General features: G+C 32.5%; 5 protein-coding genes and 1 pseudogene across 8 annotated transcripts; 3 read left to right on the top strand and 3 right to left on the bottom strand.

Annotated features, from left to right (window-relative positions):
• Positions 1-1,702: 1,702 nt before the first annotated feature.
• Positions 1,703-16,317, bottom strand: LOC148621659 (uncharacterized). Of its 3 annotated transcripts, none has more exons than XM_088576271.1 (14): positions 15,985-16,317; positions 14,651-14,857; positions 13,673-13,722; positions 13,094-13,193; positions 12,598-12,686; positions 11,305-11,419; positions 10,663-10,794; positions 10,044-10,265; positions 9,649-9,804; positions 9,250-9,338; positions 7,277-7,335; positions 4,936-5,027; positions 3,183-3,228; positions 1,703-2,665 (listed from the first exon to the last, which is right to left on the bottom strand). In XM_088576271.1, exons 2-14 carry the CDS (start codon positions 14,777-14,779, stop codon positions 1,821-1,823), a joined length of 2,124 nt encoding a protein of 707 aa, XP_088432397.1. In that variant the 5' UTR covers positions 14,780-14,857; positions 15,985-16,317; the 3' UTR covers positions 1,703-1,820. The 3 variants fall into 3 exon arrangements, with proteins under 3 accessions (XP_088432397.1, XP_088432395.1, XP_088432396.1); XM_088576269.1 differs by having other exon boundaries at positions 16,210-16,296; XM_088576270.1 differs by having other exon boundaries at positions 14,651-16,317.
• Positions 16,318-19,510: 3,193 nt separating this feature from the next.
• LOC148621658 (F-box only protein 22-like) lies at positions 19,511-29,665 on the bottom strand. Its single transcript, XM_088576256.1, has 5 exons — positions 29,532-29,665; positions 23,491-23,623; positions 21,477-21,672; positions 20,866-21,196; positions 19,511-19,945 (listed from the first exon to the last, which is right to left on the bottom strand). Exons 1-5 carry the CDS (start codon positions 29,630-29,632, stop codon positions 19,528-19,530), a joined length of 1,179 nt encoding a protein of 392 aa, XP_088432382.1. The 5' UTR covers positions 29,633-29,665; the 3' UTR covers positions 19,511-19,527.
• Positions 29,666-29,713: 48 nt separating this feature from the next.
• LOC148621657 (uncharacterized) lies at positions 29,714-43,922 on the top strand. Its single transcript, XM_088576255.1, has 6 exons — positions 29,714-29,896; positions 33,334-33,376; positions 34,727-34,852; positions 35,188-35,385; positions 38,017-38,149; positions 38,875-43,922. Exons 1-6 carry the CDS (start codon positions 29,823-29,825, stop codon positions 39,738-39,740), a joined length of 1,440 nt encoding a protein of 479 aa, XP_088432381.1. The 5' UTR covers positions 29,714-29,822; the 3' UTR covers positions 39,741-43,922.
• A 3,358-nt stretch (positions 43,923-47,280) lies between these two features.
• LOC148621656 (uncharacterized) lies at positions 47,281-84,957 on the top strand. Of its 2 annotated transcripts, none has more exons than XM_088576254.1 (8): positions 47,281-47,364; positions 53,530-53,691; positions 56,306-56,459; positions 57,006-57,212; positions 72,764-72,930; positions 76,834-76,952; positions 83,397-83,607; positions 84,062-84,957. In XM_088576254.1, the coding sequence occupies exons 2-8, from the start codon at positions 53,543-53,545 to the stop codon at positions 84,318-84,320; spliced, it is 1,266 nt and encodes a 421-aa protein (XP_088432380.1). In that variant the 5' UTR covers positions 47,281-47,364; positions 53,530-53,542; the 3' UTR covers positions 84,321-84,957. The 2 variants fall into 2 exon arrangements, with proteins under 2 accessions (XP_088432380.1, XP_088432379.1); XM_088576253.1 differs by having other exon boundaries at positions 57,003-57,212.
• Positions 84,958-86,394: 1,437 nt separating this feature from the next.
• On the top strand, positions 86,395-90,180 carry LOC148621655 (uncharacterized; annotated as a pseudogene).
• Positions 90,181-93,514: 3,334 nt separating this feature from the next.
• LOC148621654 (neuropeptide receptor 15-like) lies at positions 93,515-100,895 on the bottom strand. The gene is made up of 2 exons (XM_088574006.1): positions 100,492-100,895; positions 93,515-94,819 (listed from the first exon to the last, which is right to left on the bottom strand). Exons 1-2 carry the CDS (start codon positions 100,893-100,895, stop codon positions 94,093-94,095), a joined length of 1,131 nt encoding a protein of 376 aa, XP_088430132.1. The 3' UTR covers positions 93,515-94,092.
• Positions 100,896-119,205: the final 18,310 nt, after the last annotated feature.

Raw genomic sequence — 119,205 nt, 5'->3', positions numbered from 1 at the left:
TGTGGGGATATGTATATTTATTGAATAGTAAATATATATATGTATGTATTAAATTTTTTACTTACTTTTCCATGCTTTACTGAATGTGTTTAAAATGCATTTTGAGGGATTTTATATATGGCACCTGAGGGATTTGATGTTGGATAAGAATGTTTATTTATATTTCAGTAGCAACCATAATCACTATTTTAATTTGAGGATCTGTCTTGTTTAGTAATTGAGAATGTTGATTTTTTTTTCAATGGATCAGTAAAAAAAAATTTTTCTTCATTGCCATTGAAAGGCAAAATTCAATCAGGTGAGCAATTCAGTCTCTTGGGAGCCTCTTGTTAGTTTATGAGATTATAATAGGGGTTTTATGGAACATTCTATTTTTAACTACAGTGCCCATTTAGACAAACTCTGAATGATACAATTATTAAGACGTCTTATTTGATGGTTACAAAAAATGAGCTTCACTTGGTATATGGTTTAAGAGAAGATTTTTTTGAAATGTGACGGATGCCAACTGATGACATAAGCTTACTTGGAATTCTAATACAGATATCAAAGGTGAATTTAATGTGTCAAAAAATAATCAGGTAATTTGGAAAATAATACTTCAGATTAATACTCTCAGGGATGGATCCAGTATTTTAGGTTAGGGGATGTAAACCGAATCAAAGGCTGAGCTTTTTCTTCAGAGTAGAATTTTTGAAAAATTAAGGTTTCATGCACAAATTTTTTTCCCCCCATTTAAGGCGACTGTTCATGAAGGTGAAGTATGAGTGTTAGTTATATTAATTGAGAGAAAGTGATGACAGCATTCATATGGCACCACAAATCTCTGCAAGTTTTTTTTTTATTTTACAATGTCTAAATAATCATGTGTGAATTAACTCATCAGGAAATAGTTCTAGATAGTTGCTTCTATTATCACATGACCTAATTACTCTTTGGAAACAAGAAGAAATGTAGACAGGATGCCCCAACCATCCCTAAAATCAATGAGTCACTATAGAGAAGCTGAATGTACTAATAAGCAGAAACTCACACACATACAATGCAGTCAACCATAAGTTGGCTTTGAACCAAATATTCAAGCTCTCCAAGGAGTTTTTTTTTTTTTTTAATTTTAAAATTATGCCCATGAGTGGTTGCTGATATTTTCATAACAAAAATTTATACCCCCCCCCCCCCACCAAAAAAAAAAGGAACTATAGTAAACTGTTCCAACACGCAGAACATTTGGCATAAATGAGCTGGGAAGCTTATACACTGTACAATTCATCTACGTAAAGTTTGAAACAAATTTCAAATCAATCCTATACAGATGTCGAGAGTTTTGCAAAGAAAATTAATGAAACCCTAATTAGCAACATAACCCTTCCAGCAAGCAGAAAGATATTGTGAAACCAAGCCTAAAAGCTTACATACAGTACAACTCCTCAAGGTGAACCTGCACAACAAATTTCAAACCATTCCTATAAAGGGATGTGGAAGGTTTGAGCTAAAAAAATATGAGACAGACATACCAAAGTACATACAACAATCAGTAAACTTGAAGTACCCCCAACAGACCAAGGCAGGGGCATAAAAGCAGTTTTTGTATTATTTCTTTCTTTTGTTTTGGAATATTACATAATTATTCCTGTACATGTATATATACAAAGTTCATGATGTAATAATCTATATTCTAAGCTGGGAAATTAAATAACACTGGTTGCAGTGTTTTAAACTTTTTAATACTAGTAGTTCAAAAAGAGAAAGGAATAAACATTAAAATTTCAATAAAATATCAATAACAATAAATATATCAACACCAACAAAATATAATAATATTATCGGAATGGAGGTTTCTGAGGTATATGAGGTTTCCTTTCTCCACTTCTAGATCTTGACCTCAAAGTTTTAAAAACCGCTTGATCAGAGTCATCCTGGTTTTCTGATTCCTGTAAAGTTTTATCGATTTTTTCCTGAGCTTCATTAAGTTTAGAAGAACTATTAGAACGTCTTAGTTGTAATGTTCTATTGGCAACAACTAAGTTTGGTGTGTAGTTTCTTTTTGGTTTTGTCTTTTTCATTTGTTTTGCCTGCCACACAGGAGGAAGAACATCTAAAGAGTTCATATCTTCAAGTTGTTCAGTTTCTAATGGAGTACATGTTCTAAGTTCACTGGTGACTGCCTCCATATTGTCATTTTCCTCTTTGATATCTTGACTTCCTTCATCAGTTTTATAAATAAAATCCATATTATCAAATGTAGGTGGACACCATACATCATCATTCCACTTTTTCATTGATTTTGAGTTTTTGACTTTAGATTTCTGTCCTGGACTTGAATCTACCATTGATTCATTGTTCACATCATTTTCAAAGGATGAATGATCAGTTTTAGTTACATTACCCTCCTTCTTGGAAGTGGTCTGTTTGTCCTCATTTCGGGAAGTTTTAACAATAGATACATCTACATTAATTTGAGTCCTACTAGTGTCAACAAAGTGTTCCTTGTATTTCAACTCTTGTTCATCGAGCAAGTTCCGTAACTCTTTTTCAAGTTTTTCTTGTTCTTCTTTCAAGTCTGCCCTTTGTTTGACAGCTCTATCACGATTCCTTTGACATTTCGAGATCTTTTTATCAAGACTATAAAAGAAGTCTTCACCAAACTGACTCAAAGCATCTGAACCTATAGGAACAGAAGGAAATGAGTACAAGTATGTTTCTTATAATGTGAAGAAAAAAAATGATATTAACTGTCTTTTATTGAAGTTCAATGTCAACTGGACGATTTTTCTGAACAATAACATTTCATGATTAAGTGGATCTTATTTTTCCCTATTCTGACAATCCTATTGTTATGTTTTACAAAAATAACAGTTAAACGGGAGCAATTTTACTCAATACAAACTCAGAACCATGTATCACATATCTCCAATATGCTTGAACAAAATAACAATCCATGTCCTTATCCAAAAATATTGCATGGGGCAAGCAATACTGTTAGACAGTATTGCTGAAAACATGGTTCCAATAATTCAAACATATGAAAAATTTAAAACAAATTTTCATTTCAGCTAGGCAAACAAATGCAACTTCATTTCCACACATGAAAAATCACTCTTAACAATTGAAGATTTATTTATTGCAATACACATTTGAGTGAATGGAAAATACATTTTTTTATTTCAACATATTATACTTACCAGATTCATCTTCACTAACAGATAGCTGGTCAACAGCATTTTCTAGCTACAATGGCAATAAAACTTTCATAAATGAATGTAAATGATATATAAAATTCATTTATTACATGCATTATATCATTGTATTTATCAACAGAATATTTTTACAGCATATATTTTCTCTGTATTTCAGTAACTAACCCTATTTTAACATCAAACTTTGAACTTTTCTATAAATATTTCAAAACGATACATATTATTTTATCTATTAGTGTGTTCACTTTACATAACAATGTTGAACTTTAGATAACAATGTTGAACTAATAACCAATCATAAACTGTAAATCACAAAATTTTCTCTGAAGTTTTATTTTCATAGTAAAACCTGTTACACACACACACACACACACACACACAAAAGTAAAACCAAGGCTTTTTCAGGATTTTGAAAGCTTTAGTCACTTTCATGTGAGAAAATGAGGATCATTTAAATGGTAAATTTTTCAAAGTAGTATTTGCATCTGAAATAAGATATTTCAGTATCATCTGCTATTTACAGCACTGTTTAAAGACATTATATAAAACTTAAATTGTACACTGCATATGAATAAAGTACATTATTTTTTTTCTCACTATCATATAACCATGTTTTCCAGACAATCCAAATAGCATACCTGAAATTGAATTAAAACAGAAACTCCACAGTCTTTAAGAATCATCAAAAATAGAAATCCTTTCATACTCTTATACTTAATTAGGAGCCATATAATCTAAACATCCCTGACATAATTTTAAATGTCTTTAATACTGAAAAAATGCTGTTGTAAAAACCCAAAAATACACCTAGCATAGTATAGATATATATTCATCTATCTGCATCAGTACTACATGCATTGAAAAGAAATATTTTCAAATAAATATTCCCCCTGTGGTGCCTCGTGAGATTCTATTTTAGCACAATTTCAAGTGTGCTATTTGGATTAAGTTGAAGTTAATGACAAATTTATGTCATTATTTCAGTTATATTTAGTATTGGTCTCTGAGGAGTTCATTGATAGCATAAATGATATTTTCAAGATCATAAATATTGCCAACATGCAACTACAAACTGTAGTGATACCGGTACTGTCCAAATTTCCCACATTTGGTTTACACTCAAGTTTGATGTATGAAAATAAATGATAAATGACTTTATATGTCATTTTTATACAAAATTAACTAGAAGTAAAAGAATTTTTCCAGCAGAAACTTTTACCAGCATTTGAACTTTATAGACGTTAACAGTGTGCATTAAAGTCAAGCTTAAGTAAATGTCAAATGATCGACATTTACTCCACATGCCTGATTAGTGTAATTGGTGAATTGGGTGATTGTTGAAACCTGTTGAGAGGTGTTGTAATAAGCTTGGGGTAATAAAATTGTCACTTTTGCCACTTGAACCAATGTTCTGTTTACAGCTATTCTTGTTTTTTGTACTTTCAAAGATTTCAGGTGACGAAATGAGACTAGATTATTTTCATCATTCTTAAAGGTCGTTAGTCAAAGAAAATTAAAATGCATTTTGGGGAACAAGAACCAATTGAAAGCTGTGTGAAAGCAGATTGATTAATAACACAGCAAAACTAACAAAAGTTTCCCAGTTTACAGTATTACAATGAATGATTTAGTAAATACATTAACATTTATGCATACTTAATGTTTTCACTGATATGAAAGCGTCTTAAAAATCCAGATTACTATTTCAGTTAATTTGATATTCTTATAATATTTATACCTTCTCAGCATTCAACTTAAAGCATGATAAAAACTCCTTTAAAGCCTTTTCTGAGGCTGAATCTTTTAATTCATCATAAGTCCTCAGGATATCTGTTGAGGAAAGTGTATCATCAAAACAGTATATTAAAAATGTTCAAATCATAATCAATGATTTGATAACTTAAATGAGATGATTAAAGAAAATTTCATGATTCTCAGTAAATTTTTCATTAATACAAATGAGGGAGGAAGGCATTTTTCTCATAGAAAATTTAAACATGTAAAACCCAGTTTGGATTATCTCCCTTTCAAGTCCATCAAAAGTAATAATGTTCCTTAAAGCACAACTGTATATGAAGCCCAACCTTCCTAATATATTTCAACAAAATCCCTTGAGGGGTTGAGGAATAGTTGCGCTTGTGAGGTTTTAACATGTAAACCCCGTAACATGGATTATCTCCCTTGGGAGTCATCCAACAATTATTATATTCCTTGCGATGACTTTTCATTCTGTATTGTCAAATTTCCTTTTATCTGTGGCAACATCCCTTCAGCACCTGTGTATGGAGTTTTCATATCTCAAACATTATGTCAGAACCTGACTTATTGTATCTTGCTAGACTTCTTATAATTAGGCTTCTGGAACAAGGTTCAGGGGCTGCTCTGGCTTTCAAAATTCTGTCGCCAGAAAAATCGCCAGCTGCTAATTTTTGTTGTCAATTTTCTGAAATTAGAGCCAAAATGGATGCCAAAATCTTTTTTCTAATTAAGCAGAGGATGCTTACCCTACCGGTGCACCTGGTCCATGCTCCCAGTTTTTAGTGGAGTCTGAGTTGCTCATTTACTTTTGTTACTTTGTATGTATGATTTTAGTCACTTTATGTTCTTTGTTGTGTATGTCTGTTTTCCATGTCTGGTCTTTGTCCCTGGATTACATTCTTTTGATTACTGCTATAACCTTGGTTCCCTTGATTACTCTTTTAAATAATGACAGTATTAAGTCCAGTGATGAGTTATCAATTCATCAAAATAACCCCTTCATTCATGACGTACAAGTATCCAAGATTCACTCCTGATGCATTATAAAGCAGATTTTTAGCTCTAGTCTCTGTCAGGATATAAAACCATTAGTCACTTTTTATGTGCAAAATAATAAAGTACTACTCCAGAAAAAGGTGTTTTATTTCAATCAAGGACTTTTATTTATAAACTTTCAACAAACTTGATTCTTTTATCAAGTGATAAAATTTCTAGCAAACAATCATTGACCATTAATGGTATCCTGTTTCAATTATCTCGAATTCTAGTTATCTGAATATAATTAGATTTTGGGAATCTCCATTTGTCAACCGATTTTCCCGCCAAAAAAGGCACATGACAAAAGTGTAAACAAATGTCATCCATCTTCTGTTATCAATTCAAAGTGTTTTAGACACTTCTCATGGGATAATCATTCTTAATTGGATTTAATTTATTCTGTTATAAGGTAAATCTGTTTCTGAATGTATCATATGGTTTAACAGGGCTGTGAAGCTCGTATGTAGCCACGTGCACATAGCCATGATTGTGTTTACCTTTGACCAGATGATAAGAGTTTTGATTGGCTCGACAATATATTTTTATCTAATTGACACCTCCCAGGAGGATATTGTGAGTAATGGTCACCTGGTATAATTACTTTTGATTGGCTTCAGTCGTAAATTGGTTATGGTCAATTAATTTTGACCAGGTGTCAACACAATTGTTTAATTGGAGAGAATATCCGTTGCTGACAAACTTCATGTCAATTTTAATATACAAAACCTAGGCGCCAAGAAAATTGCCAACTGGTTATTTTTGTTGCCAAATAAAAAATCGCAAATTGGGACATTGGCGAACCCTATTGTGATCCCTGAGGTTATGTTGCTACATGATTGCCGAAGTTTTATGGTCAACGTGTCATAGTTTTCCTTTCCGCTCATCTTCCCTGGACTTGACTTGGTCTGTGTTTCTAGAAAAGCAGGGGATGCTTACCCTACCACTGCACCTGGTCCATGATCCCAGTTTTTAGTGGAGTGCAAGTTGCTCATTTACTTTTGTTATTTTGTACATTGTATTATTTTGGTGATTTCATGTTCTTTGTTGTGTATGTCTGTTTTCCATGTCTGGTCTTTGTCCCTGGCACACATTCTTTTGATTTCTGCTGGAATCTTGGCTCCCTTAATTACTCTTTACCTGCATTACATATGCTCCTCGAGAAGTCCCACCAAAAACATACTTAATGTTATTTTAAGGGTATTTAAAATCATTATCTTTTCTAATAAATGTCCTGTTTTTGTATGCCCAAATACTGACACCACATTAACATAAATATAACATACCTTGTAAAGGTTGAATTATTACATCTTTTGTAGAATCTTCAAATTTTTTATAACCATCCCTTCAATAAAATAAATTGTATGATTTTGCATTGTGTTGGCCACTTGTGATTGGATAAAACCATGCATCTAAATAACCAAAGCAGCAATATGCAAAAGAAGAAAAATCATTGCTAAAAATATTTGAATGAACAGCATGCAAATGACCATAAAAGGAAAATCCATCTACCGATGATAACAGTTGCAGAACGATGTTGAGACTAATATAGCTCTAACAATGAAACGATGCAAGCTATATGCTAACTTGACCTAGACAATTCAATCATGCCACCTGCCAGTGTGTACATTTGACCTGGGCGCCAAGATAAAATAGATTTCACCAAGTAATCACTGAATGATTTCAAAAAAAACTTCGAAGAAATATACTTTGAAACAAAGATTAATTTATTTTCCCATAATGTAGATAAGTGAAACTGTACAAAAATGTAATCAGCTCCTGTAACCATCAATGATTATTTAGACAGTCTGTAGATCTGTTCGATGAATTCAGCTAATGCCTCACCCTTCAACAGAATCTACTGTCTAAGTAATCATAGACGGTCACCTGAGAGCTTATAACTTTAATTGTCTATCATGCTATTTCAGGTGCTTACAATTATGATTTTTCCAAATGAGAAAGGACTTTCATTGGTAGTAATCTTGAAGTTTGGCAAATTTTGAAACAAATTGGGCATGGAATAATATTCAATAAAATATCCATCATTTCCCATAATTTTGATGGTTATTCATTTTATCGGCAACTTTATCATTATTCTATTGCTGTTACTGCCTGATAGTTTTAATTCCAGGATACTAAAAAATATTGGCAAATTTGAATGAAAATATTCTGTCAAATCAACAGTGACATTGCCGATAAAAAGAACACCACCAATATTAGACGCCTATTGGCAAATTAAAATGAAAATGTTCTGTCAAATTAACTGCAACATTGCCAATAAACAAAATAACACCAGTATTAAACGTCTCGATAGAACATCACATCTTGCCTATCAGGCTCACCCTACCGATGCACCTGGTCCATGCTCCCAGTTTTTAGTGGAGTCCGAGTTGCTCATTTACTTTTGTTACTTTGTATGTATGATTTTAGTTATTTTATGTTCTTTGTTGTGAATGTCTGTTTTCCATGCCTGGTCTTCGTCCCTGGATTACATTCTTCTGATTACCGCTATAACCTTGGTTCCCTTGACTACTCTTATAACAACTATATAATAAATAGTAACATGTTTATTTCTATTTCAGCACTGGTATATAAATAACAGATAATTCATATTAATAAAAAATATATAACAACATACAGTTTCTACAGTGCTCAACAAACAAATCATTACCGTTAATTTGTTTGTCTGGATAATTAGCCTCAAACAGGTGATCAAGCAAGGTGTGATCAAAGGTGATGCAATCAAAACATTGGTCATGATTGTTTATTGTAAAACCCTAATTGGCTTGGGAAATGTAATAAAGTTGTCAATTATGGGGCCATGGGAACATCAGAGGCTTTTTTACCGATATTTTTTTTTTTGGGGGGGGGAGCGAAATATCAAGTGACGAATCGTGCACGAGAAAAATTCGCCACTTTTGAAAATCATTTGTCAATGGCGAAAATGGCGAGTGCTAGCTAAATCACTGGGCTCATCGTGATGCAAAACAGCATGCAAATAAACAAAAGGATCAATATGGTACAATGCATAGCATTTTTTTTTAAACCAAGCTCTAAAGAACGATTTAAATAAAATTTAAAGTAATAGCCCATCAATCAAAATTAAAGTCCTTATACAATGTACACTCTGAATAAACGATTGAAGCCAAAAGTCCAAGGAATCTTATATTATTGGTCCCTTTAAAGAAAGGACAAATGCCATAGCTGGACCCCTAAGTCATTCAAATTAGAGTTTTGGAGTGACTACTGGGGTACTTACTTGACAGCATCAAACAGATGTTGTATATAATCTAACTGTAAATCATACACAGACTGATGGAACTTTAAGTCTTCTTTTAAAGATTTTATCTACAAATGTAACATATATAACATTGATTACTGTTTCTTCAATCAGTTTCATGAAAAAACATAAGATAAATATTCAAAGTTTATACTTTCATGTAGATCCTGGTGTACTGTTTAACCATGACAAAAGCTTCTCAAGTGTCAGTGTGATGAATTTTTAGAAGAATTTCTATGCCTTTAAGGCTTTGCTCACTTATTATTAGCAATTTTATGCATGTATCAAAGTAATCTGCCATGACTTATTTTTCTCATAGATGCTTTTGCTGTACAATATAACAATTGTAAAAGCAGGAGTATCATTATTCGAACCCACCTCATGATTCATCATACTGTTTCTGTAATTAACAGCCTTGAAAACTGCTTCCATAATACACTGTACTTCCTTAGCTTTAGACTTGGGTAGGGTCGGTAGGCTTTTCATCACTTGCTCACTTGTCAAATCTTTTATTGCAGATTTTTTTAATGGCGGCTAAAATTATGCAGGAAAAATGTTCAATGGTGCAAGATGTGTCAAAATAGTGTTAAAAAAATAAGTACAAAGGGCTGACAGAAAGATGGATGAACACACTACGGACAAGGTAAAACAGTGTGCCCTCTCCTCTGTAAACAGGAAAGTTAAATGATATAATGAATGATCAACCAGTTGCAATCTAGTCAGTAGTTAATAATAAATGTACACAATATCTGAAAATATTCTAAAAGTCTTACCCATGGAGCACTTGGATATAGTAATGATAATTGAACCAGATCTCCACAACAGTCCTTAATCATGGCACATGACTTCAATAGCTTAGTAACAGTTCTGTCATGGACAGCTTTATTAGCATGCTGTGATACAGGATGAAGAGATGGTGTCTCTGATTCCTCTATCAGTGAGTGAAAACTGATTAATTCTTTGTACAGTGTAGCTAACTTTGTCTCCAACTTAGCCTATAACATGTATAAAGAAACTGATTTACTTTCATACTCAAGCAGTGAACTGAATTCTTTTTCCATTTACATTTGAATTTTAATGCCTAATTCCACAATTACATTGCACTTCATGCATTTCCTTTTAATAGTTGTTGCTGTTCTTAATTACATTCTTGGAAATCTTCAAGACAGAAGTAAAATTAAGTTATAAATTACCTTAACTATGTTTCTATACTCTAATGGTTAGCTTTTAAAAAATCCCCAATTCTTTCTACAAGTAGTAGACCTCAATAATTGTTTAAAAGGAATTATACAGACTTGGATTCACTTCATAATTGTGAAAATGCTGTTACACACTGTAAACAAGAAATTATTAATTCAATATACATTTTTTAATTTACTAAAAATAACATACAACATGTTTTAAGTTAAGATGTTCCAACTGTCCTGATGCAATGTCTAACAGAGTTATCTCCTCTTCATATCCAGGCTTGACAAACTCATTGATGAACATTAAGGGTATGCAGAAGTTCCTCATGGACATATTCTGAAAAAAGCAAAAAAATAAATTATAAGTAATGCAGGATTCATACATGCTGACACAAGTTTTGATAGATATTCAAGAAATCTTAACTATGTTTTTCCCCAGTGTAGGAACAATAAAAAAAAACCACATAATTTCAAACATGTTGATTCAGGCACACCCCAAGCTTTGTTTGCAGGGAGTAAAAAAAATATTCAAGCACTATACTTGCAATCAAATGTTTGTATTTACTACTCTGAAAATAAAAAAAAAAATTTAAATTTTGTGGCAGTAAGTTCCTGGTTTTTTACATTATGGACAGTAAATATAACTATTATAGAGGTAATAAGTGAGTTCATTCTCATTCCGTATAGCAATATTACTTATTTAACTGTTTTATGACATTACTTACGGATAACATTTCGTTCAGTCATGGTTTTTATACAACTAATTATCATATTTATCATAAAAAAAACATGAAATATGGATTATATTTAAAATATTAAAAAACTAAGTCAACTGTCATTGAAATACCTCCAGGTTTTTGTACAGTTTAATTCTTGTTGATTCAGCTGTCTCAACCATCAAAGTCAAGTCTGCCCTTTTTATAGGAACCTCAGGTCCTCTTGTATCCTTAGCTATATATTGCCTATCATTAACAAAAAATAAATGATTAATGATGATAGGAAAATGATAAGTATCAATCACTGAAATACATTTGATAAAAGCTTATATCTGTACATACAAATCAGTGTTATAGGATTTTTCAGAAATTGAGGTTTCCTCTGGAAAAATCCATATAAAATCAACTTTCCCACAGTCAATGACTGCTTCCCTAACAAAACAAATCCTTACAGCATATGAAGTTTTCAACTTGCCACGGGAAAGTGTAACTAAGCACCTAACTTTCCCTGACCCAAATTTCACATGCCCCGGGTAAAGGGAAATAGGAATCCTAGAACACTGCAAATGTATAAATTTAATCACATTCCCTGTATCATTTCCAATATCTGGTTATGAGAAATAGCGTGTGAATGGTATCTGCACGAAAATTTGATTTTGTAGAACACTTTGTTAAGTACATGTACAATTTTAGATCTTTGCAAAAGCCAAAACTTCTAGAAACTCACAATTTCAACAAGATGTTGTCAAATTGAGAGTGAACTGGATTTTCCAGTGTTGTTCCATTTTAAATTATAAAAACATCAATAACTCAAAAACAATAATAGAAAAAAAATATGCAATTCAATACAGACTTTCTTTAAATTTTAGGAAACAATACATCTGAATTTGAAAAGATTCCATAAAAGGAAGCTAAAGCACATATAAATTTTGGAAGCCACCTGCCTGCCAGGTCAAAACTACATGCTGCCCTTCATACTCCACAAAATAATTACGAATTTCTTCCTAGGGAAAATCTGGTCATAAACATTGAACTAGTGATTCCTCATAACAATCTTAAAAAAAATCTGGTTTTCACTTAACGCATGGGGCAACTGTTAATGATGAGATTAATGATGAGAACACTTCAAATGCGCAATTAAATTAATCAGTTATACCCTACCAGTGCACCTGGTTCATGCTCCCACTTTTTAGTTGAGTCCAGGTTGCTCATTTACTTTTGTCTCTTTGAACATGTTGTATTAGTTATTTCATGCTCTTTGCGGTGTGTGTCTATTTTCCCTAGCTGTCTAGTCTTTTGATTTTCACTCGAATCTTAATTCCTTAGATTACTCTTTAACCTTTCTTCTTTTCTTGGCTATATGACAGCGTCTTTTTTTCACTTATTTGCACTGAAAAACCATATAACCTGAAATAATTGAATACCTCCACTGGTCAGTCATCCAAGTCAATGCATTCTCTACTTCAGTCAATGTTTCTGATCTAGAACTTATGGCTTCAGACATCATCAGAACCTACAAAAAAAATACAAGCAATCAGTAAACAGGAAATGTAAAACTTATTATGCATTAGCAGATCCATCAGGATGTAAATTTTAGTTTGAACATCTTTTTTTGGAAAGTCTTGTTCTTCTGTGCATTTTCAGGGGAGAATGACATATTGTAGCTGGGTTATTCTCCATTTATTAACCATTGAATCCTGTCACACTGAGACTTCATACTCATTTCATGTTATAACTTGAGAAATTATTAAGATACGTATCATGCCCAATTAACTTCTGGTATGTTACTTTTCTTTGATGGTTAAAATAACTGATAACATTCAATACAGAGGTGATGGAATATGACGCATCTTTAATCATAAGATGATTACATAGCAAAAAAGACTGATCAGATGGGCAAGGTAACTTTATTGTTTTTACCTGTCTTTCTAACTGAATTACTTGAGATTTAATCAGCATAATTCTCCTCTCATCAAACTTCTCATGGGAGTTTTCCTGGACCAGTTGATTGTGCAGACTTCTAAAAAAGAAAGGCAGCGACTGTACGTTATGTCAAACTGGGCTAATTTCAGCATTTCCTTTTATATCAGGGATCAATATACATTTTAAACAGGTTAGGTTATAAATAGTGAGCAGTGTTCTCCCCTAGGCCATCACAGCAGTGTGCTATGTAAAATAATGTTTTGGTGAGGAGACACTTTAAACACTGATCTTTAAAAAGTCATCAATTGAGCAATATTAAATTCATATTAACATTAATGAAAGGGGGCCTTAATTTTTTTTATGTACAAGTAAATTCCGAAATTAACACATTTATTTTAATGACTGACATTTTGCAAAATTTCCTTAATCATGGTTTGCATTTAAAACAGATTCAGCTCAATTTTATGGTGAAATCAAATCCTAGCTGTGTAGTGTTTAGCCACATTTACTTTTTCTTCAGATCTGCTAAATTGTCTTCCATTATTGCTAATGTCAAAGTAATTCTAAGTATTATACCTAACTTCCTTTATCTCTTTCCTGAGCCTTCCATTTTCTTCTTTCAATTTCTAAAAGGAAAAGGTGAAAACATTTTATTGCTCAAATTTATTATCATAAAGGAGTGTATTTCTGGCTCTGTTATTTACTTCAAATAATTGCTTACAAAGTCATTTAAACATTTACTGGTACAGGTGAAATGTATATGCCATATTGATGTCACAAAGTATGGTGCCTATGCAACTTTCATTTTTAAAATTTTTTTTTTAAGATTCATATACAGTTTATTTACAATCCCGCAATACAGCAAAATCCCCTTTAAGCCCATGGTAGCTATAAAGGGGTTCCCTGATTTCGTACACCCTTCACGCCCATGGATTGTGTGAAGACATACAAAAAAAACTCCCATTTTTAAAATTCAACACTTATCAATAAAATATTCTTTATTTCTTCTTGAACAATATCACAATTTATTTATTACTAGTATCAGCCACATTTATTGTATACACATGCTTTATACTGATAAAAAGTATGTGTACATGTACATTATATTTATTAAAAAAAAATATGCAACTTTCATTATTTTCTTTCAAAATTAGGTTTGTATGTGTTTATTCTTTAACTATACATACATGTACATGTATAGGCCACATGCTTCAATGACCTCGATAGGGGTAGGAACCTTTGCACTCCACCACAGGAGGCTAAATTGCCTGACCCTACCTGACCCTCCCTTTTATCTTGTGGCAATCAAAATTTGTTGATCCTATCATCCTTGTGTCCCATCCCATTTTTCATTATGTTCAGATACATTGTACTTTTCAATTTTTAGATGGAGAGTTTAAATTCAATAAAGTAAACAGCCTGAAACTAGTTCCAATGCTCTAGCCATTGAAATACAAATGTAGTACCATTTGTATCAACTCTTGAAACTCACTCTGGCTCATAAACAATGGTATTGCTTTGTATGGTAAGACATATTTGTAATTAAAAACTGACCTTTACTTCTCTTTCTGCATAAGCAACACTAGCACTTGTTGCATGAGACTGACTACTGGTATATGATGAATCTAAAGTAGTATTCCTACTAAGGGCAGTTGATAAAGACAATCTTCCTTTGCCAGACATGTTGCTTTATCAGTGAAGTTCAATACTTTGCGGAAATGTAACTGCCCAATATAATGAAAACTCAAGTTTTGTAGACTTCTAAAAAGTACATTTAGACAATTTTTTCATAAAACTTTAACTTTTGAATGCCCAGATGTGAATGCACAAGTAACAGTACGTTTCTTACATTAAATAAAACTATCAGAAAGTTCACCTGTTATAAGTCCATACTATACAGTTATGAGTGTATTTTCTAGTGTAAAGTACAATTTAAAACAAATTGATTTTTATTACATAGAAAGTAAAACATTGAAAAGTCAGAAGTTTGTTTTTATATTTGTACATTATGTACATGTACTTTACTTTGGCAACACATAAATTCACTTTCTGTATCGCGTTAAGACTTCTTACAATTAGGCTTCTGGAACAGGGTTATGTTGCTACAAGATTGAAGTCATCACTACAGAAGTTTTATGGTCATCATCATGAACTCATAGATTCTTATCCTTGTATCCATCTGCACTATGAAAACTGATTTGTTCAACTTGTCATAGTTGTCCTTTCCTCTTTCGTCTACCCCGGTCTTGACTTTTAATGAGCAACTCTGCTGGTGTTTTTAGAAAAACAGAGGACGCTTACCCTACCGATGCATATGGTCCAAGCTCCCAGTTTTTAGTTGAGTCCAAGTTGCTCATTTACTTTTGTTACTTTGAGTGTATTATTTCAGTTACTTATGTTCTTTGTTGTGTTTGTCTGTTTTCCATGTCTGGTCTTTGTCCCTGGATTACATTCTTTTGATTTCCACTAGAATCTTGGTTCCCTTGATTACTCTTTTACAATTGTCATTCTGCTCCACTTGACCAAAGAATTGTTCCAGAGAGACCTTTTGACAGAAGTTAGCAAAACACGGTAACTCTTTATTGTGATGTAATTAATTTCAGTGTAAAAAGGTAAAGTACAATGAAAATGGTTTTCCACAATGGCATCTACCAGTGTGAATACAACATGAACTGTATATTTGTCCCACACTTTTCAAATCCTAGCATTCATTTATGATATCCCTGAAGTAACTAAAAAGATTTACTCTATAATAGGGACTTTATATTAATTTACACTCTCTATACCTTACACAGTCAAAGAAAATAACCAGTGCCCTACAAATAATGTAATCCAGTAATGACAGATATTGGCTGCTAAGCTATTTTCTGGCTTTGAGCCATCCTTACAGACTATGGAGGAACTGAATTCCAACCGTCTTACGTTGTAGCAGTACCAAAGACCCGGCTACATTTAATTAATTTCGTGGAGCAGGCAGTTTTCCCTTCCAGACATTACATCGTAAGTATTTTTTGTATTCATTTGATCTGAATTGTTCAACATTTTGAACCTCCCATGTAAGCAGTTTTACTTGCAGAACTGTCTGTATTTACGCATTTAAACAGTAAAATTACATTTAAGCATTTCAGTTGCTATGATAAAACATAGCATACTTCCCGCCATATTGTTTGTAAACATTCCTGAAGTAACTGCCTAATAAAATGCAGTTTCGGGACAATCCGGATTTTTAAGGTGCGCTCGGTGGATTTTTTTTTCACGGTGCGCTAACAATGGTCTAGTTGACAAGTGTAAATTATTTTTTAAATCACTATCTGATTTTGGCACTCCAGGGACTTTATTTTACAGGAACGAAACCATTTATCTTCAGAGTGGGTTATGTTTTTTCTTGAACTTCGATCACCAGATCAAGGATTTATATGAGAGTTATGTCATCACTTACCTGTGTTTGGTTTTGGTTGGCAAAAAATCCATTCAGTGGCATGGGGCATCAACTGTTATATTATCATAACTTTTTCATTTTTTTTTTAAATAATTGAAAAATTCTTTTGGTTCCCAACATTGCAAATAAAATTTATATTTTTATATATATTTTTATCCATGGATTTTTAAATAAATATTCAGCAATTAGACTTTATGTGCATGAGATTTTATTTATAAATTTATATGAAAATGGAGGTTTACAAATAAATATCATTACAAATTTATTTTTCAGGTAAAAGATTTATAAATTTTCATACAAAATATGAATTATTTTATCTGAATGAAATATTTCACAGAACCAAAATTGGATATAAAATAACAAAGTTATAACATTTTGAAAATTGGGATTCTAATCATGAACTTTTCAATTGTTTATTCATTTGTTTATTTGCCAACCAATTTGACACTTAATGATATGCAAATTAGTGAATATGACATCACTAATGAGATTGGCGGACTCTCCTATATACCTAGAATCAACTCCTAGACCAAATTATTTACTTTTTTGTGGATGTCAGATTTTTTTAGATTCAAACAAAGATTTTAATGGTACACTACTATAAAAATCCTTTGCTCTGTCCAAACCTAAATATTTTTATATAGGCATATTTAATTCAGAACCATATTATTTTTTTTCTTTAATCTATTTAAAAGTACCACTCTCAGTAAGAATCTGGCACTGGGTGGCACATCATGATTCTCAATTTGGTCTTTTTACCTCAAATATATTCAATACATGTAGAAAACAACTGAAAAGCTATTTAAATTAATTTTCCTTAAGCATCTGCGACAGATATTTTATAAGTGCATGTGTAAAGAAAAAATACAAGAAATTTTTACTGCATCTTCCCATAATGCATTTCAACTAAATTCAACCTATTGATATCTTAAAAAGACAAACAGTTTGATGGTTATTTGTGGAGGTTATCAGGTATTAATACGTGGTTAATGCAATAAAATCTATTTTTTTATGTGCCATGCCAATCATAACTCCTCAGCCTTTCTAGTTACTCAGATGAAAAACCTTGGAGGCACCAATTGGAACTTCTCAGCCTTTCTTGTTACACAGAAGAAAAAATTCTGAGGCACTAGACAGGAGAATCTGTCGGGAATTTGACCCATATGATTCTAAAATTGTAGTTTTACCGGTTCAAATTTTTACCATTACTTTTTTTCCTAGCTCTTCGCTTTGGGCCAAATTTCTTGACAGAGTTATTGTTTATTATTTCTAGTGATATCTAACCATTTTTAGCGCCACCTGGTGGATAGAACTACTTTGAGTCTCATATGACTACAATTCTGGCAAATTTTTTAAGAAGAAATTCTCCTTTCTGCATCCGAGGTTATTTTTTTGTGTAATGATAATGGCTGAGTAGTCCGATTAGTGCCACACTTAATGCACATTTTGCCCGATTCTTAGACTGACAAATACATAACACTAAATTATTCATTTGTAATCCTGCAAGATGTTTAGGAAGAGTTGCCGACAACACATGAGTTTTGATTAAAATATATGGTATGAGATCAGAAAAACAAATAGTCTAGTTGGCATATATAGAAAAAAATTGTGAAGTTATAACATGTATTTCTGTGGTATACATAAATTAAAATGAAGAATATATATTTTAGGTAAATTGTATAAATTTTCAGTTTATCAAAGCTTCTTTATTTCTGTACATTTTACAAGACTAAATTGGGGATGTACCATTTAACTTTATAGGAATGGGGTTCTTTGATTTTTTTTCAGAAAAAACGCTTATATCCAAAATGGACGGTATAAAACAATAGGATGTTAAAATACCATATTGGGAAGTGCATATTGTAAGGAATTTATGTTTCAAGAAAAATTGTAGAAATGATGACTGTTGGAACTTAGGCATATTTTAGAAATTTGAAAATTACGTAACAAAGAAATGTCAGACATCAGGACTTGGGTCAAGTGGAAAAAAATATTGTGTCAGACAAAATTGAACAGTAAATATGCAGTCATATTCTGCTATTGTGTTTTAGAAATGGCAGCAAATTGTGTGTCATAAGTGCTTAGACTATCCACCATAAAAATTGCGTCCAATATGAATTGTATGTCAACATTAGTCCCCAAATGTACAGGGTTCAACATGCCTGTGGGGGCTATGTCTTGTTCTTTTTATTTGATTATCCTGTGTTTTTCTATTGTGGTATTTTATCTGGCAATTCAATATATTTTTGTGTTTTTTTTATGATTTAAAAGGGTTTACTTGTTGACCTTTTTTTATGAAATAATGATTATTCATTTGCATTTTATCTATTACTTTGGTTCTAAAACATTACAATGTAATGTATTGAAAATAGAGTTATCTGAATGTTGATATATTACAAAACACTTTTTTTTTACATAAAGAAATATCTTGCTGTAATCTCAGAAATCTTCGGGATAGTTCAACTCACTTATAATATGTTTTAACAGTAAATTTTTGAAGGTCTTTGCTAAAATCTACAAACTTTATATAAAATTAAGTTCAGCATTCTGGCACGACCTCTAAATACCAGTAATACCTGCAAAATTCTCCTACATGTACTACACGAAAGCCTGTCCTGATTTCAAGAACACTACCATATTATACCAAGTTTCATTAAAGTCTGTTTAGTAGATTGGATACTCCAGTAGTATGGAAATATATTGGGATTTTTTTTTCAAAGGGGATAACTCCCACATATTGATGTGACTAAATCTACCAAGTTTCATAAAATTCTGTAGAGCAGTTTTAGAGAAGATGCACTGACAAACTTTATGACAGACAGATAGTTCACAATTGCAGCACAAATCATAATGATGAACCAACCCATATACAAGATACTGCACAAAAACTGAGTGTCTACAGCTAGATGACGGCACCATGCCATGATATGACCACCAAAAAATGCAGTTGTATCAAAAATTACTTATAACAAATATTAGTATTTGATTTTTATTATGTTATGGATATCAAGCATATTATGGTTGTGTATGCATGATATAGTTTTGGCGGTGGCTTAGAGGTTGATGATTTTTCTTTTTGTGAACACTGATTCTCTCCATATTTGTAAAGGTAATCAAAACCAATTTCTCCATTTCCAAAGAATCCAAACAAAGGGGTGTTCGGAAAGTACCTTTTGAATACACTTGATTCAACATTTGTAGACCCATGAAAATGAGCATGTCCACGGCCAATACATGCAAACATAAAAGCAAAACTTTTCCCCTCAGGAAGATTACAATCCTTCAGTTTTTTAATCACTTTTTCTACTCCTTCAGGGGTATCTATCTCCTCATGTAAAACAACTGAAGCTACATGAACATTTGGTCCACAAAAGGCAACACTCATCAAAGAAGCCTTTCTTTCCTTTTCTCTGAAATATAAAATGAAATACATTTACACCTAATCTAGACTCAAGGCCCACAATGCATGAGATATAGCTCATGCCAGAGAATTTGCTTTTAACTTTATTTGTACTCTGTATTTTTTCAATCATCTAAATAGTATGAAAAAAATTTCAAAGCTTTGATAAACATTCTTCCTTATCAGCAAAAATAAAAACTAGAAAGGGGCATAACTCTGTCAAAAATGATCAAATCTTACTGAAATTTATCCTTAATTGTAGAATTATCAAGATATTACTATGAAGGAAATACATGAAGTAAACCATTTACAAAACCTAAAAACATATAAAAAGTGCAAGAATCATCACTGCAAAATATTTCACATCAAAATGAAATCATTACCGGTACTTCCACATAAACTAAAAACTAAAAAGCAGGCATCAAATACCGGTAAGATACTTCACACCACTTGAAAAACTAAACTCCTAAGGGCCTGAATTGCTAACCTGCAGAAATCATATGGTCATATCATTTCATCATTATGATTTAAACCAAAGGTGTATCATTTAAGGAGGTCCCCATACTTGTTCATTCATTCCTGTCATCCACTGAGCCACTAAATGACAAAGATACAAGCCAAAATGTGTTTCGCTACTGGGTTTCAATCGAGCCACCTGAGCGTAACAAAAGTGAATCCTTTATAAAGGGTATGAGCTAATTTTAATACTATAATTATTTTATAAATGCAGGACTATCAATGTCAAACATTCAAAGCACTAGTATAATGATCAACTTTAAAGAGGATTACAATGATCAGTAAAATTCATGAACTGCACACACACAGCTTCTACATAATACAACAATGTGTCAGCCAAAAATATAATCTAGATATAAAATGCGCGGTACATGTAAGTTTCTTGTCACAGCGTTGATAAATAATATTACATACATGCAAGTGAACTTAGGGGCAATCAAGTTATCCACATATCCTCCTGCCATTACACAGTTTGGATAGTGGTCTAAAAACTTGTATCCAATTTCATGAGGACAATATGGTTCATCACAAAACAACAACAGTGCCTTGACGTCTTTTTTCTCTGGAACTGTGCTGATTTCATGCAGATCAAAGACTTCTCCAGTTTCTTCCGTAAGCATATGATCAGGATAAACATCCACGAAGAATGTGTAGATATCCAATCCCTCTATTTTAGGAATGGATAATACTGAAAGAGCAGCTCTATCCTCCATTTCTTTAGTGCTTTTGGTTTTCTGATCTGACCCTAACATATAGAAAACGATTGTAAGTATCAACTAAATAAACATCCTTTGTTTACATCCAAATCTAAAATATTACCTTTCATTGAGAGTTTAAATTTGTGGTTTGACCGAAACCATGAAAACCATGAAAATTGGTACCCAACAAAAATATTTCTTTCAAAGTAAAAAAGGAATACCATTCAGAAAGTGCTTTGTAAGTCAGATATGTCTGCCAATATAGCTTACAATGTATCTGTTAATTAAATAAAAAAAAAAAAAGTAGGAAAACTTAGAGTGTTTTACCAACAACTCCATCAGCTGACACTGCAATAAATGTTGAGCTATTTGGTAGAACTTTAGTAAGGTAACTGCCAATTTCTGTTGCCTCACATTTTGCTGTTCTGGGATATCGCATAACATGAGATGATACTTTTATTCTCTGTTCATATAAACTTGTAGAACAAAACATCAGCAAATGTTCAGGTTGGCTGTGAAATTGCTATAATTTAAAATTTAAATAAAGAATTACAAATAGCTAGGTTGTAACCCTGTCTAAATCAATAATCAGATAATATTCTTTAGTTACATGTAACAGAGCTGTCAAGGTTCTTTAGACCCTTGGAATGAGATGGGGGGGGCTTGGGGGCAGTGCACCCCAGAAGCTAAAGATTTTTTCGTTTTTCAAATTATTTTCATGTGGTTTTTTTTGTGACTGTCTTGCTCCTTGATACTTTTTGAAGGTGTTTTTTGTTATAAAATAGTAAGTACGAGTTGAGAAATAACATTTGGAACATGCCAGAACATCCTTTGATTAGTTTCAACAGGGAAAAACATCAATTTTTTTATTTCTGGGAGAAAAAAATCGTGAAAAATTAGCATTACAGCAAATATAGTGAGAGCAAGAATGTGCGCTTGAAAGCAGGATTCTCACGCTAAAAGCGTGAGACTTGACAGGTTTACTTGTACTAATATGAACATAGTATTCAAGGTGGTATAAATTACAATCTGAATAAAGGGAAGCAACTCCAAAAGAATTAGAAGAAAATGGAAAGTGATTTTTTAGTGTCAATACATTTTTTTTTAATAATATATTAACAATTCAAATCATACCACTACTCAATGAGTGTATGGTATAGTGGAATCAACTTGTAAGTCATTCCATTATTCTGGTCATTGTTGTCCGATATCAACTTCCTATTTTATACGACATTGCCATTTATCACTGTATGGACTTGTCGAGAAAATATTTTGGTTTGATTGATTTCAAATTTGGTGTGTGGTTTTAAACAGATTGGGGATATGTTATATGCGATTTTAGTTGTGCTGTCCAATTTCAACTTCCTTTACTTTGAGGGGTATATGTAGCAACTTCATTTTATGTATGAAATAACACCTAGTGTTTAAATTGAGAATCCTGTTTCAACTGTTGTTCATTGTTTAGCAAAATCCAAAATGTAGTTTTTGAATTAGACCATTTTGAACATTTAGCCATCCCTTTTTTTCACAATAATGGGGTATCACTTTAAGTTCCATTAATGCCCTTATAATACCTTATTTAAGTCACACTTAGATAAATTGCAAACAGAATTTTTTTTGCTGGAAAATTTTGAAACCCTACACCAATTTTTACTTGAAAGTCATGTGACTTCTGAGTATTAAAACCATCTGATGTCAATCAAAAGGACTTCCCGCTGATAACCGCCTTAAAAGTACTTCCACTACGAAAGAGATCTGGAGGATGAATATTAAAATGATTCAAATTGATTATTTCATATAAATATATTGCCAGTTTTGACAGTATAGGATTGAAATTACATTTTACATGATTGATTGTCAAAGAAAAATTCATAAACATATACAGAAGTTTCAACTACATTTTCTTAATGCCTTTGATATCCATATATGGATTCCACATTATTGGCTATGTTTAAAACTAAAAATAGGTTGTCAAGATTGCACATTGATAAAAAAATAAGAACAAAATGAAATGAAACAAAAAAAGAAAAGAAAAGAAAACGAAATTTAATTTGAAATTTTGAATCATCAGTATTGTGTGGATGTGTAGTTCTAGTAGTAGTGAAAGCGCTGATACTCTTGTAAATAATTAATATTTTTGAAATACAGAAAGAACAAATTGCAATCAGTAGATTATAAAGTTTTTTAAAATTCCTATAATTATCTCACAACTTCTGAGTTTCAACACCATGGGCGTTTTGATTTGTTTGAATAAAACAGTATTTTCGAAACAGTTTCAAAACTTTTTCAATTCATATTACAGGTAGGTATTAAATCTGTTAATACATTTCTATTACAGTACCTCCATTTGTTTTCTTAAGACATTGACTTTTTCAGATATGTCATCATCTTCTTCACAATCTAACAACAACCATTCCAGTTTTTTACGATTCTTCTTTTCTCTTTGGGCACATTCATTCCATTTCTTACAAACCCTAAAAGATAAAATCATAAAAATCTTTAAATCTGAGTTCAATGACCTGTAAATAAATCTGACCCCTATCCCATGAGTAAGAAATGATTTATCCTAAATTCTACATGTACATGTGTACACATAAAATAAATTATTAACCAGTCATGTATACAATTGTCTGTACAATACTTAACGAAAAGGTCTAATAGAAATCAATAATTGTATAAATCAAGATAAAACAGGCGTAAGACGATAAAAATATGGAATAACAGGCCCAAAACAGCTAGCTTCGATATGGATTTTTCCCTTCAAGTAACTGTTGCTCTCATTTTAAAACTACATATTCTGTGAAAAAAATTTCATTCTGATAATCATTTGAATCGCTCACTTGGTTAAAGTTTGTCATTCAAGGGCAATAACTTTAACAAGGAGTTGTCCAACAATTTTGACTCAAGAAGACTTTGGTAGGACTTATGTTAAGGATCATTTCAGCAATTGAAAGTTTCTTTCTTTCTATTATAATTTTCAAGATATTGGCTGAAAACTAAAAAAAAATAAATCATTTTTCATCTTTCAAGGGCAGTTACTCTTGCAAGGAGTCATCTGACAACTTTGATCCCTCAAGGCTTTTGAAGGCCTTATGATAAGGATCATTTCAGCAATTGAAACAGTTTGCCTAAACCTAACGGTTTTGGAAATATATGCGAAAACTACCGTCTGACCCATTTGTACTAGTTTTAGTAACAGCAGCTATGTTTTTCAACCCATCAAAAATCCCCACCTCAGCTCTATGCAGGATACCCCAAGGAACATTCATACCAAATTTGGTTCCAATTGGTCAAGTAGTGTCAGAGGAGATTTTTGAAAGAAATAATATCAAAAATAGCAAAAAAACACTGAAAAAGGGCAATAACTCCAACATGGCTTCATAGATTAAAACTAAAATTTGACCACAGATATATCTTATCATGCTGGACACTTTTACCCAGTCAGAATATGGCTTAACCTAACGATTTTGGAGATAGATGCAAAAAACTACTGTCTGACTCCTATGTTCTATTTTTAGTAACAGTGGCCATGTTTTTCAACAGATCAAAAATCCCCACATCAATTCTATGCAAAATACCCCAAGAAACATTTATACCAAGTTCAGTTCCAATTGGTCGAATACTGTCGGAGAGGAAGATTTTTGAAAGAAATAACATCAAAAAATAGCAAAAAAATGTTGAAAAAGGACAATAACTCCAACATGGCTGAAGAGATGAAAACGATAATTTGACAGCAGATAGATCTCATCATGCTGAACAATTTCACCTTGTCAGAATTTAGCTAAATCCAATGATTTTGGAGATATATATGCGAAAAACTACTGTCTGACCCCTATGTTCTATTTTTAGTTATGGCGGCCATGTTTTTCGACAGATCAAAAATCCCCACATCAGTTCTATGCAGGATACCCCAAGGAACATTCATAAGAAGTTTGGTTATAATTGGTCAAGTAGTGCCAGAGAAGAAAAGTTTTGAAAAATAGTTAACGACAATGATGACAGACGTCAAAGACGATGACGGATGCCAAGTGATGGCAATAGCTCACGTGGCCTTTGGCCAGGTGAGCTAAAAATGGGTCAAAGACAGAAATGATTGGGTTGCCATAAAGTACTGTTTATAGTGTGAACTTATTCAATCATTTTTTTTTTTTGGTGATGCTTTTAAATTGGTTGAAAGAAATTAAGAAAAGTGTTACAAAACATTTTCCATTCGACTGGAAAAAATACAGTCAGTTTATAGGATGTACAGTGTAGAAGTGCAACAGACCTGAAATTGCATTCCACAATATGGGACCCGTTACTGAAGTTTTCTACCAAATATCTACTCCTACAATATAAAAGGTTGGAATTCTATTCCTCTATACCCTAATATTTTCCCTGCCCACCCAACAAGTGCAACCCAAAACAAGAGGCTCCCAGGAGCCTGAATCTCTCATCTGGTTAAATATTTCCTTTTCATAAGTAACAACTCTAACAAGGAGTTGTCTGACAATTTTGACTCAAGGAAGACTTTGGTAGGACTTATCATCATTTCATCAATTGAAAAGTACTTTCTATATATAATAGTTTTTAGAGATATTGGCTTAAAACTGCTAAAAACATCATTTTTTGTCTTTCAAGGGCAATAACTCTAACAATGAGTCATCTGACAACTTTGATCCCTTGCTGACTATTGTAGACCTTATAATAAGGGTCATTTCTGCAACTGAAAGAATTTGGCTAAACTTGGCAGTTTTGGAGAAGTGTGAGAAAAACTTCTGACCCCATTGTTCTTTTTTTAGTAACCATGGCCATGTTTTTTTCAACAGATCAAAAATCACCACATTAGATCTTTGCTGAAAACCTGAAGGAATTTTCATACTAAGTTTGGTTCTAACTGGTCAGATAGTTTTAGAGGAGAAAATTTTTGAAAGAAATAACTTTTGAAATGGGGCAAAAACATTGAAAAAGGGTAATAACTCCAACATGGCTAAACAGATTAACGAAAATTTGACCACAAATAGATCTCATCATGCCGAACACTTTTAAGAAATTGGTTAAACGTAACAGTTTTGGATATATATGCAAAAACTTCTGTCTGACACCTACGTTCCATTTTTAGTGACAACAGCCAAGCCTTTCAAGAAATCAAAAATCCCCACAACAGTTTTATGAAGAATTTCCTAAGGAACATTCATACTAAGTTTGGTTTCAATTGGTCAAGTAATGTCAGGGGAGAAGATTTTTGAAAGAAAAATTATCAAAAAGAGCAAAAAAATAGTGAAAAAGGAAATAACTCCAACATAGCTTAACAGATCATTAAAACAAAAATTCGACCACAAATAGATCTCATCATGCTGAACACTTTTACCTGGTCAGAATTTTGCTAAACCTAACAGTTTTGTAGATACATTGTATATATTGAAAAACTTCTGTCTGGCCCTTATGTTCTATTTTTAGTAACAGCAGCCATGTTTTTCAACGGATCAAAAATACCCACTCAAGTTCAGTGCAGGATACCCCAAGGAACACTCATACTATGTTTGGTTCTAATTGGTCAAGTAGTGTCAGAGGAAATTGTTCACAACGACTGATGCCAAGTGATGGCAATAGCTCACATTGCCTTTAGCAAGGTGAGCTGAAAAAAAGTGACATTCCTACAGAATTTACAGGTTCTCTTTTCTATACAACTGGATAACAAAGATGTTATAGAATGTGTTTATTTCACATTGGCCCTATATTATGTCCTCAGACAAGCTGAATTGGGCTTTGAATACTTGTATGTGGAATATGCCTTGCCTCTGCCTAGGACAGCTATCCTCTACCAATACAACTGTCTTCAGACAATATACAGGTCCAATACGAAAAAAAAGAACAATGCTATAATCATATAGTGTAAAATCCTTTAAACAAACAATTCACTCAAAAATCATGTTCAATGATGGGTTCAATAATGGGAAAAGGGGACTACTGAAAACTTAAAATTCACATATATACGACATAAGGCTTGGTTTAAAGCACAATATCAATAAAATTTTGTTTGTGTCATTTGAATTATTTTAAAACATTAACTGTTCATGGTCATGTATGACTTATTAGTGTATGGCCTTGCTTTGTTAATTAAAAAAAAGCAAAATTGCAATTTTATAAACCAGTATCTCACTCATGAAATCAGGTCTCTTTGGTCCAAGAGTAAAGGTAATGATGTTGATTGCTATCATTAAAGCTTTCTAATATTTTTTTTTTCACAAGAGCAATGCAATAAAATGTGTTTACTGTTATGTTTATTCAATCAATAGATGCATGTAGCAATACATTTTAAGTTCTGAAGTCTTACTAAAAGTACAGCATTTAAGAATCTTTCATCATTGCAAGAATAACACCTTTCAGTGGAAAACTATGGCTTCATTAAAAGATTACTCAGCATAAATACATGTATCAGGATCATACCTGCCAATTTTTGAAAATCCCCATGGGGTTTTTTACAGGTTTTAACGTGTGAACCGACATTTTTGGGACATATTATGTAAACTGCATGGGTTTTACTTTAGTAATGTACGAATGGGACAATCACTATAGCATTAAAGGACCTCTTTCAGTTGATCAATGTGCGCATGCACTACAATAGATTGAAGTTTGTAAGCCCCCCCTTTTTTGTGTTGGATTCCTCACAACCTAATTGAAATTTTATCAAATTCCAAAAAGAAAATAAATGAGAAAATTTTTATTTCAATTCAATTTCATTTCTTCTATTTGAAAATACATAGAGCACATATGACCTCCTTACTATTCTTGTCAGGCATTCATGTTGTAAACTTGAAGTAATACAGTTCAGGAAGCTTTTTTCAACTAGATAAATTTGTATGCATGTGACCTCTGGTGATCTTAATCCATGCATGTGCTGTAAGGGTCGCATTTTTAAAAAAAAATTTGACTGCAAAGCGAAAGTGGTAATCAATTGCAAGGAAGACCATCGGAATCAAACCATAAAAGGCAAAAATTCAAATATAATGCACAGGTCCTTTTGTACTTTACGTATTGTGATAAAATGTAGCACAAATATAGTCAGTAATTGTCATTATTTATTTGAAAACTAATAAAGAAATAGATGAAATGAAATGTAAACAAGACACATGCTTACCTGTGCATTCATTATTTTCATTTTTTTTTACCAAGGTTAAAGTATTTTTAAACCAGGTCCTGTCGGCAATCTTCGGAAGTAATGGCGAAAAAATAATTAGATAAGCGCTATTGATCTTCTTTGATTAAAAAAGTGTTGTATTCACGATATTCTGTAGGTATTATTGACTTTTATTGCTTCAATTGCATTACTACAAACCTATTTCATTTTATCAGCGAAATCCAGTAGATTCAAAACTGAGCAAATTTGGCAGCTAATGCAGCTTTAAAATTTGTTTACATACATGGTTCTACAAATTTGAGACCTTTTAAAATGACAGTTTTGTCAAATTTATTGTGGAGTAGAAATTAATCTTTAGAAAATGATTGGATATTCATAAAATAGTGGTAGATCCAATTGGGATTCATTTTCTAATTGTCAAACCCTGATCAGCTAATTGCTCCTCAGAGATTATTTATACCTGTCATAAAACATACCCTTGCCTGTTTAGACAGCAATTAACACCTTTTGTCAAATTTATGACTCTTCTAATTAAAAAATGAGATTGAAACATGAATTTTGGGGTTGGATTTCAGAGTTTTCAGGTAATTTTGACTATCAGGTTTTGGGTCAAATTTTACATGAAAACATTGTGTTTGTGGGAGACATGCTCAAAATCGTTTAAGTTGGCAGGTATGAGCAGGATCCATAGATTTTAGAAGGGGATGCAGAAATGAGGAGATGCAAGCTTTCATTAGGCAATTTATGACATAAGGGGAGATTCAAGTCTCTGATCAACTTATGTCTAACCATCCCATCAGATAAAAGAAAACAGAACAAAAATTCAAACATAGGAATGAAAAATAGTTTGGAAAAGAACTGACAAATAACTTGCTCTTTTATGATAGCTGGATTAGAATTTTGATTTTTAATTTTATTGGGGCTATTATCAAATTTAAAAAAAGGCAGGATGCTGTTGTATGGTTAAAATATCCAAGATGAACTGTTGTGTAAAATAAAAGGCGGGATGCAGGTGATAGAAAAAAAAAATCGGGATCATGCTTAAATTTAAAAAAAAAATACATGCAACTATCGCTATTAATATTAATAATAACGTTTTCTTTAAAGATTGAAAGATATATCTGACAGAAAAATTATGTCGCGTCTTTCTTCGTTACTAAAATTTTCGCCAACAGGAAAAGAATGTATTGTCATATCACAAACAGTAATCAAAAATGAAAGTGTAATTATCAATTTACAATACACTATATCATCGGTTTTACCTTGCACATGCGTTTAGTGATTTGCAAGGGAGGTACTCCATTATATCCTTCAAAACTAAAGGAACGTGTTCAAAAACGTTTGATGAGTGACATTCTGTCATCGTTAAAATACAAACTATTTCTTTTTTTTTTTCAGATAAAATTACTGAAGTTTTGTTTTTACATAGCACACTATTTTCACCTCCGCCGCAGAAGAGTGAAAAATCAAATTCCAAGCGCACCGAAGATGTGAGAGTTACTAAGACATTGTTTACAAATGGCGACCCCCATGTGAAATTCCATAGGAAAAAAATGGGATCAGGATCAAGTAGATCCAGTCAAGTACATTCATTTCAAAATGATTCATGTAACTCAGTTGACTCTAGGTATGAAAACTGCAAATTAAATTTATTGTTCAAACCATTAACATTCCAATCAAGGGGTACCTTATTTCACAACTTCACAATCACATTCACGGGAACATTCCAACTACTCTAACAAGTGAATTATTATATCATAACGCACATGTTTTCCTAGAAATAATGGAAGTTTATTTTATTTCCATGGTTGGCTCTGGCATGGATAAAGTCCCTGACCCTGCGAGTGTCCCTAATGGGGTCACAGGCATGCTTCAACTAATAATATGCAGCCCAACTATTATCACAGTTTTTTCACGTTTGGCCTGTAAATAAATGAATAAGCAAAGAAAACAAATGTCAATTTATATATGATCATGTAGTAGAAAAAAAGATGAAAAATTCACTCAAATCAATCGGTACATAAGGCATATTATAAGGCCGTCACCAGTCTTCCAATGTTGCCTGTCTTGAGACCAATGTTAGACTTGCCCCTATGTCCAGCTTTTGTTTCTTAACTCCTTCTCTGTGGATCTTCACCATGTTTCTATTGATCTGGCCCATTTTTTCTCTTCCCTGGAGGTGTCCTTCTCATCACAACCCTTTGGATGGTATCTAGGTACACCCCCATCCATTTCCATTTCTTTTCTTTTGATGACTTTGGATAGAGGTGTGGTTTCCATCCTCTTGTAAAGTTCAGCATTTGATATGGTTTGTGGCCAAAAGATACACAAAATTCTGCAGAGACATCCAGTCTGAAACACAGCAATCTGGTTTAAGATGGAGGTTGTTGTCTTCATTGATTCTGCACCATATAACAGGTCTTCAAGCAACTCAGTTAATGTCCAGGTGATACCTCTCATTTTGTAGCTGATGGTTTCCTTCATGATCTAATCATTGCAGAGAGTGAAAAGTAAAGGAGATAGACAACATCCCTGCTTGACTCCAGAGTGTAATTTGAAGTCCTCTGTTAAAGTCGTTCCACATATAACTTTGGCTCTTAAGTCAACATATAACATTCTGATGACAGTTATTAGCTTGTCAGGAATGCCACAGTGGCTGAGGATTTTCCATAGTGCTGGATGTTAACACTGTTGAATGCCTTCTTGAAGTAAATGAAATTTATGTAGACAGAAGAGTTCCACTTACCAGTATTTCTGTTCAATGACTTGCCTGATGGTGAATACTGGCAAAGTACATGTACTTTAATTCGTGGATACTAATTTTCGTGGATTAGGGAAGAAACATATGTTTGCAGATTCTTGAATTCGTGGTTTTGAGGTTTTCAGTATACACATCAATGGGATTCTCCTTTTCATTGGGAACCTAATTTCATGGTTTGGCTTACCCATGAAAACCATGAAAACTGGTACCCCACGAACAATGGTACTTTTGCAGTATCTGGTCTGTTCATGATCTCCCCTTTCTAAATTCTCCTTGTTCTTTTTGTGTACTCCACATTGGACTGACAGTGAAATACTGTGACCTGGACTTTGGGAGACATGCATATTGGGTTTTGTCAGGGATTTATATGTAATTTGATAAGCGTATGGCCCCTAAAATTTGTCGTGGGCTATTAAAGTTTTTACTGTCATTGTTAAGAACTATACACAGTGGCTACCAAAATTTACCTTTGGGCTCTTCCAAGCCAAAATTTTAGATTAAAACCCTGGTTCATAGAATTCATTTACTGCTTTAAAAATTCTATGGTCATCACCAGACATTTCTGCAGATAATACAAATGTACATTTCCCATTGAATATACAACTGACAGATTGATTGTTAAAGAATATCTGTTTCCAACATGACATATGACCTTCATCTATCATGGATGGTTTTTTTTCTCTTTATTGGACATAACCCTTAGTGAGTTAGCATGATTTGAAAGCATTTAGATTTATATGAGGACCCTTTGAAAACCATTCATCATACTTGGGTAATTGCAGAAAATTTTATATGGTTGCCTCTTGATGCAGAATAAATTTTTATCATATTTCTCTAGAACTTTTTGACCAACCCATTTAGATTCAGTCTACAATGTAAATACAGTGATATTGATGGCTACTACCCTGTTCTCTTTTAATAAGGAAAATATGCATTATCTTTTTTAATTGGGAAATTTAGATTAAGTTAAAAAACCTATTTGTAGTTAAAACCATTCATCTTACAGAGGATAACAAGCCATATAAAATATAAACAATTAGTCAATATAATTTGGAATATATGCATCATACCAGATATTTGAATACTTTTCGGGAAATGCTCTATCATACTTGGGTTAATTTTTCAGTCTTTTTTATTTATATATATATATATCATTGGACAAATGTGATAGCAACCAGGTAATTTAAGGCTCCATTGGGGGGAATCAGTGTCTGCAATATTTCAGTCACTTTTATATATTGAATACTTTGAAATATTTTTTATTGAACTAATGAATAATTGAAATATGAAACAAAGCACATTGATCACATAGTCTTAATCAGATTTGGGTATTAACAAAAGAAGAATATGCGTCAGCTATTTTTTTCCCAACACAGTTTGTTGTTTAGTTCGCTTTGACATCACATGACATTCATGATGCTTAACCATGGCAACCTAACCGATGTAGCTTACAACATCGTATTTCAATGGACAAATGTGATAGCAACCATGAAATTTAAGGCTCCATTGGGGGCATTGGTGTCTACAATATTTCCAATCATGTTATTCTTTTTTTATATTGACTAATTGGAAATAGTTTAATTGTTAACCAATGAAATATTTGAAATACAAAACATAGCACAGTGATCACACAGTTCACCAAATAAAATCTTAATCAGTTTTGGGCATTAACAAACTGAGAATTTGCATCTTTTTTAAAGATAGTTCTTGTTTTTAATTATTTTTTGTTGTGTGTTAAAGGAAACAGCCTTATTTTGGAAGTTATTTAAGGCAAACAATATCACTGAAATAGACCTTGCTTTTTTCAAGTTTTCTTTTCTGTTAGCATGCGGTAGAGCCTTATACATTAAAGATTTGCACAGGAGCAATGGAGGGACATCATTTAAATTAGACATGATCAAGGCATAAACAACTTTTCTTTCTTTAAGTGAGAGGGTGATAAAATACATTTTGATTTGAAACAATAGAACTTTTTCATGATGGATATACATCCAGGGCAGGGAATTAGTCTTATAAGAAAAAGAACCATACCTAAAGTCTTGAAAAAATTCATGGTAAAAGTCCATTTTTCTTCATAATACAAATGAAAGCAGTAGTAATTTAACAAAAAGTTTCAAGGTATGATTATGTATGTCATAATAGAAAACATATATACTAACATCAAATAATTAACAATTAAATTTAAAAAAAGCAATTTTTTATGAAATCCATGATATTACTGCCAATTTCATGACGTCTACTAACCAAGCACTTAAAGGTAATGTAACTTTATTTTTCATTTTCAAATTGTTTATTACTTTCAGGCCACTAAATAGAAGTGTAGCTAGTGAATCCAGTAATTTTCAGGTAAATTATTGTAATTATCCTCTAAAAAATATATCTCTATATTTTTTTTTTATTTTATAAATACTGTCTCGGTGGCATTGGGGTAGTATGCTCTCCACTGGTGGAGGTGGTCATGGGTTTGATCCCCTGCCGAGTCACACTAAAGAATTGGTAGTCACTGCTTCTCCTGCAAGCATGCAGTATTTAAGGGTGCAGACCAGTTGGCTCAGAGTCAGAATAATGTGTCCAAGTAGGATGGCATGCCTACCTGCAGGCTGTTGCTTCCATAAGCTAGCATAATTAAAATCTGGGTCAGAATAATGTGTCCAAGTAGGATGGCATGCCTACCTGCAGGCTGTTGCTTCCATAAGCTAGCATAATAAAAATCTGGCTCAGCATCTTGGACTAGTTCATACTAGGGTCTGTTTGATTGGTAAATTATTCTAGACCTGAAATGCATAAAACATCTGCCATAGGCTGTTTAACCATAATCAATCAATATAAATTGCAAAAAAAAAAACCAAACAAACAAATATGAGTAGATTTGCATCACATGTAGTGTAAGTCACATATTTATTATGGCAACCATAATGTTAACTTAATGCGACATCCTGGTTAGAACTGTAAACTAATACACATTCCTGTTGGAATATATTTTTTATTTGAAACATGACCATCATTAATTAATCTTTATTAAATATACTGGTATAAAAGTGTCAGTCATATTACTACGGTACAAATGATAAATGTTAATGAAGGACAATAGTGAACCTAAACATATGTTGCATATTTTCTTATGAAGTTGCAATTTCTGTTAAAATAATTTAGAGGGTGGTATACTTATACTCTCTTAGTCGCCCTATGTCCACCCATGGACGAAATGGAATAAATCAATCAATCATACTTATACTCTCATGATTATGCTGTTCCTAAGGAGACTGTTACTTAAACTGGATGGAGACAGTTTGTATTAAAAGACCAAGATTGACAACCAATGAAGATTTACAAAAAGTGTCAGATACAGGGATCTTAGATGTTCAGGTTTCTTTGTAATACATGTACTTTTTACACAACTTTGTACTACGTGTACTTTTTGCACTTGGCGATATTCATAAGATGCTATTAGCTCAGGGGAGTATGGACTGTGTTGGGATCTTGCTGTTAATCTCTAGATTTATATGATTTAACAAGGGCTGACAGTGAACTCCCTGTTTTTCTGATCACAGTTTTAAAAATAAGGGCTTTAAACTCTTCCTACTTTCCTTTTTTTTTGCAAAAACACATACATGTACATATAGATACATTTCATTGTATTGTTCATGAAACAAGGGTTTAAGTTCAGCAAATAACCATGGCCATTCCAAATTGCAGATTAGACAATCGATTAGTAGTACCAGCGGAAAGAATGATGGAGGAAAAGGAAGAAGTACACCAGAAACCAAATTTATAACTGAAAAGACTGAAAGAGATGACTTGATTTCTCAACTTAAAAAGGAGGTAGGGTATTCCATAAAAACTCTTCTTCCGAGATAATGATTAAAAATCACATCCCTGTTCCATAATTATAATTATAATTCTAATGCAGTGCAATGTAATTTTGTAATTCAGTGGCATGTTATACTTTATAAAAAAAGATTAATAATATAGTACCTACTGGTATCATTCTATTGGAAAAAATCCTGTTTTTGTTGATCTTTAATGTTGTAGTGAAAAAGTGGTGTTCATTTTTAATATAGAAAATAACTTTCAGGGTTATATTGTTCAATAAAAAAAATTACATACATTTCATGCATTTACAGTTAAATGCAATTTAAACTGTTTTTTATTTACAGCTTGGCGAAAGTGAGAGCAACAATCTTGACCTACAAGACAGGATACAGATGTTAGAAGAACAAATCTTCAATATCCAAGCCCAAAACCGAATAGACAGCCATACAGACAACCCTGAAGAAACATTGAAGGCTAAAGATCAAATTATATCTCAAGTTACCAATGAAAAAGAACAGATTCAAAAAGAAATGCAAAAACTGGTAAAGTATATTAACATTATAGTCTTGTTATTGCAGAGGAATATCTTCAATATATAAATAGCTATCTCTGGGTTGTGCTACAGTCTTCAGAGCTTATAAGTGTAAACTTCCAAAATCTATTAAAAAAGGAAAGATATGGTGAAATGTAACAAATGCACTAGGGTATAATCTAAATATAAAATGATAAATACTTTCAGAGATAACCGAGAGATCTTCAACAGTGTAAACACACTTTTAAGCAAGGTTGTTTCATATATTCTGTTTCAATTCTTTACAAAATTCAACCTAGTTGTTTATACAATTTTATTTTTATCCTTCCTTTTATACTTTTGGTATTTAATATTGTGAAATAACATTCTTTGTATAACAAAAACAACAACTGGGACACCATGATGATAAAGAGAGATAAAAAAAAAAACATGTTTCATTGAATTTGATCAACCATTGTCAATATTTTAAAAATTTGGAAGAACAATTAAGAAAAATTATTTGCATTGCTTGATTATTGAATTAATGATGATCATCATGGAAGTATTCTAAACAAAATTGAATAGATATAGCCTTCTGGTACGATTTTTCAAGAATCAGTTGAGTACCATTCTATATTAATTTGATTTCAGATGAAACATGCTTTCTGATTGGATAAGATATTTTGTTCATCATCTCATAGATCAAATTTGTTTTGTGACTGTGACGTCATGATGACTCATCAGCCTTTTTTGCTGATTTACTCTTTAAATTTTGATACTAAAATTAAATTATAAGGAATTACTGTTATATTTTTTCTGTCTATTTGAAATAAACTCAATGCCCATGGTGCACACTTGAAAATAACATGCTTCATTGGTTTTTAGTGTGCACCACATGATTGAGGTTATTTCCTCAAAGACCAAAGAAAAAATAACAGTCATTCCTTAATAAGATGAAAAATTCTGTGGCACATGATAGCACTTTATACCTTATTATTGTGTGCTTTTGTTTTATTTTGTTTTATTTTTCTCAATTTTTTTGGGGTTGATTTTTTATTGGCACTTTTACTTCAGAGATGTTTTACTTAGAATCCCCAATGAGTATGGGAGATAACTTGTGAAAGATAAATAATTTGTGACGAGTTTTTTGTTGTAGGGACAAAGCCTTTGAAAGACACACATTAATTATTGCATAGTTTTGCTTAGTTTGACTTGTTGTACTAAAAATTATCTTAGTACCTTTTTGCTACAATAAATTATTACTAAAGGAACCACTAGACCAAAGGGAGATTATTCAAAGATATTTACAAATAATCCACTAAAAAAGTTATTTATTACAAAAGGAACCACTAAACTAAAGGGAGATAATTCAAAGATATTTACAAATAATCCACTAAAAAGTTAATTATTACAAAAGGAACCGCTAGACTAAATGGAGATAATTCAAAGATATTAACAAATAAATTACTGATTGATTGATTGATTGATTGTTGGGGTTTAATACCCAAGCAGCAATATTTCAGCTACATTCAGATGATGAACATGAAATGGGTGATAAAATGAACATGAAATGATGATGAATTGAAAAATGGAATGGGGCACAAGGATAATGGGGTCGAAAAATTTTGATTGCTACTGAAAACAGAGGGAGGTGGGTAGGGTTTGGGCAATTTAGCCTCCTGTGGTGGAGTGCAAAGGTTCCTACTTCTATCGAATACCACAGTAGGGTTCTTTAACATGCCAGGAATGTGGCATTTTTCCCAACAAGGTGCACCACTATGGTTTGCTGTCAGGTTTTCCATATTATAGCCTGACAACCCCAGCATTTAACACGCCAGGGGTGCCCTATTCCACCACCTGGGGAACACAACCCAGTTGCTCTGTGGGCACAGTGCCCTAGCCCCTGGCAAAGGTTCTGAGCACTATTAAGTCACCTTTTACAACAAGCTTAGCGCTGCTGCAGGCCTATTCTTTTGACACCCGGACCTGCACGGGGCACAAACAAACCACTAAAAATTAAATTAGTTATAAAGATGAAGTTAGTGGTACATCAGATCGTTGTTTGCTATTATTTCAATCCTTTTTAAAATATGAACATTTAAATGAGCAATTTAAATTACCATTTAGAAAACATCATGTGCCACCCACCCTTTGGCCTTATATATGTGTTTGATTTTTATATGGAACTGTACCTGATACTTTAAATTTTGCTTATTTTTAATTATGAATTTTAAATGTACAGGTACATTTTCACATTCAGTTATGGTTCTTCCTGAAAATCATTCCTAAGGTGGTACATTACTCCATTAATTCATAGCTGTGAATAGTATGGAATCAATTACTCAAAAGTGTCCGTTTGTTTGCTTCATAGAAATAAAATACATGTTATGAAGGTGTTGGCAAGAACATTTCAAACACTTTCATAGTACAATTATTCCTATTTAATGCTATTAATGTCTTATTGATTTCAGGTACACCAGCACTTCTTTAAGTTCAAAAGGCTTCCTTAAAGCCTTTTCAACAAACATCACAAATATAATGTAACATCTATTTTCTACTAAGGTAGATTAGTCATCCATTTCAATCTGTTGCAGATGCCAAAGAAAGAACAGCAATACTGCCACAGACTTTAGTTACTGTAATAAGTCACTTCTAATTTTAGAAAATTCGATACAAAAAAAGGATTAAGTTGCTGACATCTCAAGTAAATGAAGCCAAACAAGAAACATCAATACAGTTGTTTGAATTACGGGATGAAATAAATCGTCTGACAGAAGAAAACCAGAGTCTTAATGGTAATTTTGTAATCAGTCATTAGAAGTTTTTGAAATAATTGTAAAATATGCATCTTTTAATGGACACATTTGTTTGAAATGCTATCACATCAATCCATCTTAGCCCAGTGTTAATCATTTGTCAATACTGGCAGAGATTCTCACACTTTAAATCTTGAAAAATCTCATGTTTTACAGTTTTTAAACTTATCATGTTCACCTCTATTTATTATCTGAAAAATTCCAGCATAATTTTTTTAGGTTAGCATTTTTTTTATTAATATGTATATTAAAAGTTTCTAACAACTATTTTTTACATGAGCTAATGAAAAACAATTTACAATCACATTGTCTATAATGAGTTTGACAGTAGATTATTTCATACATTTTAATAAAAAATGCAAATGACCATTTTATTTTACCCTGCTTTATACTTAAATGTTTAAAGCAGATTAATGTGTGTTAGCTGATGAAAGCAACCTGACTAAATAAATTACATAGAGCTAACTATGAATATCAAATTTTTGTGGTTTTCGTTGGTTTAGAAAACCAAAAAATTTGTTTCCTAATGAAAAGGAAATTTACCATTCATTGGTATGATAGACTTATTCAATCTATGAATTAAAGAATTTACCAACTGATGTTTCTCCCTAAACCATGAAAGCTGTTGATGGGAATATAGAAGTTTATCCAGTGTTGTTATTCTGACTATTTTGTCTTATTACAATTTTTTTTCTTATTTATAGAAAAAGTTGATAACAAAGAGGGAAAAAACCAAGTGTACATGGAAACAGACTATCTTAGCACCAGTATCCATGGCAACAGTAATCAAATGAAGGTTGTGCTAGAGCTGTCCAATCAGATTTCAGACCAACAAAATAGAATTCAAGAACTGGAATCACAGCTGGAGGATAGAGATGAATTATTGAAAGTGAATGGAATATCTCTTGACCAAATCTCAAAAACAAAGAAAAGGTTTTCTGAGAATGAACATGTAAAACAGGAGAGAACTGCTATGAGAAAATTATCGGAAAACATGTTTCCAAATTCAAACTTACAGGAGAATGGTTCTGAAGAAGATCTGAATATGTTCTCTGCAGAAGATGATAGAGGTTTCTCTGGTGCTAGTCGAGACTCAGGGATTGGATCAGCTGGAAAAGGGGGAAGAACTCTTTCCAAAACAAACACCAAGAAAAATGTTTTATCTCCCTTAGAAGACTCTGATGATTCTTGGGAATCTGACACTCCACTTTCTAGTCGTGACAAGATAAAAAGTGCTCCACTAGAAAATCAGTATAAACGTGCTGCATCAAGAGCATCAAAGAGTAGCTCAAAGTTGCAGGAGTCTGAAGATGACTGTGTTTCTATTGACTATGACATGGATACTATTGCTAAAACAACTAAACTGAAGAAAAAGACCTCCTTCACTCAGAGGCTACGGAAAGAAAATGACTCCTCAATAAGGACTCCTGTACCATATGAAGCATTTGGTGGTGATGATGTTAGTTCATCAAAAACTAGAAAAGCAAAAGGAAGAAAACACTTTTTCCTTACTCAGTCATCCTCTCAAGGATCCACACCCACGAACGAAATTGATGCTTTGTTGGCATAACTGAGAAACAGGCTGAGTTCTATTCATTCTGTTACAAGTACATATCATGGAAAACCTAATTTATTTTTTATGTTCTAACCAACCTTTTTTTCAGTTATTTTTGGTGTGTAAGATTTTTCAACATTTTTCAGTGTTTCAACCAGTTCTTTAGTGGCATACTCTTATAGCAGTTTTTCAATATTGCCAAAATTGTAGCAAAACTTTGGTTAATGGCAAAGGGTTGCTTTCATACAAATTTCACTATATTCTTGCCAAAATTATATTTCATATAATATGATAAAAAAAGCTAAAAAGATTTAAGACCACTTTAAATCTGTTAATCAGTGATTCTTAGACCATTCCAAAGCTGTTGGGTTTTTCTTTTAAGTGTTAGTCTCTGTAAGAATCAGGCAGTAGGTGAAACATGATATGAAAAAACCCATCATTCTGATAATGTAATTTGACTATTTACACCATCAGAATCTAGGAATATGGACAAGATTTTCCATATCATGCTTGACCATTGAGTTACAATTTCACTGAAATGCACTGAAAATGAACATTTCAAGGGAAGATAACTCTGTCAAAAACCTCATTTTTCTAACATTCTATTGAAAAATTTCTTTGCAAAGCCAGTGATACAGAGATCAAATAATGGTCTTTCCAAATAGAGAAAGTATCCATGAATGATATTACATTGTCAGATTGGTGGGGTTTTGACATGCATGTTTCTGATTTTTTTCCCATTTTGCCTGATTCTTACAAACACTTATACTTAATTCCTTAAATAGTAAGTACTTGTTTTTTGCTTTAGAACATTCTAATTGATAAGTAGTATCAAATTCATGAGAAATCAATGAAAGATGCTTATAGGCACTTTTTAATTTTGAGATAGATATGTATCAAAAAGTGGAGATTAGGATAAAAAAATATTAGTCTTGTTTCCTTCTACCAGCAAGAAAAAAATAGAGTAGGTAGGTAGGAAATGTTATTTTTCAAAAACAATTTTCATGGAGTTAATATGGAAACAATCTAGAATTTAAGGTGTTTGTGCTAAAATAGCCATAAAATGTTTAAGGTAGGCACAAAAAATAGGGTAGGCAGGGTAACAGGAAATATACATTTACTTTTTTGCCAAATTTCATATTTAATAGTATACCTGTAGTTAAAAATCAATTTTTTTTCTGTGTTAAAAGGTCGAAACAATAATTGATTAATTTGGAGTGATCTAAAATTATATTGTTAAATTATGTTTTATAAAACACACCATGATGATGATCAGGGGATGGAGTAGGTCTTTCCTTGATTAAATGACCTAATGAAATGCTTTTTGTAGTTAACTGCACAATGAAGATAGAGAATTAAACTTACTATCCAACTTCATTAGGTAAAACGGAACACCAACTCTATCCCATGAATATCATAATCACATGCACTGTAATATGCATAATCTTAACTGTCTCTGCCTGATTCTTATCAATGCTTGTGCCTGTATTGTTTTAGAAACACGACTTGTTTGTTGTTGGAATATATTTTTTTCCTTGAAATATTCATCAAATGAATATCATTGAATTTTTAAAAACACGTCATTATATGAACCAGACAATCAATGCCTTGTGTAAATGATGCTGTGTAAAATTAATATATCATGCATCTTAAAAAGCTATTAATATTTTTGTTTATCTTAAGAAGTAGCCTTGAGTGGTCTCTTGTTTGTTGTCATTCATCTTTCCATTCCTTGTGTGCTTGATTCTTCTATCAGATTGTCCATCTTTACATTGTAATGAACCCAAGTGGTTTTATTCATGGTTTAAGTTTGTATTTCTATCACATAATTATACCTTATTATCTAATAAACAAAAGAATGCATCATCATCATCATCAAACCAAAGGAGAAATAAGATGTATTTCATTTCCCTTTATTTTTAAATGCTGCAACTTAAGTTTTCTATGAAGAACTTATTTAGCTTATATTTTTACTATACAGTTCTGGTCAATTCATCATGCATATTGCATTAGATTTACTTTGAAGTGTTTTTCTCTCAGTTATGGTTTTCAGATGAGATTGTAGTTATGACGTCATGCTGAGTATTTAAGAATATTTTTTTGTTGCTTTTTTTGTTGTGGTCACAACAGTCTTAATATAATAATACAATGGCTGATCCTAGGGGGAAGGGGTCCAACCCTAAATTCCTTTCTTTTTGTTTAGAATGGAACCTCCTTTCTTTCTAGAACACACTGTCTTAAATATCAGGATCAGGCCCCTGACACTGTACTTTTATTTCATTATTAGAATATATTCTTATAAGCATTTATTTAATGTGGCATTTTTTCTACCATTCATGGATCTTTTATTTATAGCAATCTGTTGACTTTCATGAAATTTTACAGCTTGATTCAAATGCTATCATTTTCAATGCTGAAGTAAATGAAACTTTTGGCAAAAAATAATCTTACCTATGTATGTTGCAAACAAATGAGAATAATCTGACATCGTATTGTTTAATGATCTTTTTCAACAAATTTTTAAAGAACTCAATCTCCTTTATTTTTTGCAATTCTGGATTTGTAATTTTAAATTGAATGAGAATGGTTTGTGAGGTATATTTAATACAGTTCAGCAACACTAAGTTCCACAAAACACTTTCAAGTTATTCAATAAAACAAATACAGTGAAACCTGTCAAATCCTTTTACAACTGTTCAGTTTAGATAGGTGTTTATTTAACCCAGATTCAAAATAACTTAAAATAGATCATACCTACAAATATATTACATTACACTGAGAATTCTTTTCTGTTATTTTGCAAAGTCAACAGAATTATGTATTTTTAATGAGTAAATAGTGTTTGAAATGATGTAAAAAAACGTTTTTTATATTACCTAAAAGGAATTTATGGGGTAATACTATAAGTGGTAAAATTACAAACGTTAATGTCCATAAGCCTCTTTCAAGGGGGGGTATTATTGGTGGGAAATTAACTGAAATTTTAGGGGTTTTTTTTTTAAAGAAAATCTTTTTTTTGAAATATGAAAGAATGTCAGGTAAGTGGTCTTTATTCAAACTTTTAGGAAATTGTATCTACCAATTTTTTAAATAGTTTACGAAACAGTGAAAATTTCCTACAAAATCTATATAAAATGTAAAAAAATCTCAATTTAGGCTCAATTATCTCAATATTAAGTTTGTTGACCTGTATTTTTTATATTCATCTTTCAGAAAAATTAGGAAAATCTATATACTAAAAATATAAGGTATAATCTACCTTAAAACTGATATGAAGGGACTCCAAAAAGTGTCTGGTTTAGACAGGTTTTTCTGTTTACTCAGGTTTTGGTTTAGACAGATTTCAATGTATGTTTTGTATAGGTGCACAGAAGACTCTTACATCCAAGTGTGAGCATTTTTCAAAATGAAGAAGACTGCATACTATTTAAATTAGCTCGGCGTAAAGTTTTTAAATGAGTGTTTTGTCTCGAAGCGACAGTGAAAGAAAAGAGACAGTGCGCAGGTGCTAAAGGTGGGGTTGTACCGACATATACTGTTTGACGATATGAAGACGTCATATTAGAAACAGTATTTAAACACATTAGTTAATAAAGGTGTCGTAAAGTGTGTATTTTATGACACCTTTATTACTGGGTTTAGATCACCTGTTTTGGCCCTACGCTGCTCCTCGGTCCAATACATGTGACCTCAACCCAATACGACTGTTCTAAGACTTAACACAGGATTGATATGAAAATACCCATTTAATAACACTGTATTATGTATCAGTGTAATGTAATTGGCCATTGTAGGGCATTGTTTGAGATGACTTTAAACTATGTTATTGTTAAAATTTTGTTTCACTCATTCTTAATAAAGTTGTTATTTTGTATTTCAAATTCACCCCTTTTGTGTCAGTCTGCCAGTATCAATGACTCACTGATCAGTGCTAACATTTTATACAGCTTTTGAGTAACATATAAATGTCTAACTGCCTTAAAGTGGTTCCTGCAACCAGGATAGTCAAATTGAATATTGAAACTCAGCAAGCTTTTGTGACAAGAACAGCTCGTTTATTTAAGTAGCAGTCCGCCTAAGAATCATGCAATTTTCACTGATAGTGATTTATTGATGTCAGATATTTTATCCAAATTGACTTTAAATCAGTTGGATATATAAGGAAAACAATGAATAAAATGAAAAAAAAAAGAAAAATGTTTTCACCGTTACCATAGCAACAACCACGCCTTAGCAATCACCAATTGAGGGCCTAATAATCACAAAAATGTCACAATTTGAATGTATTTTTTTTTATATCTAATGGTAGAAATTTACCAAACTAAATAATTATATTAATGAAGTATGTCTTATGGAAAACAATTTACAATAAAGTACAAAGCAATCTGATTGGTTTAGATCTGGATACCATAGCAACAAATATTCTTAATTTTTGACAATTTGAAATATACAAAAATAGGCTATGTTCAGACCTGTTTTGCTAACAAAAGCAAGAAGATATTATCCAAATGTATGCATGGATGTGTAGTAGATGCTCTCCACTGAAACATATCAAAATTAAAAATATGTAGCATATCTTTGTTTTTTTTCGCTCATTTGGACCTTAAATCACCCCATCAAGACTTTTCTTCTTCTTAACACTTTTCATACGAACTTTGTCCAGACCATAACTTTTTTGTCTTTTGACCCAGACTTCTAATATTTGGTATGTTGGTATATCCTCTCAGAGCAAAGTGTCACGTACCGAAGTTGACCTTTGACCTTGACCTTTAACCTCAAGGTCAAATAACATACAAATTTTGGCAAAATATGATACACAATTTTATCTGTGCCATTACCTTTTGGTCTTTTTACTTAGATATCTGACCTGTTTGACATTTAAGTAAATCACATCTAGTTAGAGTGTAATGTTCTAGATTAGACGACTTCTGACCTTGGCCTTTCACTCCAAGGTCAAATGACATACAAAATTTTGGCCAAATATACAAAATTTTGTCCGGGCTATAATTTTCTTTTGTCTTTTTACTTAGACATCTGATATTTGGTATGGGATTATGTTTTCTCAAGGCGAGGCGCCTCGTACTAGATTGGTTGACATTTGAACTTGACCTTTAACCTCATGGTCAAATACAAATAACATATCAACTTTTGACTTGCTTTATTTCCATTAACTGATCTTATATGGTTTTAGAGAAGAAGATTTTCAAAATTGCACATGTACATGTGGAAACATTTATAACTGTTTCAGGAGCCATAACTCCTACATTAGTAGACGAATCGTTTCGGAAATGTCGGTATTGGTCAATCTTATGATGCTTAACTATATAACCCTCCAAAAAAGGGCAACAACCTCTGAGTTGTTTGCAAAACATTGCCTTCTGACCCTTATGTTCTATATTTAGTGACACCGGTTATGTTTTTGTCATGGATCAAGAATCCCAACATTTATTTTGTGTGGAATACCATGCAGAACAATTGTTTTTGAGGAGTATATTTTCAAAGTTGTACATACGAGGAATGCCAAAAAAACTTTTATAGGGGTCATAACTCCTACATCAGTTGTAAATATCGTTTGCAGAATTTCGGCATAGGTTTTCTCTTAATCCTGGACAATATTATCCCCTGCCAGAATTACGCTAAAGGCAACAGTTTTTTTAGATACCTTTGTTCTATTTCTAGTAACGGCGGATTTTTTTTCACGGATCATAAATCCCAACAGTCATTTTGTGCACAATATCAAGAGGAGGAAAATTTCGAAAATTTGTCGATGAGGAGGGACGCCAAGTGATGGCATAAGCTTACTTGGCCTTCACCAAGGAGAGCTAAAAATAACAAATGTTTCTTTACTGGCCTGTTACCCTACATCTATTACTTGTAGCTGTCTAGAAACTATGTGAGAACCAAACATGAGTAACCTAAAATTATACATTTCATCTTGTCGTGGCATTTAAGAATAAATTGCATTATTGTAAAATGCGAACTTCTTTAATTTATAGTCAACAAGTTTCTACTTATTATTGCCCATAAATGAGATCAGAAGTAAACTTTAATACAGTCCATGAAATGTAAAATATAGGTTGCAGACTTCGTTTGGATGCTGATTCAATATCCTAATGTATCCGTATATTACTTCAGTTATATAATCCTGCCTTTTTATTTAATGAGGTATGATACCAAAAGTACTAAATCGTGATGTTTTTACAAAACATTAAGTTTTTTTTTTTACTTTTATGGCATTTTCCTTTATATATTATTCCCTATAATCAACTATGCTGGAACACAGACATAAACATGTAGGTAGATTTATAAGAGAAATACATTTAGAAGGACCTAGATAACTATAGGCTCAAGAGAGCCTGAATCGCTCACCTGATTAACCACTTGCTTATTTGAAAAACTTGAGGAATCAGACAGCCAAAGTTAAAATCAACTAAATTGTAAAATGCAGGAAATGCTTTTCATAGCACTTTTATGACCTGAATCAGAATTTTGCTAAAGGCAACAATTTTTTTTCAAAAACCTGTCTTATGACCCCTAAGTTCCATTTTTAGTATAGGCAGCTACATCTATCGACAGATTAAAAATCACAAGTCATTTTAAGCACAATACACTAAAGAACTATTATGCTTATTTTCATTCAATGATCTTTAATGGTTTTAGAGAAGAAGATTTTCAAACTTGCACATGTGAGAAAAAAACAACAAAAAAAACTGTTTCAGGGGTCGTAACTCCTACATTAGTCAATGAATGGTTTTGAAAATTTCGGCATAGGTCTTTCTCATGATGCTTACCAATTTTACCCATGACAGAAATTTGCTAAAGGCAACGGTTTTTGAGTTATTTGCAAAAAACTGCCACCTGACCCCTATGACTCCTCTGACATTTTCCCTCTATCGCTAATATAAATTTCAGAGATGGTAAAACAAGTTAAAAACAAGTGAGACATGCGTATAATGGCAAATATGAGGAAACACTTTAAAATACGTGGGTTTCGCGGAAAAATACCGAGAAACCACAAATTGTCCCCAAGCGCCTGTGGCACAGATAATTCTTTTCTCCAGGTGGGGCCTGGAAAATTTACAGTGCTCAGTTTTCAGGACTAAGTTTAAACTTAGAACAGTATCTTTTCTCATAAAAACCTAAATATTGCAGCTTTGGTAGAAAATTTATAGCGCGAGGCGTAGTTTCATGATGATGCTATTACATCAAAATAGTTTATAATTGTTCAAAAATGTTCACGCCTCTCGGATAATATATGTATTATATAAAAATTAAATATATAATTCTTCTTCTGACTAGTCCGAATTTCATAAGCCCATGTAACTCTCATTTATCGACATGCCGAGTTAAGGTGAGGGTTGAGGTCGGTTGAACTTACGGGAAAATGAAATTAATGTAATTTTGTTCAGTGAGAGTTATCACATAGTAGCAAATAAACAGGATGATCATAGTACATGATAGGTGTTTGCTTTTGAAAAAGTAAAAGCAAATAAACTCTTAAAACTTCCTTTTCAACTGCAAACATTTGCACGTTGATAATCCTTACTGTATACCATTAACACACGTGTGTTTAGTTAACAAATTAATTACGTCCTAGATATTGACATTGATACGAAGAGCTTACAAGCTGACTGTTAAGGTACGTTAATCCTTGAAAGACACATTTTAATACATTTTTATTATATTCTACACGTGGTTGTCGTCTAGTCGTCATTCGATTGTCACCTAATCAACTAATAAGTAGCAGTCTTTCTAAAAGTCAGACAGGTGATTCATGTATGTTAAAAACCCATCGAATTCAGTTTTATTTCTTGTTTAGATATAGTTATCATCACACAACAAGTCTTAGTTTTGCGGTTTTTGATCCTTTAGGATCAAAATACCATATATCGCCGATTTTATGCTTACAACTTCCCTACTGTTTCTGAACACTACACAAAAACATTGTTCTATGTAATTCCTTTTATATCATTCAATACATCTTTTATAACATGTTAATATGTTTCTGGCAAGTATTTAGCTCAATGAGCTTCTTTTATTTCTGCAAATAAAATTAAGATCTAGTCTTCAAATGAACTGAAGGTTTAAGGGACTCCACTTTGGCCTTTAAAGATGTTTAGTAATAAATTAGCAGTTAAAAAATATTAGGTCTTACAGTAATGTGTCGAGAAGGATTAGATGTGCTAAATTATGTTCCATTTATTACAATTGACAGTCAAAATCTGCATCCTATCATTGATATTTTATGATTTTTAAACAGGAAGTGAAGTGCAGTGATTTTAATCCAAGTAAATTTGGCGGGATATTCAAATTGGTAAAAAAGTGGCTAATTTGGAAAATCTTAAATTGGTCAAGGAAATTGTTTTTTCTAAACCTTTAATAGGTTTGAATATAATTATAGTGTAGGATAATAATCTGATGTAATACTTTTGAGTTTGATTGCAAATTAACTTCCGGAAAGGTTTAGAAAATTTGGAAAAAGGGGAAACAGAACCCAATTTGTAAATGTGTATGAAGTTGGATATTGTTTAACTTTTTACTTCCGAAATCAGTAGTACTGATTGACATTGAGATTATACATATAAGGAAAAACAGTCCCAAATAATATTGGAAATGTAAATGTATGGTTGAAGTTTTGCTTTGCATCTCACCTGGTAATCTTATAAAATTTGTTCATGCTACAATTTTCCAAAGAACCAAAAACCACCAGTTATCGTTCTTAATTTGTTTTCATTTGGTTGATTTCAGTGGCAGTTGAATGTATGGTTTTCTCAAAAGTACAAATCTGAATATTGAAAAGATTATTGTTATGCAAAAATATAGCATATGTAGACTGATTTACCATTGTTTGTCGGTGGGTTTTTCTGCACCATGAATCACTTTTAATTACTATTTGTGGTATCTGAATTTTATATGGACTGGTACTTAATATTAATCCCTACATCGTACACAAACCTCATCAAAACAGAAATTCAATTCAGAGATATTAGAAACCAGAATTAAGACATGCTACAAAACAGGAAACAGAGAAGACCCACATCAACAATATGGACAAAATAATAAAATACAATTACCTACATTAACAGAAGATAAGAATGGCCATAGACTTGTAATTACAGGTCTATGGAATAGTCTATTGGAACACCTGTCACATTCTCAGAACTAGAACAAAAATATTACCAACCGAAAATTTCAAATTTAACAATATATCAGACTCGGAGCACTCCACCCGGACGTGATATTTTATGAGCAATTCCGCTGGTGTTTCTATTGAAAAGTATCTCAGACTCTTACCCTACCAGTGCACTTTGTTCATGCTCCCAGTTTTATGTGAGTCCGAATTGATCTGTTTTTCTTTCTTGTTTTGTTTCTTTGTACGTGTTATTTAGGTTATTTCATGTCCTTTGCTTTGTTTCTTTATCCTTGGAATATATTCTTTCGATTGCCACCCGAATTTACTCTTACACAAAATAAGCCTTTCTCCAACGTAATACTGGACAATTCAAATCTGCAGCGTGGGTTATTTAGTTTGTTTTATGCATGAATATTGATAACTTTTTGTTGCATCATATAAATCGTATTTACATTTTCCTGTGTGTGTCGATTATTTGGAGATTCGGTCTGCAAGAAACCTACTTTTCCTTCATTGCAATTTGGAATATTACATAAATAATAGACTTAACACATCAAATGCGGATCATGACCGGGTGTACCGGGCACATGCTCTCCTGTTTTTCGAGGAAAAAAAACGATTGAATGAAAAAAATGAAGCGTGACGGTGCGCCCCTCTTTGGTCAGTCAGCCCTCCGTTTATCAATCCCATTTCCGACACTGCACCTCAACTTTTTTCTAATATCATTGAAATAAACATTACATCATACATTAGTCTTGCCATGTTATTGAACAGTTGATAATATGAGGCAAGTGTAACCTTTAAGAGGACGAAGTTGAATATATTGATATTTTATAGTAATTTGCAAAATATAAATTATAATGCAAAAATATAGCATATGTAGACTGAAAAACCATTGTTTGTGGGTGGGTTTCTCTACACCATGAATAAATTTACTATTTGCAGTGTCTGAATTTTATATGGACTGGTACTTAATATTAATCCCTACATCGTACACAAACCTCATCAAAACAGAAATTCAATTCAGAGATATTAGAAACCAGAATTAAGACATGCTACAAAACAGGAAACAGAGAAGACCCACATCAACAATATGGACAAAATAATAAAATACAATTACCTACATTAACAGAAGATAAGAATGGTCATAGACTTGTAATTACAGGTCTATGGAATAGTCTATTGGAACACCTGTCACATTCTCAGAACTAGAACAAAAATATTACCAACCGAAAATTTCAAATTTAACAATATATCAGACTCGGAGCACTCCACCCGGACGTGATATTTTATGAGCAATTCCGCTGGTGTTTCTATTGAAAAGTATCTCAGACTCTTACCCTACCAGTGCACTTTGTTCATGCTCCCAGTTTTATGTGAGTCCGAATTGATCTGTTTTTCTTTCTTGTTTTGTTTCTTTGTACGTGTTATTTAGGTTATTTCATGTCCTTTGCTTTGTTTCTTTATCCTTGGAATATATTCTTTCGATTGCCACCCGAATTTACTCTTACACAAAATAAGCCTTTCTCCAACGTAATACTGGACAATTCAAATCTGCAGCGTGGGTTATTTAGTTTGTTTTATGCATGAATATTGATAACCATTTGTTGCATCATATAAATCGTATTTACATTTTCCTGTATGTGTCGATTATTTGGAGATTCGGTCTGCAAGAAACCTACTTTTCCTTCATTGCAATTTGGAATATTACATAAATAATAGACTTAACACATCAAATGCGGATCATGACCGGGTGTACCGGGCACATGCTCTCCTGTTTTTCTAGGAAAAAAAACGATTGAATGAAAAAAATGAAGCGTGACGGTGCGCCCCTCTTTGGTCAGTCAGCCCTCTGTTTATCAATCCCATTTCCGACACTGCACCTCAACTTTTTCTAATATCATTGAAATAAACATTACATCATACATTAGTCTTGCCATGTTATTGAACAGTTGATAATATGAGGCAAGTGTAACCTTTAAGAGGACGAAGTTGAATATATTGATATTTTATAGTAATTTGCAAAATATAAATTATAATGCAAAAATATAGCATATGTAGACTGAAAAACCATTGTTTGTGGGTGGGTTTCTCTACACCATGAATAAATTTACTATTTGCAGTGTCTGAATTTTATATGGACTGGTACTTAATATTAATCCCTACATCGTACATAAACCTCATCAAAACAGAAATTCAATTCAGAGATATTAGAAACCAGAATTAAGACATGCTACAAAACAGGAAACAGAGAAGACCCACATAAACAATATGGACAAAATAATAAAATACAATTACCTATATTAACAGAAGATAAGAATGGTCATAGACTTGTAATTACAGGTCTATGGAATAGTCTATTGGAACACCTGTCACATTCTCAAAACTAGAACAAAAATATTACCAACCGAAAATTTCAAATTTAACAATATATCAGACTCGGAGCACTCCACCCGGACGTGATATTTTATGAGCAATTCCGCTGGTGTTTCTATTGAAAAGTATCTCAGACTCTTACCCTACCAGTGCACTTTGTTCATGCTCCCAGTTTTATGTGAGTCCGAATTGATCTGTTTTTCTTTCTTGTTTTGTTTCTTTGTACGTGTTATTTAGGTTATTTCATGTCCTTTGCTTTGTTTCTTTATCCTTGGAATATATTCTTTCGATTGCCACCCGAATTTACTCTTACACAAAATAAGCCTTTCTCCAACGTAATACTGGACAATTCAAATCTGCAGCTTGGGTTATTTAGTTTGTTTTATGCATGAATATTGATAACCTTTTGTTGCATCATATAAATCGTATTTACATTTTCCTGTATGTGTCGATTATTTGGAGATTCGGTCTGCAAGAAACCTACTTTTCCTTCATTGCAATTTGGAATATTACATAAGTAATAGACTTAACACATCAAATGCGGATCATGACCGGGTGTACCGGGCAAATGCTCTCCTGTTTTTCTAGGAAAAAAAAACGATTGAATGAAAAAAATGAAGCGTGACGGTGCGCCCCTCTTTGGTCAGTCAGCCCTCCGTTTATCAATCCCATTTCCGACACTGCACCTCAACTTTTTTCTAATATCATTGAAATAAACATTACATCATACATTAGTCTTGCCATGTTATTGAACATTTGATAATATGAGGCAAGTGTAACCTTTAAGAGGACGAAGTTGAATATATTGATATTTTATAGTAATTTGCAAAATATAAATTATAATGCAAAAATATAGCATATGTAGACTGAAAAACCATTGTTTGTGGGTGGGTTTCTCTACACCATGAATAAATTTACTATTTGCAGTGTCTGAATTTTATATGGACTGGTACTTAATATTAATCCCTACATCGTACATAAACCTCATCAAAACAGAAATTCAATTCAGAGATATTAGAACCCAGAATTAAGACATGCTACAAAACAGGAAACAGAGAAGACCCACATCAACAATATGGACAAAATAATAAAATACAATTACCTATATTAACAGAAGATAAGAATGGTCATAGACTTGTAATTACAGGTCTATGGAATAGTCTATTGGAACACCGGTCACACCCTCAGAACTAGAACAAAAATATTATCGACCGAAAATTTCAAATTTAACAATATATCAGACTCGGAGCACTCCACTTGGACGTGATATTTTATGGGCAACTCCATTGGTGTTTTCATAGAAAAGTATCTCAGACTCTTACCCTACCGGTGCACCTTGTTTATGCTCACAGTTTTTATTGAGTCCTAAATGCTTTGTTTTTTCTTTTTTGTTTTGTTTCTTTGTACGTGTTATTTAGGTTATTTCATGTTCTTTGCTTTGTGTCTTTATCCTTGGAATATATTCTCCCGATTGCCGCTCGAATTTACTCATACACAAAATAAGCCTTTCTCCAACGTAATACTGGACAATTTAAACCTGCAGCGTGGGTTATTTAGTTTGTTTTATGCATGAATATTGATAACCTTTTGTTGCATCATATAAATCGTATTTACATTTTCCTGTATGTGTCGATTATTTGGTGGAGATTCGGTCTGCAAGAAATCTACTTTTCCTTCATTGCAATTTGGAATATTACATAAGTAATAGACTTAACATATCAAATGCGGATCATGACCGGGTGTACCGGGCACATGCTCTCTTGTTTTCGAGAAAAAAAATTGTTGAATGAAAAAAAAATGAAGCGTGACCGTGCACGCCCCTCGTTGGTCAGTCAGCTCTGCCGTTTATCAATCCCATTTCCGACACTGCACCTCAACTTTTTCTAATATCATTGAAATAAACATTACATCATACATTAGTTTTGCCATTTTATTGAAAATTTGATAATATGAGGCAAGTGTAACCTTTAAGAGGACGAAGTTGAATATATTGATTTTTTATTTTGAAATAATTACGTCCTCTATCAACTTTGTATGGCGAAAAGATATTCTCTAAGTTCCCGCTAATGATCCTGTGCGTTGTTCAAGTTTGTAACACTTGAAATGCACGTGCAGTTTTTTTTTCGTTTTTAGCTAGATTAAGCATTTTACTTTGGTGTAAATTTCGTAGCTATTTAGTGTCTGTGGATGTAGCGAAAACGTTTATTGTTGGTATTTTCCCGAAATCTTCTAAACGACACTCTTAATAATTTAACAATATGCTGACTATTTTGAAATTTATTTGATTTTTTTCAGAGAATATTTTACCATGGATAACAAAGATGTATATGATGTAGCTATAATTGGAGGAGGTATTGTGGGATGTGCATCATTATTCCATTTTACAAACATGGGGTACAAATGCGTGCTTTTGGAGAAAAATAAACACTTAGTCACTGGTGCCAGTGCTGGTAATAGGTTTGTTGAAATTCTAAACCTTTCTCGTATTTCGAATCTCATATATTTATGGAGTCAAGACGACGTTAGTATTTTTTTTTTAAACAGATGAGTTGATTAACGTTCGGAATTTCTAAAAACGACTGAAAGATATCTTCCTATTTCTCTAGTGAATCACTCAGAGCACGTAGTCTTAGAATTTTTCTTATAATATCCATTGAAAAATATTTTGTCAGAACTTTGTCGAAGAATTAAGGACCCAAATTTATATCATATAAAGGAATAATGATTTCAAAATTCTTATGGATGCATTGGAAAGCTCAGCCTGAAAATAAATAAAACATAAAAGACTAAAAGTTGATTGATTTCTTTGTCTGAATCCACTTAAACCATTTAGTCGTTAAAAACGAACCAATTACTTGTTCAATGAGTGCTACAGCAAATTATAACAATCGTACTTTAGGTTTGTTAAGGAAGGCATTTTTTTCTAATCCACCTGAATGCTTAAAGAAGTAGACCAAAAGTAAGGGGCATAACTCTTGAAATCAGTGACTTGTTTGTATCATTCAATTTCACCAAAGCCTATCATGTTTTCATTTGAAACAGAATAGAAACAATCCAAGTTACTTTGTTGCTTACATGATATTGATGTAAAATGCTGAATACAAACGTTCTAATGATTTGCAAGAGTTATGTCCCTTATCCCAGGTCTACTTACTTTACGTCATTTGGTCCCTTTTCCATATACTGCAGCTTATATGCGCTGCTAAAATCGTTAAGTTTATTCTTTACACTAATGCATGTATATAGAAGTCTAAAATTTAACTTAATTCCCAAGAAACGTGTCAAAATCACTCGTGAAGCTGTTTCTGAAAGTGAAATTACTGTGATACTCCATTTTACTGTTTTTTTTTTCTGTTCATTGTCAGTCATTTGATTCCAAACGAATGTTTTAGCATATCGTTGGGTCTTAAGTCAATTTTATTAAATTGTCATTTTTGCCTTTGATCGTTCAAGTCATGAGTGACAATCTAAAAGCGATCATTTCTTTGCACTTTCTAAAAGATGAATTACCAACGTTAATCTATCTAACATTGGTGGTAATTTGTTAGTGAGTCAGGTTCTCTTATTGAAATGTTGTAACCATCAATCAGATAGTTAATATTCTATTTACTATGTCTTATATGTATTTTATAGATTTGAGCTTAACAGTTCTCGCCATTTGTATTGTGATCGTTTTCTTGTTCTATATTTCATGTCTGCTGTCTCATTGGTTCTTTCTCCTCTCTGGGAAAGTAATGGCGACTTTATCACTTGTCATTATTGTCTTTACTTAAATACTTGTAACAGGCATTACTCTACTCAATCCTGTATATTGTGACCTAACAACTTATTTGAAATACAATAAAAAAAACTGCATGCGATGCTGGGGAGAGAGATTGATTTCCCTGGAAATTTATTAGTATTTGTTTTGTCTGTTACAGAAACTTGACGGTAATCAAATTTAAAAAGGAATTTAAAGGCTTTTGGAAGGATTTATTTTTGAATGTCTTTACCAAACAAATCAACCGATTGTTGTAGTGTATATCTTTACCAAAGCATTACTTGAAATCACATTCTTCAAATTTTGATCAGGGTCATTTTCCCATTAATTCTGACCACTAGCTTATCCAAATAACCAACAAAAAAAAAAATTGGGATCTGTAGAAAAAACACTTAATGTTACTGAAAATGCAGTTTTTTGAAAGTCAGATGGTTGAAAAGTGCAAAAATTAGTAAAAAAAATCATTGAAAATTTATTACCCTTTTTGCTGTGAATCGGACACTTCCAAAGTAGCATTACAACTAGAAGTTTTTCGCGTTCTGTGATGAAAGATCACAATGTTGGTTGATGATGTGCTTTTTAAAAGTGGAAATGTATTTCTTTTTTAAACACCAAATATATGAACATTATACCTTTTTATCGTACAAAACAAAGTAGCGTCCATAGTCCGATTGATCTGACAGTGATGCCAACATTATAATGTGCGTAAAAGTGTTTTGGTTCTGACTTTTGGTTGTATTTTGTGTCAAAATTTCATCATAATAATGTATTTTATAAATTTCGGTAACTGTTTTCTCCCATATTTTAAACGTCAATGGAAAGTTTGCATTTTCCTTGATTTAATGTTACAAGACGTATCTTCACAAGTAATTTCCTGTTTCTGCATTTCCCGAACTTGTACATTGATAGTTTTTTTTTCGGTTTTAATTTCATTTTTTATTGGAGAATAACTTGAAAAATTAATAGACATAGAAATTGTGAATAAAGTCGTAAAATTGTGTTATAAAGAAGTTTTTAAAAGAAACTACTTTAGTGGAACAACTCCCAAATATTTTGTTTGTTTGTTTGTTTGTTTTTTTTTTGTATGTATGCTTTCTTGGTTAAGCCCTATTTTAGTTTCAATGTGTTTTCCTTGAATACATTTAGTTGTTTCATCCATGGTTCGATAATACCCTTGTAAATGTAGCGATTTGCCTTGATGTCGCAGCCAACAAACTCTTCTTGATTAATACAAATGTCAATTCTTAAATATGGTAATTACATGCAGTATGACAATTAAAAAGTTATTTTTATCAACCTTCTTACGAACAGTGGTATGCTCCATACTGGATTTGATGCTCCAATTGGGAGTCTTGAACTACAGTGTATCCAAGAATGTCAACGAGAGATTTTTGATATTCTAGACAAATTGGAATTGCCCTATAACGGAATAGGTGCTACAATGGTTGCATGGGACCAACAACAGGTATGTTTGATAGTGTAGTGAACCAACCATATGAATAAATACATTATGGTTGCGTGAAATCAACAGCAGGAATGGTGACATGTAGTAAAGTAAGGTTCATGCACTGATCCTTAAGTAAAAGAAACAGGCAATTTTACTGCAAGACTAGTATGTTTGATTCATGTAAAAAATGACACATAATTGAATGAAAAGTTAGTGCCTACTGTTGATTTCACTTGAAAAGCTCACATGAAATACATGTCAATGTTCAAATTCACCTAAATTTTATCAGGGTAAATTCTCAAACAAATTGTATCCCTTTTGATAATTCACATGATCATTGTTTCTCTGTACGCTATTTTTTTTTACACCAAAGTGATTAAAATAAGAGGGACCATACGGCATTTATCACATTGCAGCGAAAACTGTCACAACACTATTTATTTAAAAGACTATCATACTGGTATACTGAAATTCAGATGCCGTTAGACATGGCGACCAATTCTCAAAACTTAAATTCCAATCACTGGTGTTAGAATTCAAAACTTTTTTTGTCTTTATGAGCAGGTATCAAAGCTAAGAGGCATCGTCCATCATTCTCAAGAAGCTTTGGTGACAAACATTAAAGAACTGGGTTTGTCTGAACTGTTTCGAAGAGAACCTCATTTATCACGTGACGCAGTGGCTGCAATACACATCCCAGATGAAACGGTGATAGATCCCTGGCTTACCCCAATAACATTTGTTGAACATGCAAGAAAGAAGGGAGCCAAGGTCAGTGGTGCTGGTTAATTTTACACATATAAAGTTGGTTAATATTAGTACATATTTTGAAATGGTTATGAATGCCCAGGTTTGAAATAATGTATTTGTAGGTTATCCGTAAGTTTTTACCATCTCAATCGTATGCACGAACTTGCAAACCGAAAGTTTCGCCAAAAACAAATTGTACCCTGAAATGAGATTGATAAGAAATTGTGTAGTATTATTCAGCTTTAGTGTGATCTGTACGGGAGGTCCACGGCCGAGTCACACCAAAGGATTTAATGGGATTCAATAGTAGTCACTGCTTCTTCGCCATCACGTGGTACTTAAAGGGATAGAATGACGACTGGTTGGCTCGAAGTCATAGTGGGGTTCAATGCCTGCCTGCGGGCTGTTTCTTCTGTGAGTTGGCACAATATGGCTCCGATCATTTTTTTTATACTGAGGGGGAGCCTTTGATTATTTTGAAGAAAAAAAATTAAAATTATTCCGAGCAAAAAAAATACTTACTCGGCCATTGGCAGAAAAAAATGATTAAATATATATAATATTTCCCCATTACTTAACGATGTAGATTTTCAAATCTCCGACTTCTGTTTAAAAAAAGTAATTATTTAAAAAAATTCTATCTCAATATAAAATACAGACCCCCCCCCTCAAGAATAAAATGGTCTGAGCCTAAAGAACTGACTCAGCATGTCAGTGTAGTACAAAACAGGGTCTGTTAGCTGATTGGTCAATCGTTCTGGTCCGAAAATGCATGTAACATCTGTTATATTCATAATCAATCCAGAAAACCCAGTATATATAATAGCATGATACTCGACTCGGAATTGCTTACCAAAATATTGAATGGCAGTTTCATGGTATATGCCATTATGATCAATTTCATGGTAGGGTTTTGATGTGTTTGATATAGATATCTTTATTACGTACCATTCTTTGTAAGAATCAGTCAAATTTCTCCTGAAGCATTGGTGGCGTAGATATTTTTTGACTGCTTATATATGGAAAAAACATTTTTTCATAGTACATTTCACCTACTTTTGAGCTATCAATATCTTAAAAACGCAAACTTTACAACACTTTGGCAGTAATTTCTTGAGGTTATTAGGTTTAAATACTTGGATGATATAATAAAATATCTGTGTATTTTTTCCTTCATGTGCCACACCTTAAACACATTTTGCCTGATTCATAGACGGAGGGGTATTAATTGTATAAAGCATTGTCTCAAACAACAATGATGGACATTTGTTTGATTATAGCTAGGTTATGTTCGGTAAAAAAGGAGAAGAATGAATAAATGCATTTAGTATGGATGGATGTGCTTTATTGTCATATTGAAAACTGTCACTCAAAAGCGGCCTGTTCGTTGACAAAACACAGGCAACCTGAACATCAAAAAGACAGAGGACGAACAGTAAATCAAACAAATGTTCATTTTCCCTGTATAGAATTAAATTGTTCCAGTGTATGAAGTCTTTATTTAACGAATCTTGCTTTTTGCTAGGTATTACGGCAATTTAGCAACTTCCACAAAAATACGTTGTCATGTTTATGTTGCTAAATGTTAATGTCATCAAATTAAAAAAAAAACATTCTACGGTCGTTACCATTATCTGATTGCCCTGGAGTGTCAGTTACCTTTATGACAAACAACTATCTGTCGTAATCTTTTCTCTTTCATTGGACAGCACGGTTGTTGATCTCATGGTTGCTTACCCTTCTGATGGCAGTTGCACCCTAGTAAACCCTTTCGGTGTGTGGTGCTCGTTTAGGTTCCTTTGTAGCTTTTGCGTTGTTCTGCGTCTGTTATCTGTTTGACGTTTCCGACCTTTTAATTTTTCACAAATTATTCCTTTTGGAGATTTTGGTTTCCAAGTTTTGTGTTGTTGGTTATGGTTGCAGTCCAGCGCTTGCTTGGTATAGTATTGTCTTTTTATAGCAAAGTAAGACGTTATATGTCATTTTTATCGGTTGTTTCTTCTTTACCACAAGTCTTTTATAATATCAATGATATGACTTAAATACTTGAAGTGACTTTTTGACAGAGGATTGTCTCCATGTTTTAAAACCACACGATTTCATTTCCATCTATGATAATAAAGCAATTCCTTTGTTATCCTATATCGCCTAGAAATTTCCTAAAATACTGAATATATGAAGGAAAGGCCTTATATGTTTGTCCCTAGCACGAATTGAGCATGTATAGGAGTTTTTGAATTGTTCAACGAGCAACGCATGCTTTGAATGATGTATTTATTTATCCGTAATATGGAAGCTATATACAACGTGTTTGCATAAAGGTTTCTAACTTTTTAACTATGTTTCCGTTGGTTTTTTATCATATTTTTTTATGAATGACTCCAGGGATTTAATATACACTCCCTGATGAATGTAATAGTTTTTCAACAACGCAACTTAGCAAAATACATAGTAATGTTACAAGAAGCTTATGCCTCTTATATGTGCTTACCATCATAAATCTGTTACGCTATTTTAATTTGTACCGACTTCGTGCAGCTGCGCAAGTCGCTTTCCCTGCGTATTGATAATTTTGAATTTTTTAAACAGTAGTCCGATACCTCCAGATTAAAAAGTAATAACACAAAAAATATTAATGACGCTTATTTGGAAATCTATATTGTTGAAGTTTTCTTATCTACCTACACTGTCAGACAGAAGGTCATCAATTGTGGTGATTGATCAATGGCCGATAGGAATTGATGTAATTGATAGTTCGTGTTACGTACGGCGATGATCTGTTTTATTCTTAAAACATCGTTTTGTTTAATTGGTTATGTTATGGCTAACATTATCATCTGTCTGGAACAAATGCACTTTTCCTTTATATGGTCTAAAATTATTCTCCCTTCAACATTTTATAGCGATAAAATAATCGGGTCGTCTGTTTCTGGTAGTACTTATAAAAAAATGCAAAATTGGTTTTTGGCAAACTTTCTTAGATAGCTGCGAAACACTCGAACGAAAATAATGCGAAACGGTTAAAAACCAAATAAAAAAAACACCCACCCCTAGAAAATAGTACTATCTTTAAAAAAGGTAGCCGACTTAGTAAGATTTGTTCTTTTTACTTATAGTTTTCTATATTTCATTCAGGAAATAATACATGATACAAAATTTCAATTTCCGATACAATTTTTTTCGAACGCCGAACGAAGGTATCAGTATTTGGCCAATTGGGAAACAGAATTGCGATCAGGTGACGTTCGTTTCCATGGAAGAGCGTCTTTAAGGTCAAAGGGTAAAAAGCGAAACTATACCGACTGCGTCGGGAAAACAGAGCACACAAACACTGTTGAAGTTTTTCCAGTCTTTGAATGACGTCACATGCGTATGATAGAAAAAAAATTGAAATCATCTTTGTTAACACTGAACACTACGACTGTTTTGAGTTTTTATATTTATTTTGCACAAATTTTGTGTTAAGGTTTCAGATATAATTTTTTTTTCACATAATAAAGTCTTTTTAATACTGTTTCATCACATTATTCAACACTTTACAAATTATTTCTGTATCAGGCTTTCGTAAAACACAAATACGGAAGTCGTTTCTAGGATTCTTTAATTATTTATTGAATGCTAAATTTAAACACCAACTACAAAGAAACAAAAATATATATAAATATAAGCATGTATTCATATATTGTCATAATACATAGACATTAGGTATAAATTATATCAAATTAATAACTTTGAAAATGAAATATGAAATCATTTCAATTACAACAAATACTTGTAAATTCTAATGGAAATTTACAGATGTTCTGATATTATAATTATACATGTTATACGAAATTCATTTAAAACAATAAGATAAGAAATAATATAAAACATATCGTACCATCAGTGTGACGAAGTGAATTAGCGTAATATATGCGTCATGGATTTACATCATCTCTAAATACAGATCCAATATAATCCTATATAAAAGAAATCATATGTCTTACTGTTAAACAAAACAAGCATTTACAGAATAATCAATTCAGACTAAATAAACGTTAACACCTTATATTCAGTAGCAATATTTATACAAAGTACTATATAAGAACTTTAGCCATTACTATTGAAATACACAAAGCATTTATCTTTCTAAATTAAAATCCAGAAATTACTTTACAATAAAGTTACAAAAGTTCAAAATAAGTACGTACAATCACAGTAACAGTATATTCCAGAAAATAGTAGTTTATCAAACAGACCCAAAAAAAATGCACTAATACAAGTTTTAAAAATGCAGCTTATAAAGCATATACAAAAACCAGGTAGAACTAGATATTTGACATAAAACTACACAAAATGTCTTAATATTAAAATTAGAAAAACTGACCATGTCTATATATGGCTATAACCTTGAGGTTTATAAAAATAACCAAAAACAAATTCAACGTTTAGTTAATAATCTGAAATGAAATTGTACATTTCAAATGCAAATAAATATTTATTAAATCAAATTTAATAAATACAACACATAAAATCTAATACGGGCACAAATTTTGTGTTAAGGTTTCAGATATAATTTTTTTCACATAATAAAGTCTTTTTAATACTGTTTCATCACATTATTCAACACTTTACAAATTATTTCTACGTGTGTATGTGACTTAATATTATTTTGTATCACTTTGACAAAGACATTTTGGTTGTTTGTTAAAAAATCATTTTATTTTGACATTTTATTACATATTTCATATTTTATTTACAAATTTTCCCTAGGTTTCTTTTGCACGATTAAAAAATTCTAACAAAACCTGATATGATTAAAACACTGTTCCCCCATACTCAGTTACAGCGAGTCCTTTCTGTAACTTCAGGTGATAGAGTTGGTCTTCCCTTGACTGAATGACCATTACCTGATGAAATACCTGATTTAATTGACAGGGTGATTTAACTCCTTGCGTGATAGTCTGTCTCTTTTAATAAATTTTGTTTATATTTGTTTCTTTTAAGATTTTTTTTCAGATATTTTTCCTGTTGTTTTTTTTTTTTTTCGCTTTTTCACGCAATGTGTCTTGCCTCAAGCTTGAACTGTTTTACTTTAACTTTGACTTGTTTTTATCTCACTTTGTATGTTATATATACCTGAACTGATCATGTCCTTGGTAAGGTAAAGGAAAAACATACCGTCTTTAAAAACTTTTTGTTGAATGAAGATGGAGAACATTTATAACCATACATATGTGTATATTTTTAATATGATTTTTAAGGTGTTCCTCTTAAATGTTCTTTATCCCGATATTTCCTCAACTCAACCACAATCTGACTATACATAACAACATTTATCATTTTCCGTATGAAGAAGCAAAAATAGAGATAAAGTCAAATGACTTAAATTAAAATAAAAACATAACCACGCTCCCGAAGGGAGCGTAAAATGACCACGGATGTCACAGTTGGAACAAGTCTAATTCTTCAGTGAACATCTAGGTTCAGGCGTTGGAACATGAATTTTAAGGTTTTTTTTCTGTCTGATCATTGAAGCATCGAGATATTCATTCCAACCTAGAAGTTTCTCTGACTGTTTACTTTGAAGCTCTTTATTCTTAAATGATGACCAGTCAATATGAAACATTGAAAAATATTACTCATTACTCATATTGTCTCATGTTTTTAGTTTCCTGGTTTGTTTTAACAATTGTATTTTTTTATACAATTCCGATCTAACCTCAGTCATTCAGTAGATTGTTACAAAACAACATACACTGTAAGAATCTAAGTTACTTAGTCATATTGAATGTATGAGTTGAATAATGAAACATATATAAGGGGTTTTCAAAATTTGCATTTTGCATTTTGCTACATTTTACTTAAAAAAGAAAAAAGAATTGGTAGAACACTAGGAACAAACCCGAAAGAAACAAATATACCCAAAATTATCACAAGAGACAAAGTTAAAACACCTGAGGAGTTAATCTACAAATGAATGGATTGTCTGATAGGAAGTTTAAATCTCCCTGTCAATAGTCAATTACCTAAGGTATTTCATCAGGTAATGGTCATTTAATCAACGGAAGACAAACTATACTCCCTGAAGTTTCAGATAAAATATGGACGTGGCTATTTAACCAAAAATTGATGATTAAAATTTCAACTAGGTTTTCTACTATTTCTATGCCAGGGGATCTTTCTCTTCTCTATAAACCAAATCATCTTTACAATAGGCATTTTTATTGAACGCCATGACTACTTTATTTTTATATGCTTATGTTTAGTTATTATATGCAGGTACTATGTTATGTAAACTTGTTTTATGCTATTATATGCTGCATTGTATACTGGTATTCTGTTGTATGCTGTGTTATACGCTGGTGCTCTGTTATTTGCTGTACTATGCACTGGTACTCAGTTATTATATGCTATATTATATATACTGGTATTCTGTATTCTGTGCTATTTTTGTACTGGTACTCTTTTTTTTCTGTGCTATATTATACTGCTACTCTGTTATAACATGTTGTTTAATATACTGGTACTCTGTTATTGTATGCTGTATTATAAACTGGTACTCTGTTATTATATGCTGTATTGTATGCTGGTACTCTGTTATTATATGATGTATTATATACTGGTACTCTGTTATAGTATTCTGTATTGTTTACTGCTACTGTGTTATTATATTCTGTATTATATATTGGTACACTATAATTATATGCTGTATTGTATACTGGTACTTGTTATATATGTTGTATTATATACTGGTACTCTGTTATCATATACTGTATTGTATATCTAGACTCTTGTATAATGTGCTGTATCATATACTGGTACTCTGTTTTCATGCTGTATCATATAAAGGTACTCTGTGATCATATGCTGTATTGTTTACTGATATTTTATTATCATATGCTGTATTGTAAACTGGTACTCTTTTATCTTATGCTGTATTATATACTGATACTATCTTAAATGTGCTGAATTGTATACTGGTACTCTGTTATCATATGCTGTATTGTATACTGATACTTTGTTATCATGTGTTCTATTGTATATTGGTACTCTTTTATATATGCTTATTATATACTGGTACTCTGTTATTAAATGCCGTATTATATACTGGTACTCTGTTATCATATGCTGTGATCTATACGGTACTCTGTTATCATATGCTGTATTGTATACCGGTACTCTGTTATCATATGCTGTATTGTATACCGGTACTCTGTTATCATATGCTATGTTGTATACCGGTACTCTGTTATCATATGCTATGTTGTATACCGGCACTCTGTTATCATATGCTGTATTGTATACCGGTACTCTGTTATTTTATGCTGTATTATATACTGATACTCTGTTATTATACGCTGTATTATATACTGGTACTCTGTTTTTATATGTTGTATTATACTCTTTTTTAAAGATGCTTGGGGAATTCTGAACGAAAATTACGAAAAGGTGTCAAAGTGATTTTATGGATTTCATTCATGGGAAAGATTTCGCTGAATCAAAACAAAGTGGTAGATAAGAGAGACGATTGTATAAAATAAATACACCAAATCACCTGTATAGGACATCAATAACAACCATGAATTAATCAGTTGGCGTTTTATCGTGATTGGTAGAATAGATGACTTTAGTAGAATAGTTATGCTTAAAAGATATTGCCACATTAGCTTTAAGGATACAGTATTAAATTGCTTTCTAACTGTGGATGCTTCATATTGAATACTTTAACTAGTCTGTTCAGATAAAGGAAGAGAAAATCTTTAGATGCAGGGTTCATGTTGTATAAGCATGGTCAGGAAAGCTTGATAACCGGTCATAGTGCACAAAATCAGCTTATTGTTAAGCATTTATGTAAACTGTCCTAATATATGGAAGACATTGGTGTACTTGAGCTAAGTGATGGAAAGTATCAAGCTGCCCTTTATTACATCTTTTTGAACGAAATCAATAGGAAGTTTAGACACAAGCAATCGGAATCAAAACGAGCTTCACCAATTAATATGTGGTCAATACCCATTTTGTACCCATCTCTCCGGGGCAAAAATCCAGGATGTTGCTGTACATAAACCTGGAAACTACGGACGACTAATTGATTAACCAATGAACCGTGTAACTGAAGATAGTAGACCACCCTTAGACAAGGGTCCAATAGGACAAGAAACAGCTTTGGAATAGACGTATTTATCAATTGTCTTGTAATAATATTAGCAAATAATCAAAAAGGATTAATTTTGATTGTGGTCATTCCGAGTTTAACATCACAATACTTTTATGTCTTGAATGGTTATATCAAATGTACCGAACTGATCAACTCCAGGCAATAGATAATCAAAGGGGATAGCAAATCAAAGTACTCGTGTACTGAATATATTTATATTGATTGTTGGAATTTTTACGCCTCAAATAATTGTCATTATTGCAAAAATAGGGAAAGGTAAAAGGAAAGAACCTGTATCGACTTCAAACGTATCTAAAGCCAGGATTATTGTTGTAAATTGTTAACATTGAACTTAAATTCACCATTCTTAGTCTTTTAAATATCACACAAAAATTTCACGTTGCATTGTCGCATCGCGTCAGTTGATGTGATATTCAGGTTTGTCGGTTTACATGTAAAACCTAAATAAACAAATACAAAACTTTCCCGACATCCTGCATGATTGATCTACAAGCTATTAGCCTAAGATACATGTACTGCTTATTTCTCACTTGATTAGCTGTATTTCACAGTATTTCACGTGCTAAAAATTATCGCGTAGTCATCAATGTGTCCGGTAAATACGCTTATGGGCACCTAGTTCCATAGACACGTACATTAATAACTACGTCGAAGTCTTAGAATATGCTTCAGCAATAAGGTCTGATGACACTAACCATTCACTTTTAAGTCACATGATCACCTATAGCTGAATTATCAAATATAATCCTAGACATATCTAGTTTCGAATAACATATTGTCACGAGGCGATAACGGTTCTGAAATATGTCTAGATTTTGATAGATACACAACTTGTTTCAACCTAGCCTTCAGTTTCCAGTGCATTTGATTCATAGTATTGTTTAGTGGGTTTTTGTTTTGTTTTTTTTTTGTTCAGAGGGATATGGGATAATAATATCTTCCGTGGTCATAAATTATTGAACGTACTCTTTCGGCATAACTGTATAATGCAAAGAAAAGTTCCATTTTTATAAATGCCGCTGTTCTTGATTCCATGAAACAGGACAGACGCGTCTATATGATGTCTGCGGTTGAATCACCCATTGGTTATAAGTTTGTATAGAATTTTGCACCAAAAAGGAGCAAATAGAAGACAGCAGCCCTTTCTTTATCGGAATCATCGCCCCCTTTATGTAAATAGTTGGATTCGTACCCGCATGAAATGTGAAGGTAGATCTTTTTATTTGTACTCAGCATCCTTAACATCCTTAACATTTTCTTTTCTATGGATTGATGACTATTATATTTTACTGGATGTTTGAAATCGAAACTTTGTACCAAACGTGATGATTCTGACTTTCCAATAGTAAGCTTCCCCTTTCTAAGGGCAATATACCAAATTCTTCAGCCTATGGAGTATACATTTCACAGTTACTGTCGAGATTGTGATCTGTTCACGGTATTTTTTCTGTCCCATAAACTTTTGAATCAAGGGCATATTCAATTTTTGTTAATATCATCTCTACAGAAGTTTTACGATCGACATCACAATCTCATCGTTCGATATGAAGTTTCAATCTACCATATGAGACAATATATCTTCAATTAGATTCGACGTCTTACCGGATTGACTACCCACCGAACTTGACACATTCTTGCCGAATTTAAGTAGCTCCATTGACACAAGTCAAAGTGATCATAGGATTTACTACGGTTCTCTATTACAATTATTAGTCACACCGCTATTCTGAGAGTGATTTGAAATTACTAAAGTTTTTATTAAAAATGTACATGCCCATGTCTGGAGAATGCTCCACCGGAAGTGGACGTGTTTGATATTGATTTTTTTTTCAATCATCATACACTTCAATATGTTAATGACTTTGCCTTTGTAACAATGCCATGGCTTTGCATTTTCAAAATGTTTATTTTTTATTTTGAGTTTTAGTTTATACTTAATTTGATCAAATGTTCTTAAAATATGTTCTCTACTTATTTTGTCTATTATTTGGTAACGTGGTGCTATCATATTCGTGCGTTCAGAGAGATATATATTTTATTTCTGTTCCGATGTAAATATTTATCGCGTGATTTATTGCTTTGTGATATCAAGTTCAAGATCAGATTCTCATATTTCAAGATATGATAGATAATGGCGTATGCCGTTTTATTACGTAATATGATATGATTTTAAATATGTAACATGAGTTACTGCGAATCTATGTTTTATTAACTGCAGACTACTAAAGCACTAGCACTTCATGAAATATTAGTCCGATTATAAATGCCTCATTGAGTGAGTTGAATATAACACATTTTTTTCTTTCTTTTCCATTTTATGTTGTATAATATATTGTTTTAACAGAGACGATGCAAGATTTAACACGGAACTCCGAAGCTCTAAAAATATATGTTATGTAAACCATTCGAATTGTCTCAGGAGTATGTATAGATTCTCAATAGCGAGAAGTAAATATAGATTGCCTTGCACTTTTTTTATAATGTCTAGCATATTTTCAGTATAACATACAATATTCTAGTCATCTCATTTTTTCATGATGTAAGTTTGAGAGTTTTGATGTATTGATTGTTTTATGTTGTTTAATCTTTTTAGTTTAAGTAGGTACTAATTAAGTTTTTCACAAGTGTTTTTTGGTACTTTAATTCTTCAGTAATTTTTGTCTCACCTGAGATGAAACACATAGGAATTCTTTCTGGGAGCAACATCGATAGCAGTGTAGTCTCCATTTGATAACTTTAAGAGGCTGTCCATGTAAGAAACAGGCAGATCCTTTGACATGGATGACATAGGGTAAATGTCATCCCACTGAACATTTTTGTTTAAATGTAATGTTTATATCATATTTATGCCGAATGATATAATTTTTGTTTCATATTGACTATTGGTAGCTCAGAAAATGTATTTTTATAGTTATCTACTGCAAAGCAACAAAATTAAAGAATATTCTCCTATTTTTCTATAAATTTCAATCCTTTCTTTGTATTTTTTGAATTGTACCAATTAATTCAAACTATCATTCAACTTTGAGAAGGATGCATTTGTGATATGAAATGTGACATCTTTTTTAAATGAGGTGTTTAAATGATGTGAAAGTGGTGCAACAAATTTGACGTCATTTAATATAAACGGTCAAGAATGGTAAATTTTGGTAGTTTTTATTCGGACATATTTACACCCACAAAAATATCTCTGCACCAAAGAAACAACTGTATATTTTCATGTATGATAAACTATGTAATAATGAATTTATTCGCCAAATATGAATTTGTTGTTTGGTTGTGAACATAATTTCCTTACCAAAAATATAACCAAAAAGTGACCTTGTCCTTGTCATGAGCCATCAACTATTACGTTTGTGCACACCGTCTTAAAGTAGTAATACCTAATAGACTAAATAGATAAATAAATGGTCTATGCATCCTTGGTGGGCATATATTTGATCTCATACTTTTTGGTGGTTGAATCGAACATTCAACTGATCTTGACCTCCATTTGGCACATGACTGACATGCATCACATTTCAACTAAGTCAAAATCTCTGCAACTTTTACCCAAGACCCACCATACTTAATCTATGTGGTTACATGACACTCTGACAACAATGAACTTATCTTCTCCCAATTTCACACTTGAATGACTTTCACCACATTTTTAGATTTAAGTTAATTCTCAGCAACAGTAATACATATTTTAAGTATGTTTCTAGATACTTCTCAGCAAAATATTCCACTTTGACACGTCATCTAAAATATCTCAAATTAAAGTTTCAATGATAAATGTCCCCTAAATTCCAACTCCTTAATTATGGTACCCATGCCCTTGAGAACTAAACCGAGGCAAATGTAACCAGCAAGAGGGAAAAGTTGAATCATTGATATTTTGTTAAGTAATAATGTCATATACAGCTTCATATTCCGAGTTGCTCATTTGCTTTTGTTACTTTGTATGAATGATTTTAGTTACTTTATGTTCTTTGTTGTATATGTCTGTTTTCCATGTCTGGTCTTTGTCCCCGTATTACAATCTTTTGATTACCGCTATAACCTTGGTTCCCTTGATTACTCCTTAACAAACCCTTATTAAAGGTGAGCTATAAACATTTGTTACAGATATGAAACTGGAAGATCCTTGCTTTATATTGCTCTTGATATAACAGGTTAACTATCTGTTAAACTGAAATCAGGCTCCTGGTGCTTCTAAGGTCAAATGTTAAATTCACATTTATCATCATGACGACCTCGTCCTCTGTTGCCAAATGTGAGATCCCAATCCGCAAGTCACTAATGATGACTAAAAACGAGTCAAACTTTTCTAAAGTTATAGTTTAAAATTCCCAATTCCTTTTCTGTATAAAAAAAATCCTTTACCCGGTCCAAACATTTGGTGCTTACACCAATTAACTCTCTTGTGGAAAATTTTGGTTATCTTAACCTAATTTTGTGAATTTCGGATATTTGTCCACTATTACCAAGTTATCTACTGCGCACACAATATGTTACTTAGTGAAAAATGAATGATTACACCATAATGTCAACAGTGCTTGACACGTGTCGCTGGATTGTATTATTACTGGTAAATTGTTAACAGAGTAAGCCCGCTTGTAGTATGGCAGGGTGCAGCTGGCAAAGTGGAGAGGGCGTGCTTACCCTTACGAAGCACTTAATAGCCCTCCCGTTTGTGTCTGTGTGTGTTTTCATATGACCAGTGCTTTAGTTGTGTGACGTCTTGTTTCTCTTATCTTCATGTGTAATCTTTTTTATTCGGTTCGTTACATTGTGTATGTATATTTTTTCTGTTTCGTGTGTTCACGTTTAGGCCATGTTTTAGGCGACGTATTTGAATCATCCCACTGCTGACGCTTCGGTATTTTCTGCCGATATTTTATTCTTCCTAGTTAAACATCAAATAGCTTTGTATGCGTCTTACATTTTGTAGACAACTTGAATACATTTTTTTATTTTTGCATTTAATAATTTTTCTATTTTCTGTTGATATGTCGAGTATTTTTTAGATATCATATGTATTTTCTGCTTGTGTTTAATATCTACTCTAAAGATAAAGCGCTTAGAGTAAATGCATTTTTATATAATGCGCTATACAAATGTCTTGTAAATAAGTAATACTAAAAATATTCAAAGTAAATGACATATTTATTTAGGTAAATGCATAGAAATGAACAACTAAAGATAATAGTTTAGAGAGCTAAAAGTCAATTATGTTATGTCTGATCGTTATTAAAATTCAAACAAAAAAAATGCATATTTAGTTCGGAGTAAAAGTTATTTATTGGTTTTGTTTAACTACTGGAAACATGGAATTAAGACTTGAATTTTAAAAATAACTGTATAGGAGACCTGTAAGCCAAGTGTTTGTTATTGAACCTTAACGGGGAATGCCAATGGAACTATTTTCCTGCAGAGGTTAGATCATTGCAGATGCTAACAGCCTTTATATAACAGTCCATATGCTCTGGCGACTGATGAATCAATTTGGTCGAAATTAATAAAAAGGATTGTCCGTATAACAAATGGCAATATCAGGGTTAAAACCGGAAAAATGAAAACAATCGCAATGGTCCTGACTTGGTACAGGCTTTTACGATGGAAATGGTGGGTCGAATTGGGTTCGTAGAGCGCTAAACCTCCCGGTTAATTGTTTCCGGTATATTGCAATACAAACAGGCGGCATAAAATTGCAACAGTGCAAAGTTGGTGAAATTAGTATTCAATACATGTAATGAAATATGAATGTTTGGATTGAATCAGGAGGAATTAGTTAAAGGGAGAATTTGAAAAAAAACACCCAATTTAAAAGAACAGTACAACAAGTACTATCTTTTAAAAACAGATAGCGGACGCAGTAAAATTTTGTTCTTTTAACTAATATTTTTCTACATTTCATTCAAGGAAATAACACGTCACGCATTTCAAATTTCGGGAAAAAGAATAGCGATCAGGTGACATGTGTTTCCATAGATAGAGCGTCTTAAAGGTCAAAGGGTAAAAAGCGAAACTATACCGACTGCCTCGGAAAAAAATTAGGGTAATAACACAACCATAATGCACTGTCCTGGCTACACACAGAGTGGAATATATTGCGAACATAACCTTAACATAATATAAATATGTACATAACATGTCTGCGAGTATTTAAACACTTTCCTTCACCTTGGATCCTGGGTCAGTGGTCATTGTGTATTTATAAATGAAACAATAAGATCAAGCAATCTAGAACTCAAAGAAAATGAGGGAGTTGTTATCAGAGAAAAGAGAATAACACCCTAAGCCTAGCTACAACCCAAAAAAACCCGAACTTTAACAATGTCATTGAAGTCAAAGTACAAAATATCTCAATATCTGCAGATGATGGCAAATTATAAAGAGCCATATCACTAATTGATTAAAAAATGTTGAGATTCTCACCATCACAAGAGTTGACAGCAATTGACCAATTCTGAAATATTTAGTGACAATTAAAAATGATATATTAAAGTATTTCATGATGTTTTCAAACCGATCATATCATATTTTAAGTTTCCTTATCTTCCTTTACTATACTATGAATGACAGCAGCTAATTAAGTTTCGGCAAAAAATAACGAAGCGGTGGGATGATTCAAATACGTCAAAAGCCAAAAAAAAAAACATGGCCTCCATGTGAACACATGAAACAGATCTAAGCTGATCAGTCAGTGACCTTTGACAATAGGGTAGGATGTCATTGATTTCTATTCTTATGATAGCGTATTAAATATATGCTCAATATCTTTGAGTTCATTCTTGTTGTCTAGCATGGGCAGTATATGTTCAAATCACAGACATTTTTCCTCTTCACTAATTTGTAATTACTTTTCCAGTTTAGAGTTAACCGAGGAAAAATATTGGAATTGCCATATGTCAAATAACTGCCTTGACACGCATGATAAATGAATGATTGATTAAAAATAGCTAAATAACTTATAGGATCCGCATCGTAGTTGTGGTTTGAAGAGTTTGACATGACATTTTTTTGTTATCTTTTAAAACTTTATTTTTTAAAGTTAGACGCGGAGAAACATTGGACTTCCACCTGTCCAACATATCCTATTGATCAAACAACACTTGCGTTTCTTCATTGTTTCTTCATTGTTTTTGCCTTACTTTATTCAGAAATGCTGAACAAATGTGAAACAAAGTGTCCTTAAAAACGATGTATTTCAATTTTTAAAAGAAGCTTTCAATATGTTTTATAATTCTTTATATTAGACTTATGAGCGGACTATACTAAATCGAATTTTGATGTAAAAGACGTTACTTTCATATCAGAGTTTTCGTATTTTAGCCCTCTTTTGCAATTCATAATTGATTATAACAAAATTTAGGCGAAGACGAAACGATAAAAAAGAAATTCTTTCCATTTCTCTTTCTTTCAGATATACACGAAGACACTGGTCAATAGTTTTGACTTTGATAGTTCTATGGATATCTGGAACATATCTTCAACGAGTTCATCATACAGAGCACGGCTGGTGTTAAATTGTGCTGGTTTGTTTGGTGATGTCGTCCATCAACTTTTGGGAGAATCCGATGCTTCCTTCAAGTAAATAGTCTTCTGTGTAGTTTTTATATGCTAGAATTGATGACATATATATTTCTGGATGTACATTTGTTTGTCTGTTCTTCACGCACAAAGTTTGATTCTTGCACGTCATAAAAAATGGTAAACATGAACCAGCAACATTGTAATTTTGATTCTGTATTAAATGGATATTTTTTATCGGCTTCAATATCATATATATTACACATGGAATAATGAACAGCATAAAAGATTTTCTTTCTTTTTTTCCTTGTCACTCAATTCTAAGAATTTTACGAAAGGGTAAAATTGTAAACGAAATCAACAAAAGGAATGACGTTCTTGTTATTAACTTTTCATTTATCTATTGTGACATTCCACCGCATCTGCAAATGGAATTTATTTCTATATTGAACTCCTTTACAATCTAATAACATGTGAAGGATATTTAAATCAAGATTAAACCAAATGTTTCTAAAGTCCCACGGCCGCCATTATGATTAATTGCGTCGACCGGTATGATGTGTCTGTTCCAAGATGACAAATTTATTCTAAGTACTACCAGAATATATATATATATATACAACGTCTCAGAATGTGACGACTCTATTTGCTACACTGCTCCATCGGATCAAATTGATACAGGGAAGATATATAAACGTATAGAAAGGTCTGAAAAATTCTCAACGATGTTAGAACTGTCAAATTTGCGATGCAAATTTTTGGTCGTTCCCTCCGCGGGACTCGAACTCATACTGCTGTGATATCTATGGCAACACCGCCTGCACAAAGTCCAGCGCCCTAGACCACTGGGCCAGCTAAGCTAAAATATAGTTTTCGCTGGCCGGGTCATTCCTCCTCGTAGGATTAATCTAGGGCTGTAACTTAGTACACACACACACATATATATATATATATATAGAGAGAGAGAGAGAGAGAGAGAGAGAGAGAGAGAGAGAGAGAGAGAGAGAGAGAGAGAGAGAGAGAGAGTTGGCTCGAAGTCAGAATAATGTGTCTTAGTGGGGTTGCAGGCCTATCTTTGTGTTTATATTTCTGTGGGTATAGAATTAAGATTTTACCGTGCCTGACTAATGCAAGCAGTATCTATTCAATTATCGATCATTCTCGTTCTGAAATGCATGAAACATCTGCTATAGGACGTAAAATTTAAATCAGTCTATGAGGTTATTCTTTGACTTGTTCTTTTTTTATGCCACCGCTACAAACTGTCGGGGGCATATTGATTTACCCCTATCCGTCCGTCCGTTCGTCCGTCCAGATTACACATGATCATGGCTTGTCCGGCTATCTCCTCGTACAGTTTTTGAACTGCATCTAAAATATTTTACAGGATATTTCGACACATGATGAGGGTGTGCAGGACCAAAGGATTTTGATTTTCATGAAATATTACGGAAATTGCGGATAGTTACACTTTACATTTTACTCTGAAATATATGGATCATTGCTTGTCCGGCTATCACCTAGTACAGTTTTTGAACTACATCTAAAATATTTTTTTGCAGAATGTTTCTACGCATGATGATGGTGTGCAAGGTCTTATGATCTTGATTTTTCGTGAAATATTACGGAAATTTGTGAAAGTTAGACTTAGTCATTTTCATCAGAAATAGGGCTATATGGCTTGTATGGCTATCTCTTCATCTAAAATAGTTTTGCAGGATGTTTCTACACATAATGATGGTGTGCAAGGTCATAGGATCTTGATTTTCATGAAATATTACGGAACTGGGTGGTAGTTAGACTTTGTTATTTTTGTCAGAAATATATTCAAAGCAACAAAGGGATTTGTTATGGGGGTATTAACATTTTTTATGTGTCCATTAATACGTCCATTGGCCCCCTTTTTCTCATCGCAACTAGTCTGACACTACCAATCAGAATTTCATGACTCTATGTCGCCAAGATACAATATGTAGATATCCATATATTAAGGAATTTCTGATACCCAAATTGATCACCAGACTATGAGTAACACAAGTCTTGGAATGATTTCTGAATCTGAAAATCATGTTCTTCATACAAAAATAAACATGTTCCTAATTTGACAAATCTAGCGAGCGGGGGCATCATTAGTGTCTTACAGACACATTTGATTTACTAAAAAAAAAATCACTACAAACAAATGGGGCGGAGCTCCTGTGATATACAGGGCTTCTAGTTGTCTGTTTGGTTTTCCGATTTTTTACTCTTATTAGAAGAAATACATTTGGTTTAGGTAGTACTATACGGTTAGGTCAATTCTGAAATTTGGTCTCATTTTGTTGAAATAAACTGTTTTTATAGGTCCACACAAAACTTTCAAGTGTTTTTTTTCCATAAAAAATACATATTTTTCTAATCCTTAGTGTGTGGAGGTTCCAGTTATTTATCAGTAATTTAGTGATTATGGTAATAAAATCCAGTAGCCATGGTAACGTAGTGAAAAAAATATATTTCTGAGTTTTAGTACAAATCAGGGGTGCCTTTCCAAAACTGACAGCCAAATACTATCTTTTATAAAATATCAGACACTTAGACACTAGCACAGGGTGAAAGCATTCATGGAGGGGGTGGAAAAAGCGGACAAATGATAACATCCTTTTCGATTCATTTTCTTGCAATTTTGCATTTGTAGTTCCAAAAGTTCATACGAAATAAATGTGTCTAAATGTAAATGTATAGTGCACCCTTAGGTATGTTTAGGTGTGTGTTAATATTTTTCTTTATTTCTCATGCATCTAATAATCATTGGTAGGAAAAAAATAACATCTGCCAGCAAAGATCTGAATTTAAGACTTAAAACTTTCTATTGTGAAAATCTTTTTATTTTATGTTTCAAGTGGATTCTTTCGACTAATGGCCACATTATATATTCTCAATTTGCTCGCCCATTTTGAAGTCGCTAATAGTGTTACCGACTTCTTGCACTCGTAATTTCAGTACTTAATGTTCGCATATGATTTGCATAAATATGTACTTTTGTCTTTCTTTTCTTGTTATTTATTGTTGATTTGCTTGCTATAATTTTTACTGTGCAATGCACCAATTTTAAAGCTCCTTATTAATATGCTCACAAGATCATATGTCCTCACCAACTGGAAATAACGAAATTCCTGTGGCATAAAAGATTATATTCTGGTTGTTTAAAACAATCAATAGGTCGGATGTACTTCTGAAATATTTATCATCCGGCTAATTTACCAGTGGTAATTAAAGGCCAATACAGAGTATCATAACAACACGAGTTTCCATATTTGCATCACGAAACTCATTAAAGATTCATTTATTTTCAAATTATAGGAGTGATGGAAGAAATTAAAATTGCTGAAGGTTCAAGTTAACTTCTTGGGGACCTAATGCATTTTAGCCTTATATGTGTTCGCTTTATTCTGGCTTGTAAGGTATCATATAATCTGTCACAATAATAGTACAGTCTACATAGCAGTACATTATGTAAGCGGTCTCTTAATGGGCCTATTATGGTACAATCCATCCTCAACCTTGTGCGATATCCCCAAAATATTTCTTATTGCTTGATATTTTTTGTACATTATTGGTCTTTAGCATCTTACGATTTGTCGTTTAAGAGTTATTATACTTTCAATTTCTGAGCAATGGAATGGGTATATTACGTGCTGAAGCACAGCTATTATAAATTAAGAGTTAATTGTGGACCAGATGTATCATTCTGTATTTATTTTGGGGGGTGTATTTTTGTTTTTTTGTTTTTTTCTTCTTTTTTTTTGACAAAACAATAAAATTTAAAAAGAAAAACATTTTACATTACGAAACTAATTGCTTAACTGTTAAAACATCCTATAGTCAGTATTAGTATCATTTTTTTTTATAATTCAATTCTTTTTTTATTCAGACGTTATATTTCAATTATGGATTAATTCTTCGTATCTTAAATTTTGTTTTCAGAATAAAACCTCGCAAAGGCCAATACATTATCTATGGACAACAAGCTAAGAATATAATTTCAAGTAGTATTTTACCAGTTCCAACAGAAGTCACAAAAGGAGTTATTGTTTTCAAGTCCGGTAAGATAACCAAACTCACGAATAATCAAATAATAAAAAAAAATGCCCGCTGGTAAATGGTAAATACTTAGAAAAGATTATCCAACTAGTAAATGATAAATACTAAGATAACTGGTAAACATACAAAACTATACGACTGGAAAATGATCTTGTATTCTACTAGAAATGATATTATATTAGAGAATAAACTTTTCTGTTTGGTTAGTATATCAAGATGGTATTTCCGCACAGTTACGTCCGCTTCAAACTACTCGATGAAATAAACACAATAGTTTCTCATGGACATTACCAGTAAAATGACTGATATTGAGATGTGATATACTTTAAACACTTATAATGCCCTTGTATGCGGTTCGAGGTATTATCAACATTTGAAGGCTATGTCACTGTCTCTTGGGCAGTCAATTTATTATATAATGCCCACTACATAAGCGATACTAGCAGTCTTATAGTTATTAAAAATATCTGTTAAAAAAACTGGTAAAGGATTTCATAATCAAGTAAAATTATAAAATACTATTCCAAATAGCAAATTATACGTAATCAAAAACAGAGAAGAATGTTTTTTTATAGTTAAAATAACCATTGAAAATAGCCATTAAACTTTGGTTAATGTACCAATGTCATTAATGATGTTTATGCATCAATTTCTACTCTTCAAGTAGTTGGTTTTTGATACTTGAGATTGTATGCAACAGAAGAATGATCTACGTCAATGGAATTTATCAATGGAACTTTGTCAATGGCATGTATTTAAATTGAAAAAATGCAAATCATATAATTGTGCAGTTTCGGTATGCTGTACACGTGTTTCAAGGAGTAACCTCTCATTATTATCAGCATTATAACCAATTACTTAGGAAATTCAAGATAATAAAATTATCAATTAAATCTATCTATCTATATATATATAAGTATAAGGAAAGTCGTAGATCAAAGGTCACAGATTTACAATATCTGGAAAGACTTAAGCATTTAGCCACTAAAAGTCAACAGAAAGTTGAAATCTTTTCTTTTACGAAAACCTGAGTTATTAAGTTCAACTTTAGCGTCCTCTGCGTTCTAGACAAAAATGTTCCTCTTTTTTGAACTTTTATGATTTGGTGCAAAGCAAGTTTTTCAATATTTCACAATTGAACTATATTACAATTATAAATCTCCTAGCTCTCTACGAACGATACAGATTGTGTGAATGCAATGGCTTCGTGAAATTCGCGAACATATTATATTATAGACTTGTTGAACGTTGGATATGAATAGTTCCTCATTACTGTCTGTATAAGGTAGTAAAAATAAGTAAAGACGACGTGAATGGCTGTAAAATTTGGTTCAACGAGTTATTGGATTCTAGATAATGATCTTCCATGCTTCATGTTTTCGTTCTGATTTGTAAATTATGAAAATTATTTGCGCTTTAATTTTTGCGGCTTTAAATCAATCAACTAAACAGTCCTATTATCATTAAATGAGTTACTTTTGAAAAGTTTGAAAAATGATTAAATTCGTTCATCTGTTTAAAAATCAATATCAGTTGGATACGTACCATTTTTTGGTGCTACTTATAGTATATGTTTGTGTGTTGCAAGTGTTATGGTTTGTTGGAAGAAGGAAAATGTTTTTTATTTAATTCAAAGTGTCAAGCTTCCGTTTAATTGTGTAAATATTATCATGCACTTGATCGCTGTGAGCATATGTAATAGATAGTATTTAGATTTGAAGATCTGGTTTTACTAAGCAGACAATGAATTTTTATTATAAATTTAAACAACTTAAGAAAGATATGCGTCAATTATATCATATGTAGTGGTAGTTAAAAGTTAAAAGGCATTGGATCTTTAATTTGTCAGTCATACATTACAAGGTGTAAGCTTCAGTCAACTCGTTGATCGCTTGCTCTCAACTAGACAATACAAAGACAATATGGTGGGCGTATTTCTGAAAAGCAAAGGGTGCTTATATACTACTACTACGACTGGTTCTTATGATATTACTACCATTTGTGACGATAATGGGGCGACTCTTTTCGCCGAGAAGCTCTGGGGCTTGATGCCAGTAAATGCGATATTGGGCTTTGAGTTCGACTATCGCGAACAGGGTATTCTAGCTCACGTTCAGTCGGCTAAGCGTTGCAATATCAGTTAAATTCTAAATGCTTTTATTCTCCAAATTATAACAGAAAAATAAAGTACAAGTAGTTTACAAAACACCGTCTGCTCACGATGTTCCCACCGGAGTCCCTTAAAAAGTAATGATACTAGTTTAAATAGAGATTCTATGTTGCTATGCAATTGAAATTTGTTGCGTTCATTTTGTCATTAGAAAATTATAACGGAATATCCAGTTATAGGACAAATTGACCATTGAAATAGAAAAAAAATTACATGATGTTTAAAGTTCCATATTTTCAGCATATGAGAGTATACATAACTAAGACAATTTACTTAGCAAGCTTAACCTTGATAACAGTAATAAATTAGATGATCTTTTAGATATAGATTGACTTTGGATTAAAACAACCAAAATCTGTGTCTAGCAATATGCACATATTTCTCTATTCATCATATATTTCTCGTATATACTTTACATTATAATATCATTTTGGTAAAGTTAATTAAAAAAAAAAAAAAAAAAAAAAAAAAAAAAAAAAAAAAAACGCTTCTTTTGTGTTTATTGTTGCATGGCCAAAATTTGCAAATCGCATATGATGTTTTTGAATTTCTTTGACTTTTTCATGCCTGATACAATTATCGCGCGAATATAAGTCATACTTGAATTGTGTGTTTAAATCATAACAGGTGCTAATTATAATAAGGCTATTTTAGTGAAGTTGTTAATATAGCTGTGTATGTAGGTTAGTTGTTTCTTTTTTAAATCCGGTGTATTGCCAGTTACGTTTCGGATCGGCTTATCGTGTATGACACGCACTTTTTTTAATGTATCTATGCTTCCTCGGTTCGTTTGTTAAAATTAGCATATGCTTTTATTTAAACTTGAACTGCTTAATGTTTCCATGACTAATATATTTTATCGATAAATGATAAGTTACATTTTACGTAACGTTGAATTAAGATGGAAAACCGAAAATGGAATATTTCCTTCTCTTGGATAACTGGTTTTTACAAGTATCAAATTGCATTAATGAAGTTTTTTTTGTGTATGTGTGTGTCGGGTGTATCATTACGATGTCTCCATGTTGCCACAATTGAGATATATTTTAGTTTGAATTCTTCTCTTTCTTTTCAGCTTTGCATTTGACATAGGACTTGGATATTTCGTATGTGGATATACACACAGGATATTCTATGTTAACATCTTATGTCGCGTACCGTATTTTATGATCATTGAGTTTTATCTTTTATGTGAAGGTCGAGTAACAATATACTTAGGCATATTTTTTTGTCTTTTGACGTTTGCCATTAATACCTCGTTCGTGGGTATATTATGATAAGAACTTAAAATATTTGAGGACATTTAACCTTGACCTTATATGTAATGGTCAGATAACAGATTCGTTTAGGCATTATTTGTTTGGACCACAAATCTTTTGTCTTTTGACGAAGAACTTTGATATTTGGTATGTAAAAACCTGTAAAGACCTTGTATTGTGTGCCATTTTTCGTGACCTTTGAGTTATGCCGTTTTGTGAAGGTTAAATAATAGGATTTAAAAGCATTTTTTTGTCTGGACTGTAACTTAAAAAAATACAATATTCTGTATGTGGATATTTCATGGTAATATGTTGTGGCACCTATCATTTTTGGTGACATTTTACCTTGACTTTTTTATGTAAAAGTAAGATGATTGATTTGTCCATCCCCAATCGATAAAAAAATACTGGATAGATTTCCATATAACCTGCATTACCAGTACAGCAAGTTTACGGGGAAAATATGATGATTTTGTAGGATCAGACTATTGTTTTAATAGTCTTCCTACAAAAATGTTCACTGTTAGTAAATACAGTTCATTTGACTATGTTCATGATAAGTTCAGGAACGATTAAAAGTTTAAGTTTAAAATGTAATATATTATTAAGTCCCCCTCCAACCTAACAATCTTGGTATTCGAGTACGCCTCAGTACTTATGTGTTGTCAAAATTCATCACCCATGATTAGGTTAAATGTTTATATCTCAGTAGTTGTAGTAATTGTTTGTAATTTTTGGATAACAATTCCAGCCTCACTCTTTCCTTCCTTAACAAAAATGGTGAAAGCCGTTAACTATTTATCAACCTAATTTTAAAAATTAATCATGTGAAATTGTTAAGTTTTAAGTTAAATTTACTATCATATGTTCACAGCATTGTTTCTTTTTTGAAGCACACATACATATAGATGACCGTAACTCTTTTTTTTTCATTTAAAGTAGTACTCCAGCTTAGAATCATGCAAAATGTGATTCATGGTTGGAAAGCATACATATTTTTATAGAAACTATTGAATTTCCAATGTGAACTATCTCCTAAGAGCAGACAGATTGGATTGAATGATTATGCATTTCCAAAAAAACTTAAGAACAAGAACAAAAAAAATTAAAAAAATATATAGCCTTTTTGGGGTGTATCAAATATTACAGAATTTGCATGGTTCCTACGAAGACTGCTTCTTAAATACAATCCCCAAAAATATGTAAAAATAACTATAGATAAAGGAAGGGGAGACATCAAATTTAGTGTGCTAAAACCATTCTCCCAAATTAACTTGATAATAAACTTGATTAACAGAGTTTTTCGAGACACCGCCTTAATCAAAGTCAGATTTAGGGACATATTCTCGCCATTGGAAATGTATTTCCGATTAACCAGTTATTTGTATGGTTTTATGCATACTGTTGTCATTTCTTCCTGTAATTGTCATATAGTGTCATGTTTGGCAGTTTGTGCGGCACAATATGACAATTAGCGACGAAATATACTTCGAAACTATTCAAATATAAAGTTTCATAAGACCCATCTCTATATTAACAAGAAAAAATCTTACAACCGGTTAAAACTACTGGTCATTATCGAAATTTTGACGTAGTGGCTGTATGTTTGTATTTCTGTTTTGCTGTTTTATCTTCAGTTTATAGATGTCATTGTATTTCATTCTGTTGTCTTCATTGTGTATTTGTATGGTCCTCTGTTTCCTATTTTCACATTTTGCAATGTCTTTAATGCATCAGCATTATTTCTATATTTATACATTTATCTTTAATTGATATGAATTCATAATTGATGAACTAACTAATTATTCTTTGGTATCATAACTTTTATTCTGGTATGTGGAAACATTCTGTCCTTTTTATGTGATAACTCATACAATGCAAATGGATTTCTTCAGCATTTTTAATCTTTGTTTGGTGAACGGCTTGAAGCAGCTTTGTTTTAGTTTGACAAAAGCGTTTTATGTATACTTAAAGTGTTTCGTTACACTAGATGGATTATCCTTTCATAGTCATCTATATGTCTTCTAGAAACTGTCTATTTGTTGAAACAGTCAGAATATAAGAATACTTTTCACTTTGTGTAAAGATTATCCTTATAAAGGCGAAACTTTGACTTGAGACCTAGTTATTGATGGAGTTATTTTAACCATTTACTGCTACATTTGTTCGATATTTTCCTTTGGCTTCTAAATGATGTTTAATATTAAGGAGGTCTTTTATCATGCAAGTTTAACCTTACGGGTGATCCCCTTTTAGGCCAAAAAGGGGCTCTTTTGTACCGCATTTCACTTGCGCCAATAATCCTTTTGCACAGTTTATTGTTCAAATTTCATAGTTGAATTGCACCAAAATACAGGTACATCTGCGAATTGTAAAATTGCATATTGTAAGAAGCATGAAATACCACCGGTCCGTTGTTTGTTCAGCGAACAGGTGAAGGAACTTCTGCCCAAAGTAACGGCAGAAATAAAGCAGAATTGTCAATGTATGTTGTCAAGACGTAATCAGAAAACTGTTCAACTGCACGATTACTTGGCATATCTGAAACAAGGTCCTCTGAAAAAAAATTATCAGTGGCATCTTCAGGTTTAAGAAAAGTTAAACCAAAGACATTCTATCAGCCATTTGCTAATTCTAAATCTTGCGTCACCAAGTATGTGTAAAATTGAAACGAATCGTATATGTAACAACTGGATGCAGCACCCGAACAACAGTGTGCATCCCTTTTGCAAAATCAAGATTAATGGTTTGAATATTACGAGTTAGGTCAAACTGATGGCACTGGAATAGATGTGTGAATAACAGCAAGCAAAATACAAGTGGAATATAATGACTATTTCTGTATCCGTGAAAGGTATACAACAAAGAAAAGAACTTAAAACAACATTAGAAAGTGTCATCATTTAGGTATTTTACATATATTCTTAACTTTTATTTTGATTTTATGTTTTTGTTTGAAATTATTTATATCACTGCCTTTAAAAACATTTCAGTTTCCTGTATTTGTTGTATTTCAGTTTTTGAAAATGTAGTTATTGGGCCCACTGCCGAAGAAGTTGACCTTCGATTGCCAAATCCGACTATTGATGACGTCATCTCAGAGAGGCTGAAGTGCCATGGGAGGAAAACAGTCCCTTCTTTATCGAACTTCGATATCGTGAACATGTACACTGGTGTTCGACCAGCAACAAAATATAAAGATTATCAAATTATAGCCAATGCTGAAAGGTATGTTTTAGTATAAACTATATTGTTGATAATCAAACCATAAGAAATTTTTATATCCATAAGTGTTTTATTAATGACGTCAGGGATTGTTTTTAAATCAAAATACAGTGATATGCTGCTATCAGTGGTTTCAACGATAAAAAAAAAGATAAGAATGAAAACATTTTAGCATATATGAAATCAGTTACTCAGAACCCCTATTTTATAGAATTAAGCTCCAGCAAATTGAATTTAATAGTATCGATAAAACAACTGTTTTATTCCCCGGTAATGTATTAATTATTTTATTTTGAAAAAAATGTGTAATTTAATCGTATTTAATCATTTTAGTGGTGCAGTGCAATTAAGCATATGTCATAAATTAAAACTTTGCATAATTGAGAGAAGTTTAAATCTTGTAATATCTTAGTGAGAAAATTTAAAAAAATATATTGATAAAATTCAATATTTTCAGAAATTATATCACCATTGGTGGAATCCGATCCACAGGACTAAGTGCTTGTCTCGGCATTGCAAAACATATACACAGGTTAGCAAGAGATGAAATCGGATTGGAACCGTCAATGGCAATGTCAAAAACATTGCATAAAATTGATTACAAATTTACAAAACGAGGAACCGCCGAGTTTCCGAATGGTGTAGAACATTTAATAACCCATCCTCTGATTTATTCGGGTGTCTGTGGTAAACAGAATCGTTCATCAAGACTCTGAGTGTTGTTTGTACTTCTCAAATTTTAATAACTCCACAAATGGAAACTGTAGAGGCGGTTATGAAATGCTGTTCGTTAACAAATTGATTGGAAATAACTTGGATTGCATATATAGAAGTAGCGACCTCATGCTCATTTCAATTGTCAGTTAAGTGGTGATGTTTGAATAAAGCAATACTGAATACCACTCAATATAATAAATAGCCTATAGCATATCTACAAGATGATTATTAGGTTGATAACTGGGATGATTGAAGATAAATCAAATCTGAAGTAGATGGTCTGTAATTCTCTCTCCGAATTCGTATGCAAATACAAAACTATAGAGTAATTATTCGGTTAGAACTATGATGTAATAGAATAAAGAATTAATTGATCGAAGATGTAGTGGGAGTTTGATATTGATATTACTTGGCTTGGTTATTTTTGCAATGTTTTTTTTTTGTTTGTTCTGAAGCTCATGAACATTTCTCAAGTTATGAGATCTGTTAAGGTCACAGGTCAACCATAGTTCATGATGCAGTGTTTGTGTCTTCTAAGGTGTGGATAAAAGAAATATATATTTCATGCAAAATTGATTCTAAACACAAAAATAGTGTTAATGTCTTATTCCCTAAATATACTATATGTAAAGCTGTTTTGGTTGTTTTAGTTCAGAAAAGAATGATGTCACCTTTGTCATTACACATGGTGATTACGCACATGATGTCTGATTATTCAACTCGTAGTTTTTCTGTAGAATGATTTGTTCGATATTTATCATTTATTTCGCTGCTGATCTTATTGGCAAGTGGTTAAACAGCAACGTCCAAAATGTGTTCTTGTTTTCGGTCATTAATTGCTCAGAATACATTATTGTTATAATATCATACAAAGTAATCTTGGTAAAGACATACCATTTGACATTTTTACAATTTTTAGGAATTATGAAAGTCTTCAAACGCTCACTATTTGGTTAAAATACTGTAAAGGTATTAATTTTTGGTGGTGTATTGAGTTTTACTTTTAAAGCGATGGTCATTTTAAAGCCCAAAAATTATTTACCCTGAAATTGAATATTTACTTTAATAATCTATGATAAAATGCTTACTATTTTTCAAAACCGTGATAACATATTCACGTAAACATATTCATTTGAAAGAATCCGCGACTATTAATGCGTTTATAATTATCTGAAGTTTATAAGTTACTGGATGGACTATGCCTTGTCATTCATCGCGGTCTTATGTTCTTTGTATCTTACATGTTTAAAAAAATCAAACCACTTTTATTCCAGCCGTTTTGTTACCTTCACTTTTTTTTCAGTACGGTTGTTGGTATAATAACTAGAAAAAAGGTCAAACATTAACAATATAATTATCGCTTTCAAAAGTTTTACAAAAATGTATGATAACCATTGTAAGTACAGTGCAGTTCTGGAAGAAAATAGTTCTTTTTTGCGGTTAATAGCGCTAAAGCTAATTTGATATATAGTTCATTGTACACACAAAAAATACATTTGCTTATTCAAATTTATAATTGCATTTTGTGCCATGCATTGATTTTAATTACTTTATTAACCATCCTAATGGTTGTTATCACAGAAACAATACCCATAATGTGTTTGGTTGTTTGTGTTTTGTAGTCATATGTGTTGTTTTTTATATCAAAGCTTGATATTTATAGTCCTGGACGATTCGTAGGAGTAGTCAGATTTAAGTATGATTCTATAAAATTAAAATAAAACAAACAATTTATATATTCTGTCGTATGACCGATTTTGTATGGTAAATCGCTACCCGCCAGTCCGTTCACATGTCGTATTTTTATTAAAAAAAGAAACGCTTAGATGGATGTTAATAATTTTGGTGTAGCGTTCATCATCAAATTATTTTCATCTTTTTATTTTGTTAATGACTTATTGAACTCGAAAAAGGGAGACTGGCGTATATTCGCTTTACCACAGCTGTTTATACCTGTTTATAACTTTAGTTTTTAGTAATCTGTGGAAAGTCATATATGCTCTTGTGTGTAGTAGTATAACATCAGATTTTATGGTTTGAATTTTGACTATTTACATTAATGTCTTGCTCACGATGTCAGGTAGACTTGTCCCCTTAAATGATACATCAATTACTAAAAAACATATACATTGTATATTTTAACTGTAAATTTTGTTTCATTGTTACTCTTAGTCTGTGTTGTTTTTGGTGTTAGCGCTATGGTGAAATCGAAATTTCTTTTTATGCCCAAGCGGCAAACTGTCGATGGGGGCATATTAATTTACCTCTGTCCGTCCGTCCGTCCGTATTACTCGTGATCATTGCTTGTCCGGCTATTTCCTCGTGCAGTTTTTGAACTACATCTAAAATATTTTACATGATATTTCTACACATGATGAAGGTGTGCAAAGCCAAAGAATTTTGATTTTCGTGAATAATTACAGAAATTGCTGATAGTTACACTTAGTCATTTTACTCAGAAATGTTTTGATCCTGGCCTGTCCGGTTATCGCCTCGTACAGTTTTTGAAATGCATCTAAAATATGTTACAGGATATTTCTACACATGATAGAGGTGTGCAAGGTCAAAGGATTTTGATTTTTCGTGAAATACTGCGGATATAGGTGATAGTTAGACTTAGTGATTTTCATCAGGAATAGGGCTATATGGCTTGTATTGCTATCTCCTTCTGTATTTTTTTTTAACTACATCTAAAATATTTTCTGTATGATGTTTCTAGACATAATGATGGTGGTCATTGGATCTTGATTTTTGTGTAATGTTTTTTTTTTTGTTAAGCAACAAAGTTAGGGATTTTTTATTAAGGGTATTAATTTTTTTATGTGTCCGTCAGTCCGTCCATCAATCCTCTTTTTCTTATCGCATGTATTTTTGCAGTGCTTAGCCTGACATACCAAATATTCACTGCATCAACCAACAGTACATAACCTTACTGAATCTGCAAACAGTGTCTTCATATAAAAATAAACATGTTCTTAATTTGGCAAATCTAGCGGGCGGGGCATCATTAGTGTCTTACAGACACATTTGATTCACTAAAAAAAATATGACGCGGGGGGCTCCTGTGACAAACAGAGCTTCATTTGTATGGAAAATCCTATTTTATAAAGTAGTTGTTCGTTTGTCATATAAACAACTTGTCCTAAGAACAATACCGAAGCAGACAAATAATGAGTGAGATCTATTTGACAAAGGCTCTTCTGATGGCGTGAAAGACAATGTTTTCAAAATTTGAGTTAATTTGACTGGATAATTCGACACTACTGAGTAGAAACTTTGAAATCGTGGAAAGTGCAGTTTTTTAAATGGTCTATTAGATACATCTAGGCTAATAACGATTAAAAAAACAAGTCAATAGGGAAATACCCCCTACATGGTCTATAAAAAGAACTTTATTTGAAACAATGAACCATTCATAGCATGACAAAGTTAAGTTTCTATTCTTGCATACAATGAAGATGTTATCGAAAAATTAAATTATATGAACTTTTGTTTCATAGCGACGCTTTTAAGTTCGTCTTTAAATGGAATAAATACCCACAATTAACTGTTTATGGAATCGTCATTTGTGTGCGACTAACTACGCGTTTCTTCCAGCTACATGCTTGATTTCTTCCGGCTACAGGCTTGATTTCTTCCGGCTACAGGCTTGATTTCTTCCAGCTGCAGACTTGATTTCTTCCAGCTGAGCTGCTGGTTTAATTTCTTCCAGCTATATGCTTGATTTCTTCAAGCTACATGCTTGATTTCTTCCGGCTACAGGCTTGATTTCTACCAGCTACCGGTTTGATTTCTTCCAGCTGAGCTGCTGGTTTAATTTCTTCCAGCTATATGCTTGATTTCTTCCAGCTACAGGCTTGATTTCTTCCGGCTACAGGCTTGATTTCTACCAGCTACCGGCCTGATTTCTTCCAGCTGCAGACTTGATTTCTTCCAGCTGAGCTGCTGGTTTAATTTCTTCCAGCTATATGCTTGATTTCTTCCGCCTTTAGGCTTGATTTCCTCCAGCTACTGGCTTGATTTGTACTAAACTTGTGTCCTTCTTTATAAAAGTACTCATGGCATTCGATAATTCTTCCAATTGTGTACCACTATTATTTAACAGTGCTTATTTCATACCATATTATTAACGTGCTTGAATAAAGCCACAGTTTTATAAATAACGGGAAATATTATTAACACTATGAATTTCAGTGAAGTTAGATGTGACGAAATTTCGTTTCTCCAAAACCCCAGATTGATTAAGAGAAGTTGAAGAATTACACAAGAAAAATATTAACTTATCGAATGATGTTTCAGAAAAGATAGAGGCTCGTGCTGAAGAAATACTACGATGTGTAAAGAAATTCAAAAACGAACTTCTTGATGAATGCTACTTAATCACAAATCAAAATAATGCGAATGTGTCATCATTTGAGCAATATGTTAGTTCGAATATGTCAAGTAAGGATGAGAAGGATTTATCAACGATTTTTCAGGATTTCATATCACGCAAGGTTGATGCTGTAACCAATGAAAATGGTGATGAGACCAGATATACCAGTATAGCGAGTCCACACTTGGAACTATCAATGTCATGGCTTTAAAAGCAATGTTTGGTGAGTTGTCTGTTTATAGCACGGAACGACCTGTTCAGATCGAGAATAGAGACTGGCGATATCAACAACTGGGTGGACATGAAAATCTAAAGACTGTTTGTACAATGGAGAATTTCAACCAACAAACAAATCTGCACAAATGTCATCAATGACATCGATGGGCAATGCGACCAGAGATAAGTGGGGATATAGAAGGTGTAAATCGTATGGCGTTTTCAAAAATGAGGAAAATGAAGACGCAATTTGGCCGAACCGGGACCACGACAAATACGGTGATAATATTTATGCCAGAGTTAAAGAAAAGAAGAAACCAAGAAGTAAAAAGAGCGGATATTTTCAATTGTGGTCGGAAGAAATGAGAGGGAGAAAAGGTTATCTTTGCAATACAGAAAAAGAAGCAATGCATTCGTCAGGTAATAATGTGACATCTTCAATGAATCAGTACGGTGAAAGTTAAACAAACAAAATGTCCGGACTATATACTAACCCTTGAATGCGAAGAAAACCCTATATGCTGCCTGTGTGTTGTCAACCCAGAAACAAGTTGGATCCGTCAGGGATTTTCCACAACAAATTATCTTTTGAACATTTCATCGAATAAGAGGACAAAAATTCAGTTCGGTTTTGTGGCCGAGGATTGGGCTCTGAGACCGTCGGATACAGTTATCGCCGTTAATTATGATAACCAAATCGCCTAATTGACACCGATCGGACCAAACGACACTCCGCAGACATCCATTAAAAAAATAGGTTGGACGTTTCATAACTTGGATATGCATCCCATAGGGATCGCTTACTGTGGTAATGGCAACATTTTAGTTGCCCTCGTTGATAAGATGACGTTCAACGTCAACTTGAGAAGTCGACGAAAAGCTGTTAGGATGAACGATCATTTTAATGTAAAAAATACCATTAAATATCATAGAGGCTATCCTCTTTTTACTTTGCCAAGGCGGCTTGTCTGAAAGTTGTTTATTCCGGGGTTGACCCTGGGGATAACCTGTTTAATCCAAATGGTGTGTGTTGCGATAGTTTTTCTAGAATAATTATATCAGATTACAATGGAAATAAATTGCACGTCTTAGATCACACCGGGAAATTACTACAATATATAGTTCATCCGGAAATTAAAAGATCCTTTTGCGTTGCCGTTGATTGCTTTGACCGGATTTGGGTAGGACTAAAATGTGGTAAACTTGTTGTCGTTGGATTACAAGACCGACTCGAGAAGGCGATTGCTCAAACTTCATGTCAGTTGTAATAATTGTGAATTATATGGCTGAGATCTGTTAGATTGAAATCCATCATTTAAAAAAGTTATTTTTTCTGTTCTAAATAGCTTTATTTACGTCATATCTGCGAACAAAGAGCATTTTTGAAGATTTATAAATTCGATTTAATAAGATAGCATGACTCTTGATGGTGATATTGCGTAAGATGCTTTCATATTGTCAAATTCTATCTTAAACTCATATTATGGTTTGATTAAATATGTCCTGGTGCTATGTAAAAAGCGGAAGTAATTGACCTTTACGTCTCTAAAATTATAAAAGATAATTGGATTGCTCTCATTGTTTGATTTTTCGGACATTACAAGAAATGGAATGTACGGCGAACAGGTGCTCTTTTTTTCACATAAACATATTCAAAATCGTATGATTAATTACTGCAACCCGGACAAATATGTTTTTTCTTCTGTATTCGATATTATTGGAAATTGAAAAAAAAAACGGTGTAATATATAGCTTATATATGATAACAGTTCACATTCTGTTTGATTAAAATAAATGATATTAAACAATAATGACTAATGTTTGGGAAGTGAACAATTTAGAGGGAGAGAAAAAACACGAAAATATTTCAAGGCGAAGAATATGAATAACAATATTAGACCACATACATGAACATCTTTGGATTTCTTGTTTAATTAATCAGATTATAATAATTCTTTGTGTATTCGTTATGTTTTTCATATCATTGCATAATATTATTTCCGTGGACTTGTGTTGTTACGCTAGATTATTGTCAAAAAAGCTTTTTTTAAGACAGTGGTAGGTTCAGCTTTTGGTGATATGATCTTTCATATATTAACTTAAATTGTTGTTATCACAATTTGATTGACCAATATGTATTTCTATCTCACAGATGAGAAAAAACGCATTTTCAGTTAGATTTAACGCTATAACGGGTTGATAACCTAGATTTTACTCACCCGCAAAGCGACGGGTGTCGCTTGCAAAGCAGGGCATACTTACATTTTCTGCGTATCTGAAGTCACTCTGTTTTTTTTGTTTTTTGTTTTTTTTTGTTTTGTTTTGTTTTGTTTTTTTTTTTTGTTTGTTTGTTTAATGTTTTTTTTTGTTTTTTTTTGTTTTGTTCTTTGTTTTTGATTTTTTGTTTTTTTGTTTTTTGTTGTTGTTTTTTTTAGTTCATATTGCAAGTTATTTAGTCTGTATGTGATGGAGGGAGCTGTTGCTGTCTTGTCATCCTTGTCTACAGTTCTATGTTTGTAATTGTAATCTTGGTGTCTTGTTCTCGGGCTTTAAAATACAAGAGACGGTTGATGTGTTTTAAATTTCAACCTGGCACGGATTACGCCATCTTTACTTATTTTCGATAGTCTTATGCTGAAGTTACATTTATGCAAATAACAGTTAATTTATTCTCATCTTGAAATTGACAAAGATCAGAATTGATGTTGAACTAACACCGTTAATATTAATTATAATATTTAGCATGACACTATATAATTGTACTAAACTATGTAATAAGATGTCCTATTTTGTGAGACTATATAACCTTTTCATCAAATCAATTTCAGGGCTGAAGTTAGATAGTATGCCCGTGTTTATTGTTAAGAGGGTGTCAAAGCAAAAACCAGGCAGTCGGTGGCACATGAACACAGTTTTCTTTAGAAAAATAATCCATGCATCCTTTCTCAAAGTTGAGTGAAAGTTTTTGATTACATGCAACGATTAACGAGAAATAAATTACATAGAAAGCATTGAAATTCATTGAAAAATGGAGATCACTGCATGGTGATTTTGTGAAAAATTAGGAAACTTTAAAATCATTTTCTGAGCCATCCATTGTCACCATTGTCGATTTAAATACATCTTTGACATACGTATTTTTTTGTATGATGTAAAAATTACATTGGAACATAAAATTCAGTGGGAAATATTAGGTTGTGCTACCCATATCATAGAATTTGCCTGGTATTTACATGGACTGTCTCTCAGTAGTTAATGTTTGTTATTTAACATTGGAATCAGATCTCGTTTAAATTGAGTTTTTTTCTATTATTTAATATTGGGCCGATTTTATTTGTCAAAAGATTTAGATGGTTAAAATGTGTGAATAAAAACTTCCATACGGTTTTTTCATCGTTTCATTGTGAATTTGTTCTGGAAAGAAACAGGTGAGAGTTCATTGCACCCATAAAGAAATATGTACTTTGCTTGCATTGATATATATGCAACTCTTCGCTAATAATCATTCATCATTTTACATTTCAGAAACTAAGAATATTCAAATTGTATTAAATTAAGTTGTCAAATGCGATTGATCGATTATTTCAAATTTATGCAAATTAATAATGGCAGAAGCAAGGTTAATTGATTATATTTTCTGTTTGCATGCAATTTTATGGTTTAAGAACAAACCATGCACTTAAGACTCTGCAGAGAAACCCATTGAATTTGAGTTTTAATGTATTTTTTTTCCATTTTCTATTGTAATAATATGTTTTAATAAGAAAAAATCCTGCACTTAAGACTTAAGAAACTCATTGGAATTTAGCTTTAACGGTTATGTTTACCGCCATTACTTTTGAAATAATCGGGTTTTTTTTATTTGAAAGTAAAATTCGGTGATAAAAATCAGCTGTGTTTAATGCTTGATCATTCCTTTTATTCTTAAATAACTAATACATGGTTTCCAATTCATGTCAAAACTTAATTCAACTGGAAAATTTTTAATTAACTTTTGACAGTGATTTTAAGGTTTGAATTTGGTTTTATGTTTACTTTTAAATGCTTTTGTGAAATTCAAATGGATTTAACCAGGCTTTATAGGCTAGGGTAACAGTTTTACATAAATTTCTTAGAGGCTGAACATTAAACTGATTATCCTTGTAAAAGTTTCTGTTTTTTTACGTGTACTTTTGTCATCAATATGAACGTAAACGTTTGAAACCTTTCTGTATTGGGCAAGGTTGGATAAGTGCATCATATAGAATAATAGTACTTATTGTGTACGAAGTTATTTTTTTTCTGTAAAACAGCATTTTTTCTTCGCCGTTTCAACATCTTATGTAGTCCATTGTATTTCAAAAGAACGAGGGATTCGTAGGTAAAATCTAATTTTAATTTTACTTAAGTGGACATTTCAACTCGTGTCATTTAAATGTAAATCATGAATACCGAAGATTATTTCACTTTTAGTTCTGTAAACCCTGTCTATGAAAGATTTTCAACTGGTTGATTCTGAGGATGGATTAAGTATCATTGTATCTTGAATAGAAATATCACCTTGATTATTGTAATATAAAACTCGTTAATTTAATAAACCAGAAGATATGAAAATCTTTGGTGATACATTGTATATATTTTACAGTATTTCAGATTCGGTCAGTGGTATTAATTTTTAAGTACCAGTCCATATAAAATTCAGACACTGCCCATGATAAAGTGATTTATGGTGTAGAAAAACCCATGGATCAAACGATGATTTTTGGTCAACATAAGCTATATTTCTATGTAACAATTGTCCTTTCTGTATAAAGATCTGTACTTTTGAGAAAACTACACTTTAACTTCCCACTAAAATCAACCAAATCAAACTAAATCAAGAACGATAACTCTGGCAAAGTGCTAATTTCATGTACAATCTATATAAATTTTATCTCAAAACCGCAACCCACAAATGAAAAACTAAGACTGGCTATGTGACCTATAACGGTTTCTGAACAAGAAATAAAACTTGAGTTTGTAGGGTTTTTGATATGCATGAATCACTTCCTGTCTGATTTTTATATAGACTGATACTTAAGTATGAGTTAGTCTGTTTATCATTGTATATTTACTGTTACTAGCTGCTTCGAAGATTTCCATCGTATAGTTGATTTATATCGGTGGCTGCAGCTTATTAAAATGAATTTAATTTCACGTGATTAAACCTCGGTAAATGCCACTGCTACTAGTGACGCAGATGTCTTTGTTCCGCCGTTTATTTGAGCCAGGCGCAGTGATCTCCGTATTTGCCGAGAGTTTCTTCGTATAAAACACGGACATAACATTTTTTTGAAACATTTTCTAAAATTTTGGCTGAAGATACTGTACAGGACCGGATTGGCTGCCGAATTTATGTTTGCAACTATCATTGTAAACACTTGATAAGAAAAATTCTTGTGGAATGTTGCAGGTTTGATTGTTTCACAAATAAGTAGTATTTGATGCGGAGAATAGCTCAAGAAATATACTATCACGCACATCATGAGCATTTTGATAACACCTCGTCTCGCTTTCAGAGCTTCAGAATGTCGTTCGACAGACGATCCGTTTGCACTTCGTACGGTAACTCTCCGGTGAAGTCTATCTGATCCTGTGAACAAATGTTTTGATATCAGCAAATAAAGCGAGAGTTGAATTACAAGCGGAATAAAGTAAAATAACACAGATTCTAAATATTTGAATATTCTGTAAAATGTTTGGTGCTTCAAAGGAAACATAATGGTGCAATATGGTTCCTCCTTTCCTGGTATGATTCTGACATCGTTAAAAAATAAAGTTGGTAGTCCGGTCGCCAGCGCAAATGGCCACAAACATCCTAGTACAACTGATATCCGTCTTTTATTGCACAGGATGTGCGCCTTTATAGGGTGAATTATTGCAACATATCTGAAAAAGAATTTACATCGAACTGTGAGAAATGTGTGCAATTTAACCATGCAGTTGGAGTTGTTTATATAGATATGCTTGCTTCTTCTTGTTTTTTAACAATTCAATTACAAATAATTGTCACTTTTGCCTCGTGAATGAAATATAATATTTTTAAACGATTGGTCAGTAATACGATAACATAGTTAGACATGAGCCAGATTAAAAAAATTAAAAGCACACTAAAAAGTATTTCGAGTCATAAATTGATTTTAGTTTCATAAAACCTGATTTATAATGATAATACAGTAAAACAGGAATGTAGATGTTCTGTTACACCAAGTACTGTAGTTATTTTCAACACTTCAGGCGTTTATTTGTCGTTCATCAAATTCAACTGTTCAGATGAGACAAATTTTCGTCTCGAGTGATGAAGATGTTTATTACTGCTGTTTCTTGATTCATTTCGGTTAAGAAAACTAGAAACGTCTTCTTTCATTTGACTGTTAAATTCGTTTTAAATACTTCCTATCACATTGGCAAGGAGACTTTCTCAACCCTTTTCATACCAAGGAATTGAATGAACTTAGCAAGGAATCTTTTAAATAGATGGAAAGCATTAAGTGTAAGTGTTTGTAAGAATCGGGCAAAATGGAAAAAATCAGAAACATGCATGTCAAAAACTCACCAATCTGACAATGTAAAATCACTCAAGGATACTTTCTCTATTTGAAAAGACCATTATTTGATATCGACAGCACTGGCTTTACGCAGAAGTTTTCCGATAGAATCTTGGAAAAATGAGGTTTTCGACATTTATCTACTCTTAAAATGTTTATTTTGAGGGCATTTCAATGATATTGTAACTCAATGATCCAGCATGATATAGAAAATCCTGTCCGTTTTCCTTAAATTAAACTTTTTTTTTTTATTTTAAAGAAGTGACAGTAACAGAATAATTAAGGATACCAAGAGTTGAACGGTACTCTATAGAATATATTCCAAGGATAAAGACTAAATAGGGAAAATAGGGTATGTAAGTCTCGTTCTAGTTTCATTATCTTTACCGGAATTTCCGATGTAGAACGTATTGAAAACCGGAGACCGATCTGTATTTTATTATTTACTTCCGGGTACTCGAAACGCTGTATAACAATGCAAAATCTTCTAGTTTATGTGTTTTCTTACTTCATATATCATATAGAAATAGTTTTTATTGGTATTTTTTACACAAAAAGTTTTTTGCCCTTAACACTGAACTCAACGCTCTCTAAATGAAAAATCTCTATGCTTTTGAATGGTAGACTAGGACCCATTCTCGTGAAATCACGAGGTCACATGACGAGACTTACACACCCTATAAACACACAACAAAGAAACAAAAGTAAAAGAAGCATAAAATTCGGAGTTTTAGAGGAACACATGAACAAGAGTATGTCTAGATATTGAAATATCATTATGCGTCTTGTTAAGAAATATGATTTTTTCGTTAAAAAGATTTAAAAAAAAATAAGTGTATAAAGTCCACACTGACTTTCACAATAAATTGATAAAATCATACTCTGATTAATGACTAAAGATAGAAAAGTGTTGACTCTATGGAGATGAATTCCGAGGACCTGTTGAGTTTCTCTTATACCAGGTTTAAAATTTACAAACAATCATGAGAATACAAAAACCAGGTGAATGTAAATTAATGAAAAATCAAACTCAAGTATATAAAGATCAAAACCAGGTTTATGTCCATCCGAAAATCCAACCCATGGGTGTTTATATAGCAAGAATGGACATGGTGAATATGTTAAAGAGACGACAACCCCACCTGGATGAAAAATGACAGCTCAAGGCTACTGATGGGTCTTCAATGGGCGACAAGGAAACCCTCCCACTACAGGGCAGCCTGCAGCTGGCCCCTAAACAGAATTATACATATGTACAGCGAAATAGTTGCCCCTATATACTCCAGTGACATAAAAGTAACTGAAACATACTGAAGAACATCGTGAAAATCAGCCTTTTGCATCATAATTCACTTTAATATTGTGGAGATAATAGAACATTACGCAATAATGGCACATTTCTGTGTAACATACGCAATAATGGCACATTTTTGTGTAACAGTTTCAATCGCGGTAGTGTCAGTGTATTTTAGCATTGTCTCTGTGTCAGTCATCAGAATCGGTACAGTGTTGTCATAACTTTTCCTTTTTAAAGCTTTTCTATTTTCATATATAAGCATTTCGGTATTTCTTTAATGTCATTATTTCTCCTGTTTTCATTATTTACAAATAATAGTATTTAATTTAGATAAAGATAAACAATTATCATTTTCATCGATATTTGGATATTTTATATATGTTAAATTAATGGAACTTAGTCATCCCGTGTCTGACATTCCGCTCGCAGTGTACTTATTGGTGTTCTCTTTATAATAGCGAATACAAACGGGTTAACAGTCTGTCCAGACTTGGAATAAAAATGTCATCGCTTGTTCTTTCGTAATGTTCGTAGTGAGTAGAATAAACAAGTTGAATGGCCGTAATGATAGCAGTTAAATAATAAAAATGTTGAAAATGACTTTAAGCGGCCATTTGAGAATTTGATGTTTTCTGCAGTTAGAGTTTGTTATCAATAGACAATATAGCATTTTTTTATAATATTGATGGCAGAAGGGTTTTTCTCTCTCGTGTTATATATTGTTAATATAGATTTCCGAAAATGTTTCAGTTTATAATAATGCATTTATACTTTTATGTAAAGGATAGCCATACCATATGACTATTTTATGGTTCATTTCTTAATATCCATTTAGTGAGCTATTGCCATAACACTTGTCTGTTTGATAACGTCTCTTCTAATAACCCATACTCAAAGATGATGAAAACTGATTGTTACTTCAATGTTTTCGAAAGCATCCATGTTATTTATTCATGAATAATTGGACTTTATTTGTTGATCTTATTGAAAGAACAAAGTAAAAATAACCCCTATAAGAAAGCATTATATAATTTACATGTTGGTTTTACGGCTGGTCAATTTCTCATTTTTAGGCTGTTTGCTTTTATTTATTATTAGTTAGCAAATTCTGTGCCAATTTTAGCAAGAGAAGTAAAACTCAATCAGACGACTTTTTGACACACATTCTGAAGGTCACCTTACAAGTCCCTTGAGAATGCGTGCAGGTCATTAAAATATAAAACATTGAATTTTGTTTTTGATATCCTTCCCTCTAAGACAAGCTAAAATTAGTAATTAATACTTTCCAGTATTCTTTCTTTTAATATTCAACAGTGATATTGTGTGCCATTGTTGCTTCTTATCGATAAAAGCTGTAGATAGATCAAAGTACCTTTATACATTATCACGGTGTCAGATCTAATATGAAAAGCTGCAAGCAAGTTGTATAATCCCTCGAATTAATTAGCTTGTCCGCGTCTTATAATTTGCAATTCAGTAATTAATCTCCGTTTTATGTCGTCAGGAATATCTTTATTAGAATGCAATCCTTCTAAAGAGAGGATAGATCTGCTTGAGTATTATTTAGATAATAATCACTAATACTTCACGTATTTCAGTTTGTCTAGAAATGCAAATATGGAATTTTCGTAATGTTTCTTTGAGCAAAAATGAAATCATAAGTATATACGGAGCAAAACTTCTTGTAAATTAAGAATTAACTATGTTAGAATGACCAATAAGCAACAGTATCGGTCATTCAAATGTTGGCTCTCATGCAACGTGGTTACCAATACATATAACGTAGTTCTTAAATGAACCCCCTTTCATCAATGCCCGCACAGGTCGGTATTTCGAATGACATTAAAGAATCAAATAAAATAAAATAAAATTGCCTTCGTTACAAAAATGAATAAAACCAATCATGCGCGTAAGTCCGTTTATTTATTAATTTTAATTGCATCTTAATTTTTCCTTCAGCTTGTCCCATTACACTAAGTGTAAAGAATGATGTTCGGGAAAGTTGAGAGAAAAAATCCTAGTTATGCAGGAGTGAAAACGATGGCGGAAAATATTTTTTCAGTAGAATTCAACTGAACTGGTTTGGTTAATTTTATTACTGTCCTACCTTCGATAAAACTCCCATTGGGATTTTCATTATATAAATGTGACTTTCATGAAGATTTTAGGCTTTGTTAAAAGAAAAGCTCGTTATATCGCGCTCTTCTTCATTCATATGTGAATCTGTATATTGAGAAAATAACGGGTGATTGACTTCTACTGTAGTCCCTTACCAAAGAAAAGGTTTAAACTTTATATGCTATGTAGTTTCTCCTCTCCTATATAACTAAAATTTGACGAAATGGCCGTAGAAAGGTAATTTCCTGTCGAAATGACATACTGCCTGTTTACAAGACAAAGGAAATAACTTTCTTGATGAAATGTTTTGTGTTAATGTTTCTATAACTTCTTCATTTAAGTGTTCTATCCTTGTCCAGACATAGCATGCAGTTTCTGGAGTCAAACTGTATAATCTATGATACAATTCTCAGAAATCAGGTTGATGTGTTGACTTGGGAGAAATATATTGATGTGTTGACTTCGGAGAAATATAATTATACAGTAGTTATTTGCCCTTGAATGACCTATATATTTATTTATAAGAATTGCTGTTATTAGTACTACAAAAGACTAAATTTCAATGACCACTTATAGTCTGTTGCCATTTCCCCTCGAAATGAACGGTTTTGCACTTTGTGTATTGGATTGTGAAAATGATAATGAATACAGAATTTTGGAACAAGCTGACTGTACATAATTAAAGGAACTACAATTGTTTTATTAGGACCGACAGTTTATTACTGTCACGTGTAAATTGCAAAACACCTTTAGGACATAAGGTCAATGAAAACTGTTTCTATGAAATATTGTCTTTTTCAGTCATTTTTTTTCGCAATTTTTAACTTGAAACATTATCGATAAGTGATACCTTTAAAGTACATTAATTGGATAAGGGGAGAAATATAAGTTCGTGGATTCTTGAATTCGTGGTTTTAAGGTTTTCAGTTTACCCATAGATGGAACTTTTCGTTGTGAACCAATTTTCGCGGTTTAGTGTACTCACGAAAACCACGACAATTGGTACCCCACGAACAATAATACTTTCACAGTAATGGGTAGAAACTATCAACACAGTTGCTTTACAGGAACGAAGTAATACAATACTTCTTTTTTAATCATTGCCTTTTGAAGTAAATAAAATCGCATTTTTCCTGAGCTCAATTAGCAATTACAGATAGATACTATAAAACAAAAATATTTTGCGTTGAGCAAGTTCGTCGTTTTTAATGTATTTGCGAACATCATCATTTTTGACAAAACCAAATCCTTAGAAAATTCGGCATCTTGTTGTCAATGTCAAGGGTCAATGTCATTGTGGAGACGTATTTGATTACAGAGTTCAGAAAAGAAAATGAAGTGCTGGATTACCGATAAATTGGATTGGGAGCATTAATGTAATGGAATAACATTGAGGCTTGTAGTATGGTTATCGTGTCATTCTCAACTGCTGGCTGTTTTTCTAAACATCTGGTCTGTTGGCGATCTGTTAAATCACCGTTTTACAACTAGTGCGGGTCAATTCGTTAATTGCAAGCCGTGCATGCTTTAACTAAGCCAGATACTACCAGAGAATCTGGACAATGATATAAGCAAATTTGAATACAATTACAACTTACCTTTCAATACAAAGGGCTATTAACGTTAACACAGACCCATACAATGCCGAGACCAAGATATACCGATTACTTTTACATGCTATTTTATTATAAGTCCACCCTTTGTCCGCCATGAATAGAATTGTCTCTGGTATTCCGAGCAGTAAAATAGTTAAATCAGCTACAGCCAAATTAGTTATTAACAAGTTAGTCATTGAAGTTCTCATTTTCTTGTTCAAAAGCACGGCAAATATCACCAGTGAATTCCCAAGTATTCCCACTACACCAATGATAAAGAATAGTAGTGCAAGACCGATTAGGACTTCCGTCGTCGGTCCAGATGTCGATGTTTGTAGTATTGAAGAATTAATCCATTCGGAGCTTTCATTTTCAAATGGCGTAGATATTGTATACTCCGACGCCATGGCAGCCCCTGCAAACAGAGAAAACAGCTTAAATTTACCTCAGAGAGTTTATTTATTATATTTTACTAGAATTTTAAGTAGATTATCAATTTCCATATTTAGCCCTTGATTTTTATATTGACAAAAAACAACACACGAATATGTATAAATTTACAACAAGTATTTCTGCAAGCATATTAGACACAGTCAGTAATTTTTTATCAGGTTAGAATTGAAAGTAATAAAACATTCGATTTCACATGTCTCCATTGTTAGTATATACAGCAATTTGAATGGCTCCTATCTTCATAATCCTGAAAAATTGTCACATTTTCCTTATACAGATCTATATGACGATGTGCCGCGTTTTTCCTGAAAATCAGAAAAAATTATCTTACAATTTGTTTTGTCTGGTTTTTATTTATTTTAAAAATTTTTGTCTTTTTATCTATTTATTTATTTATTTATTTATGTATATATTTTTTTCATTTTTAATTTTTTTTTGTTGGAATCTGAACCGCAGTTGTGGATGAGGAACTGACGGACGGACACCGTGATCACTATATATACATCCTAGAAAGCGGAGGTATAATAAACCATTACAATTAAATTATAGACAGTATTGTATTTTTATGCCAATAGTCCATGCAGCCGCTTTAATTTATCCCTGTTCACAGTACACGTAAATGGTTAAAAAGGACTCAGCTGTTGTATCTTTTATATCTTAGAAGAACGTGATCAAATTCTATATAGATTAGCTCGTTATTTGTATATCGCGAGATTTGTTATTTTTAGTAACTATATTCGACTATTTGCTTTGGAAAATCTAAATTAATTTCTTAATTTCCTTTTTTTTTTGTCGTTTGCAAAAACTCTCAAAACAATGATCATTGCATGAAGCGACTATTTCACAACCTCAAATCAGTAAAAGAAAATTGGAAAGTAAAACTACTGGAAGGTTTGCTCAATCTCTTTGTTTTGAAATATGACTTTCCTATGCGTTTCAGTACTTCCTTTGGCTACATTTGTCTTGCAAGTTTAAGACTCGAAAAATTCCTATAATTACTTATTGTCAATTTCAAGTAATAAGATTTTAATTTCAAGCTGTCTCTTGAAAGCAACATATAAAAGAGAAATCGAATTCTTACCTTAGAATTTTGTTAGATAGTCCTTGAGCAATTCAATTCCATCTTCTGTCTTCTCTTAAAACAAAATATAAAGTGTTCGTCGTTGTAGGCAGATTGGTTATTGGCTCAGCCGACTGCAGGTGTCTTATTCTTTTAATCATATTGACAGAAGATGCAAGGAGTGCCTTGGTCAAATCACTGTTAAACATTAACAATTAATTCCAGTCGGCATACAATGAATTCCTACGTATTATAATTTTTGACGTATTGAAAAATTGTAAAGTTGTTTGTTTGTTTGTTTTTGTTTTTTCTTTAAATAATTGGCAACTTCTTTTAAAATGCTGATATCTTAAGTTTTACATTTTATGTATATGATTTAGCCGTTTTGTTATTTTATGTAGGAATTTAAGAGAGGGGACTGTAGTCTACTGATACCCATAGGTTTTTACTGGTCCCTGGTTTCGTACTATACGTGCCCTTTTGTAGCTTTTTTGTTTAGGCTTATGACTCATGGAAGAAAATTGTCAAGAATCGTTTAGATGACTTCAGTCAGTAGATTTAGTCTGTCCACAAATTATGTAAATATCTAAAAGATTTCTCGGCTTGGTGATTTAATAGTTTTGAGGAACCCTTTGACGTGCACAAGTTAAGCTTTATTTCCATTCAATAATTTTTGGTATTGCTAGATCCAATTCGATATAAGCATAGTAAACCTTTTTTGAAATAAAACATATATATTAAAACAGCACTTCCTATATTGATCTTTGTATTAAACCCTTAATTCACATAACCCTCATGCACGACTTTCAGGCTTTACAAGGAAATTGTTTAATTCGTGGTTAACATGAAAAGTATAGTGTGAAGGTTTTATTCTTATTCTTCTATTTTTATTTTTGATGTCTTGATTCGATTACTTTATACAGAATTCTAGGGAACATTTACCCCAAAACTTTTGTTTCTACTAATATAGCGCAAGCTGTCTATTGTAAACACAGGTACGTGTCCTATACTTAGTGAAACGACAGCCTATACGAATTTGTTCTCCATTAACTATATGCTGATTCGCCGACATCAATTTGATGCCAATTTAGGCCAAAGTAATTCTAGAATCATGATGTCTATTTCTTTTGCGGTGAAATTACCAAGCATCATTCGGCATTATCTTTATTTTATGCAAAACTTTGTTTGTAATAAAGAGTTTAAATGATTTGTACTCCATTGAGTCTGTTTTGATTGCAATTTACATCTACAATTTTCCGTTTTTTATCCAATAATTGACCTTGATATAGAAATATGTTCAAAGACAGTTAAAGATTTTTCTTTTCAAACAACTTGAAGGTTATGCTGTGATAATGGTTTGTTTAATGTTCTGTGTAAGTTCCAGCGAACTTTTCCCTTTAAACAACCTTCCAATGCACCTTGCTAGTTGTTTTTTTTTTGTTTGAATTCAAGATGTGATTTATTTAAATGTTTCGTTTTACCGACGCAGTCGGTATAGTTTCGCTTTTTACCCTTTGACCTTAGAGATGCTCTTCTAAGGAAACGCAAGTCACATGATCACAATTCTGTTTCCCGATTGGCCAAATACTGATAACTTAGTAGCATTTAAAAATGTATCGGAAGTGCATGCTATGTGTTATTTCCAGAATGAGATGTAGAAAATTATAAGTAAAAGGAACAATTTTTACTGCGACGGCTATCTGTTTTTAAAGATAGTACTTGTTTTTAATATCGTAACGAGCATTTGGTTACAGGTGGGACGTGGAACGCGCGCGCGACATAAATGAACCTGAAAGATAGCCGGAATAGAAGACACCAGACAGTGTCAAATAAAACAAACTAATTATATAATGGATAGTATAATGTTATTTTATCCTTCCTTGGAAATTTTATAATTTTACAACAGACTACTATCCGTCTTCTTTTATGTAGATAATGAATTTTAAAAAATCGTGCAATAACTTTGTCGTGTTTATATGTAAGCCCACTGAAGTCTCTTTTCAAGCAAACAATTTGTATTCAAGGACGGTTTTTGCCTTAATAGAAATCAGACCAGCATTTAATTACTATGCTAGTCGTTTTGATTTTCAGGCACATGGCATCATTCCAAACCTAACTGGTAGATATATAACGCTTTTGTCTAACCGTGGTAGACTTGATCACTGTGCAATGTTTGGTAGGGAAGGGGAAATCAAGGGAATTCAAGGAGATTCGAAGGGCAATCAGAAAAAAATAATCCAAGGACAATCTAACGACTGGACAAAAAAAAATCGACACAAACAATTAAGAACATGAAATAATACAATTATTAACACTGACATAGAAACTCAAGTAAATGAACAACTCGGTCTTAAAATATAAGACACGTTACGCCAATGCCTTTATACAGACGTCATTTATTTGTTAGTAACGCATGAACCTTTGCTGAAATTGTCGTTCACGATCCTCAACGTCCTCCGTTCACGATCAAGCTGCAATTCTTAACATTATTCATTCATCTGTTTACAATCATTTCTCTCGCTAGACAGTGTGTCGGTTTGGGTTAAACAGGATCCAACATGTCCTTCTGTCTAGCTATTCGTCCACCCATCCATTTACATTGTTAACCCATTTTTGTACTTGTTTAAAATTTGCCTTGATACCGTTTATGTGTGTCATGGCATATTTGAACTTAGATTATTTTGAGATAAGCGTTTCTATAACTACTCCCAAGACTGGTTATCCGATCCTTAATGTATTAGTATCAGATAGCCGCCAAGCAAGGCCACCAGCATTTTAAATATTACGTAAGCTCTTTTGAGTCATTGAGGTTGTGAGACGCATCCATAATGTCTTTTTTAAAACGATGACCGCATATTTTCGAGATAAAGATCATCGAATGTCGGCACAAAGTATGAATATAAAATATGTATTCAAAATCAAAGTTGTTTTATATTGAGTCTGTTTTGATTGCAATTTACATCTACAATTTTCCGTTTTTTATCCAATAATTGACCTTGATATAGAAATATGTTCAAAGACAGTTAAAGATTTTTCTTTTCAAACAACTTGAAGGTTATGCTGTGATAATGGTTTGTTTAATGTTCTGTGTAAGTTCCAGCGAACTTTTCCCTTTAAACAACCTTCCAATGCACCTTGCTAGTTGTTTTTTTTTGTTTGAATTCAAGATGTGATTTATTTAAATGTTTCGTTTTACCGACGCAGTCGGTATAGTTTCGCTTTTTACCCTTTGACCTTAGAGGTGCTCTTCTAAGGAAACGCAAGTCACATGATCACAATTCTGTTTCCCGATTAGCCAAATACTGATAACTTAGTAGCATTTAAAAATGTATCGGAAGTGCATGCTATGTGTTATTTCCAGAATGAGATGTAGAAAATTATAAGTAAAAGGAACAATTTTTACTGCGACGGCTATCTGTTTTTAAAGATAGTACTTGTTTTTAATATCGTAACGAGCATTTGGTTACAGGTGGGACGTGGAACGCGCGCGCGACATAAATGAACCTGAAAGATAGCCGGAATAGAAGACACCAGACAGTGTCAAATAAAACAAACTAATTATATAATGGATAGTATAATGTTATTTTATCCTTCCTTGGAAATTTTATAATTTTACAACAGACTACTATCCGTCTTCTTTTATGTAGATAATGAATTTTAAAAAATCGTGCAATAACTTTGTCGTGTTTATATGTAAGCCCACTGAAGTCTCTTTTCAAGCAAACAATTTGTATTCAAGGACGGTTTTTGCCTTAATAGAAATCAGACCAGCATTTAATTACTATGCTAGTCGTTTTGATTTTCAGGCACATGGCATCATTCCAAACCTAACTGGTAGATATATAACGCTTTTGTCTAACCGTGGTAGACTTGATCACTGTGCAATGTTTGGTAGGGAAGGGGAAATCAAGGGAATTCAAGGAGATTCGAAGGGCAATCAGAAAAAAATAATCCAAGGACAATCTAACGACTGGACAAAAAAAATCGACACAAACAATTAAGAACATGAAATAATACAAGTATTAACACTGACATAGAAACTCAAGTAAATGAACAACTCGGTCTTAAAATATAAGACACGTTACGCCAATGCCTTTATACAGACGTCATTTATTTGTTAGTAACGCATGAACCTTTGCTGAAATTGTCGTTCACGATCCTCAACGTCCTCCGTTCACGATCAAGCTGCAATTCTTAACATTATTCATTCATCTGTTTACAATCATTTCTCTCGCTAGACAGTGTGTCGGTTTGGGTTAAACAGGATCCAACATGTCCTTCTGTCTAGCTATTCGTCCACCCATCCATTTACATTGTTAACCCATTTTTGTACTTGTTTAAAATTTGCCTTGATACCGTTTATGTGTGTCATGGCATATTTGAACTTAGATTATTTTGAGATAAGCGTTTCTATAACTACTCCCAAGACTGGTTATCCGATCCTTAATGTATTAGTATCAGATAGCCGCCAAGCAAGGCCACCAGCATTTTAAATATTACGTAAGCTCTTTTGAGTCATTGAGGTTGTGAGACGCATCCATAATGTCTTTTTTAAAACGATGACCGCATATTTTCGAGATAAAGATCATCGAATGTCGGCACAAAGTATGAATATAAAATATGTATTCAAAATCAAAGTTGTTTTATATGATGAATTAGAGATAATTTCCCCGGTTTTCGATAATGTTACACTAATGTACATCAAGTCGACATTTCGATAGTTCTAGCATTGGAGAAAATAATCTTGAATGTACCCAGTAGTGTGTATATATGTGTGTGTGTGTGTGTGATAAAAATGTTCGCTGTAATCTCGAATGAAGATCCAACTTTATACCGGATTCGATATGAACATTGCATGTTGCTATCCATTACTGAAATCACATGTATAAAATTCATTATCTGTTTTTTTTTTTGTTGTTGTTTTTTTTTATTTTAAAGAACAAGTATAGACGCCGACTGGTATTGCCCCCTAAGAGCAAATTCGTCTGGTCTTGAATATGTTGGTGCCTAGGAGGCTTGGGCACTCAAATACTTCTTTTATAGGGGTGTTGCTGTGATTCTGTAACCCCGCCCAATTCAAATGCAAAATATCCAAATTTTCGCACCTAAAAGATTCTATGAACGTTTCATTAAAATCCATTTGGTGGTATAGGAGGAGTAATATTAAGATATTGGAACTCCTCTCCGTCACAGAAGGAGGAAGGATCACTATAAACCCCCACTAAAATTAGGAATTAAATGATTGAGGATATTTCCTCTGCTATACATAGAGGAAATGGAGGGTATTTATTTTTCAGTGTTGAAGTCCTATTTCACCGAAACTAAGGTTAAGATTTATATATAATAAGACAGTCAAGTTATATTCATATACATTACAAATGCTTCTTTCCTGAGGGTGTACTAGCATGGATGTCTTGAACTTTGCAATGTCATATTAAGGATTGACCATTTCGCTTAATGTAGGTTTATTGCTCTAAATCTGAACTCTTAAGATTTTTTTCAGTTTAACAGAAACCAACAGTGTGGTATCTATCAGTTAAATTGAATAAAGATATTTCTGTACTGAAGTTTTCAAGTCCCACAACTCTGAAAGGAAGCTGCATAGTTGTTACAGATTAAATGAAGTTACATGTATAAGAACTTACATTCTTGTGCAAAAAAATCAAAGCAATAAAGTGCCATTTTGCTGACATTTTGTATGTTAAAGGGAAAGAACGCAAAGAAACTCCATGCAAGCAATAAGTTATTTCCAGCAAAAATTTCCTGTGTATTTCGTCAGTATTGGCTCTTCAGAGACTGCAAAATAAATAAAATAATAAGTGTAAGATTGTATATTTTTTCTATTACAAATGAATGTTTAAACGTTCGGGCTATCAATGGGTCCATACAATCCATGTCAGTATGATGTGTTGAGATCTTAAGACAGTTTTGTGTTATAATAAGAAACATACATCTGTAGGACTCTGTCAGAATTAACTTCTACTCAAATGACCTGTTCACACAATTAAAACTACACTGGAATTCTCAGAAAAAAAATTACAAATCTACACATTGTGTCTCATACAATTAAATCTTTGTACACTAAAAATTTAAAAAAATGTCAAATCCCATAACTCAGTAAAATACTTCCTCTATGACAACTTTATATGACTGCAGGGTTGAACCTTGAAAAAGTAGGGGCAAATATGAGCACACTATTCAAGACTGATACAGCTTTGAATTTTGATTGCATTGACACAGGATGAGATCTTCACCAGAATCAGTGTAGCCTTTTTGGGGCCTTATTTGGTTCATAGCAATCTGAACTTTCCTTCCGAGAAAAAGAATTTTACCAGGATCAATGTGGCCCTTTTTATTGCTCATTTGGTTAAAATCTGTCTGAACCTTCCTTTGGAGAAAATGCACACTGTGGTACAATTTCAAGAGGTCAGTTCTGTTTTACTCAAGTTATCATCCAGACATCAGGAAAATGTTTGTTCTTGACCCCCAGTTCTTAATCAGATCAAGTCACAACTCTCAAAATGGTACCTTGTAATACAATCCCAAAAAGATCAATTTTTTATTTGTTCCTGGTACTTCAGGAAAATGCTGGTTTCTTGCACTCTTTTTTTCTTGGCCCATCATTCCTAAAAGGTTCAATACCAGTCTGCCCTTAGTGGTATAGAAAATTGCAGAGCAATATCAGAGACATTCTTGAGTTACATGTATATGGTTCAATTCTATGAAATGCTTGCTTTTGGTCCTAAGGTTGAGGTCACATCTCCCAAAATCAATACGGACCTTCCTTTTGGATTTGACAACTTGAACAATCGACTAATACTTGTATTACATGTTATTAACACACGAAACTAAGTGCCTAATGACGTGCATTGACAAAAGGAACGACAGTGTCAAATCATTATGTGACAGCATTTTTTTCTAAGTCTAATAAAAACAGAATCAATCAAATTTTATTAAAATTGGTGGAAGAGTTTTCAAGTATATTGTGTGTAGTGTGAACAAAGACAGGGTTTTTCAACTTTTATCTTGAAAACCAATCATAATACATGTAGTACATGCTGTAGCTACATGTATAGATAGAAAACCCTTTCAGTTGGTATGATTCCAACGATAAGACAATATAGATATATTGATATTATAACAAGATGCTCCCAGGAGCCTGAATCGTTTACCTGGTTAAAGTTTGTCTTTCAAGAGCAATAAATTTAACAAGGAATTGTCTAAAAAGTTTGACTCAAGAAGACTTTGGTAGGACTTATCATAAGGAACATTTCAGCAATCGAAAGGTTTTTTTTATATCTTTTATACATTGTAGTTTTCAAGATACTGGCTGAAAACTGTAGAAAAAAGTCATTTTTCTTCTTTCATATATGTAACTCTTACAATGAGTCGCCAGACAACTTTGATCCCCGAAGACTTTTGAAGGCCTTATAATAAGGATCATTTCAGCAATTGAACGAGTTTGGCTAAACCTAACGGTTTTGGAGATATATGCTAAAAACTGTTGTCTGATCCCTATGTTCTATTTTTAGTAATGGCGGCCACGTTTTTCAACGTATCAAAAAAAAACTCCAATCAGTTCTATGCAGAATACCCCAAGGAACATTCACACCAAATTTGGTTCCAATTAGTCAAGTAGTATCAGAGAAGATTTTTGAAAGAAATAACATTAAAATTGCATAAAAACGTCGAAAAAGGGGCAATAACTCCAACATGGCTAAACAGATTAAAATGAAAATTTGACCACAGATAGATCTCATCATGCTGAACACTTTTATTTCAGTCAAAATTAGGCTAAACCTAACGGTTTTGGATATATATACGAAAAACTACTGTCTGACCCCTATGTTCGGCGGCCATGTTTTTGGCGGATAAAAAAACCCATATCAGTTCTATGCAGGATACTCAAAAGAACATTCATACCAAGTATGATTCCAATTGGTCAAGTAGTGTCAGAGGAGAAGACTTTTGAAAAATGTTAACGACGACGACGGACGACGACGGCGAAAGAAGCCAAGTGATGGCAATAGCTCACTTCAGGTGAGCTAAAAATGTCTAGTGTATCAGGATAATCCTCTGTAAATTAAAAAAAAAGTTCTGTTGTAACAAATAAAATAGTAACTGGATTTCCAACATCATCAGGTGAGCAATAAAGGCTGTTCAGAGGTTTTTTTGTAGATACATGTACATAAAGGAAAATAATACATGACTGTACTCTTCAAATGCTGGTATTAATTAAGACTTGCAAATCTGGGTCACTAAATTGCTTCTAATAAATTGTACACATGTAGCACCAATATGTGCAGAATTTTTGGCATTTTATGAATACTTGTTTATAAATATGTCTGCTTGATAGTGCATGATGTGATTATGTTATAAAGAATTAAATCCTTGTATTGACTTAAAGCTGCATTAGCTGTCATTTTCGTAAAAAAAAAAAAAAGTCTGTTGAAATATGCCTTAGTTATACTAAATTGCACTTTTCCCTTATAATTTCATTCGATATCCACAAATAAAATGTGTTAAATGCATGAAATAGGTGTCTATATATTTATTGTCTTGCAAGACAAAAAATCGACCTAGATAAATTCGTATGCATGTGACTTCTGGTGACCTTAATCCACGCATGTGCTGTAAGGGTCGCTTTTTTAAAAAGTTCGAATATAATGCAAGGATCCTTTTGAAATTTACGTATTGTGATATAATGTGGCACAAATATGGCCAGTAACTGTAATTATTTATTTGAAAATTAATCAAGATTTAGATGGAATGAAATGTAAACAAGACACGTGCTTATCAGTGTTTCCGTTATTGTTATTTGTTTTTAACCCGGGCTAATGTCCTGTCGGCAATCTTCGGAAGCAATCGCGAAAAATTATTAGATCTGAGCTATCGATCTTCTTTGATTGAAAAAAAAACCGTTGTTTTTACAATATTCTGTAGATATTATCGACATTTATTGCTTCAATTGCATTACTACAAACTTATTTCATTTTATCAGCAAAATTCATTAGAATTAAAACTGATCAAATTTTGCAGCTAATGCAGCTTTAACTAACCCCTTGCCTTATGGAACCATGTAAGACATAAAACTTTTGTTTCAAGTAAAACTAAACACATTTTGAATAATAAAATAACTTTCAAAATTTTTCCGTTCATCTTCTTCTCAGGCAATGGCGATACTAGTTTCCCGTGCAATATTGAGTTAGTCAATCATGACTTACAATGATTATCAGTCTAAACTGCATTTGCACTGTTCGTTGAACACTTTATTGTTAATTTAATTTTTAATTATTTTTTTTTATTTTTGATGAAATAAAAAGAAATGGAAGAGACAGCCATCAATATGATTGTAAGAAATGATAAACACCCTTATTAAAATTGTTTTTGAATCATCTATATTGATGCGAAGAAACTACACTCAACTATAGTGCTGAACGTGTACATTTGGTATATTCTAATATGCTGGTGTCCGAGGGGCTACTGTTAGATTTATATTTAACAAATCTAGCATTTCTTTAAATCGTAAATCACACGAAATATTAGAAGATATAATGCTAAAATATATAGGAAATATACTCAACTTTTACAGAGTGTAAACTTAATTAACCCATCCGCAGAATTGTTTTAACCGCTTCCAATTGAGATGGACAGGGGTGCCGCGGGGTCCCAACTTCTCATTTAATAGAAAAAAATGTTGACTATAATGTGTTGTAAATAGTACACAGATGTATAACATTAAAAGCTTGTCAACTACTCTTAAAGGTAAATTATCCGCATTGAAATCATGTCCAACTAAGGTATTAAAACGCTATTATAAAAAACCACCTTTTTATACCTTTTTTACTTGCATAAGCTGAATACTGCTTTAGAACATACAGTGAGGGCACTGCGAGGGTACGTACATTTCATCCATATTGTAAATTACTTCTGTGATCATTATATATTAAGGTTTCACTTACTTTTAAAACTATAGACATGATTTTCACGAAAACGTTGTCGACTAAGTTATTGAAACAATCAAACTTCACCATTAAAATAACCTCTCTTTACGACATAAGAGGGAAGGTACCGCCGGGGTGGATTTCATCTATATTTGAAAGAAAAGGTTGCTAATGTGATATCTATATAAAAATGTTTTGCTTACTTAAGTACATAAATGATTTTCATGAACAAATAATAGCCAAGAACTTTTAGAAATCCCTTAGTCGGTCATTATCATATATTACAAATACCACATACGAGTGCGAAATATTGAGTATATATTCTAAGCATGACAACGGCAATTACATCAAGTATAGGAACAGTCAGCTGATCGTCAGAGTCACTCATGTCGTGCGTCTGATCGGTTAATACTGCGTTACGAAAGAGTTTTGGGGATTTTTGTGGTTTATATCCCAAAAGATAGTCAAATTATATCCTCGAAGACACGTTGTCATAGCTTTATAATGAACGAAATGAAGGATGTAACGGATATACGGAAAGTGCTATCTTTTTTAACTTTATTGTTATAGTGTAATTTAACTTAGAGGATTGTCATATCATACTCTGAATTTGAAGGAAAGATCCTGAGTTATGGTTCCAGAAAAAGGTGGTTTCTGATGTCTATTATTTGTTTATCCCATAATGTATTAAACTAACAAAATTCTCGAACAAAAGTGGTGTTCCAACCCTGAATACAAACCCTGGACCTACCACAGCTATTTTCTTTTGTTGTGTAGAACTGATGGGGGCCTGAATCGCTCACATGGAGAAGTTGTAACATTTGATTCCTTGGAAAAATTTATCGTTTAAAGAGGTCCCTATATTTACATCATTCCCGATCGATACCAGCTGGACCGCATGAGCCACACGAAAAACAAACGTTTGCAGAAGGCATTCATGGCAATTGGCACCTACGGTTTCAGAGGAATTGAAAATTGGCCAATCAGAAACTTAAAAAACAACTGGTGATTATTTTGTTCAAAGCAGAACTACAATTTTATGACGTGTAGAATTTACCCCTAATATTATTCCTGCCAAATTTAGTCACCTTGCATTGGGTTAGTATAAGCAGATGTATTTTACATAAGGTTTCAATGACAACTTTGAGTAGCCGCAGCAACCTGAGCCACACATTAAGAAGATATTTAGATCATTTTTTTTAAACATATGCACCCGAGGTTTCAGAGAAGTTGATCTTAAAAAGATAAAACACCATGCAAAAAAAAAATCCTCAAGAAAATTTTGAAGGAGACGTGACAAAGAAATTAGCATTTTATAAACGTTTATATTTATAAAACTATAGTATGTTTAGTTATGAATGTAACAAACATTTTCTCATCAGATTGGCACAGAATAAAGTAAGAATGATTTATTCGTTTTTTTACGACGACCTCGTAATATTTTAAAGTGAAAACTGGAAGTAATGCGTAATTAGCATATATGGAAATGCTACGTCGCAGGTTCTCAATCTACATTTTGGTACATTGAAAATGCCCGAAACAATTAATACATTTTCGAAAGTAGCTTATATGTATATAATGCAGAGTAGTTCACTGATCTATGTATGGGTACAATAATCATGTCCAAAAAAATTGGTAAGAATCTGTTTTACAATTTCTGGGAAGAATTTTTTTGTGATAACAATAAAAATTTTTTTAAAAATGTCAATAACTCAATACCTACAACATGGATAATCAGAGGTAGATTTCATTTTGCTGAATTGTTTTTATCAACTTGAAATTTACAAAGTAGATAGATCTCATCGAACTAAAGAGCAGTAGAAGACATTACCCTTCTGATGCCAGACCCATTTGGTCTATATTTGTAACAGTAGGGATAAAAATCCACACATCAGTCCTAGACAGCGATTATTTTCGTTATTTTTTTGTGTCAAAATACCAACTCTTGCTTTCCTGGCGATTAGAGAATCAAAGTCGTAGACAGACAGTTATATTTAGTGAAATTTAGATGCAGACAAGCCTCGGTAAGTCGATTTCGAAAGGACCAGGCATAAATATTCGATTTAACCGATGTTCGAGTCTTCCGAGGTCGAGTATAACCCGGAAATATATTGGTCGCAGATTGTGTCTGCTTTTAAATCATTCGTTGTGCTTGGACATGCATTTGCGTGTTATAAATATTAAAAAGTATATATCATTGCATGTCATATGGTTGCTAAGGATGCGTTGGCCTTACCTGCTAACCCGGCCTTAAGATCGGTATCATAGTCATGGTGCCACAAGGTGCAATATGAGTGGTTGTGTTGCTACCATCGAGAAGTCAAATGTAATAAAATATTTGAAAACGAAGACTTTCACATCAAATTAGAATGTACAGATTTCCATATAAATGAATTAGATGCTTGTTTTGAAATTTGGAAGTGAATCCTTGATTATTATTGTAACTTGTCGTTAACAATTATATATTGTATCTTGGAGTGAAGTTCTTGCATATTAATAAAATTTTACATCGATGTATTGTAAATTAATTACCTTCTAATTAGATTTTCGTTGGATTGGGACTTGAAATTGAAATTCACTATAATTCATAGAAAAGTCTTATCGGCACTGAGAACAGTCTTGAACTGTTTGTATTGTGGCATGATCTAGTCAAAATCAATACAAGTTCTGTCTAAACTGATGAAATAAATTACTCAATAAAAATACAATAACAACGAAATTGTCAGATCCCATTTTTCAGACATCGCATAAAAATTTAGAAGAAGTAGATTATTCAAAAAAGTTGTGAGGATGAAAGATAAAACAAAAACATGTCTCCTGCGTATAACTTATATCTGTATCACGAGCACTTCAGAAATATCACTCCTCAAACTCATGATGGGTGGACTCTGATAATGTAAGGCGCTTTGTGTGTCTGTTTGGTTGAGCTGGTGATAATAGATTAAAGTGGACAAGTGTGCTGTTATGATGCTGTGTCACCATACTCTATCACAAACCTTGTATGATAGAGAAAGTTTGTTAAAGAAAACGTAGTTTGATTTCTTGCCAAAATGGACAATTGGCTATAACACTTTAAAAACCCTAGCGCGCCTCGATGTCAAAAGACCCCTTTATTTGTATTTTCCATCTGTTTTTAAGTTACTAATATTGTTAGCGACTTATAGCACTCGTGATTTCAGTACTTAATATTAGCATATGATTTGCATAAATATGTAGTTATACGCCACGTAATGCTGTAGATCCTCGCCGTGTTTACCGCCATAGCGTCATAGTTCTAGCTGCATACGAGATAAGGATGTACATCTTAAGTATCATACACGTGTTTCTTGCTTGTACAAGGATGGGAAGTTTACATGAAATGATCGGTTAGCTTTGAACATCACCGTTTCCGATTCAGGCAATGAGGGCTCGTTACAAGACTATATATGTCATATACATTAGCACGCCCCGATATTTATGAATATTCATTGCCAGTTGAAAAATCCGGTTCCTAAACTGATTCCTTGGTCAATATCACAAGCGACCCAAAGATTGCTACAATGTACCTCTTTAAAAACATATCATTCACATGTCTATGCGGTTTTTGTTTTTTTTTTTTGCTTGTATTAGAACGGGAAGTTTACATTAAAAGATAAAATGATCGGTTAGCATTGAATTTATGTAATATTACCCAGTTTCCGATTCAAATACAGGAGTTCGATACAATTGACAATATAAAGGTCATATATATTATCAGGTCCCGATATCTAAATATAACCATTGCCAGTTGTTTATTCTTGTTCCGGACGATTGAAAACATTCGGATCATCACGGTTACGAAAGAGTACGCAATCATATCAAGAGAACCAAGATTTTAGCGGAAGTCACCTGATTTTAGAGCATATCGCAATCGTACCATTTTGGATATTGAAAGTAAGCCAAAATCAGTGACAGTGAATATTTGACGATTAGTGATTTTGAAGACTTCAGTCTTTGATTATAAAATGGAGCAGAAACCTTGCAAAAAACAAAATTTGTACTATACACAAAAGGAACTACATGTTTTTGGCACCGGAATTCAAATAGTCTGGTACAGTCGTGTTGTTATAGTGAAAAATGTCCAAACCGAACCTTGAATAATCTTAAAACCTGTCGTAACCAGACACTTTCAACTGTCCTTTCACGTCAGTATAAATGAACTTTGAACCTTAGTAAACAGAACACCTGTCTAAACCGAACAAATGTTGATGTTCAACAGAGGTTCAGTCTGTCAGGTTTCACTGCAATACTTGGATAGTTAGATAACGCATATTTTATTGTTAAAATTCTGCAAATGAATTGGACACAAGTTATCACAACTTTCAAAGGTCCTCCTCGATAACAACATATATTACATTACAATACTTTTTACTTTAGTTATGAGGAATATTGTTATTGTTCTGTTACCATAGATTTATTACGCTTGTTGCCATTTCAGAAATTGCGTAAAGGTGTGTTTACACCTTTTTGATAACTTCTGAAATAATTACTGTTTTGGATTAAGTTTATACGCTGGTGAATGTATTGTTTTTCACCTTATCTGTTCTGTATTCATCACTGTCTTTCTTTTTTTTTTCTAACTATGATGTTAATGTATAACGATGTATAGTGAAAAACAAAAAAAAGTTTTCTGATGTCTATGTATATATGTGTGTGTGTGTTTTGACATTAGATGTGACATAGAAGATCACACTTAGTGGCTATTAACGTACATCACTGTGATCCCTTTCGGGTCTCGCATGGACGATACAAAAATCTTGCAAGACATTACACGCCTGACTGTTTGACTGACGTAATTCATATCAAATAACCCATCGCCGTGGATAACTCAATGGCTAGAATTGAATTAATTCAATAAATGTTGAGTTTCATGCAAGGAAACACCCTTCAGTTTTTATTGATTTTTAAGACCTTCGTTAAAAGAGTTAAGGGACATAAAGTGTGACATTTCACATAATCTCAACTATGGTCGGTTCCCTAGGAATGATGTATATTTTTTAAATATTTTTCCAATGGAGTGGGTGTCTTCCTCGAATGCCAACATTTTATATGTTACCTATTCCTTGAATGCCAACAAAAATATTTCAATATAGATGTTTATATTATAACAATAGGAGTTTTTATAACAGTTAAAATGTGTTATAACTATTTAACTGTTGCGATTAATCAGTGAAGTCGATAAATGGAACATTATACCTTTTTCATATGGAAAACAGCAGAATTTTAAAAATATGTTAGAATATAATAAACCTGAATTATTAAAATTTGTAAAAATATAATAAAATTTTAACATTTTTTTACTTTTATTTTAAGAAATGTATAGATTATATTAAAAAATATTAATGAAATTCAGAAATTTAACATTGATAAACAAAGTCATGTGATATCAAATTACGGTAAAAAGAGCATAGTCCTTAAACAACTTACAGCAAAACTGATCTTCTACATTGTGTAGCAATTACAAATATTTTATTAAATAAAAAATTCGTACTTAGTAACTATTCTAGTACTAGTATTCTTGTGGTGATTTGAAATATCTTCAAGTTATTGGACTACAAAAATAATTCTAAAGTCTATCGCGGTATACATGTACATCTATGATTTTGTGAAGAAAAATTAAGTAGAAACAGCAAAAAAAATAATAGTAATAAGAAGATTTTAACAACTGGAATAACTATCTGAAATATGAACTGAAATAAGTCACCTGTTAATAACCTAGCTGTTCATTAGTATAGATGTTTTGATGAGCATGCAAATTTGTTGTTATAACCACTGACACCATTCCTTGAACGCCAACAAAATTGTACAGGTAAATTGTCGGTAGATCAAAGGACGTTGGCATTCGAGGAATAAACCCCTTGGGTGTACGGAAATTTTCAACTAAAATCTGGCAGTAAATATCTAATAAAAGCAATATCATTGTTCAGAACAATGTCTTTTATATCGCAAGCCGTTTTTATAATTATTCGATTTCAAGATAAATCATATGATAGGCAGTATATACTTGTTATATAACTAGAAAGAAAGTTAAGGGCCACTTACACAAAATATTTGTTTTAATTAATAGAATTAGGATTTATTTGAATTCATAGCAGAAAGTATCGGATTTGAATTCTGTTATGCTTATGTGTTTCAAATTTGATGTTTCCTGCCATTAATTTAAACAAATCTAGATTATAGTATTTTGGAAAAAAATGATCTTTTAAAAGTGGCCTTTAATTTTTTGTGGAGTATATATCATATAAATTTACATATATTATATATCTTATAATTTAAGACGTCTTATTTGAATGCACATAATACACATAATGCAAATATATTTTGGACACATTTAGGACATCTAATAATATAACATATCGTAATTGTGCATTTTTATCGGATATCTGATATATTAATAAAGATATCTTTTATTAAGATATCCCATATCATATCGGATATTTTAAATGTCATATAAATATGACTACTTGGTGGAACTACAGGCGCAGCAGCGTATTTCATGATAATTTAGGATTCGTGAATGATTTTAGAGGACAGCAAATAGAAATAGAAACAATCTTATGTGATTTTGTGGCGGTGTCGAGTATTACTTTACTTCCCTACACCCTATCACCGGCAACTTGGACTGCAGATGCTATCGCTACCATAGACGCTACAATCAATGGTCGATATGACAACTAGGTATTTCTTTTCATATTTGCCGCTTTCTAGTAGATTTTTAGCCGTTTTGTGGTCTCGTTTGTCGACCATACACATGGTTGTAGAATCCCCAGGCACAATTTCAATTCATAATAGAACTTATTTCTTTGAAACACCTAGTTCCTGTTAGCAATCTGTATTGGTTTTTGAAACATTTAGCATGTTTTCTATAATTGTTGCATAAGAGAACCTTGACTTTGAAATAAAGGGCTAAATTTCATCGGTGAGGATTGTTTGGCTGACGTGAACAGCATAGTTAAATGAGCATAGCAAACAACGTCAGCAGACGTTTGCAATTGTAATCAAGTATATTTCATAGATTGTAGGTGCGAGAATAAAAAAAAACACATCATATCTTCATATATCAAATGTTCAAAGGTAAACTTTGGTATTATATCAATATTATCCGGTAATAGTCTAGCAACAATAACGCACCTCCCCGACACGAGTCGTAAATGGGTCCCGTGTCGAATGTAATAAAGCCCCTGTGATTTTGTGGTGCCGTATGTCGAATTAAAAAAAATCCCTTGTCAGTTGTGATTTGTG

Source organism: Perna viridis, chromosome 3 (genome assembly GCF_037379345.1).
Source record: "Perna viridis isolate PV_CMFRI_1.1 ecotype Kerala chromosome 3, ASM3737934v1, whole genome shotgun sequence".
Classification (NCBI taxonomy): Eukaryota; Metazoa; Mollusca; class Bivalvia; order Mytilida; family Mytilidae; genus Perna; species Perna viridis.
Note: the sequence above shows the minus strand (reverse complement) of the source record. Positions and strands in the feature narration are given on the sequence as shown.

Bases quoted from the DNA above. Each gene is read 5' to 3' on its own strand.
- LOC148621659 (XM_088576270.1), bottom strand. From the start codon at position 14,779: ATGTCTGGCAAAGGAAGATTGTCTTTATCAACTGCCCTTAGTAGGAAT. The intron at 5,028-7,276 runs GTATGTTATATT...TTTCCTCAACAG, and splicing joins AATAATTCAACCTTTACAAG to ATATCCTGAGGACTTATGAT. The intron at 2,666-3,182 runs GTAAGTATAATA...CTGTTCCTATAG, and splicing joins TGTTAGTGAAGATGAATCTG to GTTCAGATGCTTTGAGTCAG.
- LOC148621654 (XM_088574006.1), bottom strand. From the start codon at position 100,895: ATGGCGTCGGAGTATACAATATCTACGCCATTTGAAAATGAAAGCTCC. The intron at 94,820-100,491 runs GTAAGTTGTAAT...ATTCTTTTTCAG, and splicing joins ATAGCCCTTTGTATTGAAAG to ATATGTTGCAATAATTCACC.
- LOC148621658 (XM_088576256.1), bottom strand. From the start codon at position 29,632: ATGACAGAATGTCACTCATCAAACGTTTTTGAACACGTTCCTTTAGTT. The intron at 21,673-23,490 runs GTACTGTAATAG...TTTAAATTATAG, and splicing joins TCTTAAGAAAACAAATGGAG to CAATTTCACAGCCAACCTGA. The intron at 19,946-20,865 runs GTATGTAATATT...TTTATATTTCAG, and splicing joins GCCCCTAAGTTCACTTGCAT to AGAAAAGGAAAGAAAGGCTT.
- LOC148621656 (XM_088576253.1), top strand. From the start codon at position 53,543: ATGGATAACAAAGATGTATATGATGTAGCTATAATTGGAGGAGGTATT. The intron at 53,692-56,305 runs GTTTGTTGAAAT...TCTTACGAACAG, and splicing joins GGTGCCAGTGCTGGTAATAG to TGGTATGCTCCATACTGGAT. The intron at 56,460-57,002 runs GTATGTTTGATA...TGTCTTTATGAG, and splicing joins TTGCATGGGACCAACAACAG to CAGGTATCAAAGCTAAGAGG.
- LOC148621657 (XM_088576255.1), top strand. From the start codon at position 29,823: ATGGGATCAGGATCAAGTAGATCCAGTCAAGTACATTCATTTCAAAAT. The intron at 33,377-34,726 runs GTAAATTATTGT...TCCAAATTGCAG, and splicing joins GTGAATCCAGTAATTTTCAG to ATTAGACAATCGATTAGTAG. The intron at 35,386-38,016 runs GTAAAGTATATT...TTCTAATTTTAG, and splicing joins AAAAAGAAATGCAAAAACTG to AAAATTCGATACAAAAAAAG.